Source organism: Anabrus simplex, chromosome 6 (genome assembly GCF_040414725.1).
Source record: "Anabrus simplex isolate iqAnaSimp1 chromosome 6, ASM4041472v1, whole genome shotgun sequence".
In the NCBI taxonomy this organism is placed as follows: Eukaryota; Metazoa; Arthropoda; class Insecta; order Orthoptera; family Tettigoniidae; genus Anabrus; species Anabrus simplex.
Genome location: NC_090270.1, coordinates 67,727,103 through 67,868,783, shown reverse-complemented (window position 1 = coordinate 67,868,783; position 141,681 = coordinate 67,727,103). Strand labels below are relative to the sequence as shown.

The 141,681-nt window shown below is 40.1% G+C and overlaps 1 protein-coding gene across 1 annotated transcript; it reads left to right on the top strand.

The window, feature by feature from the left end:
* The first annotated feature begins 46,589 nt into the window (after window positions 1–46,589).
* On the top strand, window positions 46,590–138,925 carry LOC136875466 (putative serine protease F56F10.1). Its single transcript, XM_068228230.1, has 8 exons — window positions 46,590–46,750; window positions 73,175–73,350; window positions 94,632–94,855; window positions 113,998–114,133; window positions 120,743–121,020; window positions 128,504–128,624; window positions 131,897–132,066; window positions 138,738–138,925. Exons 1-8 carry the CDS (start codon window positions 46,595–46,597, stop codon window positions 138,854–138,856), a joined length of 1,380 nt encoding a protein of 459 aa, XP_068084331.1. The 5' UTR covers window positions 46,590–46,594; the 3' UTR covers window positions 138,857–138,925.
* The last annotated feature ends 2,756 nt before the right edge of the window (window positions 138,926–141,681 follow it).

Here is a 141,681-nt window from a genome sequence, read left to right as displayed (position 1 = left end):
GATGATGGGGCACTAAAGGGCTAGGAATGGGAAATAATCAGGCGTGGCCTTAAGTAAGGAACAGCCCCAACATTTGCCTGGTGTGAAAATGGGAAACCACGGAAAACTATCTTCAGGAATGCTGATTAGTGGTGTTCGTACACACCAGCTCCAGAATACTGGATACTGGTTGGACTTACGTGACTGCAGCTATCGAGCTAGGTCGAAATTAACCGATGGAGGTTAAAATCCCCGACCCTGCCGGGAATCGAAATCGGGATCCCTGGACCAAATGCCAGCACGCTAACAATTTAGCCATGGAGCCGGACAGAAATAGGTAGTGATCCTATATCTACGACCTAGAAAGAGAACAACAGTCGATTAATTGAGGCTGGGAGAAAAGGTGAAATTGAAGAAGTGGAAGAAATGCCAGATTTAACAAGAGAACCCGAAGTCGGCACTTCTATGAGTGGAGGGTGGTATCCCCTGTCTGTCGGAAAAAAGTGACTTAAAGATAGATCATAGACCCTTAACTTGGGAGTGTATATTGGTGCCCGTCGTTAAACGATCCCCCAAGTGTTTTTGCAGAAGGACCACTGACTCCCTCGCGGTGTGGGATGTAGATCCATGTACAGAGTAAGGCTTATGGCAACATTATCACTCTCACTGACTCTTTGCATACTAAAGACAGCTACCCATGCTGACAATTTCTTGTACTCCAAGTAGGGGCGTAGCTTTTATCGAATAGGTCGTTTGCAGAGTAGACTTCGTCCTCTGCGTTGCCAACCTCTGAGATGGTCAGAATCGTACAATAACCCTAAAATATCGTATTTTTTTCAAGAGAGGATCGCACGACTTAAAATAACCTTTAAAACATTCACTTTTTTAAGAGTCTTTACAAACTCAATAGCTCACTTACGCAGCAAGCTTGCTTGTGACGAAGCTGACTGGTTCGATTCTTGATTAAAAATACGAAATTTCCGAAACGTCTAGTACCTCTGGTTCGGGTCACACGTAAAACTGTACGTTCCGCCTATTACCTATAGCACCATAGCTAGGTGTCCCTCTGTCGCAACTCTGCATTTAAACAGGTTAGGATGGAAAATAAATATAAGTCAGAGCGCTAATATGTGAGATACAGTGTCAAAGATATGAAAATAATTTTTATTTACATTACTCAAGAATTGTGTAATATGTAAAGAAGTGGTCAACATGACATATAACGTCACTAAAGTGACTTCATAGCTGGAGGTCGTCATCATGATCATCTTCTTTTACGGAATCTCTAGGCACATTCTCTGCAGAAGATTCTGAAGTACCGGAACTTGAGCTTGCTGGTTGATCATCCTTCTGAGAATGTTCTCCGATAGTTTGAAATGTTTACATGTACCACTGACTCAAACACACTGACTGCCCAGCAAACATCTCTCCACCGTAGAAGTATTTAGCCTATTCCTGTTTTCGACCTTAATGAGATTAATTTTGCTGAACATTCTTTCATAATCAGTTTTCCAGGGAGGGAGTGACAAAACAGAGTATAAATTCTGGAAATGTGGGAAACTCATATTCATCAAAAGTGTTTTTAAATTCCTGTTATTTAGCCGAAAATTAGTCTACGTTAGACCAGGCTTTAATATCATCATTGGCGTTGACAAAGGGTAAATTCCTCTAGTCATCGTCTATCTGATGAAGGCGAATGTTGTGATCTACTGATTATAGTACAGGTGCGAGACCGTGAAGTAAATTCAAGAGGAAAGAGCCCATTCTTGATAAATTACCTTTGGGAATTTCATTATTCGAAAAGTCTCTCCCTCTCTGTCCAACTTGTCATCTACGAGGGTAATCCCAAAAATAATGTCTCCTATTATTTTCATAAATACAGCACTCTGTTCGTGTGGCTGTTGATCACAGTAGTGTGAAGAGTGTTTCCCGCGCTCGCACATGCGCACGACGCACTGATGCACGCAGTCTTGGCTTGGCAGCACGGGTGGCCCAGATTGGTTGCGCAGTAGATGTTAGCTTTCCCTCGTCCTGCTCGTGACGTCATCACAGGAGCACCGTGACTGTGTAGCATACAACCGCACGTGTATCTCATTTCGTTGTTTATATATGTCTGTCTTATAAAGAAAGGATTTCAACGTAATAACTATACGTAATTTCTTTCCATATATTGCTGTTGGTTTATATAGTGACCTAATGTATTTTGCGTAGTGTGTGTGTCGTAGTTCGTTTCTGTGAGATCTCTGTTAAATTGCTGTGTTTCGCGCAGTGAGGTGCACTTATTTTCTTTTCGTTAGTTGCGTGAACAGTGTAATAGTAGCTGGAGTGAAATTTATGTGTTCATTGTACAGTATCATTGCGATAGAAAACTGTGCCGTTAATGATTCACCGACCGAGCTCGATAGCTGCAGTCGCTTAAGTGCGGCCAGTATCCAGTGTTCGGGAGATAGTGGGTTCGAACCCCACTGTCGGCAGCCCTGAAGATGGTTTTCCGTGGTTTCCCATTTTCACACCAGGCAAATGCTGGGGCTGTACCTTAATTAAGGCCACGGACGCTTACTTCCCATTCCTAGGCCTTTCCTGTCCCAGCGTCGTCATAAGACCTATCTGTGTCGGCGCGACGTAAAGCAAAAAAAAAAGATTCACCGCAATCTACTGACACCTGATTGTTCAGCAGAGGGATTTCGGTACTTCGCCGGCTACATCGCCGACCGTGAAAGAAAATATGACAGTTCAATGCGAAGTCCCACTGGGGAAATGCCTTCCATTTCTTCTGGTACAGCCCCTGTGGGATGGATAGAAATGTTATCTCGGGGAGGTCTACTCGTTCCATCGTTAGAATGGTAAACCAAATAAAGGAATTTGAGTTAATTTTCAGGGACACTCACGGACGTGCTGAACTGTGACGCATACCTAATATTATACGCAAAGTGTGTCAAATAATTCGCAGTAAATTCCCTGCTGTACCACCAGAAATATTAAAAATGTATGTTAGAACGAGAATATTTATAGGCATACGACAAATGAACATGCGGACAAGAACTGAAAAATCCACAGCAGCTCATCGGCGAAAGGCACGACAGTGGATTTCATCTTCAAAGGCAACCACTTCATGACATCTAATCTCACAGGTAGGACTGTGTTCTAATGAAGTGTTTTTCCTGTCCTTTCTTATTGTTTAATTTAAAAATAGTAGACTATCTATGCGGAGACGTGGCTCAGACGGCAGCGCGTCGGCTTCTCACCACTGGATACCGTGGTTCAAATCCCGGTCACTCCATGTGAGATTTGTGCTGGTCAAAGCGGAGGCGGGACAGGTTTTTCTCCGGGTACTCCGGTTTTCCCTATCATCTTTCATTCCAGCAACACACTCCATTATCATTTCATATCATCTATCAGTCACTAATAAATCGCTTTGGGAGTGGCGACCCCATTGTAATAATAGCCTATATATAGTTCATTCATTACATCCCTGACCCGGCCAAAGACTGGAAAACAGGTTGTAGGTTTTCCAGGACTATCTATGCATGGTTTCGAATATGAACCTACTTCTGCTGCTGTTATAATATGTGTTAAGCTTTAAACTCGATACCTGCGGAAGTCAGTATGTCGTATGTTAACATACGGTAGTTCCATCACGGAATTTCTGCTGTAAAGATTTAATATGACAAAGATTTCATATCTCTAAATATTTATGTTTACAGATTTGAAAGCGCTTAACTTTTCTCAAACTTAATAGAGGAACTTTGAAATGTCAATAAATTTCAAGCGTTGGTCAGTGTGCCGTCACTTTACATTTAGGCCTATGCCTTATTCGTAATGGAAATAATGAAAAGTTACTATGCTGTACTCTTTTTCAATCTTATAATAGCAGTAATATTTATGTCTGGTCTGCAATTAGTTCTGAGAAACTGTAATGTTTGCTGATATTATGAAATTCCTACTGATTTGTGCGCTCTGGGCTCGGCTGCTTTGCTCCTACTGTGACGTCATTTCGTTAACCAATAGCAGCTCGGCTCGCGTTGGGCCCAACCTTTAGTAGTGTTTAAGAACCTTGGCTTGGCAGCCGTTGAGAATGGAGCTCGCTTTGGATGTTACCGCCAAGTGCAAAGTGCGCGCAGTTATTCGATTTTTGAACGCAAAATGTACTGAACAGATTGATATCCATCGCCAATTGACGGAAGTGTATGGTGAATCGTGCATGGATGACGAAACCTGGGTGTTTCACTTTACAGCTGAGACAAAGCAACAATCACGCCAATGGCGGCATCCATCTTCACCAAAGCCGCGGAAATTCAAGCAAACATAGTCTTCCGGTAAAGTCATAACAACTGTGTTTTGGGATCGAAAAGGGGTATTGTTGGTCGAATTTATACCCGCTGGAAAGCGATTCGGCACTAACGACGAGGTGAAGGATGAGATTCACAACTTCCTGAACAGCATGGCGGCGAGTTGGTATGACATGGGCATACAAAAAATGTCACAGCGTCTACAAAAATGCTTCGACCGAAATGGTGATTATGTAGAAAAATAGCCAAATGTTCAAGGTGTAAAACTATGTAAACCAATATACAAATAAACAGGTCTATATATTTATAAAAAATAGGAGACCTTATTTTGGGGATTATCTTTTTATGATAGAACATAACTTGCACGGATAAAAGAAGGAAAAAATATACGCATTTTTAGGGAAAACGACAAAATTTACGGTACGCCATAGGATCGTACAATAGGCTACGGTCCGCGGGTTGGATAGTACGATTGTACACAGCATCGAATTATCGCACATTATCGGCCACGATCGCCAACACTCTCAACTTCGCCACAAATCTTCTTCTGCAATTCAGATCTCCTGCCCTGAGGTCTAGTAGGTCCGCGCCGCCCTCCAGAGGAGAAATGAAAACAATTAGTAGTAGTAATAGTAGTTATCGAAGAGTGATTTGTGTTCGCTGATACGAAGCACTTCTGGAAGCGTTATATGGGCTTCGTACGTGAGCCCCTGTTGAGCCTCCGTGGCTCAGGTGGCAGCGCGCCGGCCTCTCACCGCTGGGTTCTGTGGCTCAAATCTCGGTCACTCCATGTGAGATTTGTGCTGGACAAAGTGGAGGCGGGACAGGGTTTTCTCCGGGTACTCCGGTTTCCCCTGTCATAATTCATTCCAGCAACACTCTCCAATATCATTTCATCTCATCTGTCATTCATTAATCATTGCCCCCGAGGAGTGCGACAGGCTTCGTCAGCCGGCACAATTCCTATCCTCTCTGCTAGATGGGGGCTTCATTCATTCCATTCCTGACCCAGTCGAATGACTGGAAACAGGCTGTGGATTTTCATTTTTTATGTGACCCCCTGTATCTACTTCCACCACCATTCTGTGAAACCAGCGTATCAGTTGTACATCTCGTTACAATTCGCTTTACGTCACACAGACAGAGATATGTCTTGTGGCGACGTGGAATAGGAAAGGGCTGCTGTGGCCTTAACTAAGGTACAGATGTAGGTGTGGAAATGGATAAACCCATCTTGAAAGCTGTCGACAATGGGGTTAGAACCCACTATCTCCCAAATTCAAGCTGCTATCTGCGCGACTCAAACCTCGCAGCCACTTGTTCGGGAAGAATGAAAGCATCGGAAAAATAAACAACAGACATGAAGGGCGTGAAAATCAAAGACGCCCTAGACTTCACAAACATGATAGCTTCGTTGTCCGAAGAAAGACAGAAAGAAAGAAAGAAAGAAAGAAAGAAATAAATAAAGAAAGAAAGAAAGAAAGAAAGAAAGAAAGAAAGAGTTGACCACAAGGGAGGTCAGAAAGGAATGATGAAACCATGGAGAGCGAGACAAGTGTGCTAAAGCAAAGTCAGACTCGGCTATGGGAGCCAACTCACACTTCCAACTTGAGAACTCTCGGGGAGTCTCTCCTTTTAGTCGGCTCTAATAACGTTGATGATGGTTATTGTTTTAAAGGGAAATAACCCTATGCAAACATTCTTTTTGAAAACCAATCAGACGAGGGAATCGAAGAAGTGTGATCTGTGACGTTGGTATTAGTTTCGGTATGGGTATATGTCGTATATGGGTAAGTATGTACACACAGAATAATCTCGCAATACACCAGAGTGGAAATGGTAAGTCAATATACCAACAAAACAAACACGATCATAGAAGAATATAACTAAGTCATGAACTTGGACACTAGTCCGACTAACGCAGTAACATAAACAAACAGCAGTCTATGCAAGTATGGCATGCCACGAAACGGATTTTACAGCTCTCCAGAAAAAATCCATACGTGTACAAGTACTCAGATTCCAGTTTCAAAGTGAAGGGTTTTAGCAGAGCGCATAGGGAAGCATTTTACTGTGTTCATTTTTTCAGAGGGATCCGACGTAAGTACAGATAATTAAAGGACATGGAAATGCGCGTGATAAAAATGAGGGAAAAAGAAGGAACAGTTTTTTCATAATAATATATTACCACAAACACCAAGAAGGATTTTTACAAGCCAAAGAAAGTGAAACAGATAATTAAAGAAACCAACAATATTTTAAAGATTAGATACTTCTGATTTTCAAAAAAATAAATGGGACGACCATTTAACAACACTATTTGCTATTTTAAAAAAAACAGCTAGACTCGAAACAAGATGAATTTCACAATAGGTTTCATTGGGAGTATCCTACAAAACGGTAAACAGATATTACCCATAAATACAAAAATTTTAAGAGAAGTTAAAAAGGCCATTAGGCCACTGTACAATCTCAAAAGTAGAAGAAAAGAAAAACCCGGGACAGGAAAGTGGGGAAAAAGGGAAGGACGTGCAAAAGAACAGTACCTAGGGCTGGCAACAGGAATTAGGAAAGATAGAACCTACAAGCATTAATAGAATTCAAAATTTCGAACAGAAGCTAGGCGTTAATATGAATACAATTAGTCCCATTCTTGCGTTTGTTCACCAAGTCTTTTAGAATCCAATGGTTCATATCACAGTAATTATTCACGTAATAGAAAGCCAAATTTTGAAGAAGGATCGTAATGCAGTTCCGAGAAAAACACCACTGTCAACAGCTCAGACTAGCAATATTTTTAGCGTGAACAGTCATTAGCAGCCGTTTCGGCATGATGAAATAAGGAAGTGCAGCTTTAAAAAGAAATTCAAGTATGGCAAGGGAATATAAATTTAAAGTTCGCTCACCCGTCCAGCAGTCCTTGAGCTTCAATCATGAACAATAAACACCATTTTTAAAAAAACATTGCACACGAACCAGCCGCTAGCGCAAATAAAAGAAAGTCCTCCCTCCACACAAGTCGTGTTCTTCATCCAACTCGCCGATCAAGCCCAGAGCAGGCCTTATTTATATTGCGATGGAAACGTCCAGAAAAGACGAGAGCAGAAGGTACACATTGCACAGCGAGGCGGTAGGGGAAGAAAGGAGGGAGGGCAACAGCACGAACAGTACAAACTGGACGGGCGAAGAGAGCACACACACAGAGGTTAGTAGCAGTATGTCGAGCGTAGCAGACGTAGAATCACGTAGAATAGTAGAAAAATTAGGAGCACGTTATAGATCATTAAAAGAATGGAGATATCGGCAAAAGAAAGAGAACAGCCACGAAGGGCGAGAAAGTTAAAAGAAATCGCTAGAGCTCGTAAACCTAATACCGTCGGATGCCAAAGAGAACAATAATTGATCAACGCTCTCGTGCACACACTTTCAATACGAACGCAGAAAAATCTCAATTTGTTTATTGAAAGCTTACGGAATACATTCACATTTTCTAAATACAAAAATACGAGTTCATTTTCTTTGAAAATTGCAAGGACCTCTTGTGAGACTTCTACATTTTTAGACAAATTAATGATAATTTATTGTATTCGTCTTACTGACCCTTTTCCTTATTTATCAAGGTTGGCACACGATGTGGACTTAGTCCAATTTTACGGCTGGATGCCCTTCCTGACACCAATACCCTCACTACTGAACCAAAGGAACTTGAGCCTACGGCATGTGGTGTTCTCAAGCGGTAAACCAACCAAATACTGACCAAGCTCAATGTCGCTTAACTGTAGTGATCGGATAAGAACACGTGTATTCGTTCGCAAGTTGCTTTACGTCGCACTGACACAGATAGGTCTTATGGCGACGACGGAAAAGGAAAGGGCTAGGAGTGGGAAGGAAGCGGCCGTGGCCTTTATTAAGGTACAGCCCCAGCATTTGCCTCGTGAGAAAATGGGAAACCACGGAAAACCATCTTCACGGCTGCCGACAGTGGGGTTCGAACCCACTATCTCCCGAATACTAGATACTGGGCGCACTTCGGCGACTGCAGGTATCGAGCTCGGTCGTGTATTCGTTATGGTACGGCAGTTGGCATATTGTAAATGTACAATAAAAATTAGTAGTGTCATTTCTAACACAGAAAAATGTTTCTAATAATAATGTTATTTGCTTTACGTCCCACTAACTACTTTCATTGTTTCCAGAGACGCCGAGGTGCCGGAATTTCTTCCCGCAGAAGCTTTTTAATGTGCTAGTAAATCTACCGACACGAGGCTGATGTATCTGAGCACTTCCATACATCACTGGTCTGAACCAGGATCGAACCCACCAAATTGGGGTCAGACGGCCAGCGCTCTATCGGCAATTTATTTATTTATTTTTCATGCGGATATATTAACTCCTGAGACAACAGCAATGTTTTTTACTTCAATCTCTAACAGTTAGGTGGGACTAGTAACACACCCACACGAAGTCTAAAGTGAAATTTTGAGTCACTATGCATTCTTAAGAACCAAATGAAGAAGACAGAATATTTGGGTCCTCATATGAGACTTGTGCGCACGACGATGTTAAGTGATTTTGGGCAGGGGAGATTACTTTAATGCCAGACTCAGGAAGTGAGCCTGTAATGGGCAATCCATGAGGGTGGGGGTAGTAGAATAATCTATTGCATCATCTGTTTGTCATAAAATGTGACTTAAAGTGAACCAAGGAGCTGTTAACTTGGTACTGTGTGTTGGTACCGCGGTTCCCTTAGCTGAGATTAGACTTGCTTCTACTTACCTCTGTTAGATTCCCTCTCTTTAGCATATCCTGGCCTGCCTCGCTTGATTATCACTTGTTCTTTTCCGAACCTGACGGTAATACGTTTATGAGATCTAGGGAGTATCGCAGAGCAAGTAGGTGACTGGATTTAGAAATTGAACTTAAACGAAAAATGTCCGTATTCCAATGAGGGATGTAGCTTTTATTCTAAGGGTAATTTACGTTCGCTGTTACGGAGCACCTGTATATACTTCCATTCTGTAAAAACAGCCTATAAATTGCACATCTCGTTTCGTGGTGGTGGCTTTCGGTTATTCATCTTGTACATCATGACTTAAAAACACTATCGAAGGTTATTTCTTGAAAGTTTTTATGTTAGTGTGCTTTAATTTGAGAAGGCTAACAGGTAAAATAACGCATTGTAGAGTGACAGGCCTAGAGGTATACAAAATTATATGCTTATATATTAATTCGCATGATGTGAATTAAATGTATATTTCCAACATCGTACAGAGTCACTCAAATCGTTTTCATGCACTCTGCAGATTCAAGCTCACGTCTCGTATTTATAAGTGTTCACGTGCCCAACTCCTTCAGTAATACGTAGATATCGAGCCTTTCTCCTGTACAGCACGTTCTTAATAATCTCCAATCAAAAATGTCTAAGAGAGTAAAATCGGCAGACCGAGCAGTCCGGGCAGTAGGACACTCCTCTCTCTACCCAACGTGCATGAAAATTCATAAATGTGGTAACTTCTCTGTGGAAGTGAGTTGGGGCAGTTAGAATATGAAACCAGGAGATATATATGAGATGGTAATGTCGGAATAAGAGTGTCCTATAACTATGGCCAAATCGCACTGTATTTATGTATTCCTTGCCATATATTTAATTAGGGTGTGTCCCTTTCATGCGCATATTTTTTGCCCAAGCTCCTCTCGTGCCATCTGAGCAGATACCTGACTTACGATTCGACAGTGGCAAAAATTATTAACAATCAAATCTCGGACATTGTCTATCGATGGAGCCTTTACCTGCATATGAGGAGCATCTGACCAGAAGGTGCTTTTTCCACTTCCAAAAAAGAAAATCAGTATTTCGTTCCATACGCAATACAATATTTGAATATTATCGATTGTCATGAGCAATCCAGGCCAGGAGGATGTAATTCTTTGAAAGTTGTATCAAATGCGATCATGGGTAGTTCTATTGCCTTTTATTATAGGTTTCTTGCACTCTTCTTGCAACTTTCTTAAGGTGAAAATAGCACCTTTTGGACACACACCCCTCATATGCGTACATTATGTATATTAAATAGTTCCCATTTCATAGCTGCTATACTTGTATACGTCTAACCCGGACACGGTTTATAGCTTCAAATTTCTACTTAGCACGTTGACTAGGTAGAGGAGCGTGCTATTACCTGGCCCCCTCAGTCTCCAGATTTTTCCCCCTTAAATATTTCCTGCAGAGGGATATATTAAGGACCCCATGTACGGGAGAGAATTTTTAGAACTACGTATCAGTGAAGTAGTTTTAGCAATGAGACATCCATAATATGCCCGAGAATTTGAATAGCTGATGAGTGGAATACATCCACGATTGCGTTAATTTCATTCAGTGATTTTGGAGTCGGCACAAACCAAGGATATCTTAATTTTCCGTTCTACGTTTTTGTAAGAATTTATATGGTGTAAAGGAAAGAAACATGTTTTGATACAAACAAACAGACGGACGGACATAAAATTAGATACTTGATCCAAGTCTCCATAAAATAACATAAAAGAAGGGGACATCCTCATTTCCTGGAAGAAACAACAGGCTGACACATTTGGTCTATTTCGTCGCCCACTCATCTTAGTCACACTGACTGCGTACAGTGATTCTTCTGTGCAAGTGTTAGAGCTAGAGTATCCGACTGTCAAAACTTGAGCAGCAACCGGATACTGGAAAAGTTAGACCTTCGCCCGCTACCAACTCGCAGGAATATAGCCGACCTTAAAATCCTATATAATGCAGTTATTCCTTTCTTCTCAACCTTTATCCTTCTATTCCCTACATGTCCCACATCGCGAAACTTGGATCCACCCCTTCATATTCCATATTCCTGCCCCTCTCTTGGTCAAATAAATTTATTTATTTGCATTCTAACCCTCCTTAACTCTTTACTGTCTAACTGGAATTGGATGTTTCTTTCTCCGAATGCCTTCCTTTTTAACTTAGTTCCTTCACTTCCTCTTCCCCTTTTCTTCTCAGAGCTTTCCCATCCATTTGTACATGTTAATGTACTGTAGCGTCACATATGAATCATATCAGTATTTATCTTACTGCGCCTAACTATAAGTTGTTCTCTTCGTCTTACTTCCAATCTTAAAATTCCCTCATTCTCCTCATTTACCTTTCTTTTTGATAATTCTGTTTCCCTACATTTTTCATGTTACTTTTTAATGATCTTCCGCTACGCTCACCGCAAGTTAAAGTATTCAGCAGTCTGCTGACGTTTAGGTCTCTCTAGGTCGGGTAGCTGTCCACTCTGGTGAGGACAAGGCAAATCACTAGGCTCTCTTCATACACAACACGTCACACCATTAATCACCACAGAAATATATTCCCTAGATGGGGTTTTCGTCAGGAAGTTCATCTGGCTATAAAACACGACAAAATTCATATTTGTGACACAGTTTGCGCTCACGACTCTACCACAGTGTCGGGAAAGCTGTGGAAGATTATTATTATTATTATTATTATTATTATTATTATTATTATTATTATTATTATTATTATTATTATTATTATTATTATTATTATTATTATTATTATTTCGTAGTCTGTTGGAAGATTCTGTATTCAGTCATTAACTTCATTTCGCCTAGTGGCCGAGTTTCAACACTATCCTTCCGGAGCACAAATAAAGTTTACACTATTGTGAATGTTCATGCGCCAATCAATCAAGCGAATAAGAGAGACCCAGAAGGAATAGATAAATTCTGGCAAGATCTTAAATACGTTCTCTGTAAGATCCCAGACAAACACACGATTATATTTCTCGGAGATTTCAACGCACAGCTGGGAAAGAGAGAACGTTCCAAAAGATTATCAGAAACTATCCGACACGCCAGAGAACAAACCGCAAGGGAGAGAGGCACGTGGTTATTAAATCTACAGCTTTCAAATATATGCCGAGAAAGCAGAAGACTTGGACATCTCTGAATCCCAATCTCGGGAAGCTTCAAATTGACCACGTCGCAGTCTCCCGTAAAGCTCATAGAGAGATGCAGTTGTGAAGGTTCTAAGGAATGCCAATCTAGATTCGGATCATTTTCTATCCAAAACTCAAAGTTAAACTGATTTCGAGAAACACCAGAAAGGTCCAGTTGAAGAAGATCAATCGATTTGATACTGAAAACTACGCTCATATCCTGTATTTACAAAGAAATCGGAATCCCTGAATCCCCAAAACAGTTACAACAAAGGAAACAGTCCCGCTGATGAAGTCAAAGAGACATGCTTGGTTGAATGATGAATGTGACTCAGTGGTAAAACAAAGACAACTCGCCCGGCAAAAATGGAATTCGGAACAGAACCAAAATAACTGGGAAAAATTCTTGAACGAGGGACAATGCGCGGCAAAAACCATTCGCAATGTAAAACGTGCTGCAAAAAGAACAAACAAACACAGATTGAACAAGACTTCCAGAGGAACAACACACGGAACTTTTACAGAACCTTCATACGCAATCTAATCAAGTATAATCCAAGAAGCTTACAGTTACAAAACTCGGGTGGGGAAACTAACTTACAATGACAAAGATAATTGCCAGATTCTAGCGAAGTACTGCCCCCTGGTGGGGGTGTGATAAGCGTCATGCAATTATAATTAGTTATGGAGGAATATATATTTCATTTTCAGAAGCAAGAAGATCGTACTGTACGTACAGTAAGAACAGGCCAGGCCGAGATGGTATGGTGAAACATGCACAGAATATTGTCTCCATTGAGATTAACAAAAACAATGAACAGCAGAATTAGAATTCTCAGAAATCGTGACGAGGGGGAAAGAGAAAGGCACGAGTTGTTGACTAGTTGCGGAAGGTTTTCATAGCCCCTGGCAGTCTAGGTAGTGGAAAGAGCGCAGAGAGCCGGGTGCAAATTTCTGAGAAATGATGGCGGGGTATCTCCATGTAACTAGCGGGAGTTGAACGCGGGGTTGGCACTGGAAGAAAAAAATATGAGCCTTCCCGGTCGCGTGGTTTAGGTGGACCAATGGAAAAATTCACTTGACCAAAGCAAGGCGACAACATCGTATTGTAAGGAGCACTAGCGAGGCTAACTCCGTGGATTAAACTGATAGAAGGAAGTGAATTATCAATTCAGAATAAAGTGGAATTTAGGAGCCTTACTATATCATAAAACTTATAAAAAGTTAATAATTGCGGCAGATTGCATGGTGTAATTCTGAGAATTCATGGACGCTATTCGTTGATTGGCTGAAGGCAAAGGAAGCCACAAAAGAGCGCGAAATCCCTAGCCGGGATACGGCAGCTAAATTCGCGAATATATCCATTACCAGCGAACGATAATACTTGAGAATTGGTATAGAGCCTTTGAGAACATAATTACATCATTGGATCATACATTAAAGCCACGGGCCAAAACGCAAAGTGTCGTATGAAGATATCGGGACTGCGCGTCCCAAGATGAACTCCGTTGAACTCGGAAGAGAGGGGATACAAGTATAAATATGAGGTCGTGGACAAGGACCGGCAACTACTTCTCACAAAGTGTTCGAGCGGTCACCACGCCAGCGGTGCGTAACTACTTCTGACAAAGTGTTCGAGCGGTCACCACGCCAGTGGTGCGTAACTACTTCTGACAAAGTGTTCGAGCGGTCACCACGCCAGTGGTGCGTAACTACTTTTGACAAAGCGTTCGAGCGGTCACCACGCCAGGGGTGCGTGACAACCTCTGATATTTGTTCGAGCCGTGATTACGCCAGGGCTGCGAGTGTGTACTTACTCGTGGAGTAGGGTTCGAAGTATGATATTGTTACATAGTACAGTGATTCATCACGTGATGTAGCTCATATTACAGTCTTGAGCAGTCTACTAGTATGAAGTGTTTCAAATAGACAGGACTCAGTAAAGCATAACTTACGGAGTGTGAGATTCTACCAACAGATTAGGAAGTGCGTTACATGAGAACGGTCACGAGTGTTTATGGCACCTAGTAAACAGTCGATTCTAAACTGATACCTGGTCAGCTACACGAACGTGAGACGGGAATTTCAAGTGCGCGCACGGGCCGTTGTAAAGGGGATCCCGAGGTATCCCATGTTTCTAGTGTCCGGGAAAGGAATGAAGAATGTATATCTACATTAAGTGGGCTAGATACAAGGCCGAGAGTGTAAAATTTGTGAGTAGAATTTAGGGTGGAAATTATTCCAAAGTGCAACAGTTATTTTATTTGTTTTTATTCAAATGTGTAAAGTTGAAAAGGGTCAAGGATTAATTCTTCAAGCTGGCATGAATACCAGTGGAATGCAGGGATAAAGACTGGACGCGGCCTGTGCTTCTCGTCCGCTTTTAGCAGACTACAATGGCAGAGATGAGTAACCTTTTAAAATATTTGTAGATTGCTATCGTTAGGGGGAGGAAATCATATTATTTTATCATGGTAACTTGATTGTGAAACGAGCCGTTTCCGGCTTTGATTATTCAAAGGGACAAATTAATATGTACATGATTAGATCCAGCACTCATCATAATTTTGATTATTAAATAGAGTATAGTAGGGTTGAGTTGTTCATTCAAGTGCTTGAGTTGTTTGATATGATATGGAGCACGTTTCACGTAAAGATAATGTTAATATTCATTTAGAAGTGCTTCCAAAGTGTTTTTCCAGTATCGGAACTTTTGTAGATATTAAGGCATGTTGTTAAGATAATCCAGAGGTAGAGTTGCCAAGTGATATAAATTATTGTGGGACGGAATGAAGTCCATTGATTTGTTTGTAAATATCGCGAATTTCGCCAGTGGACAAAATAATAATAATCTGTAGAAGTGTCGGAGTAATAAATTAATGTTGGGTAATGTGTAAAGGCATGTTTAATAATAATCTTTGAGAATAAAGGCACGGACCTAGTTGGATAGAATGATTGCAAATTAAAGTAATTTAAATGTGGAGATATTATGTGGCATGAATATTTTATTTGGACAGTGAATCCGATTTTAACACTAATTGTTGAGTTAACGTTTTTTGGACTCCATAATAATCATAAATAAATTTGGTAGAAACGAGATAGGCATGTTTGATAGTATGGTCACGCTATGTTTCAGGCTCAGAGTGATTTGAGCCAAAAGTTGAGATTTGGAGTTTTGTGGGACAGAAATCCAGCCCGAAATGAAAGTGAATTGTACTGATGTTGATGAAGAAATAGATGGATCTTAAGGCCTACATAAAGGTTGTAATTCCTATACCGGTGATATGAGTGGTAGAAGAGAGTCCACACACCGAGGGTTAATTAATGAAAATGTTTTGAAGAGTTCCGATGGATAAATGGACTTCAAAATGGAAAAGGAAGGAATAATTTAACACTTGCAGAGATTGGAGGTATTTGCCCAACTGCGATGTGTTATGGGATTTGAGAATTGTCTTAGGAGCATATGGTCTCCATGAATTAACGACAGTACGAAAATAAGATTGCGGGTTCGAACACTATTACGTCCCGACCGATGTGAATTCGGATCTTGGTGATTTCTGTTTGGAGAGAACGTATGTGACTAAATTATAAAGATGGGGAATAAAAATATTCTCGAAAGAATAATAATAATATTAATAATAATAATAATATTCCAAGTAAATCATATCTGGATTGATTAGTGCCAAAATAAATCGAAATTGTAAAAGGGGTTATGCGTTAAACATATTAAGAGTGGACTACCGTGTAACAGGCGAAATTAATTTTTTTAAATTAATAATAATAATAATAAATATATATAAAAAACTATTTTTTTGAAGAAGAATTTACTTTTTTTATATTTTGGACATAATAATGATGTTGGGAGTTGGAATGAAAAATTTGAGATTTTTAACTAATAATAATAATAATAATGATGAGAATATTTGAAGAAGGAGAAGAAGAATAATCAAAGAAGCTACTTTTATTTATTTCAGATGAAAATAAAAATCGCGAAAAGTTGAAATAATATTCCGAGGATGATTACGGGTTACGATAATCATGATCTCCACAAATAATAATAATAATAATAATAATAATAATAATAATAATAATAATAATAATAATAATAATAATAATAATAATAATAATAATTTTTTATTTTATTTATGTTTCTTATTATTTCGGATGCTGATGATGGATGATACTAGGGAAGTCAGCTGGCGAATTAACGTAATAATGTCAATTGGTTGTAAATAATAAGTTAAGTTAATATGTGTAAAATGAAGGCAAATCCCTACATCTGGACCATTAGGTTAGAGTCCCTTTGTCGTATTCCTTCAAATAACGATTAGCATATCTTGGTTAGGAACCCTGGGAGAGTTTGTAGTTTCCCGGGTTGGTCTCATCTAAATCAAAGTGGAGGCGATAACATGGTCCATGTGATCGCGCCTACTTAGCCAACAGGTAATTGGTCCATGATCAAATATGGTCACGGTGTTAACGAAGGTAAATCTGATACCTTCAGATATCAACGGTTCCACCATCCAAATGGAAGAGTGGTCAAAAGTGACAAATATTATGTAATCATTTTTCAGGAATAATTTGCCAAATTACCGGCAAATCAAGGGTCAACAGATTTTGTTGTGTGTAAAAATTATTTTGTTTACTTAAATAAAATGCTCCTTTAGCATTTGCAAGGAAACAGTTCCAGGTTCTTGTTCTTGTAGAATAGTAAACCCTTGGTGGCCGTTTAAATATCCGTCCCCATCCCTAGGATGGAGCCTTCATAATTTCCCCTTGATGTGAATATATATATATAATTTGTGTGTTTTATGATGAGCCTTAAAGTTAAAGATTAGAGTGTCCCGTTCAACCCTGTAGTACTGATTGGATGGCGCCCTTATATTTAGTTTGAGATCTTATATCTCAAAATATTTTTTATTGTTTATGAGTTGCGATAGATTCGGACCGTAACACTCCCTGAGATAAATGCTGGTTGGGACTCAGGCTTTGAGCGGGTACAGTACTTTGAATCTTTTCTCAATTGTGAAATTCCAATGTCCCCATTTGAAGGTAACATATACGTTCACCTAGATTCATCCCCTCCAACGAAAGAAGAAATCAAACAGCTTATCCAGACCCTCAAGAAAAACAAGGCACCAGCGAAGACTCGATAACTGCTGAATTGTGGAAGTATGCTGGTGATAAAATGATTGATAAATTGACTGACATCATCAACAAGATTTGGGAAAGCGAGAAATTTCCACATGACTGAAGTTCTGCCTTGAATCACCCACTGAATAAGAAAGGGGCAAAACGGATGTTAAGAATTACCGTGACATTTCCCTCCTGCTGGTACCTTACAAAATTATCTCAAAAGCTCTGCAGATTAGGGCAGAACAACAACTTGATCCAGAACTGGGAGAGTACCAAGCAGGGTTCAGGAGAGAGCGCTCATGTGCCGAGCCAATTATGAATCAGAAATCTATCCTCTCATATCTGAACTTAGGAACAAAACATTTGTGGTGACCTTCGTCGACTTCAGGAAGGCCTATGACTCGATTGGTATAATCACTGTTAATCAAGTTCTAAAGGAATTTTACTTGAACAACAAAACAAGTGCAATAATCGAACAGACCCTAGCTAACACAATCCCCATATTTAAGTTCAGAGGAGAAAATTTCAGACACTTTCAAGATAAAAAGCATGAGTTAGGCAGAGAAATGGGCTCTCGTCCCTGCTCTTCAATTTCGTCCTTGAAAAAGACATCCGTGAGTGGCGCAAAGAAATTAATAACGATGTGCTCCAAAACGGTGTGAGATTGGGTTACAAAAACATAAACTTTTCAGTTGATTGCCTAGCTTTTATAGATGATCACTCTTATTCAAGTCCTAAAGGAATTTGACTTGGATACAAAACCAGGGAGTACGTATCTCATTGCGTGACCAAACTATTCCAGCTTCCTCTGCTCAAGTTCTTTTCCTCTACCTAATGTTATTGGCTTTAAGTCCCACTAACTACTTTTACTGTTTTTGGAGACACTGAAGTACCGGGATTTAGTCCCGCGGGAGTTCTTTAAAGTGCCAGTAAGTCTGCCGACACGAGGCTGACGTATTTCAGCACCGTTAAATACCACCAGATTGAGCCATGATCGAGCCTGCCATGTTGGCATCAGAAGGCCAGGAAGTACGTAGTACCCATCCGTTGTTATTATTATTATTATTATTATTATTATTATTATTATTATTATTATTATTATTATTATTATTATTATTATTATTATTATTATTGCCGTGGTTGGTGGATCAGCAGAGGTGAAAGAAGGTGCCGGAGTGAATGGGTCTAACTACCAAATCAAAGTTAATTTAAAACTGTAACAAGGGTATATTTTCTTTAAAAAACAATTCTACGAAAGACAATATTGGTGGTATAAACAGAACTTGGGCTTCAAGCCCTCACTTTACACTTCCTGAGCTACACGCTCAACCTAATAACCTTACTTAAGGGCAGAAATCCCCTAATGCCTGGAGCACATGCTCCCAAAATGTCAATGTCAAGCCTCCCAGAGGTACCTTTACAACACTTGAAAAGAGCTGACACGATCTCAGTTTTTCAAGCCTCTTAAAGGCGATACCAGACTTTACAATTAATTGCCATCAAGGCACAACTTACAAAAATGACACGGGGGTATCTTGTACCCAACCTACTGGGCCTTAGCAGAAAAAGAACAGGTTAAGTAAAAGGCCCGAAATACCACAATGAATGGAGACGTGTACTTGCACTCCTAAATACTCATTCTAAAACCTAAAAGGCACTAGGCCGATGAAACAGCGGCTATTCCAAAACTTTGGAGGTGACTCCTTTAAGAATAATTTAAGACATTACGGAAAAGGAAAAGACCCGTTACAAATGTAGTCACCTCAAACCAATGTGAAGGGGAGCTCGAGAGGGTACAGCCCTCTCTATCCCCGATTTATAGTTAAAGATATTTGCATAAGCCGGCAGAAAATTACATTACAGAAAAGTAGGTTACATCGTTAAATTTTCGGACGTATCCCTCGGGTTAAACTGCGGAGCTAGCAAGAAATAAAGATGTTGAACGGCCATTACCTTTCTGAAGACCTGCTGCCTGATGAAAGAGGCACCTCCCGCCTCCTGCTTCACATACACACACTTAGTTAGATGTTGATCAAGTGGCCAAGAGCCGTGAAAATCCGCAGTTTATAAACCCTCAGGGAAAGTTCGAGACCTTTCATGATTAATCAAGACACACCCTCTCAATTTTCTTGGAGGATACAAATTTTACACTCAAAATCGAAGAAGAAATACGTGATTGGTTGGAAATTAATTACAGAAATTCTTGATTGGTTAAATTCAAAACAGGCGGAATGAAAGGATAAATATTGCCGACCCAAAAATGAATGAACAAGATTTAGTAAAGAAAAAACTTATGAATACAAAATTTCTTCAAAAAAGGTTCTTTCACTTCGCACCAGGGTGCATAATCATAGTTTTGTAGTGACATCTATGAGAGAATGTCCACATTTATTGATGAACGGAAAACAAAAACAAGTAGAAATTCACACAATACTGGCATCTTCATAATCATAAAATTACGGTAGTGACATCTTCAGAGGAAACTTTTAAATAGGTCTAGTTTCAAGTTCAGTGTTTCTCCTGTAGAGGAGATTTAATTGGCGCAAGATTTAAATGTGCGGCGTAGATGTGTACCTCCCGGTACAATTATTAACCTCAAGTCACATGCGGAAAAAAGCGGGCATCCAGATCTCTTTGGAGAAAACGCAGTTTATAACTTACCTAAAGTCATCTCCAAGACAGCTAAAAGTAAACCAGGGGACAATCAAACGGACAGATAAGTTTAAATATCTTGGTGAATGGAAAGAAACAAACATCTCTGAAAAAGAAACCTTCGCGTCGCGCGTGAATAAAATGGAAATGGCTTATCAACTGACCAATGACTTTTGCAACAAAACGTCCATGTCCATGGACGCAAATCTCAGACATTATTGCACTGTCATAAGACCAGAGACTTTGTTTGCAGAGGAATGCATTGCTATGAACAAGAAAGTGCTGATAGAAAAATTGGAAATTCAAGAAAGAAAGAAAGAAAGAAAGAAAGAAAGAAAGAAAGAAAGAAAGAAAGGTCTTAAGGAAAATTCTTGGCCCAATTAAAGACAAAGATGAATATAGACCTCGGCATAACCAGGGGCTGTCTTCTCATGTCCAGAAGATCTCTGATGCCATGCGGATGAAAATTGCATTTTATGGCCACTTGCTAAGAATGAAACCCACGCGATTATCATACCAGATCTTTTCCTATTTTAAAGATAAAAATATCCAGCCAACTTGGCTCAAGGAGGTGGAAAGGGACCCACAATGGATGGGGATCACTTACGAAGATATGAAAGAACTAAACCCACTCAGGAGGAAACTTAAAGACCACCAGAGTTATAAGGAAAGGCCAAAGTAGAAGACGGGAAAGACGTGGAGGTAGGAAAGAAAGGAGCAACACCAACAGCGAATGAAGGAGCACTGGGCAAAGATTAAAGCCCTGAGAAGGCAGATGAAATAACGTGGTCTTTAGTAGGCCGATACGAACACAAAAATATCACTATTATTTTTATTTTTTAGACGTTTACGGCCATTAGAGACCACAATAAACAAAATTCACACATTTTTAGAATCTTTCTTTGCATCCCAGTATCGTTCTATTCTCTCTTTGTCAGCCGGTCTCCTTTCTCTTGTCCACCCGCTGTTCTTCTGTTCTTCTTTACGAAAGCCCTTGAGGTTATTGGTCTGGTGTCGGTACTTCGGTCTGTTAATGTTTTCACGATCTAGTCCATTTTTTCAGATCATTTCTGACCTCCCTGAACCAGTTATCACATGTCTTAGGTCAACTATCGAGTATGGTGAAACATTTCTTAGTCAACCGCTTGTCTTCCAATCAAAAAAGGTGGCCATAGTCGTCGCTCCATGACGGATTCCATCAGTCTTTTGGTTTTCTGATATACGAGGGCAGATCAGAAAATAAGTTGCACTACCCAGTTATGGCCATTTATTACACCACCTATACAACAGCAACACGACTATAACGACATACACTGTAACGTCACTTTTCCACATAGTTTCCAAGAGACTCCAAACATTTCTGCGAACGCACAACCAACTTGTCGATGCCGGATGCATAGAAATTTCCTCCAGTGTTCTGAAACCACTCGGAGACAGCGGCCTTCACCTCCTCATCGGTCTGGAAACGTCTACCACCGAGCTTCGTTCTGAGTTTGCCGAACAGAGAGTCACATGGCGCTAGGTCGGGACTGTAGGGTGGACGTTGCCAGATCTCCCACTTGAAACGCTGCACCAGTACTCTCGTTTGGCGGGCCTTGTGAGGTGTTGCGTTATCGTGCAATCTTTAATCGCTTTACGCAACCGTGCAACGTTTGACAATATGACGCCGCGTTGATAGTCGTTCCTTTCGGCATTAATTCCACGTGCAGCAAACCCTCCATGTCAAAGAATACTGTCGCCATAACCTCACCGGCTCAAAGTTGAATCTTGACCTTCTTTCGCTGTGGTGATGAGGGGTGCACCCATTCCATTGATGTTCGCTTCGTTTCGGGGGTGAAGTGGTGGACCCACTTTCCGTCGCCTGTGACGATTCCCCGCAGAAACCCGTTGTCGTCTGCGGCATAGCGTTGCAAAAATGCCAGGGAGGATTGGAAACGTTGTCCCTTGTGCTCATCGGTGAGAAGACGTGGGACCCATCATTGACACAGCTTACGATATCCAAGATCCTCGTGAACAATGGCGAACACACTGCCATACGACATGTTCAGCTGCGTCGCGATTTCACTCAGTTTAATGCGCTGGTTCTGTCTAATGATAGCATTCAAACTGTTGACCTTTGCACGGGTCCTGGACGTTGCGGGCCTGCCTTCGCATGGTTATCCGTGATATCCGTGCGTCCGGCTTCGAATTGCTGACACCACTTTACGATACTTCGAGGGGAAATGCCCACACCCCATACACAGCACTAATTTCATGATGAATGTCCGTGCAATTCTTCCTTTTTGCTCATAGGAATCGGATTGTCGCACGCACCTCATATTTGGAGTGAACGTCCAGTTGACGCGCCATTGCATTTGGCCGGTATTCACACAATACTAGACGAGACACCACAGCAAACTGCCTAACAGACGTGTGGGCAGTATCTGTCCGTTTCTCCGCTGTGCCCACACTGCTGAGGCGCGTTAGTGCAACTAACTTTTTGATCCGCCTAAGTAGCTCCTTTCGTCCTCGCAACATGTATTGTCCAGCCACGATCTTTGGGTCCAATGTGTTTCGAAGGATCTTCCTCTCAAACTTCTCGGCTTCTCTGACTAGCCTTTCCAGTAACTCGTAGGCATTCACTTATATCGAGACATTCGGGTTTAATCACCGTGTTGTAATGTCTGAGTTTAGTTTGCATTGAAATTGACTTTTTCTTGTACAGGTCGTGTGTTCTGCGAAACGCTGTGACTATCCTATCCGGCCTACTGTTGTTAGCTTCTCTTTCATGATGATGATTATTATTATTTCGGAATGACAGAATGACTGAGAACAGTTTCCAAATGCGATTCCCCGGGCTGAATGTTCACTTGAACATACGCCAGCCTCGTGTCGACAGATTTGCCGCTGCTTTAAAAAATTCTTGGGATACAAAATTCTGGCACCTAGCCGTCTCTGAAAACCGTAAAATATTTACTTGGACGTAAAATCTGCTTTATTATTATTAAAACTGTTTCATGAAGAAAAATCTATATATATAAAAGCAAGTCGGTCTGGAGCGATGTATATATATTTAAAAATGAAAAAAGATGTGAATTAATGAGGCACTTCCAGAAATCTCAGAAATTTGAAACTTGGTACGGGAGAAGCTGATGACCCCAGAATCCCTAGAAAAATCGAAAATTCACAAAATTCCCTCAAGGGGGCACGCTGAGGGGGGCCTCAAATTTTGGGCTCAGCATAAGAACGCAGTCGTATAATTTATCCAAAACTACAACTTATAGGTTTCGTGGGCTTAAAACTTTCGGGAATTTCCTAATTTTATCCCCCGTCCCCCAAATCAAGATGGCGGCAAAACCTTCCAGACGAGGTAGAATATTGAAATTCGGTGAAATTATAGCTTTTGGTCCCTAACCGACGGAAAAATTCCATGGTGTTCAAATTTGCTCACTTTTTACCCCCAAAGATATCGAAATATGGAGGCAATTTTAATGACTGTGCAGACATTCCATTTGAGCTATTTTTTGGCTAAACGGTAAGTCCTATCACAAAACGGATGGCACAATGTCGCTTCAAATCGGAGTGATCTACAACTTTGGTCCGGTGACATTTTGTCGTATCTCTCTCCCTTATACGTTAAATTTGGCCGTATTTCTGGATTGTTCGTAAATTTGGTGATTTTTACAAGTATATTTCATTGTTTGACACACTTATAAGAATGATAGGATAATCACGTTGAGTGCGCACATTGGCACGATTAAGGGCCATATGTGGACCAAATTTCATGATTCTAGCTTATACATAAGTAGGCAAAAAGTAATGTAAAATGTTAAAAATGTACCCAAATTTCACCTTATTCAAAATTTTAACTCAATTTACCCCCTTAATATGGGAGATATGAGGAAATGGTTCAGAAACAAACATGTAGAGCGATAAATGAGGCGTCTGATGGTGCAAACTGTTTCTTAATATCATGTACTGTTTAGGAGATATGAATCTCGAAGTGGAAGTCTGCACTTTTCAACGTGCTCATGCTTATCCGTCATCTATATATATATATAAGCAAGTCGGGCTGGAGCGATGTATACATAAATATTTAAAAATGAAAAAAGACGTGAATTAATGAGGCACTTACAGAAATCTTAGAAATTCGAAACTTGGTACGGGAGAAGCTGATGACCCCAGGATCCCTAGAAAAATCGAAAATTCTCAAAATACCCTCAAGGGGGCACGCTGAGGGAGTTCTCAAATTTTGGGCTCAGCATAAGAACGCAGTAGTATAATTTATCCAAAACGACAACCTATAGGTTTCGTGGGCTTAAACATTTTCGGGAATTTCCTAATTTTTATCCCCTGTCCCCCAAATCAAGATGGCGGCACAGCCTCCCAGACGAGGTAAATAATTGAAATTTGGTGAAATTATAGCTTTTGGTCCCTAACCGACGGAAAAATTCCAAGATGTTCAAATTTTTCTCTTTTTACCCCCAAAGATATCGAAATATGGAGGCAATTTTAATGACTGTACAGACATTCTTTTTGAGCTATTTGTTGGCTAAACGGTAAGTCGTATCACAAAACGGATGGCACAGTCTCACTTCAATTCGGAGTGATCTACAACTTTGGTCCTATGACATTTTGTCGTATCTCTCTCCCTTATACGTTAGATTTGGCCGTATTTCTGGATTGTTCGTAAATTTGGTGATTTTTACAAGTATATTTCATTGTTTGACACACTTATATGAACGATAGGATCATCAAGTTGGTTTCGCACATTGGCACAATCAGGGGCCATATATGGACCAAATTTGATGTTTCTAGCTTATAGATAAGTAGGCAAAAAGTAATATAAAACGTTACAAATGTACCCAAATTTCACCCTATTCAAAGTTTGAACTCAATTTACCCACTAAATAGGGCAGATACGAGGACATGGTTTAGAAACAAACATGTAGAGCAATAAATGAGGCGCCTGATGGCGCAAACCGTTTGTTAATATCGTGCACCGTTTAGGAGTTATATGAAAAGTGGAAGTCTGCACTTTTCAACGAGCTCATTCTTATCCCTCATCTATATATATAAAAGCAAGTCAGTCTGGAGCGATGTATATATACATATTTAAAAATAAAAAAATACGTGAATTAATGAGGCACTTCCAGAAATCTCGGAAATTTGAAACTCGGTATGGGAGAAGCTGATGACCCCAGGATCCCTAGAAAAATCGAAAATTCTCAAAATTCCCTCAAGGGGGCACGCTGGGGGCCCCAAAGTTTTGGCTCAGCTTAAAAACGCAGTCGTATAATGTATCCAAAGCGGCAACCTATAGGTTTCGTGGGCTTAAAAAATTTTCAGGGATTTCCTAAATTTTATCCCCCGTCCCCCCAAATCAAGATGGTGGCACATCCTGCCAGACGAGGTAGAAAACTTGAAATTTGGTGAAATTATAGCTTTTAGTCCCTAACCGATGGAAAAATTCCAAAATGTTCAAATTTTTCCCTTTTTACCCTCAAAGACATCGAAATATGGAGGCAATTTTAACGACTGTGCAGACATTCCTTTTGAGCTATTTTTTGGCTAAACGGTAAGTCGTATCACAAAACGGATTAAACAATTTCGCTTCAATTATGAGTGATCAACAACTTTGGTCCTATGGCTTTTTGTCGTATCTCTCTCCCTTATACTTTGGATTTGGCCGTACGTCTGGATTGTTCCTAAATTTGGTGATTTTTACAAGTATATTTCATTGTTTGACACACTTATGGGAATGATAGGATCATCAAGTTAGGTGCACACAATGGCATGATCAGGGTCCATGTATGGACCAAATTTCATGATTCTAGCTTATATATAAGTGTGCAATAATAATGTAAAACTTTAAATATGCATCCAAATTTCACCCTATTCTAATGTTTGAACTCAATTTACCCCTAAATATGGAAGGTACGTGGTGATGATTTAGAAACAACCTTGTAGAGCGATACATGAGGCGTCTGGTGCCACAAACCGTGTGTTAATATCGTGCACCGTTTAGGAGTTATGAATCTCGAAGTGGACGTCTGCACTTTTCAACATGCTCATGCTTATCCCTCATCTTATCTTATAAATAAAGTTGTAGGGGTCCGCTGTCTGTAATTTAGTTTGTTTTGCCAATTTTTCAGATATTTATCCGTTTTAGGTCAACTCAAGACCGAATCGGTGGTTTTTACTTTTCGTGTCTGTTTGTCTGTTTGTTTGTTTGTTTGTTTGTTTGTTCCACCATCACGGCAAAACGGCTGGATAGATTTCAAACAAACTTCATATTTGGAGTATACTCACCCCGAGGAAGGTTTCTATATGCATTTAATTTGAAAATCTTCGATTAGACGGGGGTTTATACTATTGATTTCCTGTAAACTCCGTGGACCGTATGTGAAACGTCTCTTTATTATAAACAACTTTGCCCATGTTCATAATTTACCTTACTATTCAAATGACGGAGAAATTTACTATTTTCTGCGGGTATCATGGTCTGCGTGTGTGACTGACAGACCGACAACGAACCTACAGGTTACCATGGCAACGTCTCTGACTGCTTGCCAGCAGGGAAGTTACGTATTGCCATTTACCTCATCATACCTTTAAATTCATGGTTGTTCCTTGGGTATAAGGCAAGAGAGGGCGTCAATCGGCCATTCTGCAGGATATTGGCAGAATATCGTTGGAGTTTATAACCGTCCTCGAATAGCTTAAGTAGTAACACCATTGGCCATCTTATCTGTTGACCTAAGAATGCCTGTGCCTAAATTTCTCTTCTGTTACCTCTTTCTTATATCCATAACTCACACCAGCATAATTTATTGAGGGGCATTTGATTTTGCAATACATTCACTTGGTATTTACATATTTGTCGTCATCCGGCTGTCCTCAGTTTTTAATCTATTTTCTATTAATTTCAACTTTCTTTACTGAATTATTTTCTTCCTTAATTACACGGTATGTATGCGAGGGCTAATCACGAAAGCTTGACACTCTTTCCTTTAAGGAAATATTCTAAGCTATGCAAATGTATAACTTTCGGCCCCGGAAAATATCGAAATATGGATTTTAACGACGGTGCACACCTTCGTTTCGGGATAATTGGTGGCTAATCTGTAAGTCTTATCACAAATCAGAAAGCACAATCGCGTTTCATTTTGGAGAGATCTACAACTTTGGTCCTATGACTTTTTATCATATTTCTATTCCTTATACGTTAAATAGAGCTGTATTTCTCGATTTCAAGTTAATTTTGTACTTTCACACGTATATGTTAACATTAATTTGGCACACTTACAGGAAAGATAGAATCATGACATTCGGCACGCACATTTGCATTTACCTGCCGTCTTTAAAGCGGTGTCTACTTCGTAATCGAGGGTCTTCACCAATCTCTCCCTCTCATGTTTCTTTCGATATTCCTTTTTCATTCATCCGCTTCTTCTTCCTGGCCTTTTCCATACGTTATTCAGGTTGGCACTTGACGTGGATGTGGCATAGTTTCTCGGCGCGGTGACCTTCCTTACGTCAACCACATATGAAGGGATATAGACATTTGTCAATGGTGTTTGGTAATGTGATGTGTTGTGTGTAAATAAAGACAAGTGTAATAACATGAACACAAACACACAGTTCCTGAGCCAAAGGAATTTATCGGGGATCGAACCTCGGGCGTCTTCATCCATCCTCTTAATCAAATATTCTCGGTCTATTTTTTATTCAACTCCGCTTATTTGTTTGTTCCATCATCATTGGGAAACGTCCAACAATATTTCCACTGAAATTAAAATCTCGTTAGCCATCTACTAGCAGGTATTGAGACATCCTATCCCATCGTCGCCAATAGACCTATCTGTGGCAGTGCAACGTAAATCAAATTGTAAAAAATAATAACCAACATTTGCAAAATTCCATAGTTCTGTTCAAATTTGAAAACTACACTCAGGTGTTTTCCAATACGACGGTAATCTCCAACAATATTCCAATGACGGCAATGAATGGCAAATACGTACCTCAGTGACTCGGTACCCAACTAAAATTCACGAGTTTATACGAATGACGAGAACATGTGAGTAGTTGCTGGCAGACCGCAGTGGGGGAGACTCGGCGCCGAGCTGAGGGAACAAATTACTCTGGGCAGAATATAAATACCGGTACCGACCAAGTTTGGTTGAAATCGTTCCACATACATGCAATGACATTTATATATATATAGACTAGCTGTAGTGCCTGGTGTTGCATGGATAGTTTTTGAATGATTACCATTGAGATTTGTAATACCAGTTAGTTATGTGTGAAATGAATTTTTATAGAATTCCATTTGGAGATTTTGATTGATATCTTACAAACTAGTATGTACTTCTAGAGTTATTTAGATGTGTTTGATTTCAAATGGAAATGGGAAGGAAGCGGCCGTGGCCTTAATTAAGGTACAGCCCCAGCATTTGCCTGGTGTGAAAATGGGCAACCACTGCAAACCATTTTCAGGGCTGCTGCCATTGGGCTTCGAACCTACTATCTCCCGAATACTGGATACTGGCCGCACGTAAGCGACTGCAGCTATCGAGCTCGGTTGGTAGATGTACTGATAACGGTTTCAACGTCGTCCGCCAGCAGATACCGTAGTGGCATAGTTACCGGTGATGCATTTGTGTGTACACTTTAAAACTAAATGCGCTGCCATAAGGCTCAGTTAGTGTGTTGCAAACGTATTGAGCAAGCAGACACCATGCCACGGAGACACACTTGTGTTTCTTACAGCCAAATGAGTGAGAGTGAGAGGAGAAAAATTGTGGGTTTCTGAGTGGAAGGATTGTCCTTTCGGAGAATTTCCATAGAAGTTGAACGTGCCGCAGTGGTTGTGGAGGGATGCTGGCAACATTGGGTACTCATAGACGATGTTCTGGACGCCCAAGCAGCACGTACACCCATACACCCGGGGACCGGTTACTAGTTGTGCGACTACGGGTACGCACACCTCTAGCTCGTCTTCCACTCACGTCATAGCATCGATGTGCACGACTTCTAGAGGATGGAATAATACGCCGTGGTCTTCTGTGAAGAAAGCAGATTCTGACTCCTTGCAAGTGATAGTCGTTCGCGCTTTCTCGTACAGTGCATTCATCCAAGATACACTGGTATCACCTCAAAGCCTTAAGGTCTGTGCTCCGATAAGCTACAAGTCTCGTTCACATTTGATGTTTGTGGAGGGAACGCTGACCAGTGCTCGTGCAGGTTGTTTTTCGACCAGTTCTTCTGTCGTTCTTGCTACAGGAAGGTGATTTGCTGTTATGAAAGGATAATATTCACCCATACACTGTTCGTGAAACAAAACGAGCTCTAAAAGGCGAACAGAAACTTTCCTGGCCAACACGATCGCCGGACTTTTCCCTAATCGAGCACTTGTGACATGATGGGGCAACTAACTCGTGCGACCCATCCATCCACAACTCTTATATTGTCACGAAAAGAGGTCTAACAGGCATGGGATTATATACGTCAAGACATTTCCCACCTGCATGATCAACTACATGCCAGAACCAATTGCCGTCTATGTAACAGTACGGATGTTTCAGCATGGGCCCATACATAGTACCTCGAGAGTGCTCGAGCTATTGATATGAAAATGTAATTTCGAGTACTCAATTTTTATTGTTTATGCAATAAATCTTGAGTGAATTAAATACCTGTCAAAGGGTTTCCTGATTATTTACGGCTTTATATTTAGTAGTCCAGTGCAATCAAGGCGGATCGTGCTCCTCTTCGTTCCGTATTGTGTGAACAAAGATATAATAACTTGGTGTTATTTACAAGTTACGTAAATCATACTGACAGGCTTAGCGCTCGTCTCTGTCACGCCCAAATCGTATTAAATGAGGGCGACATGTGAAGCTGAAGCAGACATTATCCTCTGTGTTTTGTTGAACTCTTCGTACCCACTTTCATGTCATCACTTCATTACAATACAATTCTTTTTACTGCAGAATTTATTCTGACGTGTAACGATATCGCCAGTATTATTATGTTACATTTTATACTTTCTTTTCACCATATATCACGAACCAGAATCAGTGTGAAAAATATAAGGAGTAAGTGTTTGATCTGAAATAGATTCAAATACACTGACTGACAGAGCAAATGCAACACCAAGAAGGAATGGTTCGAAAGAGATGAAAGTTGGGGCAAAAACAGAGACGGCACGGACGAATAATTGATGTTTATTTCAAACCGATATGCAGGTTACACAATGCGCACGGCATCGACTCAGTAGGATGTAGGACCACCGCGAGCGGCGATGCACGCAGAAACACGTCGAGGTACAGAGTCAATAAGAGTGCGGATGGTGTCCTGAGGGATGGTTCTCCATTCTATGTCAACCATTTGACACAGTTGGTCGTCCGTACGAGGCTGGGGCAGAGTTTGCAAACGGCGTCCAATGAGATCCCACACGTGTTCGATTGGTGAGAGATCCGGAGAGTACGCTGGCCACGGAAGCATCTGTACACCTCGTAGAGCCTGTTGGGAGATGCGAGCAGTGTGTGGGCGGGCATTATCCTGCTGAAACAGAGCATTGGGCAGCCCCTGAAGGTACGGGAGTGCCACCGGCCGCAGCACATGCTGCACGTAGCGGTGGGCATTTAACGTGCCTTGAATACGCACTAGAGGTGACGTGGAATCATACGCAATAGCGCCCCAAACCATGATGCCGCGTTGTCTAGCGGTAGGGCGCTCCACAGTTACTGCCGGATTTGACCTTTCTCCACGCCGACGCCACACTCGTCTGCGGTGACTATCACTGACAGAACAGAAGCGTGACTCATCGGAGAACACGACGTTCCGCCATTCCCTCATCCAAGTCGCTCTAGCCCGGCACCATGCCAGGCGTGCACGTCTATGCTGTGGAGTCAATGGTAGTCTTCTGAGCGGACGCCGGGAGTGCAGGCCTCCTTCAACCAATCGACGGGAAATTGTTCTGATCGATATTGGAACAGCCAACAACAGGGTGTCTTGCACATGCTGAAGAATGGCGGTTGACGTGGTGTGCGGGGCTGCCACCGCTTGGCGGCGGATGCGCCGATCCTCGCGTGCTGACGTCACTCGGGCTGCGCCTGGACCCCTCGCACGTGCCACATGTCCCTGCGCCAACCATCTTCGCCACAGGCGCTGCACCGTGGACACATGCATATGGGTATCGGCTGCGATTTGACGAAGCGACCAACCTGCCCTTCTCAGCCCGATCACCATACCCCTCGTAAAGTCGTCTGTCTGCTGGAAATGCCTCCGTTGACGGCGGCCTGGCATTCTTAGCTATACACGTGTCCTGTGGCACACGACAACACGTTCTACAATGACTGTCGGCTGAGAAATCACGGTACGAAGTGGGCCATTCGCCAACGCCGTGTCCCATTTATCGTTCGCTACGTGCGCAGCACAGCGGCGCATTTCACATCATGAGCATACCTCAGTGACGTCAGTCTACCCTGCAATTGGCATAAAGTTCTGACCACTCCTTCTTGGTGTTGCATTTGCTCTGTCAGTCAGTGTATATTGCGATGTTTTCCTGCCTCTTACTTACAGAAAGTAGATTGGGGAATATCATACATTCATCCATTGCCTGACAGTCAATTACTTTAGCTTGTGATATCAAAGATATGAAATGTTATATTTCTCCTTATTCAAATCCATCTCGATACATTCACATATTGAACAAATCTAAAAGGTCCTTTTAGATCTCCGATAAAAGTACTGAAAGAAACTCTTTTTTCACGAACATATCAATCTGTATTCGAAATCAGGATTGTGATGACTGCCAGTGTCAAAATCATTCTGCTCTTATAATGGTACTAGCAAAAGTACCCGTGCTTCGCTACGGTATTCTGCATTGTATACGAATATTGAAGTAAATACTGTACATGCAGTAAATATGATTGTTTTAAAATAGCATGTCTCTTAACGTTATCCGAGAAACAGCATGGAGAGGTCCCAATACGTTGTATCCAATGTTAAGTGCTTGTAACGGATTTGTGATGATAACGACAGGCTCACTTGCATATTGCCATTCACAATCGAGTTGGGAAGTTTACATTATAATTACAGGCCCCATTGCCTACTGCGCGGTCACAATCGATTTGGGGAGTTTCCGTCACAATGGCAGTCCCCCTTTCCTACTTACAGACATATTACAAATTGAGGAGTTTTTATTATAATGGCAGGAAACTTCCCTACAACCAGTCAAAATTGAGTTGTGCAGTTATCATTATAATGAGAGGCCCCTTTCCAACTGCCAGCCAGCTTACTGCCAGTCACACCAAGTTGGTGAGTTTCCATCAAAATAGCAGGCCAGTATGCCTAATGCCAGTCACATTTTAGATGGGTACATCTGTTTATAACTGCGGAAACGCTTGCCTACAGCCAAACACAATCAGGTAAGGGGAGTTTTGAATAAAACTACATGCTCCCTTGCCTTCTGCAAGTCAAATCGAGAAGTGCATTATTCATTACAATGGTAGGCATGCTTTATTAATGCCAGTTACACAGGAATTAGAGAAGGACCCCATTCCTACTGCCAGTCAAAGTCGGTGTAGGGAGTACTGATTACAATAGCAGACACACCCCTTCTCGATCGATACAAGACGACATCAGTGAATATTTATAGATCGACATACGAAAGTATATGCATGCTTAAAATATTGCAGACCTTCATTTACAGATTGCTGCAAAACGGACGTCATATCGACAAAGGATTGTACCATAAGACGTCAAATTTAGCGGCCTAAATGGCTGGTCGTATGATATCTGATCTATTCATGGGTCCCATTAAGTTAGAAACGTTGAATAGGGTAAAATGTTTGCAAGATTATCTCACACTGCATTACTTTTCAGATTATTTATTTATTTCGTGTCAGAGTGTTGAAAAACTTAAAAATATAAATAAGGTATTATATACAAATAAAACAGAATACATTTTATGTCACAAAACATGTTTCACACAATGTCTGCCCAGAAATGGGCAACAGAAATTCCCTCTTCAGTGGCTTGAATCAAGTCTTGAAGTGTACAACGAACAGGGCAGGACTGACAGTCATACAGGTGTTGGGTAGTTTGTTGCTCCCCGCAATCGCAGAAGTCTGACTGATCTTTCAGATAACCCCATTTTTTAAAGTTATCCTTGGATTTACCTACTCCACTCCTCAAACGATGAAGTGCCTTCCAGGTTGTCCATTCCAAATGATGACCAGGGGGTGGAGATTCAGAAGGCACCATCCAATCAGAAAGATGCTCCATTTTTGCTCGCCACATATCACAACGTGCTGTTCTTGCTGGTTTATCCAGAGCCTTGGAGACACTGAGGAAACTTTTCCTGGACTTCAGTCTTCTGGGTGGAGGTCGATATCCAAATAACGGGTGGTTGCTTGTGAGATCCACCTTCGACCTCTCTTGCCTTGCAAACACTTCTCACCGAATGTCTGGAGGAGAAATACCAGCAAAGCAGTAGAGTTTGTCAGTGGGAGTAGGTTTCAGACACCCAGATAATTATGTGACAGCTATATACATAGCATTTGGCTCACATATGGCTACTGGGTGGGCCAATTTTCGTGTAGGGTTTGATGATTCTATCTTTCTTATAAGTGATTGAAAGTATGAATTATGCATGTGAAAAGTCCAAATTTACTTAACGTCGAGAAATAGACAAAAATCAAATAAAAAGGGATACAGATACAACAAAAAGTCATAAGACCAAGGTTGTAGATCACTCCGAATTGAATGGAGATTGTGCATTCCCTTATGTGATAGGACTTCGCGAAGATCTGCACCATCATTAAAATTGCCTCCATATTTCGGTATTCTTCTGGGGAAAACTGAAAAATTTAAAGCTCTTGGAAATGTTCTGTCCGTTACAGGTTAAAACGTATAATTTTGCCACATTTCTGTTATTCAAAATAGAATAACGAACTTTTCACCACATAAATGTAGAATGTTTCTAACTATTTTGTAGTTTTTGAAAATTCTAACGCAAATAATTCACCTGAAATGAATTTTTAAATACATAAAATTAATTTCGTTTCATGAATGCGTTCAAGAGTTCACATTTAAAAAATCATAAGTCTGTCTCAAATAGTTGATGAAAAAAGGACACATGAATATCTGAAAAATATGATTCCGGGCAAACCCGGCACGGTTTTATCGCCTCAGTTACGCATCCCCTATTATTAGTAGTAGTATTAAGAGGAGGAGGAGGAGGATTAGTAGTATATCCGTCTCCAAGGGTAAATGGTTAGCGACTGGCTTTGTCTCAGGGGATCCTGACTACCATTCCCGGCTGCATCGTGGATTTTAACCTTCACGGGTTATTTCCAATGGTTCGGAAATTGAGTGTGCGCGTGCCGTCTGCAGCAGGACCCCATCCTCACAGACGTGCAGATCGCCTATATGACGTCAAACCGAATGGCCTGCACCAGTTAGTATTAGTATTAGTATTAGTATTAGTATTAGTATTAGTATTAGTATTAGTATTAGTATTAGTATTAGTATTAGTATTAGTATTAGTATTAGTATTAGTATTAGTATTAGTATTAGTATTAGTATTAGTATTAGTATTAGTATTAGTATTAGTATTAGTATTAGTATTAGTATTAGTATTAGTATTAGTATTAGTATTAAACCAGAATGCCTGCATTCAACAGAAAACTTGGAGATGATGTGAAAAGGTAGGATTCTTTATATTCGGAAGAGGGAAGGAAAAATGCTCAGAAAATATCCAGTCCCAAATGTTATAAACAGAGAGAGAAAACTCAAATGTAACAAAAGAATTGTATCAAAAAACAGAGAAGGAGTGGCTGAATTGACGACGAAGAGAAGGGTGCAGTTCTATGGACACTTCTTGAGGATGGACAATAACAGAATGACGAAGAGAAACTTTGAATTCCTCAGAAAGTGGAAGACAGAATTGAAATGGTTTGGAGAAGTGAGCTTGGACTTGACTAAGATGGGGATTATGGAAGATGATATAATGGACAGAAATCGATTTAGAAAACTTGTCAGAAAAATCCGCGGATTCCAGGAGACTGGGGAGACACTAGTGAGTAAAAGAATACGGAAGATGGAAACAACAGAATGAATGAAAAGGCTGGCGGAGAGAGAAGGCAGAGAAGGATAAAAACAGTGCTAAAATTGTCAAACATGGCCCTTAAATGGCCAAAACGATATCATTATATTATTATTATTATTATTATTATTATTATTATTATTATTATTATTATTATTATTATTATTATTATTATTATTATTATTATTATTATTATTATTATTATTATTATAGGCCTCAACAGATGTTGAATCGCATTCGCGAAAAAGTAATTATAAGAATAACTGAATACATCTTAAATATGATAATCTCATTTCAGTTAAGGTTTAAAGCAACAAAATTACTAGATTATCAGCACCACGTTTGATGTTTTGACTATGTGATATTTTCTCCTACCTTGAACCAATACCGTGACCACGAAAAAGGCTTTAACAACTTTAACACCATGTAACTTGAAAAGTCGTGGAACGTACATTAGTACTCCTTGAAAGGATTTTAAAAACACAATAAATTTATTCGTAAAAGAGCGCTTAAATATTTCTGTTAATGTGACTGGGGTCACGAATATTACATTTGAACAGAAATAACCTAAACATTAAATATTTTATCAAAATTAATGGGAGACAGAAGTAGTAGTTCGAGGTGTATAAATATGCTGAGGGATGTGCTCTAGATCACACAGTCACCGACAACACCACTTCACAACAGCGGTAAGTTGAAATATTCTATTCAGACAAGTTTTACGTAATCACTGTGCTACAAAATAGTGTCCTTAAGAATAGCGTCGCCAAGAGAGACTATCGTACATTGAAGAAAAATTAGAAAATAGTGAAATATTTTTAAAAAAAAGTACATATGATCCAAAACGACGACATTTCTTTATGTAGTAAATCAGTGGTTTCAAGAATCCTTACAGAAATAATAGTAACTACAAAAGTATCAAATGTCAAACAAATAGGAACAAACTCCAGTCCTTTTCGTGTTAAAACATACTGCACTGTATGGGCGATGTAGTGACCTCTAATGGAATGGAGTGACAACGAGCAATGCGCATCTCTTTCATAGAGTTTCCTATTTATAACTTCTTTTTATTATTACCTTGCATTTATTATGTTTTGTTGTTTTCCTCCGGATAAGATACAAAATAAATCCCGCACCTTTATTAATAGTGATAATTATTTATCTAGGGAATAAATATTATAACTGGTGACACTATTGAAGTTGCACTTAATATTCATCAATTTTAGTATTCCTTGTTTAACTTTGTCCGATAGTAAGTTGCCAAGCCAACATCAAATACAATTTGCCGGGCCTTATTGGTTGAGAGTGCCGTAATAACAGCTTATATTTCGGATCGCGCGGATAAATGACTTAATATGTGAAACAATACTGTTATCAAATTCTCGTCTTAAAAACTGAACAAAGAACAAGGGTATTTTCTACAACAGTTTGATTAGGTTTAGCAGATAGAGAGAGATGATAAGTAACTTATTTACAAACTAAAGGAAAGAGATTATTAATTCTACAAAAAATCGAAGAATGTAAAGCGGTTCGGCTCGTAGTGTGGGGTCTTGGAGTCACGTCCTTGTTCGTGAACCACAGACAATTGTTGAGTTGTCTAGGAAGTTGTCCTTAGAGTCGGGATACCAGTGAGCACACTTGTGCTCAGTCGGATAGGACTATGCAATCCACCAGTGGTCCCTGAACCGTTACAGTGGAGATAATCACTTGAACTCTATGTAAGTAAGATAGCACCCCACTTCACAGATATTTACCGAGTTAAATACAGACCTATGGAAGTGACGGAATCCTTCTCCCATTTGACAGACGAGAGACTCCCTGGAAACATCAACGAAAAAAGAATTCGATGGGGTGCTTCTGGAACACGCTGAGTCAGCAAAGAGAACGTGTCTGAATGTGACAGGAGTTCATGATATACGGGTAAGGGGAGATTGTAAGGAAAGAGATAGAATATTATAAGGTGTTTCTAACAAGTGCTAAAGGAAAAGAGCAGAGTATAGGGAAAACCATAGCTCCCAACACAATGCCCGCTATGCACTTACATGAACGATTATGTGGATAGATGTAGCAATAGGAGGAATTAGGACGAGAATCGCCTTGGTATATTCACCATAAGCGAACAGATGAGGGTGAAGTGGACAAATGTTATGCAGCATTCAGTGTCATCGTAGACAGAGTTTACTGTAATGAAAGGATATTATTACTGAGCTATTTCAGTGCGAGAATTGGAATTACAACTGAAAGCTGTTAGAAGATAATAGGTAGGATGGAGGAAAATATGAAGGGTATAAGGAATGAGAAGCGCTTGCATGGGATTAGCAGTTATGAATTCGTTTCAACGTTGAAAACATGTTGTTAGCAGACAAGTAGTACGGGTCCCCAACCTACGAAAAATATAAAATTAAGCATTCTCCTCAATTGTGCCTAACGATGAAGGACTAACGGGCCTGAAAGGTTTTCCATTATGAGTCTTGGATAGCTCTATCAAAGTAAAAGCAAATTTTGAAAATCACTTCCGACTTAAATGTAGTTCCGGAAAAACAGCCTGGAATACCTTGTTTCTTTACTCGTCTTTTTTTATTCAAATCCTAGTCAAATTAACTTAGTGTATTTACATACTTCGTTCTGTGAAGTGTTCTTTGGTACAATTCCCTCAGGAATTTTCCGATTATTTGAAAAATGCCCACACCGAATGTAGTTGTGTAGTGAAACTCTGCAGTGATTCACATTAGCGCTCGTAGTGGTGCTTAAGTGAAACAATGACTTGACACACATTAGCACTCGTAGTGGTAGAAAAAGGCGAACTGCTAATCCAATCGACCGGATAACGATGATTAAGAAAAGGATTGTAATTTTTAGGAATAAATAAAGAATATATCTCATTCTTTATAACATTTCATTTACCTAAAATTCGTAGCTCATATCGCTAGGATGTTTTCAACATTGAGTTGCTTGTCTGAAGGCCTAGAACTGTGTATATTCCATTATAAGGCTTATCATCGTTAGGGATTCTAGTTTAATAATAGACTATTATAACTGACTTCGGATTCCGAAAATTTACGAAGAATTGAAGGGGATTTCGGGGATTCTTCGATTATACAGACCACTATCTTATCTGAGTAGACTAAATAGGCCTATGACAGAGAGAAGAAGACTCTCTGCAGATGGAGTAGGGCAGAAATCATCAATTTTGATTAAATTAGACGGACGTACATGGCTATGATTAGTGAATAGTTCCAAAGAAACGGGAGTCAGCAAATTCAGGATACATAAATAAAATGGGTGACACACAGGGATTCTCTAATAGAAATAGCTAGAGAATGTCCTGGAACAACTGTGTGTAAAGATAGGAAAAAGCGAACATCTTGTGGAATGATGAAGTCAGGGTAACTTGAGCACATTTCAAAAATGACTCCAACGAAAGTCTGATGTAAATAGGGAATTATACGTAGATGTAAAAACAGAGCAAAATAAATTATTGTAGAGAACAAAATAAATCATGGGAAGATTTCGGTAATAACGTGAAAGTCCTTGGCCAAGTGGCAGGGAAACATTTTAAACTGTAAGAATAATGTTAGAAATGGAGGGAGGATAGAGGTAAATAAAAAGTGTTTAGATAAATGGAGGAGAACTAGATCACACGGAACCATTGGACAGATGGAAGGAATATTTTGAAAATCTCTTCAACGTAAAAGGAAATATTTCTGCTGAAGTCCCCAGCAATGGAGTTCATTGGGTAGGAGTACGACAGAAGTGAAGTTACGTTCGAAGAAGTGGAAAGGAAGCTAAATAAACAACATTATCGTAAATCAGTAGGAATAGATGAAATTAGACATGAAATATTGAAATACAGTAGGAAGAAAGGGGGTAGTGAGATTAGCATGGATTGTGATTAAGGTAGCTTCTGACTGAGTAAACGACAATCGCGCCTATCTATTAACAACGGAAGGTAAAATTGTAACAACTGTCCAGATATTTCCTTTATCAGAATACCGGACAAGATGCCAACAGGAATACTTGGAAAAGAGGGTGAGATTAACGATGGAGAGTAACTTGGACGAAACCTAGTGCGGTTATTTAATTAATTGCTGACTGGACGCTGAAACACACTTACTAAAATAAAAATATCCACAGTTCGAGCCCTTTAGGCAAACAACTCAATGTTGTTAACATCCTAGGAATATGAGCTACGAATTTTATGTAAATACAATATTCTAAAGTATGGGAACATATTCTTTATGTATACCTTATGTATACTTTTTTAATCATCGTTATCCGGTCGATTAGATTATCAGTGTCACATTTTCTACCACTATAAGCGCTATTGTGAGTCAATGCAGAGTTTGAATTAAGTCCTTATAACTACATTCGGTATGAACATTTTTCAAAAAGTAAAAAATGCCCGAGGGTATCGAAAGGTGCAGAAATAATTACGTAATTTGGATAGGATTTGAGTCCTGAAGGAAACGAGTCAAGAAACAAGCGATTTTAGGCAGTTTTTTTCGGAACTGCATTTAGGCCGGAAGTGAATTTCGAAATTTGTTCTTCTAGCTGATAGCGCTAGCCATGACTCACAATTTGAAACCTTTTTGGGCCGTTTATCTCTTTAAGTTTCGGAACAATTGAGGAAATTGCTTAATATTACATTTTTCGTAGTATGGAAGCCCTTACGTTGTCTATTAAGAAATGTTTTCAACATATCTATATCAGCACACATTTGTTTTAATTCATAAAAAGTTTTCGAAATATTAGTTACGTCATCAGTGAGTATATAAAATTCAAATATTGAAATCCACATAATTATATCGTCTTGATTTTAAAAGGCAGAGGACAGTTGTGCTTAAAATTACAGGAACGCTGAAATATTTAAGTCTATAACGAAGATATTTTTATACAATTTGTAAAATAACTTTTACTCTTTTTCAAAAATGAGATATATTTATGTAAAATGGAGGACTTCTCTGGCTCCCATAACATCATATAGCTAGGGTCAGAAATCGAAAACAAATACAAGTGATAGCAACAGTGAATACAGTTTAAGAGGAAGTACTGCCGGGAAATCAGTCGATTGGAGCCCTGCAAACGAAGCAGACGTGTGTGCGGAGTGCTGAGTATTGTGGCGTAAGCATAATGGGAATTAGCATAGAACTCTACCGAGCGGTCATCGGCCGATGGAACAATCGAATAAAATATCAGGTATGTGGTTTAAAATGTGATATAAAATACTCTGAAATTGTGCTGGCAGCGTTAGTGATTGCTGCATTATTAGTAATTGGAGGAGTGGAAAGCAACCCTGGGCCACTGAATTGGGAAGATATAGCTAAGATCAAGGAGGTGATAAAAGAGGGCAGCCAAACAGACACAACGAGGGAGCTCATTATGGCACAGAATAAAGATATTCAGGATATGAAAGACAGCCTTCGGGGTGATATGGCAGGTATAAAAGCATCTCTAGATAAATACCAGGAAGAAATGAAAATTGCTAAGGAACACCGACTGGTATTGGAGCAGCGCACACGGGAGCTGGAGATGCAGGTCCGGAGTTCAGTGCTTGCCCAACGTAGCAAATGTCTGGTCATACATGGGATTAAGGACAATAGAAGCGAGGACAAACTGGCGTTACTAGATGCTGTGTTGGAAGTGTTCACACAAGGAGTGAAAGTAAATTGCACGGAATCCGATGTGGACGACGTGCAGAGAATAGGAAGGATCCAAGGGAACAGGCCGATTAAAGTACAATTGGTATCTGGAATGAAAACCCACCAAATTCTCCGGAATGCCAGGAATTTAAAAGGGACGGAAGTCTGGATCCAGAGAGACCTGGGAGTTGAAGAAAGGAAAGAGATGAAAATACTACGATTTCACTTGGGAAGAGCAAGAAGGGAGGGCCTTACAGCGTTTATTAGAGGCAAGAGACTATTCATCACAGGCGATGGTTGGAGAAAGAACTACACGCCATCTCAGCTGGAAGCCCTGGCGCGAGGAGGAAGTGCGGTACCGGCGCAACACGGAAGAAAGAATGATGACGTGCAGGAAACAGGAGCAGAGCTCGTGTCGCCAAGGTTGCTGACACCTACTAACAGTGAGGGCGTTGCCACTACTACGGAGAGACGACCTGTAAGTAAATGTTTAACACCTGATGAGGAACCGGGTAATAGCTCGTGTACTACTCCGGTAGCTGAAAAAAGCAGCTGCAGGACAGAGGACGATAAGAAAAAGAAGCAGGGACAGAGCTTGAAGGACTTATGGGCTAAGAAGGGAGTGTTCTCAGATGGAAAATGTAATAAACGGGAAGGAAAGAAGTTAGGGGAAATTTATAGTTCCCCTCATGGAAGTATAGTACAAATTGATAAAACAATAAACACACGTAGTAAAACAGGTAGTGTCTCAGATAATAGGAAAGTGAAATAACTAGCATTGAAAATTGGTTTTGTAAATATAGAAGGCATATTAAGTAAACTGGGGAATGATGGAGTGTCTGAGCTTGTGGAAAATTTTGAGATATTTGCTTTCTTAGAAACATGGATGCCGGAAGGAAAGATTTTAACATGGAAGGGCTATGTTACGAGAAGTGTAATAAAAAGAAAACGAGGGACTCGAGGGAGAATTCCGGGAGGAATAACACTTCTGATAAAGGAAGAGTTTAGTAGTCAGATAGAAGAATTGCCTAACGATATGCAAGATGTAATTTGGATCAAACTTAAACTGGAAGGGAGTAAACAGAGAGACATATGCTTAGCCTTTATATATAACCATCCGATGGGGTCACCATATACCAATGTGAACTTTTTTGAGGATTTAACAGAGGAGATTAACCTAATGAGAGGTAAATATGAAGAAGCAGGAATCATTATGTTGGGGGATTGGAACGCACGAATTGGAGAGTCAATTCCAGCATATAGTAAAGAAGGAATAGAGCCAGTGAGAGGTAGCAGAAACAGTCGGGATAAGGAACGTAATGTATATGGGGATAAACTACTAGAACTATGTACCGCAGAGAATTTATATATTCTAAATGGATGGTGGCGGGGAGATGAAACGGGAAAGCTAACATATATTACAGCGCAGGGAGGTAGTGTAATTGATTTGGTTGTGTGTACGGGAGATATTTTAGAGATGGTAAAGGAAATAGAGGTATTAGAATGGGCCGAATCACATCATTCCCCGGTATCTGTTACCCTAGAAGTGTATGAGAAAGAACAAGAGGAACGTAACACTGTAACAGAAAAAGATAATATTAGGATAATCAATAAATACAAGTGGTGCGATAATACCCCAAAAAGAGTAGAGTCATATTTAAAGGGAGAAGAATTCCAGATAATTAAGAGTGGAATAGAGGTTGCGTTACTGAGTAGTAAGGTGGACTTAGCGGTAGAACTGGTAGAGAAACCCTTTAAAACTATAGCTCATGTGAAAAGGAAACAGAATAATAATAGTAAAGATTAAAGGAAAGGATGGTACAATGATGTGTGTAAAACAAAGAAAATGGAGGTGATTAGAGCCCTAAAGGCATATAGAAAAGAGGGGGACCCTAAGGTTCGGGCACACTATTGTAAACTAAGAAAAGAATATAAAGTGTTGTTAGTAGAGCAAAAGAGGATATGGCAACAGGAGGAGGCAAAATTAATAAACATAGACTGTAAGAATAATCAAAGTGATAAGGTATGGAATAGAATTAACAAAATAAGTAGAGGTGAGAGAGGATATGCCAATGTTAAAATTGAGAATGGAGTCTGGACTGATTATTTTAATAAATTGCTAGGAGGACAGGATACTTGGATAAATAATAGAACATGTATGGATATCTCGAGGGGCTTAGAGATTTGTATCCCCTGCTTAGATGAAGAAATAACAGAATGTGAGGTTTTAGAAATGATTAGAAAGGTCAAATGTAGGAAAGCGGGTGGCTTCAGTGGTATAACTAATGAATTTTGGAAAGAAGCAGTAAAAAGTCAACAAATGCTGGAAATATTAGTAAAATTGTTCAATAGGATATTTGATTCTTTGGAGTTTCCTAAGGCATGGCAGACAGGTATAATATGTCCAATTTACAAGAAGCGTGGAGAGAGAAGTAATCCAAACAACTACAGAGGTATAACACTATTGGACTCCCTAAGTAAATTATATACAGGAATTCTGGCAAATAGACTGATGAAATGGGCGGAAGAATTCTCCATCCTCTCGAAATATCAAAGTGGTTTCAGAAAACGCAGAAGAACAATAGATAACATCATGATTGTAAAAACAATAATAGATAAGTATATAAAACCGAAAGCAGGAAAACTATATATATCGGCTATAGATTTTGAAAAGGCCTTTGACACAGTCAGCAGGGGTGCATTGTTCGCAAAATTACGCCTATTAGGGGTATCTAGTAAGATGGTACAAGCATTGGAGGCAGTTTACCGAAGGGTGCAATGCAGTATAAGGGTAGGTGACGGGGTAGTATGTGGTCAAATAGATTCTTTATTGGGTTTGAAACAAGGATGTAAGCTATCTCCTATTTTATTTCTGTTATTTATAAACGATATATTAAATGGACATGGAGGTGATAACTGGATGAGTCCAGTTTTAGTTAATCAAGAAATACCAGGCCTAATTTTCGCGGACGATGTCCTGCTGATGACGTTAACGGCCGGAGGCATGCAAAAAAGCATTAATGCTGTGACAGAGTTTGCTAAAATGTGGTCATTAAAAATCAACATTTCTAAGACGAAAGTTCTGATCTGTAAGAAAGGCTGTAAACGAGCGAAGAATGAGCAATGGACGATTGATGGTTGTCAAGTGGAGGTCACAAATAGATTGGAGTACCTGGGAATATATATAGCAAACAACGGGAAGTGGATCCATCAAATAAAACAAGCCAAATGGAAAGGTCTTGCAGCATTATCAGTAATTAGAATTCTTGAAAATAAATTTCCAAATATAGACTATAAGATTCAGAGAAATGTCCTGCAAGCCGTAGTTAAAAATCGAATGCTTTATGGAGCTGAGCTATGGGGTGTAGAGAAAGAGTGTGAGATTCTGAATCAGGTTATAAGTAAGTTCTGTAAAATTGTAATGGGGTTACCAAATTGTACAGCAAATTGTGGAGTAAGATTAATATGTGAAGAAAATATCCAAGTAGATGTTCTTAAGAGAGTTCTGAAATATCTGTTGAGATTGAAAGGAAGAGAGGGTGGCGAGCTTCTGCAGATCGCATATCAACATCAGAGAGATAATATCCAGGGAGAGTATTGGTTAACGAAAATCAGAAATATATTAGATAGGTTGGGATATGGAAGTTATTGGGAGAGGTTGGAAAGATCAACGAATAAACTAATCATTAGACGACTCAGAGATATTCAAAGACAGTGGTTGGTATCCGAGTGTAGAAGCAAGGCGACCCTCTCAGAGTTTATTAGGATAAGGCAGGATATGAACATAAATATTGTGAGTGTAAATAGAAGAGAAATCAGGGGTTTGATATGGTGGTTAATGGGAATTTACAAGAATAGGGGATGGATTAAAGTGAAAGATGCAACAAGGTGCCTTCTCTGTGGTGAAAACAGAGAAGAATTTCACATGTTGAAATCATGTAAAGAAACCATAGCGGTGAGAAGGAAATTTTTGAATAACAAGGAACAATATATGATAAATGAGGATGAGAATGGCTATAGGATTATTAAGATGATAAGCAAAGAATGGTATAAACCTGGTAATCTCAGTAAACTGTTAATTGTAATTAGAAATTCATGTAGAAGAGTGTTGAAAGAGCCTACAATGAGGGTAGGTCATATTACGGATGGATGATTGTGTTGCGAACCGATTAGTTAAGAAATTGCCAATACGGCTATGTAGTAAAAGGAATATTAGTATATATAGCACTGTAAAGTCGATATGTTAGTAAGCCATAACGTAATTAACTGTCAAACTGTTTGTAATGAGACAGGACCCAATGGATATAATGTTTCATCCTCAGCTGCTGGTGATCCGTGGCTGTAGGTTGATAACATTCACTCATTCATTCACTACTCATTCCACATACATTATTCATTCAATCATTTATTTAATTCATAATAAGGGCTCTCTCCCCAGTTACTGGTTATCCGTACTGGGAGGGATGAGTATTTTTTCCTAACATGCATGCATGAATATCCATATACCCATTCATAAATCCATCCATACGTGTTTTGTAGGTATGGCCCTTGCATGTGGAATGGCGATCCGCCTGTGCAAAGGGCACTATTTTAGATAGGGAATCATAGCCAATTAATTAATTCATTCATTAATTCATACACTTATGTAAGGCTATAACCGAAGTAGGACGGGATAGGACGGACCTATCCCAATCGAATATGTAGAGTGATCTAAATGCAACAGAGAAAGAAGAATAGGGAGGGGGGCACATGGGGTGCGGGATTTCCGTTTACGTGTGCCTCGCAGAAATTAGGGAATGGTGAGAAATTAGTGTTTGACAGCTATTAGATCAGGTGGGGTCTTCCGTTTGGGCCTCAAGGGAAAGGGCCGGACGTGTTATCCTTGGGAAGGTGGCTCCTTTTTCTCACCAGGGGTGGATAACACGACCGGGCAGTAGTCATACATAATCCCATCCATGCATTTATCCTGCCAACCGAATGCTCTCTCCTCAGTTGGTGGCTATCCGTGACTGGGAGGGAAGTGGTCATTCATTTATTCATGCATGCATGACAATATTACTCGGTCATGGAATCATTAAAAAAACTCATTCATGCATTTATGTACACCCATGTATAGTGTCTGTGAAAATGGAGGAGAACTCTGTACAGACTTATGATAAATAAATAAATAAATACTGCCGGGAAATCGTACTTTCTTAACAAAAATTCGAGGAAAAGGTAGAGGAAAGCCGATCCATGGAAGAATGAGGATATAGGTATATGATATGAAAGGGCCACGAATGCCCAAGGATGTTAAAATTAGATGTATGTATTAATGTATTTTTACCCTTTACTCATATCATGCTCCATTACATAACAGTAATACAACATGCTTTAAATAATCATATTATAAATTTAATTATATTCCTAACTACGTGTGAGATACATTGATAATTTGATGGCTGTTATGATCAACAATAAATAAATAATGTAATAAATCTACTATACATCGTTTTTCTTTCACAGTTGTTCAAATACTATTGAGTTCACCGTAAGAATTATTTGAAATAATTTTTGACTTACTCACTTTTGCTCGCTATCCATGACTCTGCACCTGAAATACATGTAATTAAAACACATCTTTCTCCCTCAAAGTAATTCACATCAAGGTAATAAACGGTCCACAGTTTTAACAATTCCATTGCATGGATATACAGGATTACCTAAAGTTTCGAAAGGATTTAAATAAGCTCTGATTATTTCCCATGACCCGTTACCATATGTATGTTTTTGTCATACTAAATTAATAATATTTTGCAAAAAATATCACGTAACACCTGAACGTGTTATATTTCCAGGAATTCAACAATGGCTATGCGTGCCGCAATCTTGTTCAACATTGCGCTAACAGCTCTGTCCAGTGCTTTTGCTTTCTCAGTGAGCGGAAGGTTCTTCTCTCCAGCAAGTGTCTTCCATCAAAAGCTCGACCACTTTGATCCCCAGAATAAGGAATACTTTAAGCAGGTAATTATCATAGCATATTCCCTCTAAACTCTAGAGCTAACAAGAAATGAATTTCACAGTTAGTCCGCATTGTCAACCTTAACAAGTTCGGAGTTCTTAATGGCTGGGTAATTCCACGTTTACAATATTATAATTTTTCCGTTTTTCTATTTTGTCTTTTAATGAGGCATCTTCAGCCTTGATGCAAATCGAGTAAACAACACACAATATGCCTCATAACAATCAAAAACAATGACTTGTCCGTAAATCTAGGAGTCAGTATGGCACAGATAAAACATGCATAAAAGTAACCGAAAGCAGTTCATATCGTTAAAATGTCTTGCAATGAAAATATTATGTCATTAATGTAGACAGCTGGAAATTGTAAGTTCCAATGGATTTATAATTCTTAAATCTATAGGTTTAATATTAGTGTAACAATATTCTGAATGTAATAATATTGAGTTTGGGTTAGAGGAACAAGGACACATTTTCAAGTCTAGAACTATTAGGTACCGGTACATAGATTATATTTATAGCATATAAATAATGATCCGTCATATTCTTTTTAAATTGCATGTTCTGAAAAGGCAATATTAATATTCATTGGAGATGCTGGACGTCGCATTCAGGGACCGAGGCTGACTACTGTGGTGACCCTCACTTACTATCAATGTTTACTTTCAGCTTCCAAAATCAGAGTATGATAAGTTAATAACCGTCTCCCATTATCTCGGAAACCACAGATCATGGGGAGGGTCTTGTTTATTGTAATCTTTCCTTATTTTTGATACATGCAGTATACAAAATTGATATCCTTTAGCATAATTATAAAACACAAAAAATACAGAAATTAAGCAGTGTCCAGAAAACATCATAAGCCAGTTTTAACACATAAATGATTTAGGAATTGAACGGAGAAAGAATAGCCTGGAATGAATGTTAGAAACATTGAGTTAATAAATAGAACTTTAAAAAGCAAAACGCAAACTAGGAAGAAAGCCCTAAATTTCTTGGACATGCCATACAGGTCCATCGGATGCTCCGGAAACGTGACCCCCAAAGTGATAATATTTGATAATTTTTTTACACACCATTACCTTTGTTTTCTGTGTATTAATTTTTAAATTCCAATCTTTGCAGTAATTTATCACTTCATTTATACTACTCTGCATACCCGCAGGACTCAGTGTGAGTAGGAGGATGTCACCTGAAAAATTGAGACCGAGAATATCCTGATTCCCAAGACTTGGGTAAACCCCCGACGTAAAGCCTTTCGATTTAAATATCTCCTTTATGAATAATAAAAACAGTAGATGGTCAACTTACATCTCTGTTTCAGCCCTACTTGGGAGAGAATCTCGTACTTTACTTCCCTTAACTTTAATTGAGCACTTAACTTCTGAGTATATGCTTTCCACCGCACTGATCATCTTGTGTGACATATCTATTCTTCCCACATTTACCACAACAGCCCCTCTACACACAGAATCAAATACTTTTTCCAAATCAATAGTAGTGATGTACAATTTTCCGCCTTTCGTTTTTACATATTTATCCATTATTGTTCTCACCAAAAATATACCTCAGATGTATTCATCCCTTCTCTGAAGCCCGACTGGAGTCTCTCCAATATTGAGCCCCAATCTGCCCATTTCATAATCCTTTTTACCAGCACCACTGTGTATATTTGACTTATATAGCAATGTTATGCCTCTATAAGAATTCTGGTGTAATTTATCTCCTTTCTTCTTATAAATTGGGCAAATCGCTCCCTCTTGTCAAGATAATGGAAATTCTCCCCTTTTTACTTATTTATTTATTTATTTATTTATTTATTTATTTATTTATTTATTTATTTATTTATTTATTTATTGTCTTGTTTTATACGGCGGGCCTCAGGCTATGAAGCCTGCTATTCTGTTCGACCTGCATACACCTACATGAAGAGTTAAGTATACACTAAATTATCTACAATTTAATATCTTAAGGTATCAATTAAATGTTTAATTAACCTAATAACTTAGCTATTATATAATCCTACTATGTTATAAGAAACTTTTATTATTTATTAACCAGGTTTGACAGAGTTTCTTAAAGCGGAGGTGGTTTGACACGCTCCTAATTCAAGCAGGTAGGGAATTCCAAAATCGGCTGGCGGCAACTACAAAAGATCTACTGTAGCCAGTTGAGCGGTGAATGGGAATGCTTAGTACTGAGGTGGATGACGATCTGGTAGGAATACTAAAAGGTGATGCTAGGTAATGGAATTGTGTGGCAAGGTATTCAGGTGTGTTAAGGTTCAGTATACGATGTAACAGGGAAACAGTGTGTAAATTTCATCGCTCTCTTAAGCGTAGCCATGAAAGCCTACCAAATGCGGGAGAAATATGGCTAAACCTTGGTATATATGAAAAAATCGAACATATGCGTGATGTGCCTTTTGGAGCTTGATGGAAAGTGAGGCGTTCAGGTTGCTGTATACTACGTCACAGTAGTCAAATATTGGCATTACCATACTTGGGAAAAGCAGTTTTATTACATTTGGGGGGAGTAAATCTCTGAGTTTCTTAAGGGAATGTAAGGAATAAAAAACTCGCTGGCATATACCTGTTACATGTTCATTCCAACTAAGGTTTTTTTCCATTATCATCCCTAAGATTTTAACTGTATCTTTGAATTGTAACTGAGTGCCTCTTAATGTTGATGAGTGGGTATGCACGTCTGTGAGTCGTGCGTGGATTTTCAGGGTAGCTAAAAGAATACACTGCGATTTTGGGCATTGATTTTTAGTGCATGGTCATCGGTCCACCTACATATTCTTTCTAGGTCGTCATTCATATTATTTATTGCAGTCGGTAAGTCACGAGGATGTGCATGTGTATATACTTGTATGTCGTCTGCGTACACATGGTATTGACAATGTTTAATTACTTGTGTTAGTCCTGAAATCAAGATCGAAAATAGGAGTGGCACTAGCACTGACATCAGTTGTATTCCAGTCTCTACAGATTGCCATTAGAGAAATTTTCACCTGTAGATACACACTGCCGGCGATCAAAGAGATAGGAATACATCCAGGATAGTGTGCTTTGTGAGAAATTAAGAGCACATAATTTTGCTATTAGTATGTCCGTGTCAACGCAGTTGAAGGTCTTATTAAGGTCTAGAAGAGTTAAAACAGTAACCTCTCCCTTATCCATAGATAATCTTATGTCGTTTGTAACTGTATGTAGTGCAGTAGTTGTGCTATGATTGCTTCTAAAACCAGACTGGTATTTATCAAGAAGCATATTGTTATTTAAATATGCGGTTATTTGTCTGTGAACTATTTTCTCCAAAATTTGGGACAGAAATAGTAAAATGCAAATGGATCGAAAGTCTTTGGGTTCAGCGGGATTGTTGGTCTTCCAAAAGGAAGGGAATATGCCGGTTATCAGTGAGGTATTAATGATGTGGGTTAGAGTTGGTAGGATTACGTCTAGAGCTTTTAACAGTAACTGTGGAACAATCTCATCACATCCTGTCGCAGTTGTCTTTATTGATCGTGCAATTTGTCTCACTTGTGTAGGATTTACGAGGGAAAAATATAACTGTTCTCCTCCATTGTTAGTATTGCCATTGTGTAGAATTTTGTTAATCGTCTGTTCTTTTGTTGTCTCGTCAATGTTAATGGGTCTTGTAGTATAGTATTGGTTTAAATCATCCAGTGGTAGTTTAATGTCAGGAGTATGTATTTTATTTCCACCTATGCCCATTTTGTTAACGGTTTTCCAGACTGATGTCCTATTCCTGGTTAGCAAAATGTTTTGTGAGTGCCATTTTAGCATTCCTTACGGCCTGTGTGGTCCTGTTACGAAGGGTCTTGTACAGGTCAAAATCGTTTGGTATTTGGCTAGTTTTAAATTTTCTGAACGCTTTATCTCTCTCTGTCATTAAATCTCGTATTTCCTGAGTCATCCATGGAGCCGCAGGGCGTGTTACGCCAGCAGTGCGTTTTGGCGCGTGTTTATTGAGAAGAGCTAGCAGTTGTGTGTTGAAGAACTCCACTTTAACATCTATATTATCTAAAATATGGATATTACGCCAAGGTATGTTTGAAGCGTCTTCTAATAGGGCTTCGTTATTTATACTTTTTAGGCCTCGGAATGTAATTAATTTAGGTCTGTACTTGGGGCATTTAAGTGAATAAGCTAAATAAGTTAAGTCGTGATTGGATAGTCCGCAAGCAGATATTTGCCCGTGGGTCAGTACCCTATCAGGGTTATTCGTCACAATTAAGTCCAGTAATATATGTGCCGTGGCAGTGTGATGTGTTGCGTTAAGTGGCAAAATATTCATGTTACAAGATTTAAATATGTTGATTAGTTGTTTAGTCTCAGTCATTTTGTCGTTAAGGATGTCGGTATTGAGGTCTCCTAGTAATAAAACATGCTCATACCTGGGTAAGAGGTCTAGTAAGATGTCCTCAAGGTCAGTGATGTATCCAATCTTTGGTGGGCGATACACAACACTCAGTAAGCACTTTTTTCACCTAAAGCCTCAATTTGTATGAACATGAACTCAGGCCTTGCACAATATTCACTAATTGTTTTGTATATTATTTTATATTTTAGGTCTTTCTAATATACATAGCTACTCCGCCGCCGGCTTTACCTGTGCGATCATTTCGGATCAAAGTATAATTTTCGAGGTGTACAAGAGAATCTGACAACCAAGGTTTCGTCCAGGTTTCCCCGTTCATAACGATGTGAGGGTTGACATCAGCAATTTTGTTACGAAGTTCGTGGAAGTGAATTAGACTCTGAAAGTTAGCATGTACTACCTGTAAGGAATTTGGAAAGTTGTTAAATGCATTTGTAAGGGGATTAGTATTAGGGAGCTGGGTAGGTATGGGAGCGGAGATTTCGCTCAGCTGACTACCAGTAACCTTGCCGAAAATAGAAGCATGTTAAGCACTCTCACTTTGAGTTGCCAACCTGTACGCTGTCTTGCCTAGTTATTGTATGTAAATGTAATAAAGATAAAATCTAAAAGTAATAGTTGGAATAGTAATTATAGTCTAGTGATTAAAGTCTAGTGTCTAAGTTAGTTAAAACTGTAAAATGTGTAATGCCATATTAGTTTCGGTCTGTCGGTTTATTTAATCCTGTCCATTTCCGCTCGGCTCAACACACGATACTTCACACCATTGTGTTTCACAATAATTGTACCGTCTATTGTCCAACAATTTGACTCAGAAAATATTCAAATATTCAAATATTTTATTAAATAATTTAACAATGCTTCCTAGCATATGTCTGTTCTTCACCACTTGTATCCAAAACTCGTTTGATACCTCCGAAACAGCTTCTCTTCCTTTAGCTTTCTCTCTTACTTCTTCTATCGATGATGCCTTATCTAACGAAATCATAGTACATTCCAATCCTCCTGATACTCAACTCTATTTTCGGTCTCCATCTGTCTTCACCTCCTAATAATTTCGTATAGTAATCCACCCAGTCAGCATGACTTATTTCAGTTTGCCGAGTAGCTTCCTGCTTGCCACACATCCACCTAATTGTACTCCACACCTTCCTACTTTCATTATGTTTAGAATTTCTCCTCAGCACAGCACCCTTTGCCGCTGCCATTCAAATTTTGCTATTGCCCCCCTCTTACCGGGCATAGCTCAGCCGGAGAACGAGAGTCCCGAGGGTGGACCGTTCGTTGTCTGGCTTTATTTATTTTCGAAGGCAGGGTAAGAGACAAGGACTAGCGAAAAATAACACAAGAATATAAAACAACAGGTTCTGACCTTTATTATAAGCTAACACATATAACAATAACAAATTTAATTAACAATCTTGATGAGAAATTAAATTTTTCTTCCCTGCCAGTTCCTCTTAACTGCATATAATCTCCACTATTCTCGGTCGATAACGTTTCTGTAAGTATACATAACTTGTATTAGCTTACTTCTGGCTCAACGAAATAATAAAAAAATAAACATTTCTGTAGGAGGACCTCCTCTTAATAATGATATTATTCTCTATAAGTTAAAAGAAAGTGCAAATTATCTGATTCCTATTTCTCTTGAACGTTGAATTACCAGATTTACTCATTCCAACATTTATTTCAAATAAATCCTTCCTTCCTTAATGTGCTGAATAAAGCGTTAACTCAATAAAATTGAAAATTAATTATTCCAAAAGCTTATCAAAAATATTACTCAAAAATGTCTCCATTGGACTTAAATTTTGCACCATTGTGCCTGTACAATAATTATTCCTCTTAATCTTCCTCTAATATTTCGTCTGACAAACGTAAAGTCACTCTTTGGCATTTGACACTTCAAAAAAAATTTTTACGCCGTAGGCTTTACAAATTAAATAGTGAACCAAGTCCACGGAAATGATCCTTCCTTATTCATTACCGTGTGACACGCTGAATCTTACTTTACTTAAATACCAAATAAAATCCACTAAAGATTTAAATTTCAATAAGTTATGCCAACACAAACAACGACGCTGTCAATCAAGTCTCAACGAAATAAACACGTGGTCTGGTCAAAATCATGGTCAAAGAAAACATCATAATGCATTGAAATAATATCAATCACATACACAGCATTCACATTTCACATTAAGGCACGCGAGAATTATTTACACAATTTACAACGAATTCTAGCCTGTGAATATTAATCTCTGATTTTAATCCTAATATTTGAAATTTCTCGATGACGGTATGGGGCAAAGAAAAATATTTTACGTCCCTCAGGAATGTGATGAAGTCTGGATAATCACTTAATCAAAGAATATGAAATTAACAACGTTGATCATAATAATATCGGCGGTTGAAATCTGAAGAAATTTTGTCGACTGCAAAAACGCACTTAGAACAGGTCAAATATAAGCATCCGCCTTCATTGTTCATGAGTCACGACATTATTATTACTCAACTCCACGTCTATCAATTAACACGTGCTCCACTTGAAGAAATTACGTTCAACAACAAGTATTCTCCAAATAAGACTCAATAAATGGATTCACAAGTCACAAACACACAGTAAATAATACACTTTAGTATCGACCACTTCCTACCAGTTGTCTTTTTCGGTTTCTCCCTAAATTTATGATTGACTACGTTTGTTCTAAAAGCTCCACGATTTTCGATTATGTCGTCTGTGATATATTATTTCTTGGAGGTCCGCCTTTCTTCTAGCCATTTTATTTTGACCTTCTTTGAGTTGATTACTTTAAATAATCTTTTAGTTAGTCTGTCGCTGTTCATTCTGTAGATATGGCCATAGAAATTAAGGCGCCTTTTCCGTACGGCATCAGTAAACCTGTCGGTGAAGGAGTAGAGGTCCGCTGTTCTCCTCTTAATCCACATTCCATTTTCTCTCGTAGGACATCAATGTTCCTGAGAATTTTCCGCTCCTGCTTTTCAATTTCTGTAATTTTAGAGTGACCACCTAAGCATATCGTTTCTGAAGCATATAAAGCTTCAGGCAATACAAGTGTCTTGTAGTGTCGTAATTTTGCATTACGCGATATCACTCTTTTTTAGTAGTAATTCCACGTCAGTCTGTATGCCTTATGTAGTTTGTTGTTTCTTTCTACATTGGCACTACTGTCTAATCCTGATGTTAGTATAATTTCTCCAGGGTATTTGAAAGAGGGCATCTGTGAAATTGTGCCGTTTTCCATCTCTAGCGGAGTTCTTTTGCTATTTTGACGTAGATTTTCCATGAACTTGGTTTTCTCGTAGGATATCTGGAGGCCTGCCTTTGATTCTATATTGTGTAGTCTCTGTATGGCATACCTTGTTTCATCCTTGGTCTTACTAATGATTGCGAGATCATCAGCAAATGCTAAACATTTCACGTTGACCTTGCTTCCCAAATTTCCAATGTTCACACCCTTGATATCCTTTTCCCACTCTCTAATAACTTTGTCTAGAACTAAGTTAAACAGAATAGGGGAGATGCCGTCACCTTGACGAACGCCCGTACATATTTCAATAGGCTCAGAGATTTCTCCAAGGAATTTCACTTTAGAGGTCGTATTTGTGAGGGTCTGCTGGATAAGTGCTCTGGTCTTCTTGTGCACTCTGAGTTCTTCTAGAGCAGGGGTTCCCAACCTGGGGGCGCGCCCCCCTGGGGGGGCGTGAAGTGATTTCCGAATTCATAATTTTTAAACTCGAATATTATAATTTTGTGTAATAAACGTTTTTTGAATCTCTCCAAGTGATGTCGCGTCAAGTCAATCGTTCAAAAGCAGTGGTAGTTGCCAACTGTCGGCACAAACCTCTGGGGAACCGCGAGGTTCGAGGTGAAGTAAGAAATTTGGTGTGTTGTGAGGAGCGAAATGAAGCCTGAGAGCAGGTGCGGGAACAAGAGCACTCAACGCACGTTTAAATGCATACTTTGTGGACCTACTTGCGTGAAAGTAAACTATGACCATACGCGACATATTTCAACTCATCAACGATGTAGTAGTTGCTTTCATTTTACAGTGTTATTATTACATACTGTACAATGTTTTTTGATAAACAACATATATTACATGAAGGAGGTACTCGTATAAATGTCGGTATTATATCAAATTGATCTAGTAGCGAGAATAACAGGAAGGCTAAATTACAATAATTTTTTTAAATATAACATGTTAGGCTTTCACTGCTAGCGTGAAATTGTATGTAGGCCTACTGGTATTTTGGGCTATAACTACTTATTAATATTCAACCACAGCAATTAATGAAACAGTGACATTTTCTCGCCAAAGAACTTAACTGGCAATAAGTTACTACAGTCAGGAGTCGACATTAACTCTGAAGAACAAAGAATATCGGAGTTTCAGAAGCAACAAATGAAGTGGAAGTTCCTCCTTCCCTCTCACTCTGCGGCATATATACTCGTTATTTTGGTAGCTCGTCCTTGAATGCTCTGTTCCCACCCCTACACATTCTTATTCTTCCCTTGCAGTCAAATTGGCGAGAGTTATATAGTACAACTGTCCTATCAGAAATGGTGCAGTAATGGACATGACAACACATCGCCGATTGACGCTCAGTGGCCAGGCCCTTTGACTGTTGATTCTGTGCCTCGTATACTTTCGCAGTAGACGTGTCTGTCAAGTTGTTTATCGTGAGTGTTGTGTATGCTTCGCTGTAACCGTGCGACTATGTGAATTGTGTTATTTAATATTGTGACTTTAAAAAAAATTGATAACGATGTCCAAGAAGAGACTGTGCAATGATGACTATATTAAATATGGCTTCACAGTCGTTGAACGGAACGGAATAAAACAGCCTCAATGCGTAATCTTCCACTGTGTTCTGAGTAACGATTCGATGAGGCCTGTGCATTTGGAGAGGCATTTAAACACGATTCATTCAGGCTTAAAAGTCAAATCCACATAATTTTTTGCAACTAAACTCTACTCACTAAAACGTATGAAATTAGATTCATCGGGTACTTTTAACCAAGAAAATGAGAAAGCAGTGGAAGCAACATATGGGCTAGCAAAATTGCGAAAGACAAAAAAGCACACACAATTGGGGAAACATTAGTAAAGCTATGTATATTATTAGCCGCAAATATAGTTTTGGGTGAAGGGAGTCGGTAGAAATTGTCTAAAATTTCTCTTTCTGATAACACTGCAGACTTCAAGAACTGTCAGAAGACATTAAAATGCGATTTTTGGAGAAGGTGAAAGCATCTCCAGTGTTTTCAATTCAGTGTGATGAAACAATCGATGTGGCCCATTGTTGTCAACTGATTGTATACTGTCGATTTGTCGACAGTGGAATTTTAAGAGAAGAAGTGATGTTCTCCCAATGTTCGAAAACAACGTCGAGAGCTTGTGATGTGTTTTCTGCCCATTTATAGTTTTTTTCCAAGAACATGAACTTTCTTGGGAAAATGTAGTGGATGTAAATACGGATGGTGCATCTGCTATGATTGGGTCACGTTCTGGGTTTCTCAAACTGGCCAAAGATAAAAATCCAAACATCATGGGAACCCACCGTATAATTCACAGGCAGGCTTTGAGGGCCAAAACCTTGCCCCAAGATTTTAATAACACTCTAAAAGTCGCTATAAGAATTGTGAACTCTGTGAAGATAAGTTCTTTACAGATAATATTGTTTGAAGCCCTTTGTGTTGACCTTCAAGCCGATCACAAAACTCTCCTTTCCCACACAGAGGTTCGCTGGCTATCAAAAGGGAACATGTTAGCTCGGCTGTTTGAATTAAAGTCTGAAGTTGAAATTTTTCTTCTTGGTGAAAGTAAGAACGATCTGTATGAAGCGTTTATTGATGCCAATTTTATCGTCTCATTGGCATATCTTTGCAATTATTTTGAAGCTTTGAACAGTTTGAACTTAAAGCTCCAAGGCAAAAACTCCAATATTATGCTTCCTTTTGATGACATCAGAGCTTTCCTGGAAAAAATACAGTTATGGAAACGCCGGCTTCAGTTGAACATCTTCTCATTCTTTCACCACTTTAATGAAATTTTGCCGGAAAATGAACGTGATCGCAATAAACTTAAGGTGCAAATTCAGTCACATTTGGATTCCCTGGCACGAGAATTCAATTTCTACTTTCCCGATATCTCGTCATATGAATGGCCCTGGATGTTAACAAGAAATCCGTTTGCCATTGACATTGTGGCACTGCCAGCACAACTTCAAGAAGAAGCCATAGATTTGAAGTGTGATTCACAGCTAAAAAATGATTACAAAATATTAGAACTGGGCGACTTTTCGGTAAGCTTTCTTGCAGTGTGTCTTGAAATAGCCAAAGTAGCATTGCGCGTCACTGTCCCATTTTGAACGAATATTTATGCGAGTCAGGATTTTCAACGCTGAGTGTCATAAAAACAAAGCAGTGCTGTCGGCTTGATGTTGCAAGTGATCCCCGCTGTGCTCTCTCAAATATCAAACCAAACTACCGAATCTTACCAAGAGAAAACAGTATCAACCCTCTCACTGACATTTGTTGACTGATTTAAGGATTTATTGTAAAACGGTGTTCTTTGTATTGTGCTAAAATGAAGTTAGTAGTCATAGATATAAAGCGCGTACTTCATATTATTTTTTGATAAGTGAATAATGGAATAGTTCATTATGTAGTGTCATTAGGTTAGGTCTATATCCTCCACGTCATTTTATCGGAGAGGTTATAGAAGCGACGGGGTTGGGAGGGGGGGGGGGATGACCACCCGTATCTGAAAAGGGGGGCGTCGGCTGGCAAAGGTTGGGAACCACTGTTCTAGAGTATCAAATACTGTCTGTCTGTCCACAGAGTCATACGCCTTCTTAAAATCCACAAAGGTGACGATCGTGCTGGCACTTCGGCGAATCTTTAATATCGTCTTCAAGTTCCATATTTGTTCTGCACATGATCGACCTTTCCTGAAACCCGCTTGGTACTCGCCAATCAGGTGATCTGTCCGTTTTTCTAACCTGTTCAAGAGAGCTTTGGAAGGAATTTTGTATGCGATTGGCAGTATGCCTCTATAGTTGTTTGGATCTGGCTTGTCACCTTTCTTGTGCAATGGGTGTATTAATGCACACTTCCAATCCTGTGGAATCATTTCCGTTTCCCATATTTCTACTAGGATTGCATGAATTTTGCTTACAAGATCATCTCCAAGTTTATACATCTCCGCAGTGATGCCGTCCTTTCCAGGAGCTTTATTATTTTTAAGCGATCGTATGATCTCTGCTGTTTCCTGTATTGTCGGTGGTTGTGAATCGGGGTTGGGCATGGGCTTTTCAAAGTTCAGTCTTTCCTTTGAAGGATCACAATTGAGGAGGTCTCGGGAGCAGTCAGCTAGAATGGTGCAGTTCTCTTTGGTGTTCGTTTCTAATGTTCCATTTGCTCGACGGAAACATAAAGATGGTGGTTGATAACTGGATAAATTCTCACGGAAGGTCTTGTAGAAATTTCTGGAGTTGTTTCTAAGGAAATCTTGTTCGATTTCTATGAGTATATTTTTGTCATATGCTCGTTTCTCCCTGCGGATTATTTTTAATGAGATTTTCTGAACTTTTAGGAAGATCTCCCATCTCTTAGTTGTTTGATGTCCATTCCACTGACTCCATGCTTTCTTCCGTTCATCAATGGCTTTATCACAGGTCGTGTTCCACCACATACGTTTGCGTTTCCTTGGAGGCTGTCCTAATTTCATGGCTGGCGTCTGAAGTGTTTTACGAAGGCCCGGCCGGTCCTTGAGGTCCTGCTCTCGTATGTCTTGTAGAAAGGTCGTGGCGTTCTGTCGAAGACATTCTGGATCAACTCTTAGAGATCGTTTGTGTTTAGGTCTGCATCCGTTGGGTTGGAATCTCACTTTGATTTGTGTTAGGTAGTGGTCCGAGTCGACAACTCCCCTCCGTACATTTTGGATCTCACACATATTATTTCCGGAGATTGCGACGTGATCGATCTGGAATTCGCCCAATAACGGGTTTGGAGATTTCAACGTTTTCTTCTTATGTGGGGGTCTCGCAAAATGCGTAGACATGAGTTTTAAGACAAAGGTTTTACAGTCTATAAGATGTTCTCCGTTCTTATTCGTTCTCCAATGTGCCGAGTGATGACCAACAATCCATTCGCGTTTCCTCTCTCTGCCAATCTGTGCGTGAAAATCACCTACTAAGATTTTCACGTGATGCTTTGGAATCTTGCTAGTGGTTTCTTCTAAGAGTTCCCAGAAGGCTTCCACTTTCTCTGGGGTTTTTTATTGTCAGTGTTTGTGGGAGCGTGGGCGTTGACCAAGGAGTAAGCTTTATTGCCGGATTTCACAGTAAGTACTGAGATTCTTTCAGATGGGGATGCAAAGTCAAGTACCGCAAAAGCTGTTCCAAGTTGTGTTAAGTTCCCATGGATTCTTATGGCAGGTTTACCCTTCAACATCCTGTACTCTTCAGAGTCAAAATGGTTTTCATCCTGGTAGCGCGTTTCCTGGAGTGCTATGATTTGAATATCGAACTTATTCAGGGTGTACGTTAGCTGTTTAAGCTTGCCTGTTTTCAGTAGGGTGTTGACATTAACTGTACCTAAGAAGGTCTTTTTCTTGGGACGAAAAGATTTAGAGAAGCTCCGACACTTCTCTACATGATGCTCCCGATCCCCCAGAATCCGATGAACGGGAGAAACCGGACCAGGTGTGTCCAGAGCCTGGGGTAGTTTTTGTGATAACGTGTTATCCATCATGCCAATGTTGCAAGTTGAAGATACATGCAGAGGGTGATCATACTGGTATGATCACAAGGTCACAACTCGATGGTTAAGATCGAGAGGTGCCTCTTGGTGCCTTCCGGCTAAATTATCATTTACGATTAATTAGGAGTCCGTGGTTAGAACTTCGGTTGTAAGCCGAAGAGCGAGTTCTTCCGCTCTCTCAGCCGTTGGGAAATATCCTCTTCCGCCGTCGAGACCGTTGACTGCAGTCCTTTTTGCCTCAGTTGATCCGCGGCTGCTTATTTGGCTTGGCCTTATTCACACCTATCCTGCATATCTACAGGAACATCCCCTATCAGCCATATGGGACGCGCCGTGTCGGGGTTGAGGCCCCCCACCCCAGTGTCTTCCGAGGAGTTATGTCTAGCGCTTACTCAATTCGGTGCCAGACCCCCACGAAAGCTGACTGGGCACGGTGAAAATTAATTATTATTATTATTATTATTATTATTATTATTATTATTATTATTATTATTATTATGAAAAATGAAATGAAATGTCCTATGGCTTTTAGTGCCGGGATATCCCAGGACGAGTTCGGCTCGCCAGGTGCAGGTCTTGCTATTTGACACCCGTAAGCGACCTGGGCGTCGTGATGAGGATGAAATGATGATTGAAGACAACACATACACCCAGCCCCCGTGCCATTGGAATTAACCAATTAAGGTTAAAATCGCCGGCTCGGCCGGAAATTGAACCCGGGACCCTCTGAACCGAAGGCCAGTACGCTGACCGTTCAGCCAGCGAGTCTGACATTATTATTATTATTATTATTATTATTATTATTATTATTTTTGCTAGGGGCTTTACTTCGCACCGACACAGATAGGTCTTACGGCGACGATGGGATAGGAAAGGCCTAGGAGTTGGAAGGAAGCGGCCGTGGCCTTAATTAAGGTACAGCCCCAGCATTTGCCTGGTGTGAAAATGGGAAACCACGGAAAACCATCTTCAGGGCTGCCGATAGTGGGATTCGAACCTACTATCTCCCGGATGCAAGCCTCACAGCCGCGCGCCTCTACGCGCACGGCCAACTCGCCCGGTATTATTATTATTATTATTATTATTATTATTATTATTATTATTATTATTATTATTATTATTATTATTATTATTATTATTAGATGTGCGAGATCTAAAATTCGCGGAAACTGGGATTCGACAATATGTCATATGACACTAACACGCCTTAAATCACACATGAAGAAACTCTTACATAGAAATCCGGCGTAACACAACATGGCGTAAATCTGTCCCACACGGCTTCCAAAAAATATTTTCAAAAATTAAATTGTTAATTATCGGTGAGGATAATGATTTTTAAACATACTAGACTATTAAATGGGACAGCTAGAATAATCGTAGAAGACACACACACGTTCTAGCTAACTAATAGAAGTCAATAAACATCCACACACAAAGATGAACAGATAAACATTAGTAAAGTGTACTTAAATGAATGATGGAACTGGATCTTTGCCGATGGTCTGGAACATGTGGTCAGTCATCTGCCCGGGGTCGCTATCTCCCCATGCCGGAGATTGCCTACATTTTTAGCAGATCATTGTAGCCTCAGCGTTCCAAGTAAAGTTGCGGCAGGCTTCCTCTTCACAATGTAACAGCATCTTGAGACACTCGTCCCAACACGTGGCAATTTTCTTCTTTCTTCTCGCGGAGTAGAGGCTGAAACTAACATTTTTAAAATATGCTCCACACACACACGCGATGAAATTAATGATGGAAAATTACGTAACTTGTAGTAACGAAATCTGACAGGCTCGTTGATCCAACTATAACGAAGGGTGGCTGGTTTTACTGTCAGATTATTGATTTAAGAAGTAACCATCATGGAGTAGACAGTAGATATCACGTCGAAGTTCGCAGCTCGTCTAAGTCCGCAGCATAAGAACACGTCGAAGAATCGAAGAGCAGAGAGAGTTTCTTCTGGAAACACGGGTTTTTTATGCATATCCAGGGAAAGGGGTGTGACACTATAATTGTCTGTAATTGGTCGACGTCTAGCGTTCACTTCTCGAAAGTACTTCTGCCTGAGATTTGACATGTGCTGTCCGCGTGTCCAGGCGACCTTGGCCTGCTCCCTCAGTGTGTCACGTGGGCCAGATGATAGCTCCGCAGAGAAAAAATTAGTACAATTCTCCCCTGCCAATAAGACCGGTTTTGAACTGTTGGAGCTGTCCCCGTTATGCAGGCTGGAGAATATTGCTCGCGCTAATGAAATAAAATCTTACACACGCAAATACAATAAAAGCTTATTTTAGGCCAAATTTGAAGGGGACACTATGTACAGCAATTCTCTAGATTCTTTCCTCTTAGTGCAGAATTCGATCCTCTGAATTACCACCCCCCCCCCTGTTTCTTGTACGCCTTTGGTGTTTTCATTACTTCCAACTTTTTATGTCTACAGTCATTCTCCATTTTCCTCTTCACCTCCTTTACCCGCATCATCTCTCCCCCTTCCTTAATGATGAGTTCTAGTAACTTTACTGCCCTACCCATCTGATTATTCTCAATCATTATGTCTATTCCAATTTTTAATATTTTACATGTTTCTTCTTCATAATAATTCATGAAATCTTTCCCTAACACCTCCTTCCACCTGTATTTTGCAATTGGACATTCTTTACAATTTCTCGTGCAGTTCGCTATATATTCTCTTGTGATAATAACTGGTAAATGGTATGACTCTCCCAAATCCTGGACCTTTATACTCTTAACCATGGGTAACGCATTCCGTGAACATACTACCATATCAGTCACACTGCCCTGTCTTTGTTATATATGTCTGGTTTGCCATTTCATCACCACATTACCACCCGTTTAAAATATATAGTTCTTCGATACCACACAACTCACCATTTTATTACATCCTTTACATGGACTTACTCTCTTATGACTATATATTTCCTCTGCATCTTTGCCATACTACCGCCTCTGCTCCGCAACCGTGGCATTGAAATCGTCCATCAATACAATGCCTACGTACTCAAAACGATTTTGTACCCTGTTTTTTCCAGTGCTAACTCACCAACAAAGGTATTTTTTCGAAAATGGATTTACTTCAGGCGGGTTGTATGTAACGAAACCAATACACAAATCTCGCTCACTCTGTTCAGAAAATTTTGTTTTTAACCAAATCATTTCTTCTATTTCCGACTCAATGTGTTCTATTTTTCGTTTACCTCCTTCCTCACCAAAAGCCATTATACCACCAGGATGTCTACCTCTTAGAAGACTCCTTTCGTTTTTCCTTGAAACAGACAGTAAATTCTTCTACTCCTAGTACACTAGAACTATCCTCTAGCGCACTCACACTTTCCCTGTCAAAAAATTCCTCATTTGAATTACCTTTCTATGGCCAGAAGTCCTTCATGCTCACCCATCTACGTTTACGCGATGCGTCCTTCTTTCCAGTCCCTGACCTCTCCTCCCGCTGAAGGTCTTTCCCAGTCGTTGAACATCGTCTACATCAGCTTCCCTGCTGCTTATCTTCAGACTTCCATTTATTAGATCTAGTACTTTAGCTACTACATGTTCTTTGGGATCCTCCGGTAAGCCGTACATAAAGGTGTTTTTCTTACGGGTTTCCTTCTGGAGCTTTTTCTCTTTCCATCTAAATTATTTTATCTCTTCTTCCATTCTCTTCATCCTATCCTTAAAATTTGCTATTTCCTTATGGTTCTAGATCACCAGTTCTGTTACCTTTTGAGCTCCTCTTTCATACAGTACTTTATTACTCTCAGTCCACTGGCTTGTTCCCGTAGGAGCTCTCTTGTTTGTTCTGCTTGGCCCTTGACAATTCCTCTTATATTTTCCATCTCTTCCCATCCCACTGCATCAGCAGGACCAGGTCCAGGGCTCATCTCCACCCCTCTAATGGCCAGGAGCGCTGTCATCATTGAACCTGCCATCAGAATCAAACAAGTCCCATATGCTATCCGGCATTGTATTCCATATTACGCCTCGATGACCTGCCTCTGCCGTGTCAACGACCTATCGCCACCCGGTACTGTTCAGTAGAAATCCTCATGTCGGCACTCACTCAATGCACAACCTTCCTCTTCGTTTGCACGATTACAAGTGGTGCCAAAATCGGAGTAGAGCACATAAGCCGTGAATTCAAGAGATGGTGTAAATTATCTCACAAAGTAAAAGGTGTGGCGCTATTTGAACAATATAAACCCGCAAATAACTTGGTTAGAAATCATACCGGTTTATCAGTCAGTAAATGGCGTGAGGGAATAAAAATGACTGCTAATGTGTGCGCTGTTCGATCTCTTCCTGGCAGGTCCCAGAAAGGGAAACCCCTTTCGGTATTGCCGAAGGGGGATAGAAACACTTCCTCATGTTTTGGGATCTTGCCCTCATGGAGAGATGCTGCGAAACGCCAGGCATAACAAGATTCGGTCCTTTATAGCAAATTCCCTAAGATATAAAAATGATAGGGTCGCCGAAGACTTGCCGATAACTGTACCAGTAGGAGAATTGACATCGTAGCCTATAAGGAATCAGTTCGTTTTGAAATCTCCACAGACCATCCATAAGACGTTGATAGGGAAAAGAAGCGTACCTATGAACCGACCATATGTTACTATAAAGATAAATTTGGATTGAAACACATTAAAGTGATATGATACTAGCTCGAAGGACTATTCCTCGATTCATTGTAAATTTTTGGAAGCAGTTTCATTTAGAGATTACGGAACTACAAACTATGTCCTTGTTAGCTTTACGAGGTTCCATTTCATTACTGAGAAATCACTGCTACTTTTATAAGTTAAAGACATACTGAGAATGCTGAAATCAACAAAAATTATTGTAAACCTTAATTTAATTTGTTTCGTTATGTTTCGTCCATTGTGGCACACTTCGACTGAGAGAAGTTTTATAAATAAATGGGTAACTAATTGAATTCGTCACAGGATTATTGGTGTTTTGAAGTACATACGATTATAGTGGAACGGGCCTTGTTTCATCTAGGTGGAATGTCCACAATGTATTGGTTGCGTTGCCGGACAAGCCATGTGATTCCATATATTGAGGATTGTGAGAATTAATCTAAAAATAAAGAAAAGGGAAAGGGTATAAGACCTGAGCTAAGATAATATAATTTTAAGGAGTCTGAGTTCGTACTTCTTCGCACCGTTCCTCTCCCTCTCTCTCTCTCTGGCCCGGCTGACCTGTGTATGGCCTTGTGTGGAACTGTTTCTCGCTGCTGATTGTATGCTAGGAAAAGCATACTTTAGAGCGGCGGCGAGGGGAGTGGTAGGACAAGGAATCGAACGGGGAGGGGGGCATAATGACTGAGTATGTTGACATTATTTGCTTTCTGAAAGAAGGTATCTATAATTTCTTCGAAAATATTAAGGGTTTCAGTGATTTTGTTTTGGTTGTTGATAGCGTTATTCCTTTGGTCAACGTTAATGAAGATGTTCTCGTCTATGTTTAAGAGAACACTTTTACTGTATTAGTTCTTTTTAAAATAGTTAGGTCTTATTCAATATTAGAGAAGGATTGATTACAAACAGACATGTAACTACTCATAACCGAAAATCTACCACATCTCTTGGCATTAGGATGTTCTAAGTAACGAGTAGAGAAAATACGTCCTGTCTGTCCCATGTAATTCTCTGGGCAGTTAGTGCAAGTTAATTTATAGACTTCTGAATTCGTAAATCTGGATCTAGTATTAATTTCATGATGGTTAAAGGACAAAGTAGAATTGTTATTAACGGTTTTAAACGCAATGTTAAAATTATGTTTTTAAAGAGATTTTTTACTTGATAAATACTCTCATTGTATGTAAATGTGACGTAGTTATCACTTTTTTGTCTTTCATTCTATGACAAGAACAGTCACAGGTTTATTTCTGATTTTGTTGAGAATTTTATCAGTTAAGGTCTTGTTAAAACCGTTCTTGATAGCCAAACTGTAGATTATATTTATCTCCTTCCTTAAACTACTAGCCGATGACTAAACTAAAAAAAGTTGCTCTTCTCCGGGCTTCACGTTGGAATAATCATTATTAATGTATTAGCTGTCTGTGTGAGCTCCATGTAAATGTTGTAGGCGAGCTTTCCGTTAGTCCCAGTAACGGTTGAATGTAAACATTTTGTGATTTACCGACTTCCGATGCTAACATTAATTTTATAGTAGAGTCCATTTGATTCAAAAAATTCAGAACTATTCGGCCATTAGAGACTTTCTGGTCCATCACTGAAAGGATATTGTCCACATACCGAGTCCAGAAGCCGATTCCCTCTATCTTGTTAAGGATTTAATTTTCTTCTAGGTGCTCAACATAAATTTCAACAAGTATACCTGAAGCTGTTGCTCCCATAGGGAGCCTTCCTTCCTGTAAATTAAATTACTGAGTGAAAAATAGTTATTAGGAAGGACATATTTTGGCATGTTAATGAATTTATACGTTTCATGTCTTAAAATTTACCTATGATAACAATGATATTTACAGTAAGATACAAAGTTTGAAAACTAGAAAAGCAGCCGGAATTGATAATGTTTTGGGCGATGTACTAAATACAATGGGTTGGGATATAGTACCATATCTGAAGTACTTATTTGATTATTGTTTGCATGAAGGAGCTATTCTAAATGAATTGAGAATTGCTATAGTAGCCCTAGTGTATAAAGGAAAGTATGATAGACATAAAGCTGAAAATTACAGGCCAGTCAGTTTGACATGCATTGCATAGAAGCATTCGGAAAGCATTCTTTCTGATTGTATTTGACATGTTTGCGAAATTAATAACTGATTCGATAGAAGACAGTTCGGGTTTAGGAAAGGTTATTCCACCGAAGCTCTTGTAGGATTCCAACAAGATATCGCTGATATCCTGGATTCAGGAGGTCAAACGGACTCTATCGCGATTGACCCTTCTAAAGCATTTGAAAGGGTATATCATGAGAGACAACTAGCAAAAATTAATGCAACTGGACTAGACAAAAGAGTCACTGAATGTTTTGCTATATTTTTAGAAAATACAACTCAGACAATTATAGTAGGCAAAACTTTATCTGACCCTATAATAATTAAGTAGAGAATTCCTCAAACCAGTATTATTGGACCTTTATGTTTTCTTAAATGTATACTGTATATGATATGAGTAAAGAAGTGGAATCGGAGATAAGGTTTTTTCATATGATGTTATTCTGTACAGAGTAATAAATAAGTTACAGGATTGTGAACAACTGCAAAATGACCTGGATAATGTTGTGATATGGACAGTAAGCAATGGTATGACGATAAACGGGGTTAAAAGTCAGGTTATGAGTTTCACAAATAGGTTTTAATTACTGAGTTGCTGGGAGAAAGTTTCTTTTAGGGATAATTGTAAGTACCTAGGTGATAGACATCAAGCTGAAAATTAAGGAAAGTTGTTAATTGGGGTAGTCGCATAAATTGGATTGTAAATGAAGGGTATACATCTCTGCACATGGTTATGAAGATATTTAGGGATTGTAATCAGGATGTAAAGGAGAGGGCAAATAATTCTCTGGTAAAACTCCAACTAGAGTATGTTTCAGTTTAAGGGAACCTCACCAGGATTACTTGATTCAAGAACTGGAAAAATTCCAAATAAAATCAGCTCGATTTGTTCTGGGTGATTTCCGACAAAAGAGTAGCGTTACAAAAATGTTGCAAAATTTGGGGTGGGAAGACTTGGGACAAAGGAGACGAGCTGTCAGTTGAGAGATGGCGTGGAATGACTTCAGTATACGATTAAGTTTGAGTGGTGTCTTTAAAAGTAGGAAATACAATATGAAGATAAAGCTGGAATTCAAAGGGACAAATTGGGGCCATTTCTCGTTTATAGGAAGGAGAGTTAGCGATTGGAATAACTTCCTAACGGATATGTTCAATAAATTTCCAATTTATTTTCAATCATTTATGAAAAGGCTAGGAAAACAACAGGTAGGGAACCTGCCACCTGGGTGACTGCCCTAAATGCTCATCAGTAGTGACTGATTTGATTCTTAACGAGCTGTGTTCAAAAATATAGTTCTTAATCAGGTTAATGTTTTTTGACGGGTGTGTTACAGTACTTATTAGTTGCAAGAGTGTGGAGTATAGTGGGGTTTTAATGTGAGATGCCAGGAAATTTGACAAAATTCAAATGAAATTGTGTAGGGATTCTTGTTAGATAATGTATAAGGTCTTCTCAAAATTTATGGGCAAATTTGAATACTTTGTAGGTGGGACTTTTCTTGTAGTTAATAATGTGTTGTACAGGAATGCCATTTTTGTTAATTTTTGGCATAACTTTTGCTAACGTGATACCTGGGTTCATCCTAATTAGTTTCCGAGTTTCATATTCACTCAAAATGTCAGAAGTACTTTTCAATTTTCCTTAAGTCTCTTTGAACCCTATTGTTGGGATATTTCTTGATCTTTGTGAATGATGTATCTGAAAAACAACGTGCTCAATTTTGTCGATGTAGTCCAGCTTTTACATGATAACAGTGGTATTCCTTTTATCGGCTTTAGTGATTATTAGGCTGTTTTCTTTGCTTTTAAGTTTAAGATTCTGAAAACCTTTTTTTAATTTAAGGAGTTTTGGGGTTATGTGAATCGATTAGAATAGTTAGTTATTTTCGATCATAGTATCTACTTTCTTCTTGTTTTTCGGAAGGCAATTAGAAATTGCATGTTCTATTTCCGGTAAGTTCATTGATTTATTTGAATTGACTCAATTATGTTTTGGCTCCGTTTCCTAGATATCAGTTTCTATAATGTCAAAGTGCAGATCCGTTAGTGTTTTAACGGGGGTTGAAAGATGTGTTCATTATTCAAATCCTTAGAATCATTAACTTTCTGAGGGTAGCTAATTTTTAGTTTCTTGTTGTGCAAGAGACCTTCTATCTTCTTATCTAAAACAACCCTGCTTCGTGGAAGGGATGTTAAGGATATTGATTTTAGCATATCTCTGGAAGGAGTCCTATTCTAAAGGGTTCAGCATCGAAGCTGCACTCAGATGCGTCTCGTATAACTGAGAGTTCAATAGTGATTTTTCTTCTAAAGAAATTTTATTTCATCTTAATCCAAACAACCTCTCGTAAGAACCTGAGGAACTAAGAAATGCATCTATGGTCCAAGTTACAATAATGGGGAAATCCAGGCATTCACCTTCCCGTGGTAGAGAGGGGGCAGCGAATGTATGTAATGACAATGTTATTACATGCAGGCGGCTAACTAATGATGGGACCGAGTGTCTTTCGGTATATGGAGATCCCTCTGCCAAGTGCAAACACTCTTTTCGTAGGGTGGATGAGCGGATGGTGGTTCTGGGCACCCCATTGCCCATGGGGTGCGAAATTGCCCCTAAAGTCGATGAACCTACTTGTTTTGGTCAACGGCATTAGCATGCAGAAGGCAACGGGAAACCACTGCATTATTATCCCTCGTAATGCAACCATGCAATCGTCTCCACTTGGGCAAATTATTATTGATCATGAGCATCGGAACTCAAGATCCGGCAGGGGAAGACAGACTTGCAAGGCTTCCCAGGTCGTCAGTCAGCGAAATCCTTGCAAACGACAGAAAAAACAGATGAGAATTGCAACGAGTAATGTCAGAACAGTAATGACACACGGGAAGTTAGAATATGTAAAAAGAGTGATGAAAGTTAATAATGTTGATATTTTAGAACTTTGTGAAACATGATGGCAAAGAAATAGTGATTTCATTAGTGATGCATTTAGGATCATCTATACCGGAGGAAGAATACCTGGTCAATACGGTGTGGGACTAATTCTTGGGAAGAAATGGACAATGAATATTGAGAACACCTATCATGTAAATGACAGAATACTGATGGTGAAGATCAAAGCAAAACCTAGGGATATGACCATTATACAAGTGTACTTTCCGACATCGAACCGTAATGAAGATGAGGTTGAAAAGCTGTATGAGTGTCTTAATGACCTACTAAAACTAATTGATGACAAGGAAAATCTGGTGATTATCGGAGATTTCAATGGGGTGGTTGGCTCAAAACCAGACAAAATGGGAATAGGGAAATTTATACTGGGAAATAGAAACAGCCGAGGTGAAAGACTACTATATTGTTGCGAACAGTATGATATGTTAATAACTAACACCATGTTTGAAGTGCCTTTGAGAAGCGGAAAAGTCCCGGAGACATGCAAAGATACCAAATTGATTTCATGTTAGTTAAAGCTAGGTATAGAAATCAAGTCATATCAAGCCATAGCTATCCTGGCGCTGCAAGTGGACAGTGATCACACACTTGCGAAGTGTGGGAAAAGGGAAATTTCAGACTTAAAAATATAATCAGAAGGCATAAAGTCAGACGGGATTTAAACAGATTGCAAAACGAGCAAATTAAACAGAAATATGCAGAGGATACAAATGCATTCATGGAATATGATTATGAGATAGCCTGGGAAATGATGAAGCAAGGAATCTCTGAGATAGCACATAGAACTTTAGGGAATAGAAGACTAGAGCCAAGAAAGCCATCGGTTACTGAAGAGATATTAGACCTCATTCAGAAACGAAACCAGTACAAGAAGATAAACACAGCATTAAGCCAAGATCAGTACAGGAAAACAAAGAATCTCATAATGACAACATGTAGGGAGGCAAAAGAAGTATGGATGAAGGAAATTACTCATACTATAGAGAGTGATATAATAGGAGGAAGAACAGATAGAGCATATGGCATGATTAAATCACTCCAGTATAAACTCAAAACAAAACGTTCAGATATAAAGGATAAGAATGGGCAGTTACTTATTGACAGTGAAGATATCGCAGAACTCTGGAAGGAATATCTTGAAGACCTGTACTGGGATGAAGAAGTAATGGCAATTCCAGACTACATTGAACCTGAACGGAAGAAGACAATATAGGCCCAATAATCACATGGGAAGAATTTGACCTAGCACTAAAACAATTAAAGGACAAGAAAGCAACCAGACCGGACGACATACCAGCAGAACTTCTCAAGGGAATAGGAGAAAGAATGAAACAACAACTGTATGATATAATTGCAAGATGATATTACAATGGCGAAATTCCTGGAAACTTTACTAAAAGTAGGACAGTTACCGTACCGAAGTTAAGAAATGCTACTGACTGTTCCAACTATAGAATACCATCACTGATATCTCACGCATCCAAAATTCTGTTTAATGTAATTAAGAATAGGATTAAAAAGAAAATTGAACAATATACATTACAGGATCAGTTTGGTTTTACAACAGGGAAGGGAACAAGAGAAGCTCGTCTAGCATTAAGAACTATTCTAGAAAAAAGACTGAGTGTTAACAGGAAAACATACATTGCATTTGTGGATATAAAGAAAGGATTGACAAAGTAAACTGGAAACAACCCTTTAGGAACATGAAGAATGTAGGAATGGACTAGAGGGATAGAGGACTCATTTTATTCCTGTACAAAAATCAAAGCACAACAATAGAAGTCAATGGGAATGTTAAGACAGCATCCATCAGAAGGGGAGTGAGACAAGGTTGTGCGCTATCTGCATTTTTGTTCAACGTGCTCATTGAGGAGGCCATAGCAAAACTTAAGCAAAAAACCAAAGGAGTTAAAGTTAACGGACAACAAATCCACTGTACAAGGTTTGCCGATGACATTGCATTAATTGCAGATTCAGAGAGGGAAATAAGTAAAATGGTACGAGTTTTAACAACAACACTACAAGAATCTAAATTGAAACTGAACACTTCGAAAACAAAAGTACCAGTTGTCAAGAAATCAACTGAGGAAATACCAATAAACATTAAGGAAGGTAATGAAAATGTACAAGTAAGTCAATTTTGCTACCTGGGAAGCATTATCACTCAGGAAAACAGGTGCACCACAGAAATCAGGAGGAGGATTGCTCTAGGTAAACAAGCATTCAATAACAAGAAACAGCTTCTGAGAAGCAGGAACATTAACATTAAAGTTAGGAAAGAATTTGCCAAAATGTTTGTGTGGAGTGTTTTGTTGTATGGTTGCGAAACATGGGACTTAGCAAAACAGGATATAAAACGCCTGTAAGCAATGGAAATGTGGATATGGAGGAGGATGCTGAAAATTATTTGGACAGAGAAAAAGTCAAACAATAGGGTCCTTAAGGAAATAGACGAAACAAGGGAATTGATCAGTACTATAGAAAAGAGGAAAACCAAATTCCTTGGCCACACACTTCGACATGACACATTCCTCACGGCTCTGCTGCAAGGAATAGTTCTGGGTAAGAAGGGAAGAGGAAGGCCGAGGAAGAAGTATCTGGATTCCGTGATGGACAGGCTGAATTAGAAAAAATATGTTGACCTGAAACGCTCAGCAGATGAGAGACAAATGTGGTTGCAGGATATGAATGAATCCAAACAACATTGGTTTAGGATTGGATTTTTCTGCCAATACGTGATTTACGCTTGTTTTGTGAAAAGTTCAGAAACTTGGGGACAAAGTCACTGACCAAGTGTTTTTCCGGAAAAATTACGTCTTTGTCGATTTTCCAGATCTCAGTTTTGCTATTCAAATATGAATTAGCTAACTCATTTGCTTGGTTAGCATGACTACAACAAGAAATGAAATTCATAGTTAGTCCGTATTCTCAACCTTAAGAAGTTAGTAGTTCTTAATGGTTGGGTAATTCCACTTTTACAATACTTTACAATTTTTATTCCTTTTTCTCTTTAAACGGGGATATGTCTTGTCTCTCTTTTTGAGACCTTCAGCCTTGATAGAATTATAGCAAAAAACATAATATTTTAATAACAATGTAAAACAATGACTTATCCGCAAATCTAGGAGTCAGTATGACTCGGTCAAAACATGCATAAAAATAAGTGAAAGATATTTTAACAATATGAGCTGCTTTCAGTAGTCGCCGTTTACGGCAGGCACAGATACCGCCGCCGTGAAAAACTCTCTGGGCCTCGTAAATATAAAAAATTCATGTCCGCAAGAGAAGAAGAGTCGACCAAGTGAGGCCGACTAAGAAGATTTAAAGTAGCAAAACTGACCAGGCTCATGCTCCCAAGTTGAGAGATGATGTTGGATCACCACTGTTAGACCTTCTTACGACAGGTAGCCTATATTATGAATATAATCTTGCCAGGAAAAGGAGAGGATAAATAAAACACCAGAACTTGAATTCACCTGGACCAGTTACTAACATAGCTTTCTGTTTCAGAGATATTACAAGTTTGATTATTATTTTCGAGATGGTGCACCAATATTCCTAGAAATCGGTGGTGAATTTGCACTATGGGGAATTCATGAAAATTTTACATTCGAAACAGCAATAAAAAACAATGCTTTGGTCTTTGCTTTAGAACACCGCTATTATGGGGAGAGCTTGCCTGAAAGGTAAGTAAAATACTCAGATAATTTTACATTAATTTGTAGCTTCCATGGTGAATACTGATGTTGACAGTGTCTGAGGGTCTCAATATTTCTAAATGACCTTAGAGTGAGCCGTCTCCATGGTCGAGGTTTAGTGTACCTGCCGCTCAACCGGCGGCTCCGGGTTCGATTCCCAGCCAGGACAATTATTTTACCTGGATCTGAGGACCGGTTGAATGAGCACTCAGCCTGCGAGGTTGCAATTGAGGAGCTATCTGACAATGAGATAGCGGCTCTGTTCTAGAAAGCCAAGAGTAATGGGCCGAGAGTATTCGGCACGCTGACTACGCGCCACCTCGTAATCTGCAGGTCTTTGGGCTGAGAGACAGTCGCTTGGTAGGCCAGTGCTCATCAGGGCTGTTTGGCCATGGTGTTTTATTTTTTGTATATTGCAGTGAATACCATGAGCAAATTCGAAATCAAAGTGACCAAAAATGCAGAATCTGATTGTATACTGTCCGTATGCGGAACAATTGTTCTTCTTCCACGACCACACAGTTATCGAGTTCTAGCGGTCTTACGAACTGGAATTACGAAAAGTTTAATAATTCTTAAATTCCCTTTCCTGATACTGAAGGACAAGTTTTGACGGTTATGTATAAGTTTATGCAGAAATATATTTCCTTAGTCTTCTGCGACAGTGATGTGTTATTGTACCGGTTCAGAAGTTCCATATTGAGACACATTTCTGAAATTTCTCAATCTGATTTCAGTAAGACTATTAATAGCGTTACCGCGTTACTATAATGTATTCAATTTTGAAAGGAGAAGTGGAAAACGTTGGGATTACTAAAATCACTCGTGATTCTCGTCAAGATATCAAGTTTCTTGTAAGCTTCATTAATCGTAAAATTAAAATGCTCCTTAAACGATAAGATCCGTTATGCGGATTCCCACATCATTTACTGTTTATTTCACGGTTTATTTTGTATTTATGACCAGTTCGAGACCTTCTGTGTGTGTGTGTGTGTGTGTGTGTGTGTGTGTGTGTGTGTGTGTGTGTGTGTGTGTGTGTGTGTGTGTGTGTGTGTGTGTGTGTGTGTGTGTGTGTGTGTGATATCTAGAAATGAACTCTTTTTCACATAAATTAGGTGTAAATTCCAATGTATCAGCTGTGCAGATGACATTAGCTCAGATTTCTTCAGAGTGTCTAAGGTAGTCAGACAAGGTCGCATCTTGTCTTCTGAATTATATAACGTCTATGCCTAGTCTGTCACTGAAATTGTGGGGAGAAAATCAACAATTTACGCTTTGCCAATAATACCATCCTCTTAGCTAGCAGTGAAGGTGAGCTGCCACAACTGCTTGCCAAAGTGAACAATTTGAGCGTACGGTATTTACAAATCCTGGAGAATGTTTACAAACCCACTGCCGCTTTTAGTTGACAAAAAGCGTACCTCCTTGTCTTCTCAGCGAGAGCAGCGCTGCAGGCGGCAGAAAACGTTCACATTCATTTATCGGTTAGAATGCAATCTTACTGAAACGAGTAACATGTCCGGACAACAGTTCTGTTGTGAGAGTTGCAAAGAAAACAGGGGCCGGGCCTAGCCCCTAGAAGTAATATTACTCCCCCTGCCTTACGGAAGAGTGAATTAGAGTGCTCCTTCTACTAGCCAGATCAGTTTTGCGTAACATGCGGGAGGATGTTTACCTAGTTGTACTTCCTCATAAAACAAAACTCATCACCACCGCCATTTTAACATCCTGGCTCTTTTAATCATGGAACAAACAAACAGAATATGCTTGGTTTTTAACTGAATACGTGAGTTATACGAAATTTCAAATTAAAATTAGGGACATATTTTGAGATGTTTAGAAATGTCACAAACTGTTTATCATCTTCTATTTGACTGTCCCCTTTATGAAAGAAGTAGATATGAATTAGTATTTCACTAAAATATGTTTGATATACAGTATCAAGCACCTTTTGTTACTTTATTTAAGAGACGTTGCTTTTATAAAGAGTTAGCTAGATTTCTAAATTTTATCTACAAGTCCTCTCGGGTTTAAGTTTTAACGGTTATTTCATGCAATAATATAGTTTTTGTTTCTATATCGTCCCTGTTCTGCCAAAACGGCGAACGTTACAATGCTCTTCCTATCCATTATTTCCCTTAAGATTGGTCACGCCTTCCAGCCACATATTGATATACGGTCCATCAGAACATCTCCCGTTGAGTTCATTTTCCTATGTGGGTGTGTAAAGGAAAATGAACCTTACTGTACCATACTGAAGAAATGTATGTTTGCATGACATTTACCCACTCCTAGAGTGTGATGTATCTAAGGTTAATTTTCCTTTACTGACGCGCATAGGAAATTGAACTCAACGAAAATTGTTCTGATGAACCGCATATCAATATATAGCTGGAAGGCGTGACCAGTCTTAAGGAAAATAATGGTTAGGAAGAGCATTGTTACATTCGCCGTTTTGGCGGAACAGGGACGATATATATTGAACACTTTAAGGTCCATAAAGGATACTAACCTTCCTTTCCTATTAGCAATCGGCATGAAATCCATCTCTTGGATCGTTTACCGGTTCTTCGTCACTTGCTTAGGTAAGAGGCGAGTTTCAGTAACTTAATCTATCTACTAAATAAAAGGAATCAAGCCTATGAAAATCGATGTTTATTGAAGAAAAAATTAAATGAAGTTAAAAGACACACATCATTTATAACGAACTCAATCTTGTTCGATAAACCACATAAACAATGACTATTATAACGCTGATGAGACGTACTGGCTTGAGAGACCTTAACTCAACTGCATGAGGGGCACGAATAGTAGAAACCACTGTCTTAAGAGTGAAATAAAGAAAATCTGGAAATCCTTAAAATCGGACTCCATGTGAGACTGCATGTACCATCATAATGATTCGTGATGATCCCGCCCCCATAGCACGAACTCCGGACTCTTGGTATAATTAAGGCAGTCCAATCGGTATGTGCTACACAGTGGTTGTACGGCATGGACCCTTAATTGAATGGATGTGACCTGCGACTATGTCATGGACCGACATCTAACTTTGTAATTTATATTAAAGTCATTGTGGATGATGACCGCAAGGAAATTGATGCTATAATGGCAGATGGCCCTTATCTAAGTCACTGAGGTTGATGACCCCATGACCATGCAAATTTCTAAGCAGAAGGCTAAACACAATTAAGTTACAGTAGTTGATGACCACTTTAATAAAATCCAGCACATTAGATGCTCAATCAATAACAGTTAAATGATAACAACAACAACAACAACAACGCTCACAACACTAGTGGCAGTAAAAATCCTTTGCTAGCGGACATGACCCCTTAATCGTTACGTTAACAATTACACTTTCCCAGCAAAATAAACTAAGATTTTCAGAACACATTTCAAGTTAATCAATTGGTTTTTAAGTTAATTCTCAAATACGATTTTCACTGAATTTAATAATTTAATAAATTGAAATGATTTTATAATCCTAATTAACAACAAATTATCTCCGCCCGGACGAATGGTTTCTTTAAAAGTCCTTAATTATTTCCACTCCATACTTTAATTTTATGTTTGTTGATCGTCCACTTGGTTCGTTGAGGCTAGAAACGATAATACATTTATTATTTCCAGTATTATTTATTTCATGACGTCACACGATACGTTTACGCTAATACTAACAATTATTAATACTTGCTTGGATAATCCTAGCATTAAATACTGCAATCTGCACAGATAATACTCAACGCAAAGTAAACCATCTCCATGTCACATCACTTCGTGACATTTAAAATAAGGCTTTGTGCATCCCTCAAACAATGTCAAGAAATTACTCCCAATTACTCTAATTTTGACATCCCTGGAAAAGTTTAAATCTAAACATTATATTCTCATTTCCATCGCCTCAATAATAAATTCAAATCTCGGTTAAACGAGTCATTTCTAAAGAATCAATCTAATTTCCAACACGTTACTCAATGACAAAATACAAGTTACCGCTATCTGCTTCTAACCAGCAAGCTCCCTGATGACCATTTGTACTAACGGGGCTTCAACATTCTCCCCTCCTCATGTTTTCGCTTGAAACGAAACACATGTGTGCTAGTCGCGTTTTAACTGGCATTTAAAGACAATAACTTCGGCCTCGCCGGAAAATCACAAAATATATAATTCTTGACCCACATAGATTATGCGAAGAGATTTACTTTAAGATGTCATTCAACATTCATTATACATCACGGACCTACAATTTCACCGGGAATCTGCACTGTGTTCTGACCCTATTCCCATCTCAAAACTACACAGATAACTCCTCGGGTTTCCAAGTGAACATCCCGGCATCAATACTATAGGCTTTCATTAACCTGATTCACAATCCTACATTAATTCATCTTTCGCAATACTTGACCACTTGCTCAAACACAACAAACCTTGACGACATTAAAATGGAATATATCTCTCAGGACCACAACGTTGTTGCACACTGACAATTAACCATCTCCCCGCATATCCTGACCTAATAGTTCTGAACCGGAATTCACAACTGGACTTGCAAATGATTTAAACACAGTTTAAAACGGACATTGAAAGAGTAGGTCCCCTGTAACAGATTTTATCGATCTCGCCTCGTAACTTCCTGAATAAAATACTTACATTGCTTAACACGACATCGTGCCTTCACTTCGACATTGAATGAGTAACCACGGATTTCTTACACAAATTACGTCATTCCTTCGAACAGAAATTTACGATAAATTTATATCTTAACTTGACACACCACAAATTATAGAAAATAAACGCACGGAAATGAAAATCTAGTTTAGACATTATATTGTTTCTCTACCATCAAATTTACTATTCTACAACACTTCAGACGATATTGTTAATACTTCAAGTACAGGATCACGGCATTAGAATGGCCGTCTATTTACCTGTTCGTGAAATAAAACAATACTAAAAAAACGATCTCCACTTGGAGATGATACACCGGCCAACTCGGCCAAAACCTATCTTCCTTTGTTGGAATTAGTCTTACAATCGTTAATTTATGGAGTTATACAGAAATGCGTGGTTCCTCCTCGAACTCAATTGACACAATGGGTAATTTCAAGATGGCTCATCCTTCTTACATACTTTTTATCCCCACTCTCACGCAGTTTTCCCTTACCGCCAAGAATTCTATATACATTTTCCTACCGCATGAAAATATATTGAAGGTAGGTTTCACAGTAACACAATACTTGCTAATTTAGTAGTAATATTATTTATGAGCATCTGAGACTTTCTCCTAACAAATTGACTTGTTAAATTATCTCATACGATAGGCACTATATTGTTGTTTATGTAACAGAGGTTAAACGAACGGGCACGTCTTTTACCAATTTCCTTCAGAAACTGTTTAGCGATCTAAAGTCTGTATCATTAAGGACCAAATTGTTTCACATACAATTTCCTGACATTTATTATGTTAATTTCGTTGCCAATTCTTTATAAAAGGTATTTCTATTAAACCAATAATTTCGTTGTATCCTTGCTCCCTTTCCGCGTATGGGTGACGTAATTTCTTTTAGTGTGGGAATGAGAGCCACTACTTGTTCTGCCACGTGCCGTCTCTGTGAGATAAAATGTAGTTAAAGCTCCTCACTCGTAACTGATGTGGGGCCTCATGTAATGACTTTAGGACTCTAATTTCTTATGACACAAAGGTCATGGGTTCAATATAATATACCATGAAGATAATAGGGTTTGTAATGGGATATTCAATAATAATAATAATAATAATAATAATAATAATAATAATAATAATAATAATAATAATAATACACTCATATTCATAAAATCCAGAACACCTTGAAGGACTAGAAGTAGGAAGTTCATATTCACAGGACATGTGCACTAGTATGTTCTAAATTAATAAAATTAACTTTTGAACCATGTCGGCCATCAGGCCAAGGTCCACATCGGTATCTCGGCGCACCACCACCGACTGGTAAAATGTGTCTGTGGCTCTCGTTGTCGCTATAAACTGCAGGTAATGGGTCGGTGTGTCTTGAGCAGACGTGCAGGATGCCTCGCAGGTGTATGGAGAACCGTGCCGTCAAATGAGTGAGTTTGAAGGAGAGCGTATTATGGGCATGAGAGAACGTGATGCATCCATCCGGGAAATTGCTGCTCGTGTGGGACGAAGTGTTTCGGCAGTGCAAAGGGTGTGTACAGAATGGTCCACAGAAGGCCGTAGAACACGACGAGATGGGTCTGGACACACTACCCAGACCACGCCCCCCTACCCTGAAAAGATCAACACCTCGCCCGAATGGCATTGCAGGACAGATCCGTGTTCTCCTCGGCTCTGGCTCAACAGTGGAACGGTGTAACACATCGTAAACTATCAAGAGTGACAGCCCGTCACCAATTTTTACGGTCTAGGTTACCGGCGCGTCGTCCACTTCTCCGCCTACCTTTGACTAATGTACATAAACATGCAGGAATAGCCGCAGACAGTGTTTTCGGACGAATCCAGGTTATGTTTGTTTGAAAATGATGGCCACATTTTCGTTCGCTGCAGACAGGGGGGAGGCATCACATTGACTGCAATAGCAAAAGGCATACAGCGCCAACTCAGGACCTTATGGTGTGGGGTGCTGTGCGCTACAACCACAAATCACAGCTGATGCGTGTCCAGGGCACTGTGACCAGTTTGACCTATGTGAATTACATTCTGTGACCCGTTGCCATAACCTTTCTGCACGAAACCCCAGATGCCATATTTCAGCAGGATAATGCGCGACCATGTGTTGCTGCACGTGCCTTCTTCTCGTTACAGGATGTCAGAATTTTGCCCCAGCCCGCCGGATCACCGGTCTTGTCACCAATCGAAAACGTGTGGGATATGGTGAAGCGCCGCGTGTGGCGCTGTGACCCAATACCTACCACCAAAGATGAACTGTTGAACCAGGTGAAAGCAGGATGGATAGCTATACCCCAGGACACAATTCGCGCCTTATGCACGTCGATGCCATCACGCATGGAAGATAAGTGCCCCATGATGGACCCAGTGCGCATGCTGAACCTAGGTGACTGAAATGATAATCGTTTCTGCAGAACATATTAACGAACATTTCCTGTGAATATGAATTTCCTATCTCTAGAGGAGTCTTTCAAGTTGTTCTGTTTTTTATGAAGACGAGTGTAGAAACAGGATTGGTCACGAAGATGGAACTGATAGGGAGAAAGGCCACGAGGAAGATACTGGGACACCAAAGAACAGAGGATGGATCAAACAGAAACAAAGGAAACCAAGAATTATATCTCAAGATGGAATAGATCTCAGATATTATCCGGAAGAGGAGAGCCATGTTCTCCGGACATATCTACGGAATGAACCCGGGAAGACTGACAAATCAGATAATAAGATATTTTAAGACAAAGGGCCTGGAAGAAATGGGAGTACAAGGAATGGAAATCAGCAATAGGGATGCTTACAAGTCGAGGATCAGTGCCACCAGTGGGCAAGGAAATGTTTGATCCCGAACCCAAGCGACGTAAGGAAGAATAGAGGATATTGTAGGGTGAAAGGAATATTGGAAGAGGTCTAAAGGTCCAGAAACATGTGAAGCAGAATTAGAATTATCGTGGTCCATAGTCGGCCAGAAATAATAATAATAATAATAATAATAATAATAATAATAATAATAATAATAATAATAATAATAATAATAATAATAATAATAATAATAATAATAATAATAATAATAATAATGTTCATAGCATCACCAGTTCCTAGTTTACGCATGGTTTACGCAACATAAACCATTGTACCTTTATCGGTATGATTTAATACTATTTTATAGAATCTGAGAATGTCCTCGTTGAACGAAACATTCATTCTGTGTTTAATAGTGTGTATAGTTTTACAAGTATGTTTCCGACAGACCGAAAATCTTTAAAGTTAAATTATCCAAGTCGACACTGCAAAGTATGGCTTCCTTAAAAAAATCCACTGTTCTAGCCCTTCACGCAAGCAACTCAATGTTGAAAACATCCTAGGGATATGAGCTACGAATATTAGGTAAATAAAATGAAAAAAGTATGAGAATATACTTTATTTATTCGTAAAAGTGACAATCCTTTTCTTAATCATCGTTATCTGGTCGAATAGATTAGCAGTTTACCTTTTTCTACCATTACGAGCGCTAATGTGTGTCGATGTATTGTTTCACTTAAGCCCTTATAAATACATTCGGTGTTGACATTTTTCAAAAATCAAAGATCATCTGAGGGTATTGAACCAAGGAGCAAATTACACAAATATTTATATAAATAAAATAATTTGGCTAGGATTTGAATAAAAAGAAAACTCATCCGGGAGATAGTGGGTTCGAATCCCAATGTCTGCAGCCCTGAAGATGGTTTTCCATGGTTTTCCGTGGTTTCCCATTTTCGCACCAGGCGAATGCTGGGGCTGTACCTTAATTAAGGCCACGGCCGCTTCCTTCCCATTCCAGGGCCTTTCCTGTCCCATCGTCGCCGTAGGAGCTATCTGTGTCGGTGCGACGTAAAGCAAATAGCAAAAAAGAAGAAGAAGAAAACGAGTAAAGAAACAAGCGATTTTAGGCGGTTTTTCCGGGACAGCATTTAGGACGGAAATGATTTTCGAAATTTGTATTTCTAGTTGAATAGAGCTAGCTCACAATTAGAAACCTTTCCGGACCCTTTAGCCCTTCAATTTTCGGCGCAATTGAGGAACATTAAATGAAACTGAAGGTGAGCGTAATTACAAGTGTAACATGGAAGAGATGTCCACAGTCCTGACCAATCATCATCTGCTAATGTGCGCCAGTTTTTCTCTCGTCTAACATTTATTGTTCTACAACTAACGTTCGACACATTCTTTTTGTTTGTCCGCCTTAACTGATTGTTTCCTCTGATCCCCGCATTGCCCAGTTTGTATCCCTGGGCTGAGTAGCACAGGTGATAATGCTTGGCGTTCTGAGCTCAAGTAGGAGGGTTTCATCCCTCCTCAATTCGATGGTATTTGGTGGCGCTTAAATACGTTAGCCTCTTGTCGAAACATTTACTGGCATATTAAAGAACTCCTGTGGGAGAAAATTCCGGCAGCTCGGGGTCACCGAAAACCGTGAAAAAATTAGTTTATGGAACGTAAATCCAATGACATTATATTATTACATCCCCAGTTCCTAATCCATGACCGTTTCTTTTTCTACTCACAGGAGTTAAGGAATTTAGGAGAAATAATATAGGAGCAAGTTCTACATTATTATTAATACATTTGCCTTGCTCGTAGTGGCGAAGTTAGGACTTATGGTCCTCTCTTACATTTAACCACACATTTTTAGGACTGTACGTCTGAGTAAAATATTCATAATCTTATCTTACAAACTAGAAGTAACGTGACACATAATAACAAAACAATTTACACATTTGCTTTACGTCGCACCGACACAGATAGGTCTTATGTGGATAGAAAAGCGCTTGGAGTGGGACGGAAGTGGCCGCGGCATTAACTGAGTTACATCTCCAGCATTTGACTGGTGTGAAAAAGGGAAACATGGAAAACCATCTTCAGGGCTGCCGAGAGTGAGGTTCGAAACCATTATATTCCGAATGCAATCCTATAGCTACGCCACCTTAACCGCAATGCAATCTATATAAATAAAGTTTTAGGGGGTCCGCTGTCTGTAATTTCTTTTGTTTTGACAATTTTTCAGATATTTATTCGTTTTAGGTCAACTCAAGACCGAATCGGTGGTTTTTACTTTTCGTGTCTGTTTGTCTGTTTGTCTGTTCCACCATCACGTCGAAACGGCTGAATATATCTCAAGCAAACTTCATATTTAGAGTATACTCATCCCGGGGAAGGCTTCGATATGCATATCACTTTAAAATCTTTGAATAGACGGGAGGTTTATAGGAAAACTAGAACGGTTTTCCTCCATTTTCACTTATACTGTTGATTTTCTGTAAACTTCGTGGACCGTATGTGAAAGGTCTCTTCATTATAAACAACTTTCCTTATAGAACCAGCTTTTGGGTGGTTAGGCCGTGTGCATTATGCAGAGTTTCGTCCAGACGTGCCATTTGGACTCATCAGCTGGAATGGCACGCCCCTCCAGGACTCTGCTTAGCAGGCAGACCAAACTGTTGTTGTTGTTGTTTCAATGCTTTCATTCCCCACCCTGAAGGGGTGGGGCGGGCCACCTAGAGGGTGTCGCCCTCTCTCTGGCCAGGAGAGATGACGGGGTTGAGAGGAAGTGAGAAAAAGGGGGAGATGGGGAAAATGCGGTATGAGTAAGTAATGGAGATGAGAAGAAAGGACGTGTCGGTTATCGATGGCTTTAGTGACAGATTTACAAGGACAGATGGGCTATGTGCGAGGTGTGGAGGTTAGAGCGGTGTGCTTGGGTGGAGATGAAAGGTTAGAAGATTGAGGGTAGCGGTGAGATTACAAAGGGAGGTATGAGGGTGTGCGGGAGGAGTGACATGTTTAGAGGAGGGTACCAGGCTGTAAATGGAAACTGAGGAGGTGCAGGGTCGCCGTGATGTTAAAGAGGGAGGAAGTTAGGAATCTCAAGATGTCGAGTGTTGGAGCTGATGGGGGGAAGAAACTGATTGATGGGAGGGGAGGGTAAACGGGTGGTGGGGGTCGATATGGAGGGGGTGGCCGGGTGTGACGACGGGCATTGTTGGAGTTATGTAGAACAGGTTGGGGTGGTGAAAGAGATGGCTCGACTTTGTAGCGATGGCCAAAGATGTAGACTCCATTGGCGATGAGATGGTGAACGTCGACGGCAGTAGGGAGGTGGATACGGACCATGTACGTCAGACCGGAGGTGTTCTTGATCCTGAAGACTCGACGGACGGGTACGCCTTCTGCTCGAAGTTGTTGGAGGATGGCTTGTTCTGAGTGAGCAGGATCCACTCCACGGATCACACAGCTATACATATTGTGGCGGGACGGTGATGACTGCGATGAGGGTGGTGCTTCTTCGGCGGCGTTGAAAGACGACGAAGACGACGGTGCTGCAGACGTTGCGGGAGGCATGTATGAGGCATGACGTTCTTCAGGTGTTGAAGGAAGAGGGAGGGAAGAAATCATTATGGACGCAGGATGACTGGTTGTAACCACAGTGGTGGGAATAGGGGAGGGGTGGAAGGTTGATGTTGTAGTGGAGATGGTGGTGGTAGTGGTAGTTATCGGCGACGTAGTAACGGCGTGTGATGTTGGCTGGCTTGACGGCGTAGATTCCACTTGGTGCGAAGGCAGCTGGTAGGAAGTCTCCTGTGGTGGCGCGACCGTTGCAGGCGGAGTAAAATTAGTGGCTATGAGCTGATCTATGAGTGACGCAGGAGTAACTTCCGCACGATGGAAGATGTGATGAATATGGACGCCGTTGTTCATGAGGCGGCAGACGTCTTCCTCTGTGTGGAAATATAGAAGGACATCTGGTGACAGTCCGGAACTGTTTCGTAGTCTTGTGGCCCAATGAACTGGAACGCCTGCCTGGCGGATGTGTTGGACGATATCGTCATCTGAGAGAGCGAGGTTGACGTTACGGAGTAGGCAGGTAAGCATGGCGGGGAGGCCGACTACCAACTAGGTGTCAGCCAATATGCTCTTTAGAGTCGGCGAGGTAGCGGAGGTAAAGATGGTGAGCCACCCGGCCGAAAAAAAAATTTAGGAGTAAGGAGTAGCTTTGATGTTCCACTCGGAGATGTCGCTCCTAGCGAGAAGTAGAGAATCCCTTCTGGGACCAAACTGTGTGGCCCCGCCGAGTTAGCAAATCAAGTTTGCTAACCTGCTAAAGGAGAAATCATTTCTCCGTTCAAAAAATGCTCCCCCATTGGAGATACAATGTCAAAAAATGCTTTCACAGCCGCAGATCTTAAAATCACAGCAATAGAACCAGCTTTTGGGTGGTTAGGCCGTGTGCATTATGCAGAGTTTCGTCCAGACGTGCCATTTGGACTCATCAGCTGGAATGGCACGCCCCTCCAGGACTCTGCTTAGCAGGCAGACCAAACTGTGTGGCCCCGCCGAGTTTGGTCTGCCTGCTAAGCAGAGTCCTGGAGGGGCGTGCCATTCCAGCTGATGAGTCCAAATGGCACGTCTGGACGAAACTCTGCATAATGCACACGGCCTAACCACCCAAAAGCTGGTTCTATTGCTGTGATTTTAAGATCTGCGGCTGTGAAAGCATTTTTTGACATTGTATCTCCAATGGGGGAGCATTTTTTGAACGGAGAAATGATTTCTCCTTTAGCAGGTTAGCAAACTTGATTTGCTAACTCGGCGGGGCCACACAGTTTGGTCCAGATTGAATTGACGATCGAAGCTGACCGTCCAACGGATTGCGCTACACCGCAAGCAGTCACGGGAGTTTATGGCTCCTTGAAAACGTGGTCTCGCCAGGTGGACATAGTAATTCGTGAGGTTTCACCTCGGGACGTGCCATCGACGTCGAGGAATTCTATTACTGTAAGGGTTTCCCCAGGCAATCTGCATTCATCATTGCATTATTCTCTGCTACATCGTTGTGGACTCGGTAATCTCTGGGGTCCCCTCTACACATCAGGGGGTTTTTACCCCCTAGAGAATATTCTGTCTTTAAGACAGCCATATTATCATAATGGATCTCATCGCCACCAGCACCATCGCCGCTACCACATCGACAGCCACCACCACCACTGCCGTACTGTCACCTTCATCTGTGACACTAGCACAAGCCCATGCCACGGGCCTCATGTCTTCCGAGGAGCATCCCATTCCCTCTTCTGCACATGGACGTCACCTCTTAGTACCACCAGCGCCGCAACGAGAGCCATCCCAGGGAGTTAAACGACGTCTCGCCACACCAAAGGAATCAGTACCACCTAAAGTCGTCGCCATCGAGACACCGCCACCGCCTCCTCCACCTTCACAGCACACTGACTCCATGGAAACAGCCAATATTCCACCAATAAATACATCATCCACCACCGAATTTCCTCCTCTCTCTGGCAGTCATCGTCCTATAACCAACCCCCGTCTCCTGCAAAAACCACCCCAATTTACCCATACTTTCCTCCTTCAGAACCCATCCCCTGATTTCCGTTCATCGCAGAAGATCTTCCGAACACTTCTCCGCTTCAATCTTCGCCGTGAAGACATCGCCGACATCAGGCCTACCAACCATGGATACCTCATCAAAGTCACCAGTGCAGAAGCCGCCAGTCATCTTTCCAATTTAGTAGGTGCTCATCAACTGGGCTCCAGCTCACCATTTAAAATTCTTTCACAACCCAAACAAAAGACCCCTCCCCCTCCACCCCGCCACAGTCTCTTCAGCTGTGTGATCAGGGGGGTCGACCCGGATATTCCAGACTCCGAGATCCTTGCGGAGCTTAACGCCGAGGGCGTTCCCGCAAGAAAAGTCTTTCGAATTAAGAACGTATCCGGGCCGACCTTCATGGTGCGGGTGCTGGTCCCCACCACCGAAGATCTTGATAGACTACTTTCCACAGGTGTCTCAATATATCGCCAGCACCACCGAGTGGAGCCTTCCAAAGCCCCTCCTCCGCAACCCCTACGCTGCGAACGGTGTCTACAGTACAACGTCCACAAAACGGCCGACTGCAAAGCACCAACACCTATTTGCGGACACTGTTCCCAGCAACATCCTACTCCAAAATGCCCCAACACCACACAACCCCCTCACTGCAACACGTGTGGTGACTCACATCCCACCTACTCCCGTCTCTGTAAGGCCCGTCCTCCTCCCCCTGACAACCGACCCGAACTTATCGCCCCCGTCCGGACCGTTGACCCACCTACAGATCTCAACCGTTCCCAGTTCTCTCCTCCTACCATCGAAGATATCATTCGCTTCACCACTCTCACTCTCCTCAACCTATTCCCATATCACCGACCATTAGTCCTCTCTCACCTGCAAGCAGCGGCCAATCAGACTTTCAACCTACATTTTGTCACCTCCCACTCAGGCCTAAACTCCCATTTTCAATTCACCCGCTTGGAGACTCTTGTTTGATGGCTTGTCGATCCAAACGTGTGAATTCCTCCCCTCCCATCTCCATTCTCTTCATCAATATCCAATCATTTTCCACCAAGCGTCTCCACCTCCTGACTCTCATCCAACAGTACCCCGTTCACACCATCTTACTGAACGAAACCATGCTCCGTCCACGAACCCCAGCTCATCTTCCTGGATACATCCTTCATCGAGCAGATCACCCCGAAGACCGCGGACGAGGGGGATCAGCAATAGCTATAAAAGGTTCCCTTCCCACTCGCCTTCATGTTCCACCTCATCCCCTTCACTTTCCAGAATCCATCGCCGCCACAATTTACTTTCGCTCCCGCATCCTACATCTCGCTACAATTTACACGCGTTCCACCCAACCCCTCCCACTAGATTACATCACTCACCTCAGCAGAACCTTTCCGCACTACATTCTTCTTGCCGACCTGAATCTCACCGACAGATCCGTTCGAGAAATGCACAGCCTCCACTCCCTCCTCAGTGCCATCGATTCCTCCCTTCTCCCCCTTCCTGGCCCAACACGCCCCTCCTCCCAGACCACACCTGATGCAATCATCACACATATATCTCTTACACATCTCATCACTATTACACTTCTTCCCAGCATTGGCAGTGATCATATCCCTGTTCTATTACAAATCCCCACTCACCACCACTCCTCAAATACATCACCTCCCCAACCAGTACCCAATTTTGCTCAAGCCAATTGGAATTCATATCGCTCCGCCCTTTCCAACATTCTCCCACACTCTTCTCCACCTCTGACCGACCAGACGTCAGTTGATTCACTTCAGGATCTCCTGCACTCTTCTATCTCCTCTGCTTCCCAAGCACACATCCCCACCACTTTACATTCACCCTCCAAACCGCGCCTTCCGCCTAAATTTCTCCGTCTCCAGAAACTTTCTCAATCTTATCTCCAGGATTTCACCCGCACCCGTGACACCTATTTTCTCCGTCTGCACCGCCAACTAATCCGCACAGTACGTAACTACCTTATCTCTTATAAACGTCGTTCATGGTCTCAAACCTGTACAACACTTAACTCCTTACATGCTCATCCCTCCCAATACTGGCGTCGTCTTTCCAGCCTCCTCGGCCAACACAGCACCCCTACCTATCCTATCATTCACCAAGGAAAGTCTCCAGCTAACACCACGGAAAAGTTGGAGATCTTCTCTGAACATTTCGCCTGGCGCTTCAACAACCAAATCTCCCACCACTTCTGCTTTGCTGACACACCGCTCTATCATGATATTCAATCTTCTCCTAAACTCATTCCCTCTGCTACACACACACCCTCCCCTCATCCTCTCAATTCTCCCATCACCCCCACCGATATTCATATCGCTCTCTCCAAAACTCGCAACACCGCACCCGGCCCCGATAATATCCGTTACCGCCATATACGTGAAGCCCCTCCCATCCTCTTCACTCTTCTAGCCATCCTTTTCACTTTTATCCTCCACACCGGTTTCTACCCAACCGCCTGGAAGAAATCCATCATGCTTCTGTTCCCCAAATCCGGAAAACCCCTGTCTGACTTAGACTCATACCGACCAATATGTCTCATTTCTGTCCTAGCTAAACTTCTAGATAAAATCCTGGTCCGCCGCCTCCACTCCCACCTGTCGTCCCATCACCTTCTCCCGCTTTCCCAAGGAGGTTTCCGTCCCGGCTTATCCTCACACGACCAACTCCTTAAGCTCATCCAAATAGCCTCCAATCACCTCAACCATGGAAAACCTTCCCTTCTCATAACTTTCGATTTCAACCAGGCCTTCGACTCTGTTTGGCACGCAGCCCTCATCTTTAAACTTCACTTTTTTGCCCTACCTACTACCTACATTCACCTCATCGCCTCTTATCTCTCCCACCGATCTGCTAGGATATCCATTAATCGTGAACTCTCCCCTTCATTTTCTATGTCCTATGGTGTTCCTCAAGGCTCCCCGCTATCCCCAATACTCTTCATCTTGTTCGTAGCAGATATTCCTCAACCACCCGCCCCCATTCAGTTACTTCAGTTCGCGGACGATACTGCACTTCTAGCACCCCTTCCCTCCGTCTCTAGCATGAATAACTTCGTACAGCCTTACCTTGACTCCTTTCTCTCCTGGTGTGACAAGTGGCATCTCCGTATAAACCCCTCCAAAACCAATCAATCTTAATCCGTCGTAGCCGCCGTCGCTTTTCAGTGACCCGTGACCCTGGCCTCCTCCGACTCACCATCCGCGACACCCCACTTACCGTTCAACCCTCCCTCAAGTACCTTGGTGTAACCATAGACGAATTCCTCACTTTCCGCCCGCATTTCCGGACCCTTCAAACCAAATCTTCCCGTCGAGCCCGGTTGGTTCGTCGGCTTGCCGGGACTACCTGGGGCCTTAACTCCCAACTTCTCCTACTCACCTACACCGCCTTCATTCGTTCTGCCATCGTCTATGGTTTCACCGCCTGGCTGGCTGTTGCAGACTCTCACCCTACCCTCCTTAAACCTTTCCTATCCATGGAACGCCGCCTAGTTCGCATCGCCCTCCGCCTTCATCCACTCTTTCACACCTCTGACTTGTACAACATCTTCCCAATTCCCAAACTAGATACCTTCGTCTCCATTCTTGCTGCCCGCTATTTCCAACGTTCCCTTGACCGCAACAATCCTATACTCTCCCTTCTCCTGCACTCCCCTCTCAAAACCCCTCTCTTTATCCCCACCCCACTCCATATCTTCAAATCTCTCCACCAGACCCCTCCACTCGGACAGCGTGTGGAGACTGTCTAGGGGCAATTTTTTCATTTACATTGCTACCAAGTCCTCTCCTTTTTCAGTAGCCACTTAGTACCTATTTTCTTTAATCTCTTTATACAATTCATACTTAATGTGCTGATAATTAATCACTTATTCCTTACTTTATATATCTCCAAGATAGACCATATATACATACTTCGCTTCTGCCTCCTCCTGTATAATTTACATATATTAACCGGGGTGTACATGTCCGATATTTTGCATTAGGCACTGCTGAGGAAGGCTATGTCACTAAGTATGCTTGTTATTTTTATTTTTCCCAAACTTTGTAACATGTATTTATGATATTCATCACCTTATGTGTTTTTTCTTTTCTCTGTCAATTTATGTTACCCACGAAGTCTGTTGTATCCATTTTTGCATCATGTTTGTATTGAAAAAAAAAAAAGAGGAAAAACGCTCACAGAATGTCCCGTCTCCCCCCCTATGCCCATCATATATAATAAAGAGTAATCCTACGCCCACCTCCAGTCATTCTTGCACTTCAACATCTCCTCCAACGCATTAATCCTTTTTTTCCCCATCTCCCTTTTCCTCCAATCCCACACAACCCCGTCCAATCCCCTGGCCAGGGAGAGGGCGACACCCTCTAGGTGGCCCGCCCCACCCCCTCAGGGTGGGGAATGAAAGCGTCCGAGCGAGCGAGCAGTTTGGTCTGCCTGCTAAGCAGAGTCCTGGAGGGGCGTGCCATTCCAGCTGATGAGTCCAAATGGCACGTCTGGACGAAACTCTGCATAATGCACACGGCCTAACCACCCAAAAGCTGGTTCTATTGCTGTGATTTTAAGATCTGCGGCTGTGAAAGCATTTTTTGACAACTTTCCTTATGTTCATAATTTACCTTACTCTTCACATGACGGAGAAATTTACTATTTTCTGCGGGTATCATGCTCTGCATTGAGTGACCGACAGACCAACAACGAACCTACAGGTTACCATGGCAACGTCTCTGGCTGCTTGCCAGTAGGGAAGAAACGTATTGCCATTTTCCTCATCATGCTTTTAAATTCGTGGTTGTTCCTTGGGTAGAAGGCAAGAGAGGCGTCAATCGGCCTATCTTCGGGATATTGGCGGAATATCGTTGGAGGTTATAACCGCCCTCGAATAGATTAATTAATAACACCATTAGCCATCTTCTTATCTGTTTACCTAAGAATCCCTGCCCCTAAATTTCTCCTCTGTTACCGCTTTATTATATCCATAACTCACACCAGCATAATTTATTGAGGGGCATTTGATCTTCCAATACATTCACTTGGCATTTACATATTTGTCGTTATCCAGCTGTCCTCAGTTATAATCCATTTTCTGTTAATTTCAACTTTCTTAACTGTATTATTTTTTTCATTAATTACACCGTATGTACGCGAGTGCTAGAATCTACTGGATACATTTACACCAAACTTCATATTTAGAGTCCACCTGTCCTTGGGAAGGTTTTAGGGCAAATATTGTTTCTAAATCCCTGAACTGACTGGGGGTTTATACGAAACCGAAACCGTGATTTTGTACTCCCACAAAATATACACAACCAAACTCAATGGAAATCTACCTGCCTTAATGGAAATTGATTTCTAAACCTTTTCTCTCATGTGCATCATTTCGACACGAGGATTAATAAGGGAGATATCATTAACGGACTGTTTTTCGGTACAAGTCCCATCGGACTTAACTCAAGAGCGGGTGCGTGTAAAACGTATTTCTTACAACTTGAAAACTGCTGAAGATATTCGAACCAAACTTTATATTTAGCATCCACCTGTCCAAAGGTAGGTTGTAAAGGTCAATAATATTTCATGTTCCCGGAATAGACTGGTGGTTTATAGGGAGCCGAAATGTTGATTTTACTTTTCCACAAAATATACAGTACAAGACCAACCTGACTGGAAATCGACCAAACGTGATGGAATTCCACCTCTAAAACTTATTTTCATGTGCATTTTTTCGTCAGGAGGATTAATAAGGAAGATATCATGAATGATCAGTTTTGCAGCTTAAGTCAAGCGGACATAGCCCAAAAGGTGTTGTACGTGGAGCAGATCCTTTATCTATCTATATAAATAAAATCATAACGACTGTGTGCCTCTACATTGACTATTTTGGCGAAGTTTTGGCACAGCTACCCGTTTAAGGGGTAATAATGACCATCAGCATATTTTTTTGCTTTAGTTTCCTGAAAGTCCTCATTTTTACCCTCCTCGCCCAAAATCCTGATTGCGGCATAATCTGCCAGACGAAAAAGAAAATGGAAATTTGACAAAATTCTACGTCTTAGCCTGTTACGGGCGGAAAACTTCCAAGATCTTTAAATTTTTCACTTTATATCGCCGAAGAATATAAAAATATGGAGACAATTGTAATGACGGTGCGGACATTCTGGAAGTCCTATCACGTAACAGATTGCAGATTCTCCGTTCAATTTGGAATGATCTACAACCTTGGTCTTATGACTTTTTGTCGTATCTGTATCCTTTTTTCGTTTGTTTTTTCTCTATTAATCGATGTTAAGTAAATTTGGACTTTTCACATGCATAATTCATATTTTCAATCACTTATAGGAAATACAGAATCATCGAACTCTTCACGAAAATTGGCCCACCCGGTAGCCACATGTGAGCCAAATGCTATGTATGTAGCTGTCACATAATTATCCGAAAAGTAATGCAATGTGAGATAATCTTACAAACACTTTACCCTGTTCAACGTTTCTAACTCAATCTGACCCAAGAATAGATGAGATATCACAGGACCAGACATTTAGGCTACTAAATCCGATGTCTTATGGTACAATCCTTTGTCAATATGACGTACGTTTAGCAGCAGTTATTCTGTAAATGAAGGTCTGCAATATTGTAAACACGCATGTACTTTCGTATGTCGATCTATATATATATTCATCGATGTCGATTTGTAGCGATCGAGAAAGGGTGTGTCTGCTATTGTAATCAGTATTCCCCACACCGACTTTGACTGGCAGTAGGAATGGGATCCTTCTCCAGCTCCTGTGTAACTGGCAGTAGTTAGGAAGGCCTACCAGTGTAATGAATAGTTCACTTCTCGATTTGACTTGCAGAAGGCAAGGGAGCATGCAGTTTTGTTTAAAACTCCCCTACCCGATTGTGTTTGGCAGTAGGCAAGGATGCCCGCAATCATAAACAAATGTCCTCACCTAAAATGTGACTGGCATTAGGCATAGTGGCCTGCTATTTTGATGTAAGCTCACCAACTTGGTGTGACTGGCAGTAAGCTGGCTGGCAGTAGGAAAAGGGGTCTGACATTATAATGATAACTGCAGAACTCAATTTCGACTGATAGTACGGAAGTTGCCTGCCATTATAATAGAAACTCCTCAACTGTAATCTGTCTGGAAGTAGGAAAGTGGCATTGTAACGAAAATTCCCCAAATCGATTGTGACCACGCAGTAGGCAATGAGGCCTGCAATTATAATGTAAACTTCCCAACTAGATTGTGAATGGCAGTAGGCAAGTGAGCCTGCCGTTATATCACAAATCCGTAATAAACACTTTACATTGGAAACAGCGTATGGGGACCTCCTTATGCTGTTTCTCGGATAGCGCTAAGAGACGTGCAATTTTAAAACAATCTTTTTACTGCATGTACAGTATTTACTTCGATATTCGAATACAATGTAGAATACCGTAGCGAAGCGCGGGTACATTTGCTAGTAAGGTAATAAAAACACACAAGCACAACAAATATTCTTAAACTTATCTTAAAAACTATGGTTATAACACAAATTAACATAAGCACAGTAAACGTACATTCACACACGCATTCATTCCACCAGATTCATTCAACCTGGCGACGTACATCGAGGAGATGCTCACGGCAAGACTAATTAAAGGAATTTAAGCTTTTTATCATTGTAATGTTATGGAGGAGAGAGTTCCATATTCTAGCTCTATTCGCAACACAGGAACGGCTATATGCTGCTGACCTGCTGAGAGTGATAGCCAGAGCGAATGATATACTGGTGGAAAAGGAGATAGGAAATTCAGTTGTGAATGTAAGTAGTATGGGATAATCTCTTTTAATATTCGTGGAGGTTTGTACAGTGTTCCAATTTTAAAAGGGAAATTTGGTGATAATAAGGGGTAAATTGAACATCATGGCTTAAGGAGACACTCTTTTGACAGAATATAATTTCTATGTTCGTTCATAATTAGTTAGTAATCTAATGTGTCTGTATATGAAAATAATTCTACTATTGTTCAGAGAATACTTTTAAAAGGTGATTTTAATCTGTCACACACTCTGTTTTGTCATGTAGTATTTCAATTTCTTTCTCATGATGAACTTGTACATTTTAAATTGTTTAAGACATCTATTTATTGTAGAAACACTCTGTTGGTGTTATAAATAATTAAATGTTACGTTTCAGCTATTCGGGTGGAAGACCAACGTATTTGTCCTCAGAACAGGCTTTGGCAGATATTGCTTATTTCATAGAATATCACAAAAAATTCTATCCAAATAGTCCATGGATAGTGAATGGATGTTCCTATGCTGGCAATCTTGCGACATGGATGAGATTGAAGTATCCTCACTTAGTAAATGGTGCTATCGCAGGCAGTGCTCCAGTGCTTGCTAAGATGGATTTCTATGGTAAGTATTCATGTCAGAAATAGAGCATCTGATCCCCCACAGATCTGCAAGAGGATATGAGTTCATTCCACACCTGAACGGTAGTGCGGGCTGCCTAATGGGAGGATAATGATAGTGATTATTGATTCAAGAAAAAATGCAAATTGGCAAACAATCACTCTTGAGCATTCTTCTCCTTCTATCATCTCTCAACATCATTGGGGTTACGGTTGATAACTCTGTCGCACGTGTGGATTTGGCCCTTTTTCACGGTCGGATGTCCTTCCTGACGCCAACCCTATATGGGGGATTGTAATCATCCCGGCGTATTTCTGTAGTGGTTGGTAGGGGCGAGTGTTGTGTGAATCTGACGAGAACAGTGTTGGGAGAAAGACAAACACCCAGACTCTGAACCAGAAGAATTAATCAGATCGGGAATCAAATCCGTGACCCTCTGAACCGAAAGCTTCAGCGCTGATTATTCATCCAAGGAATCGGACATCTTGAACTTTAACCATACACACATCTTCATTATAGACTGTTATGCCTTTCAGCGTTCAGTCCCCAATCCTCTGTGAATTTAATAATCACCGCCACAATCCTCTATTTGTAACTAGTACTTTGGCCTTGTTTAGTTCTATAGATCTAATCTTTATTAAATCGTTAGAAACTGAAACTAAACTTCGTCGTCTTGGTCTCCCTATATTCTTCTCAGCCTCCATAACAGAGTTAATTGTTCTCCTAGTTAACCTATCCGCCTCCATGCGCCTCACATGATCCCACAACCGGTGTCAGTTTGTGCGCACAGTTTCATCCATACAGTTAATCCCTACCTCCTGATTCCGAGTACCCTGCTGTCATTATTCTCATCTCTCTGTACCAGCAATCATTCTTGCTACTTCTAGCTTATGAATAATACCCTGCTGTGCAAACCTTAAGGATGAGATACATTGAACCCTTGAACTTACCATTCCATCGTTGGTCGCCCACAGCTGCTGCAATAGAGCAATATCGAACTCTTAAATCTTAGGGTCGTAGCGGGTATATTTCGATCACGATCTTGACCAAACGATGGGGTTCAGAAGAGAACCTAACTACTTGAAATGAGGAGCAAATGTGTGCTTACTAACTTCTACTAAATTATCAAAATGCAAAAAATAATTTTATAAAATAATTCAAAAAATTAATTATTTAACATTTAAACGCAGTCACATTGCATTGCGTGAGTTTTATCTTTCACATTTATCGAAGTACCTTCTTCGGAGGAAAGTAGAAAATGTCACAAATTAGTAGACAGCAAAAACTAGAAAAACGAAAATAAGACCAGAAAATCGGGCACCTTTTGATCCAAACGATAACTGAGAATTAATCCACCTGATCCGTGGAAAATCTGACCTTCAGCAAGTAGAATTCCAGATTTAAATTTAATTAAGGTTATCCACCAGTCAAATACCCTGTCGGATATGGGAACACCCGCCGAATGGACCCTTAATCGAACCAAATTGGCTATCAGTTGCTTTGGATAGGTTGCGAAATACTACTGCAAAGCATGGTGTTCACTACGAGTTAACAGCAGCAGTCATAATTAAAAATAAAATTCCACCATGTATTGCCATCTCGTGACACCCTTAAGTTATAGAATAATCCCGAAGCTGAAACATGCATCACCCAAACAACTGTTCAGAAGGAACGAACAACAACTCGATCCGAGAGGATCTTACGTTACATCGTTCTGAAAGAACGAACTGCGAAATGCAGGAAACACTTATCCATCACGCTTTTAGAAGAAACGCTAAACACTGAAGTTAAATAAAAAGTGGTAAAATCACTTGAAAAAAATTCTTAGAAAACCATCTTTCAGGTTATAAACGGTTATGTTAAGTTTAATAAACTTACAAGTCCACATGATAAAATAAAATCCTAAATACCAAAATATATCTAAGGAATTCTTTCCATTTTTACCAATGATGACTACCATTACAAATCCGTCTACTTATGTTTGTCCCGATAAACTAACTACAAGTTATTGATAGACCAAAGTCTCACCTATTTTAAAACGAAAGAACGAAAATTGAAAATAAAACATATTCCCAGCTGACGAATCGAAACCGCATTCGTAACTCAAGTCTCACATAAATAAGCTAAGTGTACGCACGGCACTATCAGAGCAATCAGACGTCTAAACAACAAAATAATTAAGTTCGGAAATAAATTACAATACTAAAGTTCAATGAACTCAAACGCGCGTGGCAAAAAGCAGTAATAATCAATCACCGTTAGCTCAGTACCCAATGGTGGACAACCCTCACGTTTATGCCACTAGTGGTTCCATAATCTTATGTAAACACCTTCCGGCTAGTAAGGATTGTGACGAAACATGGCCTCAACATTACTTTGCTAACACACTTCGCATTACACACACTACTGCAGACACTACCATCGTTCAAGTCACTTCGTAAAAACACCTAACCTAAGACTTGACTACATACAGACGACGCCGTAATCCTGTCGTCGAGCCTGCAGTGTCTACACAACCTAACAATAATATCTATATACACACACGCAGCCTCCTAAACCTATCATCAACCGGGCGAGTTGGCCGTGGGCGTAGAGGCGCGCGGCTGTGAGCTTGCATCCGGGAGATAGTAGGTTCGAATCCCACTATCGGCAGCCCTGAAAATGGTTTTCCGTGGTTTCCCATTTTCACCCCGAGGCAAATGCTGGGGCTGTACCTTAATTAAGGCCACGGTCGCTTCCTTCCAACTCCTAGGCCTTTCCTATCCTATCGTCGCCATAAGACCTATCTGTGTCGGTGCGACGTAAAGCCCCTAGAAAAAACCTATCATCGAGCGTAAATGGTGATGTCTACTCATCAGTATACTCCTATGATACGCGTAACGTCCTAAATCTATCGTCGATTGGAAACTGGGATGTCTACCCATCCTCTAAAATGTCAGGCGAAATCGTAACTTCAAACATAATTACTATTATTTAGCTTGAAACCTTGTCGAAACTATAGCACACAATGAAACGAATCATCACGGCGGAATTACTCATGAAATACAGGCTTCCTATTGCACCAGTAAAAGAGCCCGACTCTCAGATTAAATTTGATAGGGGCATGAAATAGAGTTCTCAGGGTGAAAAACTGGGTTAATTGTAGCTAGGGCTCGGTACAGGAGGTAGGGTCCTATCTACAGAAAAACTTTGACTCTGATTGTATAACAGTTTATTCAAATAAGTCATGAGTTGCACATCACCTCTGAGTAGAAATGGACTGTCTTCCTCGTATTCCAATATTATGGCTTGGTTTCTCCAGCTCACCAAGCCAAGCTGGTTGAAGCACGTTCCAGAAGACTCCAGGGATTCCAGGGACTCCAGATACTCCAGACAGAGGCAGCTGGGCTGTCTGGATTGACGGTAAGTAGAGATGACTCGAACTCTGAGCCCCGGGTTGAACCCCGATGATCCAGGCGATGTTGTAGATAGTCACGTACTACCTCAGTCTAATGAGACTGAGAGGATTGATGTTCCCAAGGTCACTAGTAGCACTGAGTCCATGAACACCTTGGATGATCAACTTATAAGCAGAGATCTTGATAATTGTACATCAAGACTTCCAACACTCCTAAAATGATATGAGTGGTATAAATAATTTTTGAGTTCATCACTAGGAAAATCTTCGTCTCTGAATAACGTTTGGCAACGAAAAATACAAGTCCCTTCTTGCGAAATTATAGTTAAACTCAAAGTTCATTACTGGCGAAGGTGCAAGTCTTTGCCTAAACTCGAACGAAAAAAACACAAGTCCATTCACTTGAAGTCTGAATATATTTAAAGTCATTCACTGGTGAAATTCATAAAGTCTTTGAGTGACCACTGACGAAAACACAAGTCCATTCACATAAATAAATTCACTGACGAAATTTATAAGTCTTTTAAACCAACACTGGCAATGTTAATCAATCACTGTCTATTAGAAGAATGAGTTCCTTAACAGTTGCAAATATTCCACGTAAAAAACACAAGTCCATTTTACGAACACTTAGAAAAGTTCCAATCTCGTTTACGTGTAAATAATATAACTCCGTTCAGTGAACACTTAGAAAAATTCCAACTTCGAAGATATGTAAATAACACAAGTCCATTCAGTGAACACTTAGAAAATTCCAGCTTCGAAGACACATGAAAATAATGCAAGTCCATTCAGTGAACACTTAGAAAATTCCAGCTTCGAAGACACATGAAAATAATGCAAGTCCATTCAGTGAACACTTAGAAAATTCCAGCTTCGAAGACGCGTAAATAACACAAGTCCTTTCAGTTAACACTTAGAAAAATTCCAACTTCGAAGACACGTAAATAATGTTCAGTGAACACTTAGAAGAATTCGGGTCTCGAACCCATGGAAATAATACAAGTCGATTTAGTTAACACTTAGAAAAATTCCAACTTCGATGACACGTAAATAATACAAGTCCCTTCAATGAACACTTGTAAATATTCCAAGTTCAGTTACGAAGACTTAGAAAAATTTCTACCACACTCGAAGTCGTATGAGTCCACTTTATAAAACTTGGAAGAATCGTCTTCCCACACTTGTATAATGACAGAGTTCCACGATGATAGTAGCAGCAAGAGTGTCCTCCCTGACTACTCAGCTGAGACTGTGTGAATAGGCTACAGTAGGTTCCCTTTTTATTCAATCCGGGATGTCTACGTCATAATACGGTTTGATTGAATATCTCCCGAATCCCTCAATGGATTTGCTTGAAACTCGATCATTGGGACGTTTAGGTGATCCCAAACAAGATGACATATCGCTCGACTCGCTAGCACAATTATTATAGAAATTTCCAAAATTTTCTCCATCGAACTCACTAAAACAAGTGACGTGGAATCCAGAAAATACCAGTCAAGGCTGGCAACACGTGTTGAGACGAGCGGGCGGCCTAGCTAACCCCTGTGGCTACGTCACAGCTCACAGTCGTCACACACATCGCTAGCTGGTCCTCGCTGCTGGAAAACAAACCAGACGCGCTCGGAACATTACGCGTGGTAAATAAACGTTACTTATGCTCAAAAAATACTTATGTACAGGTCGTAACCGGTACACTATGCCTTCAGCATCTACACAACTATTCTCTCAACATATCATTCCGACACAATCCATGTCTTTCTGTTTCAAAACCTTTCAAACCTTGATACTCCCATGACGAACAATTTTATAAGAATCTTTTCATTCCTTTCATTACAACTTTCGGACCTCAAAAACAAAATAACATACCGTGATTTCCTATATCACAATATACACGGTGTCAAAAAATTCACTTCCCACGAATAAATATAACTTTATCAGACTTCACTGGATTTCGACACGAACCCAAATCTTACTCAACATTTCCGTTAAATACATATTTTAACATAGAACATTTTATCCTGCGGTAAATATTATTATTATTATTATTATTATCATTTCGATTAAATTTTCTGAACTCGTAGTATATTCGATATTATTGTATTCACCATGACTACATTATCGTTAACATCTTCCTAACTTTACTCAGTTTGAACACTATCTCAAAGAATTTTACCACATTATTTAAACTTCGCATTATACAGTTTCTCAACGTGATTTTTACTGCCCTGGAGAGTTCCACACGACGACCAGATATATAGCATTTTCTCCTGATCATTATTTAAATACTAATTCTACACACGCACTGGAAAATTTTATTGGGATAAACAAATTCTATCTACAACATTAATACAAAATATAGACAGACCTGTTAATAGTTATCTTGGAGATTCCGGCTACAATTTAGCCAGCTGACCTCAGATTCAGCCGCTCATGTTTGCAGAATACATCTTCTTATAGATTACTTAATAATACACAGATTTTACACTCGCTGTTGATTAACAACACAAATGACGCATGCGACGAACTTCCCTCTCTGCTGTCGACTGCGACTGTCTCCGAGGACTCTGTTCTCGTTCACCCTAATAATAACAGGTGTTCCAAAATATAACAAAATCAGACCTGTCTCTGACTAGCCCCCAAACCTCCCTTGACAATTTCAAACACACAATGTAATAAAATAAAATCAGCTACATATTTTAAGTAAATATCTATGCCTGCACCGTTTTCATCGGCGGAAGCTCAGGAAAATTTCTATCACCTTCAGTTAAATACTCTTCTTAAACCATTCCCATGAATAGACAACATAAGTTATTTTTAACACACAAATCCCGCACTTTCCTGTAGACGAGCGACGTGGGTTCCACCGTCCAGACCTTCAGACAGAATGTGTAAATGTAGGTGGAGGGGATTCTTTTCATTCCCTCTGAGGGGACGCTACCCTGATTATAAAGCTCGGTGGTGCAATCTCCTAATTCCACATCCGCTGGACCAATCCTCTTGAAATTTCTTCCACAAATTCAGACAGAATTCACTATGATGTTATTTTCATATTTTTCCCATACTCGCAATGGGGGTAATAAATTTATTTCTGACATGTAACTTCGCGGGCTTTCTTCAGAGATGACCTCGGCACGTGTCGCAAATCCGCGAGTAGGGACGCCAACTTTCCTCCAGGCTTAATTGCATTTAAATTCACCCTGTGGATTCTGTCTTCGTTTAATGTTTATTAATAATTTCGATCCATTATTCCTGGATTAACCATGTCGCCAAAATATCTCGTTGTGAAGGTCTTTAAAAAATTGCTAAATTAGTCAGTACTTGATATCAACCGAAGTATCCCGGCATTTCACGAGAGGGTGGCTCACTCGTCACGGTGAGTTCTGCTCCCACGGAGGTTGAGACTCACGAAATAAAACATGGCTACACTCAAAAACGTTATTTGTAGCTGAAATACATATCTGCAATTATTTTTCACCCTTTAATTACGGGTTCAACATAAAACAACATCACATATTGAACCCATAATTCTGCTTTGCTAAATATTGCAACTAGAAAATTGCAACTACAAGATGGAACTACGAGTGCAACAATAATTCTCTATTTCAAGATTATCTCGTGTTCCGTGGCATCACAACTCAACGTGGAAAGCGAGCCACCCATTCTAGCGAGCTCGGAACATTTCGGCTAATCTCGGATAATTATTAAATTAACTTCTAGATAAAAACCTTCATTTCGAACGATTTAGGCAATATCATTAACCAAGAAAAATATTTGGCATCCATGCTGGCAGATTAGAAACACGTGCCAAGGTCACGCAATCAAAATGCGCGCGAAATCACCTGCACGAAATTAATTAATTAATTAATTAAGCCCGTTAAAGGCACGGCAAAATCAGCAAACAATACCATCATGACTTGGAATTTGGGTGAAATTTTTGGGGTGAGTCTCAAAGCACTCGGTTCAGTGGTTATGAAATTGTATGATTATACAGCAACACATCACGACCAGCAAAGCGTCCCTAGGAAAGCTATAAATATCCCCACCTCTGGACAGTAGTCTCATTCACTTTGTCATTGTTCGCAAGGTCGAACGTACGTCGCTTAGCATCAAGTAGAGGGTCTCAAGTATTCCTTCAATAAACTTGTGATATTTATTGAGTTAGTTGGCTCGAGATAGAATATTTTACGAAGTGGTACAATGGTAAAATTAAAAAAGTACTAATTGAAATAGTACAGGATTTCTCGACTTCCCAAATGGAAGCAGCTAATTCATAGATAGCTTTCGTGAATTACTGTGTATTTTGTAATGGGTAGGGGAGTTGTAGACTGGCCGAGATAAGATTCAGGTTTCATATCTTGTGACCACATGCCGTGCAGGGAAGGTGAAGCTTTCACAGAAAATATTTGAGTTTTCGCCAAGGAACGGAGCAGTTGTACCGATTGTGTGTATCTAGAATAAATCATTATTTCATTGTGTTAGATCAAGTAAAGTGTAAAATTATTGTAATTTTTAGTATAATAATTAAAAGCGAAGAATGTTCTTTTCAACCATGCGTGGTTAATTTCTGAGACGAGCTGGCCCAAAATATGACCAGGATGAACCAGGGTCTACGACGCAGATACAAGATCTGTCTAATTTGAATATCATGGTTTGTAATTAGAAATTATACATGCTTGTCCCGTTAAATTAATATGTGACGAGTGTAAAATTAAGTGTATTGCAATAATATTCACGTCAGGATAAATTTGAGATGATAAATTATGTGTTCAGTAGTGATCTCAAGCGAGATTTGAGTGTTATACCGAAATCCAGTGAAGTCTGATGAATTTAGCATTTATTTTGGACAACATAACCCTTTCAGACCCTGAAGGAAAACTGGCGGTGTGAATTTTTGTTTGTATGTCAAAAACTGACTAAAATGCTCTTAAATACATATATTTTTAGTTTATTCTACAAAATAAAAATTAACGTCTGAAAAAAGCACCCGCACAATTGTGCGTGTCAGGACTTACTTCACTCCTTACAAAAAAAGAAAAATTACTTCAATGTATGTGAATATACATATGTACATGATCAAATGCTCTATTTTACAGAGGGGAATAATTTAAAACAATTAAATCTTTGTTCAAACACAAGTAAACGTTACATTTTCTAAATTGAGGAGGAGTTTTGCTATTACTGCCCTTTTGGCACCAGCAGCTTGTCGTCAGACCTGAAGGAAATCTGGAGGTGTCTAAACGTCAAAAACTTACTAAAATGCTCTTAAATACATGTTTTTACAGTTTATTTACAAAATAAGAACTATCGGCTGAAAAACAGAACCCACACAATTGTGCGTCAGGACTTCATTCACTACTTGCAAAAAATAAAACATTCACCTCAGTACATGTGAATATGCACATGTACATGATCAAATGTCCCATTTTACAGTGTGGAACGATTTTAAACAATTAAAATCTTATACATTACATTTCTCATGCAGAGTACGAGTTTTTCTTTCACAGTCCTTTTTGTGACAGCACCCAGCACTCCTGCATGCATTGGCTGTAAGTAAACATAGCCCGCACATTTGTGCGTGTCAACATTCAAAACCTCATGGTATTACGTACGATGTTGTAAGTTCACAATTTACGTTTGCTACACAATCTACACACTTCATTGATTATATTCTGATATTCAGTAAAGCTTCTAAATTAATATGAATGCAATAAATAAATACTTACTTTAGGCATTACTGCTTCCCGCCATATTCCTAATGAACTGTATTTTTAAACTCTTCTTCCTGCCACCTGGTGGTCAAGTACTAAATAAAAACAGCTGAAGTACATGCTACGTGTTCCGCACAAGCACTGCAGTCCGGTCTAGCGCCAAGAAAACGTCAAATAAGCTCAGACATAAATAAAATACGAACCCGCACAATTGTGCGTACACGGTCTGAAAGGGTTAAATTTTGTGACACCGTGTATTTGTGATAAAATCACGATATGCTGTTTTGCTCCTAAGGTCAAGAAAACGTAAAGAAGTTAATTGCGAGATTCTTATAAAGTTGTTGGTCATGGGATCACATATATTTGAAAAGGTTTCGAACATAAAGAAATGGATTGTAATGGAAATGAAATAACTATGAGAATAGTTATAGGAAGATGTTAAAGGCAGAGTAAGCCTGTATTTTATGAGTGATATATAATTAAGTGGAGGCTGAGAATAAGAGGCCCTGTTTTTTCGATGGAGAGGAACTTTGGTGACAGGGTGCATGTTAAGAGGTAATATTTTTGAGACAGGTTGTGTAATATGACGATCTCCTGTAAGCAATCCACAACAGTTGACTAATTTAAAAAAGAAACCAATTAAGCACGTTGTAACGCCTATTTTTATTACAAGTTGATGTTCTCCCATGATTACTATTTTATATGTGACCGTAGGTTTTGGCAATTAAGTCCAAGTCGATTGTACGTAGTACCAGCAAAGTGCATTTTTTGATAGCCGGCCCCAGGAACAAAGTACATTCTGACGCACGGTCAAGGCAATACTTGATTATTGTAAAATTGAATTCTATTCTGTATTTTTACGAGGCGAAATTATCGCTAACTAGAAACATTACAGGTGTGATAAAATGAATATTATTAGAATGAGTAGATTGAAGGAAAGTTACTTCACTGGACAGTTCACAGCGATACATGTTTGGAACGTTGAGATGAAAGGCCATTTGGAGCCTCACACTTTAGTTATGCTGTAGATTTCGTGATGGTGGTGATTACTGTTTTCTGTCATATTACGTAAAAACCAATCGAGAGTTGAGTTTGTTTCTATTTAATGAACTTCACTGCATGTGTTGAGATTGTATTGAGGAATGGATTAAATTATTCGGACATGTTGTTTAATTTCAACTTCACGCTTTATTGTAAGAAATGGACATAGTAATTTTTCCAGGTTCGTGTTCATTCTGTGGCGTATTTCATTTCATGGTGTTAAAGTTTCAGCGAGGATTAGATTTAAATATCCGGGATTGTGTTTAAAGTTTCGATTTCGCCTGATAGTGTAAATGATGTGTAAACACCCTAACGGTGGTTCGACGATAGATTTAGGATGCTGCGTGTATTGTATAATTTAAGGACGAGTAGACACTACGTAGGCTCAACGACAGGATTAGGGCGTCGTCTCTGCATAGTCAAGTCATAAGTTAGTCATTTTTGCGAATCGACTTGAACTATGTTATTGTTTGCAGTAGTGAATACGAATGTGAAGGATGTTAGCAGGTATTATTCAGGACATGTTTCGGCATAATTCTTACTAGCCAGAAGGTGCTCCCATAATAGCGTTGCATTAGTAGTAGCATGAATATGAGGGTTGCCCCACATGGAAACCTAGCTAAATGAGACCGATCGTTACTACTTAGTCGTGCGTGTTCAAGTTCGATGAACTTTCGATTTTCTATTTATTTTATTTACCTTTAGATTTATTGTTCGGATGTCCGGTATCTTATGATAATGCCGTGTGTTGATACTTAGTTGATGTTGTTAATAATACTTTATTTTCAATTTTCGTTATTTCACGTTATGGTAAGTGATACGTTGATCTACCGATCACTTGTAGTTTGGTTTAATGGGACAAGTGTAGGCAGACATATTTGTAATGGTAGTCATAGTTATAGACATTGGAAAGATTTCCTTTTAGGTGTTTTATACAGGTAGTGTGGATTTGTAATTCAACAAACATAACGACATAATTCTTTCTGACCTGAAAGTCGGTTTAGTAAGAATATTTTCAAGTGACCTATCACTTTTCTGTAACTTCAGTGTTTGGCATTTCTTCTAAATGCATAATAAATTAATGTTTCCTGCATTTTGCAGATTTGTTCCTTCAGGAAGGCGTAACGTAAGATCCCCTCGGATCAAGTTGTTGTTGGTTCCTTACGAACATCTGTTTGGGGTGATGCATGTTTCAGCATCGGGATTTCTTCCGTAACTTAAGCGTGTCACGAGATGACCAGACATGGTGAAAATTTTATTTTTGACCGTGACGATTGTTGTTAACTTGTAATGAACACCATGCTTCCTACTAATGTTTCTCAACCTATCCAAAGCAACTGATAGTCGATTTGGTTCGATTAAGGGTCCATTCGGGGGATATTCCAATATCCGATAAGATACCAGACTGGTGGATAACATTAATTAAATGTAAATCTGGAATTCTACTTGTTGAAGGGCAGACTTTCCACGGATCGTGTGGATCAACTCCCAGTTATCGTTTGAATCAATGGTGCCCAATTTTCAGGTTTTATTCTCATTTTCTGTTTTTTGCTTTTCACGAATTTTATAATAGCTTTTCATTCTTTGAAACATAATGTTAAATAATAATAAAAGGATAACACTCACGTTATGTATTGTGACTTCGTTAAAACATGAAAAAATTATTAAGTGGTTTTTACGGCTCATTTCAATAAATATATTTGTCGTGATCAAATTTTAATAAATATTTTAGTAAGCACATTTTTGCTCCTCATTTAAAGTAGTAAGGCTCTCTCTGGAACCCTGTTGTTTGGTCAATGAAGTGACGGAAAATACCTGCTTCGGCCCCAAGATCTAAGAGTTCGATATTGCTCTATTGAAGCAGCTGAGGCAGACGACCAACGTTGGAACAGTAAGTTTAACGGTTTACTAACAACTACTTGATGGAAATGAACGGAAGTGCGGCAGCATGTTGCCAGAGGTCTTCCACACGTGCATAGAAACCTGGAGTGAGGTCAGCGCAACTACAGCTCCAAGTGGGTCTGACGCCAAAAAGCGAGGCAGTTGAAGAAACGGGATAAACAGGTTTGAGTCAATCTGCGAGCTATCACTATGTACTGTGGTGGTGTTATTCATTACAGCATAGCCCGGAGACAACATTTGGATGACTTCACACGGGAAAGAATCATCGGGAAACTGGAAGAAGGACGAAGTGTACGAGTGTAGCCCAGGAGCTTAGTATTGCTCTCAAAATTGTTTCAAGTGCAAGGAGAGCATTCCGAACCACAGGCACCGCTGCTCGAAAGAGGTGAGGGGGTCGACAACGCTTAACTACAGATGACCGCTACATTATGCAACAGGCAAGAAGAGACTCACGTCAAACAGCGGGTGCAATTGCAACCACATTTAACAGGACTGTCAGGCCCCCAATCTCACGTTCTACAGTGGCACGACGACTGATCGGAGGTGGTCTGTTTGGCCGACGACCATTACGTTGTGTTCCGTTGAGGCCCGCACGTCGGTGGCACCGTTCGTGATGGAGTCAAGAGCATCAGTTCTGGGCCGACGAGGAGTGGGATCGCGTGCTCTTCTCAAACGAGAGCAAATCCAGTCTGAGTAGAGATTCAAGACCTACGCGCATCTGGCGAGAGTTGGGAACACGTAATGCACCCAGGAACATTGTCGAACATGATCAGTGTTGTGGTCCAAGTGTTATGGTGGGGAGGCATAATGTTGACTGGGCTTACCAACCTCCGAACCTTTGAACGGGTTACATTTACCGGTCAACGTTATTGTGGCAGTGCACGCCTTCCACATGTGCGTCTTTTCAGAAGTGCATTCGGCCCTGATTTCATTTTTATGAAGGATAATGCACGACCACATTGAACAGCGCAGGTGGAGGAGCTCTTGGTACGAGAAGATATTCGGCGAATGGATTGGCCTGCCCGTTCACCCGACTTAAATCCCATCGAGCACGTGTGGTACATGTTGGGAAGACGTATTGTAGCACGTCCACGTGTACCAATGACCATCCAGCAGTTGTCAACCATTCTGGTGGAGGAATGGATCGCCCTACCAAAAGAACTCCTGACCAATCTCGTGGCCAGTATGGAAACACGTTGCAGAACATGCATCGATGTCCGTGGTGATCACACACCCTTTTAAGGACCATGTCCCTTCTTTTGTAATGTCCTGAGTCGCAGTGACTTACGAGTAATTTATTGTCTCTGTACAAAAGTGCATTCTGTTCATCTCATCGCATATTCCTTTCAGTTGACTGCCGTTCCATACCATAGCAGTTCTTCCCATGTATCAGAGATGGCTGAAGAATTACGTAGCAGTCACTTTGTCACAGTTACGTGCGCCTCACTGTTACAAATGTAACGAGGACAAAAAATAACAGGTTACCGAGTAACGACAACAGAATAACGTTCTAGTAAAAACAGTAACTGGGAAGTGGAAACTGTCACTAGTAACAGCTTACAGGCACAGAATGTGACCTGCAGAGTTCAGATAGTACGCATGTTCTCCAAGTGAGAGCGCTTTCGTAGGAGATTACTTTAAGTCAAATATACTATAGTGTATAATGTACTCTACAGTGTATTTCTTTAAGTTGCTGCTGTCATCTGGTAACTAAAGTGTAAACTGTTATGACATATTCAACAGCTCAGGGATAATCGTTGACTCAGACATCGCGCAAGGCTACCTACATTATAATATTTTTATATGTTTCACCCGTATAATTTTTCTAGTACCATAATAAATTAGAATGCTAACTTTCCTTATTGATATTATAAATATATTATAGATAACATAACATTAATTCATTTTACTTAATCGATTCTCTTGTACCGGTTTGTGTCGAGGTTTGGCAGACAGATCATCATGATTTCTTGTCTTCTATCCTTTATCGGGGCATTGTCAAACTCACTCCTCGAGATTTCAGAAAAGACGCGCATGTGCGATTGAATGAATGGAACTTCGCATCACAGCTGAAAGGAGGCAAGTCTGAAGCCGTGACGAGGCTGTGACCAATAAAAGGTAACGTTGGACGTTATTTTAACTTTTGCTTTTCACATTTACTTAATTGTAGCAGTGACATATATAGCACTTACACAAAAATAACCTTTTGTCACACCTCTACCATGTATGGTTCAAGTTTAATCTAGCTATGTTACTTGGCAGTGACACAACATGCGAAAGTTACTTTCGTCCATAGGTTTTGCACTGCAGTATATATCCTGAGTCCACCACGCTTTCACTCACTAAAGCCTATTTGGCGTGAAAACTGTCAACATAAAGATAATTTTGTCCGGGAGCCGACGTTTTCCTTACAGAATACTGTTGATAACAACTGCGAACTCACGGCATTGGTTTTGCTGCGCCTTGATTCAGTCTTACTTACTGTACTACCTCGTATCATCCTGCAAGATCACACACCGTAAATATTTGAAATAATCTGCCTGTTCCAGCATAGCACCCCAATCTGACACTCAGTTGGAAAGGCTAATTTTCATACCATACTCATCGCAAATATTTTCCAGTTGGAATATATTAATTGCAGGCTTTCGACACAATTTGCCATTAAGACCAAGTTGTCAGCGTAGGCCAAACTGTTTACTACATTTTCACCTAACTGAATCCCTCCCAGCAGACGATCCATGTAAACTATGAACAACAAATTCGAAATATTATAGCCTTGTCTAACTCCTGTAAGTACCTTGAACCAAGAACTCATTCTACTGTCAATTTTCACTCCAGCCCAATTGTCAATATAAATGACTTTGATTTAATTCAATAATCTAGCCTTAATCCCTTGAACTTTAATCATGGGTGGGGGTGGGGTTGGAAAAGGGCTGGTACTTCGAAGAATGAAGGTATCAGGAAAAGAAGCGAAAAGCCACGAAAGACGTGAAAAAGGAAAACTCCCAATCTATCGTAAATCTAATACTGTCGTGGTCGGACGACTTCCTCGTGGTTCAACGTCACTCTAACACATCGAAAGTTTTCAGGGACGCAAGTATCGGAAAATATTAAGATTGGGAAGGAAGCGCAGATGGACTTAACTAAGGCCCAGAATTTGACCGGGTGGAAATGGGAAAGCCCGAAAAACTGTTTTCAAGGCTGCTGACGCGTCGGTGGGATTCGAACCCACTGTCTCTCGAATGCAAGCTGACAGGTATGTGACATTAACCGCACGGCCAAATCGCTTGGTGTGGTCGGAAGAGAAAAAGATTTGACCAAGCAAGATCGGATAGGAAAGACGAAAGTGTCAACCTTGGCACAAGTAAGTGGGAGCAACGTTTATTTCCTTCTATTGTTTAGTTTAAAATTTGTGATTTAAATTTGTCATACTTTCAGGTGTATTTACGTAGCATTTCGTTTCATTTTTTCATAAAGTATTTGTGGTTTTATACATCTATCTGTTGCGGCACAAACCTTGTTCTTGGCTGCGGTAGGGCAGCTGGGGTTCCCCTGGTCGTACCCACGTTCCCAATTTGGGAGACCACAGGATTTTCCTCTTGGCAAGGAACACCGTGGATGTACTCTACGGTCTCTGCCCACAGGGTGATGATGCACTTGGAGAAGTTCTAAGTAGGACAGAGTGTCAGTTCTATACCAAGCCACCAGCACAATACGGCGACAATGTTTTGCGATAGTGAAGTGCTTGTCAGTGGATTAAACCGTTCAAAAGGGGTCGCACGAACATGAAGGATGAGGAAATATCCGAGCATCCATCTGCAACGGTAACTGATGCCAATATTGAACAAGCGAGCGATATGATCCTGAATAATAGCCGAGTGACTGTTGACGACGTGGTAAACCATATGCACATTAGGCATGGTTCTGCATATGAAATCATGCATAAGAGGCTTAACTTTCACAACGTCTGTTCGAGATGTGCTCCAAAACAACTCAATGAAAATCAGAAGCGCAATCGTGTGAGAATCTGTCAGCACCTACTGGATCATCGTGCTAACGAAGATGAAACGTTTATGAAATGGATCATCACTGGAGATGAAACATGATTCACCACTTCGAACCAGAGAGCAAACGTCATAGCATGGAACGGAAGTATTCCGGATCCCCAGTCAAAAATAAATTCAAGAGACAACCTTCTGTAGGAAAAGTGACGCTCACAGTGTTTGGAGATTCTCAAGGGACATTTCTAGAACATTACCAGGAAATTGGGCAATCTTTAAACACTGAACATTACAGTGATATGCTGGTAAACAATCTGAAACCTGTAAATCGCAACAAACGCAGAGATCGATTGTCAGAAGGGGTTCTTTTGTTGTACGACAATGCGTGCCCACACCACTCAAAGATGCTGCGTTTAGAAGTGTTGGAGCATGCTCCGTACAGGCCGATCACGCCCCGTCGGATTAACATCTGTTTGGTCCACTTAAAAATGCTCTAAGAAGCTGTCGAATTCCGATCAACAGGTGAACGAAGCGGTGCATACGTGGCTTGCTGGGCAACGAAACATATTTTTGGAGAGGGAACTAGAAAGCTTGTGAAACGATGGAGCATATGCATTGACAAGCACAGTGTATATGTTGAAAAATAATATCAATAAAAAGTGTGTACTCTTCGAACCCTCGTCAGACTCGTCATTGGCTGCTAGGTGAATCGGAAATCTATCTTGGTTGCTATCCGTGCCGTGTTTCATGTACGTACTTCTCTTCTAAGAGGTGCATTGACAACAGAGCTGTGAGACATTCTCTTGGGGAATGAGAACTTCCATTTCAAAGCCCACTGCGTCATAAATCAGCTCCTACTGGGCAAGCGAGGAGCCAGAAGATCAAACGTATACCATTTTCATTGCTGCCGGCCGAAGATTGGTTGCCCGTCCGAACTACACTCATTTTTATATAAGCTGAGTGTACCTCAGGACCATGCGCACCTCTGGAAGTGGATATTTCCTTTCTTAAATTTTTTTGACATCCTGACGGGGAATCTAACCCACGTCATTCCACAACTTTATCACCTCGGTGTAGTTTAAGTAAACCGAGTGGTGCTGATTGCTGATTTACGGGGAAGTAGCCTACAGCTAGGCAACCATCTTTTCTTGCTCTAGTACGCAAGGAAAATGGAGCAGAAAATGAAGGTATTGACCAGATGAAGTCAAGAGTCACGAAAGACGTGAAAGACTATCCAGTCCTCGAGAATCTAATTTATTTGAAGTCAGAAAAGAATACGATTAGACGTAAGAAACTGCAAGCAAAGACAAAAGTAAGGGACTTCGCATACGTAGGAAGACTCCCTGGAGGTGTCCAGTTCGTATAGATGTAAAATTATATATTCTTAATATGAAAACAAGCATTCTGGCAAGGCTTGTCAGGTTTTTGAAGCAATAAGGGACAGGTCATGTCGACACGACACACACACAACGACATTTGCTCAAGAAAACGCTGAGATATAATTTACTGAACTTTAATTACATTGTAGGTAGAAACTTTATTACAGTATAAGGTTCATTTTCTACATGAAAATGTTAACAACCCGTGTTTTTCATAATACTGAATCTCCCTTAATCGCACGTTATAACAACACTAGTATTAACCCTCTTACTCTTACCCCATAACACAAACTGCCAGCTTATTTCTGCTGAATGCATTTGAAAATGAAAGAAGGCAGGGTTTCGTTAATTGTTGCGTTGACATAAACCATATGACTCTGTGTAGCACCGCGCCTGGGTTTGGCGCGGGCGGTTCGCTCGCTTACGACACGGTTCAATCATAGTGCAGAATCGCAAGACGAAGATCAATGAACTTAAATACAGGATCGGTAAATGCTACTGTAAACAGAAAGTTTTAACTATGGCAGAAGTGAGATGTTTAAATACAGGAAAAGGGGGCGTCCCGTATTCTGTTAAAACGAGGAAGTACTTTAGAGGGAAATCCGTATAATATGGGACAATTATCAAGCCTAATTTTGACCGATAGCGCAGGAGGGAGGGCCTACTGTAGTACACGCATGCACAGAAATGGTGCCCCGACATAAACAATCAACACTGCCCCACTCCAGTTCTGAAAAGTAGGGGAGGGAGTGAGAGAGTAGTGTTAAAGGCCTCACCAGTTACGAAAAGAAGGTGAAGGGAATGAACGGGTAGTATTGAAGTCCCAGTGTGTATTTTGCTATACCTACATCCATCACTGTGCCCATTTCAGTCCCAATAGTCCTGCAGCGGGCTGTCTACCGGCAGCAATGCGTTAAGCGAGGAGGTCGGGGATACCATGCTTTGTTTATACCGGGACACCATTTCTGTGCATGCATGTACCGTTGTGAAATTTCTATTTTTCTTTCTCCTTCTCGCTCTCGTGTTCGTTCATGCCTCTGCATCAAGACCATCTTCAATATATCAGAACTTAATGTAGCTATCGACATTAGCTAAAATGGCCGAGTTCGGTTTGTTTGAATGTAAACGTGAGCATGTGCTAAGCATCAGTTTGGTTTCTTCTGTTGGTTTGGTTTGATTAAGAAACGTTAGTGTAGTGAAACTTTATTGAAATTTGTTTCTAAAACTAATATGGTATTTTAGGACCGTGTCGTTCGTTTTGTGTGCCTGTACGTTAATTATATCCGAATTACATGTGTCTAGTGTCGTCATTTGGTTTTAAATGTTCTACATTTTCAGACGGATCTTCTTATTTTTCTTTTTTAATCAGAACGTTATGTTTATGGATTACAAGATTGTTTACATTTTAAGTCAACCGATGCGTCGGCCATTTTAATTTTATCTTAAGGTCTGATACTATTGGAAATGGTCTTGGCTGTACCCTGTTGTAGAGTGCTATACGATCTGACGGAGAAGCGAAAGGTTTGGTAGCTCCAAGCAACTCCAGGAAGGCAGCAAGCACGTCTCCATGACGACCGCAGTGGATTGGCCCATGCTTCAATGGTAACCATATTCCTATCCCCTTCTCTCCATCCAGGCAGGCAGTAAATGGATTCTCCTTGCGCTAGCTGTCAGAACGCTTCTTTAGTGAAGTGCTCTTCTTTCTTTTCAGAATATTTTGAAGTTGTAGGGGAAGTGCTAAAGGAGAAAGTTCCTCAATGCTACCAGAAATTAGTAGAAGCCAAAGAAGAATTGACAGCCCTCACCGGAACTTCTGATGGTCGAAAGAAGCTCGCCAAAATGTTCAGGTGAGCAGAGCATGTGTCAATTTTAACGATTTATGAACCACAGTTTTACATACAATTATTAATTTCTGTACTCTCAAGTTACATCATATGGCTGTGATTCCAATAATAGCACCTGATTTTCCCTCTTTCTTGTTTTTCATTGCCTCTAATACTTCACCCTTAGTTATTGGATCATCAAAGAAGGGTAGATCATTTTCATATTTCTAAGTATATCAGTCTCATTTTTATTAGATTTCTATTTATCATGATCTAATAATCCCTTGGAATGCTATATTCGTTCATCACTGCTTATGCTTGCTTGGTCAATTCTGTTTCAAATTTTCTTTACAGTATCAGTTCAGCAGCTATACCTCTTTGGCCTGCCAATTCTTCCTATTTTGACATAATATATCTTCGTAAACCAAACCAAAGCCCTTGGCGCAAAACCTCCGAAGGGTCACGCTCTGTCAAGAGATGGCTGCTCAGCCCGAAGGGTTGCAAATTAGGAAGGTGTCGTGGGATCAGCACGACGAATCTCTTGGCCTTTATTTTTGGATTTCTGGACCGGGGCCGCTATCTCACCGTCAAATAGCTCCTCAATTGTAATCACGTAGGCTGAGTGGACCTCGCACCAGCCCACAGATTAAGGTAAAAATCCTCACCCGGTCAGGAATCAAGCCCGGGGCCTCCGGGTAAGAGGCAGGCACGCTACCATTGCACCGCAGATCGCCTTTTACTACATAATCTTATCCTTGGCTGTAGTACGTTTATATTGTCCTTATCACTTCATCATTTTCTTTGCACTCATCGTTACACGAACGATATGTATTATTTTCCCTCTTTCTTACAACCATTCTGCTGCCAGCTATAACTATTCCTATTTCCACCATTAACATTGCTTCACCAATGGTATTATGCTTTATCATATATTCAATACCCGTCATCAAAATTTCAAGGCCCTCTAAAATCGTCCCTAAATTCGTCTCTATGTTCATTTCTGCATCTATTCCTTAACAACTGTTTCTGTACATAAGTATTACGTTGTTTACCCTTGATTTTATTTTACTTCTCTGTAATATCATAACAGCTGGAAAATGATGAGATGTTGCCCAGTTCTTTACCTTTATATCTTAAACCCAATGCGGTTCACGGCGCAATATATTACGTGTCGAAATTCCGAGTGTCATATCATGCTTCTCTACGTCTTTGAGCAACGATTCAAAAACATACGCTATCTGCTATCTATTGTCTACGTTACTAAAGCTTCCCCTTATTCGTATCTTTACGGGAAGTTCTGTAAACTTGGTTTTGTTCAGTGAGTTTCTCTCATCGTTTGGCCGGCAGGCGCGCCCACCTTATCTGCCTCCCGTTGACTCATCGCTGCCCGTTACACACAGCAGCGACAGCACGGGAATGCCCGTACTTCGTATTTCAGGTCCGTACTTCGGACGTTTATTAAATGCTGATCTGTTTGCTCCAACTTTTCTTGACTTGTGAAGTGTTACTTGGGGTTATAACTCTCATAATGCCTCCACATGTGAACACGGTAGAAGAAAGGGTGTTTATATACGACAATTAAGTGAAAACAAAGTCTTGTAGGGAAGTCGTTAGACGATGTGTAACACAAATTCCAGGTGAACGCCCTCCTCGTAGAGAGACCGTGCGGAAACTAGTAAACAAAATGAGGGGAACTGGTTCTTGACTCGATAAGAAGTGAAGTGTGAAGAAAACGTGTACTTTACGAGGAAAAAGTAAATGAAATCGCAGAAAGATTAAAACATACGCCTACAAAATTGCTAAGATGACTTGGACAAGAAGAGCTCAGATGGGCTTGCTGCGAAAATGTAAAAAGGAAAACGGAGAAAAATAACCTCAATTACGAAAGCCTGAATCGGAGTTTCCTAAGACGATGCCAGAAATGCGTGGATGCAGGAGAACATTTCCAACATATCCTGCCATCAGGTACGAGCTTATTTTCTTAATTCCTAATTACTTTCTTCATTCTTATTTTCTTAATTATTATTTTCTTTAATTGTTATCTCATGGCATGCACGGTTAAATTGAGCGAAGTGCTGACCTTGTTGCTATGACGCGGAGTGGGAAGTGATGAGTCAACGGGAGGCAGATAAGCCGTGCGCGCCTGCCGGACAACCTATGAGAAAAACTAACTGAAAAACTGACTGATGAAATTGTGAAAGGATAACATCTGTGTCCAGCACACCATTAATGAAATACCACGCATAATCACTATTAATTATGAAGATTGTGTGATTTTGTAATTTCTCAGTTTTTTTATCTATGCCTCTCTAGAAGCCATAGTTAGATCTATAGTACCCCTCCTGAATAGACAATACAAGTTAAGTTCCTTGGTTCATCACCTGGCCATCAACAGTTTAATATGCACAGTCCCACTACTGCACACGTTTCTATTAGTTTCTCTCCATTCTTGTTACATCCTTTCCATTGATTTCCCCTTTTCCTCCATTAATATCTCGTCTAGTTCTCTGTCGTATAACGGAATTTTCTTACCCATCCTTGCATTAAAATAGACTATTAAAATTATCCCCGCTTCTTCATTTCTTATTTTGATTTCACTTATTTCTCCAATGAAGTCACCAATTAATGTTTTCTCTGCAAAAGGTACCTCTCTTGATAGTTCTAGCAAAATCATATTATTAATTATCTCTCTCTTTCCTTCTTTCTTTGTAACTATCTTCACCCAGGCTACGTCATCGAAGTCTGATTCCACTCATTCTGTCTTTCCATGGTACCGTACTTCCTTTACAGATACCGATATTCCTCCCTGACACGACCACTGCGTAATTCAGTACTATTTTATTATATGTATCTAAGGAATAGGAATAATAATAATAATAATAATAATAATAATAATAATAATAATAATAATAATAATAATAATAATGGCGTATGGCCTCCGGAGTGACCTGGTGCGGGTCTTTTTATAGTAGACGGCCTATTAGGCGACCTGCATGACTGTGAAGATGAGGGCCTTACCCAGGATGATTTCTAATGTTGAATACGCCACACACACCCACCCCCGAGTCATTGGAATTAACCAATTAAGGTTAAAATCCCCGACCCGGTCGGGAATCGAGGCCGGGACCCTCTGAACCGAAGTCCAGTACGCTGACCATTCAGCCAGCGAGTGGGTCAAAAGGAATAGGATGACTGATGACATTAATATTTTTTTGTTTTTTAACAAAGAGTATAATGGACATATAGAACATCAATAAAACTATACGAACAAATAACTTTATTAATGGCAAGTGCTACGCTACCGACCGCTAATCATAACGTCCAAACATCTACTGCGGAAGATGTCGAATTTCCCACATTTCGTGAGTATGTCGAGATGACATGGCTGCCCCAGTGATGTTGCAGCTGATCATGACGGTGATGGTGAATTGTCCTCATGAATTGTTGATGGTGAATTTGCTTCATTTGAGGGAGAGTCTACCAGCATAAAGGCAGGTTTGAATAGATCGATGCTGATAGTTTGTGTCCCACCAGGTGTTGTTACTTGGAAATATTTCTCAGCTCGAGACAACATTTGGAATGGTCCATCATATGCCGTGTGATCTTTGTTGTATATAATTGAATGGAATGAAGATAAAGTCTAAGAACAAAGAACACCAATCTGTATGAAAATACAAAGAACATACATAAAATTTCTAAAGAGTAAACTATCCTTTCTTTCCGGTGTCTCGTCACAATCATTTGCCAAAGATGTTACAGTTCCATCTGCTGGTCGCCACAGAAACTTGCAGTAGTGCAGTAATGTATCAACAGCGCACTAGCCGCCAGCGTCTTGGAAATGTAGTTGTAATCCAACTGATGAGCCCACTGACACACTGAGGCAAGAAGCTTGCAATTTTAGGACTGAAAATGCCTAAAGGGCTTGAATGATTTTACCATATTTCGTGTATCTGCTAGTGTACCTTGGATAACTAAAGTAAGTAAATCAAGTCCCCATTCTTCAGACTACAAAACTGAGAAACTTTATATTCATAGATTAAATTATTAAATAATAATAATAATAATAATAATAATAATAATAATAATAATAATAATAATAATAATAATAATAATAATAATAACATAATGCAGCCAAAGGCCATATAATAATACAGTTATAGCCATAGTGGTCAATAATTTATATAGCACTTAACGATTACAAGGGGCTGCCTGGCCGAGGCGGTAAAGGCGTGCTCGGTTCGCCCGGAAGGACCTGGGTTCGAATCCCCGTCAGGAAGTCATTAAATTTAAGAAACGAGATTTCCACTTCCGGAGGTGCATGTGGGCCTGAGGTTCACTCAGCCTTCACCAAAAGTGAGTACCAGGTTAATTCCTGGGGGCAAAGGCGGCCGGGCGTAGCTAACCACTCTACTCCATCACGTGCCGAGGTTAACAATGGTGGAAGCCTTTACCTTCCACTCCTCCAAGGGCCTTCATGGCCTGTACGGAGGTGACTTTGCTTTTTTTTAACGATTACAGAATTTTGTCAGCGAGATTTGTCTGCTTTTGCATTTTATCACATGGCATCTACCACAATGGTCGCCACAGAGTTTACACTGGCACAGTTCACTTGGATCATGGTAGGTATCCCTCTTGCAGATTTTGTAGTGGAAACCATGGACCGCAAAGTGGGTCATGGTGTGCCTCTGTTCATAGTTAGCCGTTATCCATTCCCTGTTGATCATCGCGTCTGTGGAGAAGAAATATAGCCATATATCTTCCCTTTTGTCCTGAAGTTCCTTTAATAGGCTCTATAATTCAAGCATTAGATCTTCAATATAGAAGGGTTCGCTGGCAAGCAGGTAGACCAAGCGTGATGGGGTAAACTTAGAGACTCCCTATGCTTTTTTAAGAAATCTAGCTTTTAACTTTTCAGTTTCTTTGATGTCTTTCTTTTGCAGTTGGTCCCAGATTAGTGTCAGGCCGTAGGTTAATATCGGTGAGATCTTTCGCTTAAACACTTTCAACGCAGTTTCCAATAAAATGTTATGTATATTCCGGATGCTGTTCATGGCAGATATGGCAATTGCCAGTTTTTCCTTGATGTGGTAGCTAAACGTGTTTCCGTTTGTCTGTACTGTTAATCCAAGATACTTAAACTGTGAGACAACTGTTAGTGGTTCTCGTCTGTAGTATATTATATCACTGGCTGCTGGCTTGCCACCTTTCCTGGAAGTCATTGTTACTGTCTTCTTGTCATTTAGTTGCAATCCATTCTGTGTAGCCTATGATGTAATGTAAGTTTATTAAATGTTCTTGAAGGTTTTTTTATTTCACGAGACACCAGTACCATGTCGTCTGCGTATGCACATATTTTCACCTTTCCTGAAGCAATGATCCTGGGAATGTCCGCAGTCGCAATATTGAAGAACAAGGGGCTGATTGGATCTCCTTGTAATACTCCAATCTTCTGCTCTATGGGGCTGACACGTCCACATGGTAATCTGTCTGTATCATGTTGTTATTTAGAATATTCCTCAAAATTTTTGTGATATAGTTTTTACCAGTAATCGCTTCTAGTTTCTAATGATCATAGCCCTGTTTAATAAATCAAAAGCTTTCTTATAGTCTGCGTCTTTTATCTCTTCCAATAGACATTTTATTGCCTGTAAGGTTGGCTTTCCCTTTGTGAACCTAAACTGTTCTTCTGGTATTGCTCCCTCTACTATGGTGTATAAACGGTCTGTTAGTAGGCTAGTTAGTATTTTGAAAGCTGTACATTCTAGGACTATGTCACGATATGAATTTGGATCTTCCATGTCTTCCTTTCCTTTGTATAGTACAAGTGTGGCGGTTCTCTAATTTTGAGGAATATTTCCTTGTATCAAACATTCATTAAACAATATTTTCCATACTTCCTTAAGGTTATTTGCGGTACTTTTGAGATTATCATAATATATTCCATCCGGTCCACATGCCTTTTTGTTTTTCGTCGCATTTATCGCTCGTTCTACCTCTTCCAGAGTGAAAGGTTTATAGCTAATTGTCAACTAATCTTCCTCCCTCAGGTCTGGTCGCGTTTTTTATGCTTGTAGAACGCATTTAAAATGCCGCTCCAAAGTTTCCAGCGGAATGCCTCTTGGAAAATGAGGTTGTTTTTGTGATCCTATCTTGTACCATTGTTGTTCTGCCTCTTCTGTCATTTTTCTCTCTTCTTTTTCCTGGAAGATTTCTTTCTCTTCCCTTGTGATGTCTTTGTATGTCTTGGCATGTCAGTGCTTTCTTTGTTGTTAGTCTCCAAATTTTGATTTATAGATTTCAGATTCTGACCACATGCACCATCCGCGTCTTCGATAGTTGCTTGTGTTGCCGTTTCGCATGGCTATTTTACGGAGGAGGTGTTTTCCTTTCGTTGGTTATCTTCCAATTTCGTAGAGTCCGATGATCTATTGTTCCTTGAAAGGTGTTGATTTGTTAGTTTAGAAAGATTTTTTGCCATTTCGTCCATTTTCTTGCACATTTCTGCACGCATATCTTCTAGTTCTTTTTGCATGCGTTTTCCCGCTTAAATGATTAAATGTCAATATATAATTGTACGGCCCTTTTAAGATCATTTACTGGACTAAGTAAACTACGTTTGTTTTAAAATTCCAGGACTGAAGAGTATTCTTCATGCCTCGTAGATGAATTCCAGTATGCATTAGCCGAAAATGTGGCAATATTCAGTGACAATTACAGTGTTCAATATCTACCCTACTACCAATCTTACACTTCTGAGGTGTGCACTTCTGTAACAGGAAACACTCACGGAAAGTCAATCTTGGAAATCCTCATAAATATGTTGATGCACAATGAAACATCCCGTAGTCTGGAGTTAATTACGAGAGATCATATCACTATTGGCTTCCGACAACTATCAGGTCCGGACCTCTGTAAGTATCTTATTACTCGGCTGAGTGTAATTATTCACATTACTAGCTGTCTTACCCAACTCTGCTCGGGTACTTTACAAATTGTTTAGTTATATGACTATCGGTTTGAAATTAATATTTGTAGATTTCCATATTATGAAGTTGATTGATGTTTTAAGATCTATTTTGTAGATTTTTAGTTAGGTGTTTAATTTTAAGTTTTGAGTGACAGGAGATTTTGTCTGGAAATTAGTTGATCCCTTGAAATAAATAATGAAGGTAAGTAGGGCTCGGAAATTGAAGACTTGGAAATTGCCTAAAAACGACATATGAAAAGATCTAAGAATATCAGTAGTAGTGCAATAGGGTTCCCACTCCCGGAATTGAGTCAGCACTTTTTCTGCTGCGTCAGCACCCGAGGTCATTGACACCGGGTGACCACGTGCTCTTGTTTGTAAAAAAAGCCACGAGTTCTTCTTTGTAAGCAAAGCCACGTGTTTTTTGACAGCTGACAACCGACATGTTTAAACAAGAGAGCATCGCTAACTTCAGTGCTGCCACCTTACACACGTGGGCGCGCGAAATTTGAATTCCACGTGGTTTACAAACAAGAGCACGGCGAATTCAAATTTCGTGGCCTCTCACTGGAGGGCTGTTGAACTCTCTTTGCCCTACTACTAACATCCGAAGGAAATCTAAAACTGACAAAAAGGCACCAAAATACAATGTAAGTTCATTCTTAATGTTAGTTGTAAATACATATTTTGTGAAGGAATATAATGTCTAAAAATTGAAAATTCCGGAGGTATGCAATATGCAATGGAAAAATATATGAGTGAAATACTTCTCTTAGGGAGTATATATTGTAATATTTACATAATTTTAAAAAGAAATCACGTGTTTGTTAAATAAAAAATGTACTTGCAGAATTTAGCATGAAATATATTTTCCACCTAGAATGAATTCAGCGAACCCGCGGTGGACATTCTGGAGAAGGAATTTGAAATTAGTATAACTGTAATCATATTTGCAAATGAAAACTGTCGTTTAGTTAAATGCTGAAATATCGAAAGGGTTATCGTACACAAGGATAACACAAGAATATAACCTGCAAGATGCTATCTAATAAAATAACTACACTACCATTCTCAACAGCACTTTGGCGTATCCTAATTATAACAGGTTAACTGAAACTATAGAACTGGAGTTAAAACTAAATACTTGATACTTAATCGGGTTATTATTCATTTTCGACCTACGCGCTAACAGAAGAATCAGTTTTTACCTTACCAGACAAATATTACGCGAGTGATACAGTAAGCACTCTAATTTCTAATAATATAACTACATTACAATAATTCTAAAAGGTGTATAGAAGTATCCTAATTCCAATTGGTTAATCGAAACAACAGAAGTGTGCTTAAAACGAAATCCTTATAAGAAAGTATTTTTTGTTTTTATTCCTACAACCTAACGGAAATTAAAACTGATCTTAAATGCTGAAAGATCGAGAGTGCAACTAGAAACTACACAGGAGACTTGAACTACGTACTCAGAACTACAAATAAGTTGCCAGAATACAGGAATCAGCTTATTATTATTTGGGTTTCCTTGACTACGCTATACAGTTTGTTCTCGAGTGTGGCTAACAATGCAATATTTGAATACGCAGAGCTGCAGTATTCGATAACAATGGCAGTTAATTATTTAGCCAGTAATATACTGTACATGGTGTTGAACTTATTTCTTTTAAACACAATTACAAGGGTATCGTGTTATTTAAATAAATTAGTACCTTCCTGATAGGTGGAACCGGGGAATTGCTGTTGGAGACACTGTGTCTATTGTCTGCAATGAAGTAAATGCTGCGGAAATTACAATTCTTTATAATATCCCGTCTTTGTAGGTATTCTGTCAACAAACGAACCTAAATGAAAATAAAAATATAATATAACCTTTTCCTTTTTCCAACGCAAAATCGAAACAGAGTAAAACGTAGCACGTAACAACACGTAATCTACCGAACGAATACGGAACTGCTCAATGTACACTGACTGACAGAGCAAATGCAACACCAAGAAGGAGTGGTTCGAAAGGGATGAAAGTTGGGGAAAAAACAGAGACGTCACGGACGAATAATTGATGTTTATTTCAAACCGATATGCAGGTTACACAATGCGCACGGCATCGACTCAGTAGGATGTAGGACCACCGCGAGCGGCGATGCACGCAGAAACACGTCGAGGTACAGAGTCAATAAGAGTGCGGATGGTGTCCTGAGGGATGGTTCTCCATTCTATGTCAACCATTTGACACAGTTGGTCGTCCGTACGAGGCTGGGGCAGAGTTTGCAAACGGCGTCCAATGAGATCCCACACGTGTTCCATTGGTGAGAGATCCGGAGAGTACGCTGGCCACGGAAGCATCTGTACACCTCGTAGAGCCTGTTGGGAGATGCGAGCAGTGTGTGGGCGGGCATTATCCTGCTGAAACAGAGCATTGGGCAGCCCCTGAAGGTACGGGAGTGCCACCGGCCGCAGCACATGCTGCACGTAGCGGTGGGCATTTAACGTGCCTTGAATACGCACTAGAGGTGACGTGGAATCTTACGCAATAGCGCCCCAAACCATGATGCCGCGTTGTCTAGCGGTAGGGCGCTCCACATTTACTGCCGGATTTGACCTTTCTCCACGCCGACGCCACACTCGTCTGCGGTGACTATCACTGACAGAACAGAAGCGTGACTCATCGGAGAACACGACGTTCCGCCATTCCCTCATCCAAGTCGCTCTAGCCCGGCACCATGCCAGGCGTGCACGTCTATGCTGTGGAGTCAATGGTAGTCTTCTGAGCGGACGCCGGGAGTGCAGGCCTCCTTCAACCAATCGACGGGAAATTGTTCTGGTCGATATTGGAACAGCCAGGGTGTCTTGCACATGCTGAAGAATGGCGGTTGACGTGGCGTGCGGGGCTGCCACCGCTTGGCGGCGGATGCGCCGATCCTCGCGTGCTGACGTCACTCGGGCTGCGCCTGGACCCCTCGCACGTGCCACATGTCCCTGCGCCAACCATATTCGCCACAGGCGCTACACCGTGGACACATCCCTATGGGTATCGGCTGCGATTTGACGAAGCGACCAACCTGCCCTTCTCAGCCCGATCACCATACCCCTCGTAAAGTCGTCTGTCTTCTGGAAATGCCTCCGTTGACGGCGGCCTGGCATTCTTAGCTATACACGTGTCCTGTGGCACACGACAACACGTTCTACAATGACTGTCGGCTGAGAAATCACGGTACGAAGTGGGCCATTCGCCAACGCCGTGTCCCATTTATCGTTCGCTACGTGCGCAGCACAGCGGCGCATTTCACATCATGAGCATACCTCAGTGACGTCAGTCTACCCTGCAATTGGCATAAAGTTCTGACTACTCCTTCTTGGTGTTGCATTTGCTCTGTCAGTCAGTGTAAATGGCATTGATTCATTTTCTAACTTTAAATTTTATGGTTCAAGTTTCGCATCCATACATGAAAATCGAGAAAACAAGTGATTAGACTAGTATGTTCTGCAAATTCAATGTAATTTCCTCTATCTTGCCAGATCATCTTAAATTTTGGCCGGCAAGATGCAACGGTTGATTTCTTTTTTTTTTTTTTTTTTTTTTCATAGTTACTTGTAGCCTCGATTACTGAAGCCAGATAAGTAAACTGACAAACGCTTTGGAGGTTGCTTATTTGCTGTGGTAGCTGAATCTCTGCACATTCGTTGACTACAATTACTTTTCTCTTAGGTTACAAATAAAAATACTCTCTCTCCAGATTTCATTCTTCACTTTTGTTTAGTGAGGTATTTATGATATATCACTAAGAATAACAAAACATCAGCTTTCCGAATGCGCAGGCTACCAACAATGGACAAAGATAATAAATCAAGACATTTTAAAAATGTGTAAAGTTTTTACATAATTAAATATGAAATAATAGATTTCATAAACTTGCCAGTACAGTCTCGCCAGAATTCAGAGCATAATTACAGTTAGAACCTAGCTTGTTTGCCCACTTTACTCCTGAGCAAAAATGTTAATATTTTTTATTTTTATGCTAAAAGTACTTTAATTCTAGTAAAAAATAAAATCATAGTATTTATTTATTTATTTATTTATTTATTTATTTATTTATTTATTTATTTATTTATTTATTTATTTATTTATTTATTTATTTATTTATTTATTTATTTATTTATTTATTTATTTATTTATTTATTTATTTATTTATTTATTTATTCGTGTAAGAAGTAAAAAACACGAAACATGAAAACATAATAAAAAGAAGCATGAGTGGACACAAGAACACAAATATGTGTCCATCAAGTGACTTCAAACAGTTCACGCTCAAAACATACCCACTTCTAGAGCACTTGAGTTAGGTTGAGTCAAATCGATCGTTGTACATCTGGATGGGCACAACGGACAATATAACAGATGTTGTGTTGTTTGAAATTCACCACAATCACATAGAACTGTCTCGGTCGGAAAATGCCACTTATGCAAGGTGTCCCTTATTCTTGAAACTGCAGCTCGCAGTCTTTTCAGGGACCTCCAGATTGGCCAGTTCTCTGTGTGGCCAGGAGGTAGAGATTCCTTCGGTTGCATCCATTCAGACAAATTACTAGTTCTCTCCTTCCACAGTGCAGCTCATGTTTTTTGCAACTGTTCCTTGTAACAGTTGAATAGTTGTTAGGAAGATCTTTCTCAATTTTAATCTCCTTTCAGCAGGATGATATAGGTAGAGTAGGTGTGAGGTCATAGTGGATGATTTTCTCCTTTCATTGTTGGCAGCCACTTCTCTTCTGATATCAGATGGAGCAATCCCATCCAGATCACTTTATTTATGGGAGTTGGTCTCAAACAACCTTAAATAATCCCTCATCTCTAGTTTAATGCAACATCACCCTGTTTTGCACGGTCTGATTTATACCGCACAGGACAGGCATATTCCCCTGCTGAATAGCATAAGGCCAGTTCTGTTATTCTTAACATTTCGGGATGGATGCCACAGTCAGTCCTGCTACTTTACGGAGGAGGCAGTTTCTCGAAGAGATCTTCTGCTTCATCTTAACGCACTGCTCCTTGTATGTAAGTGTATGGTCTATGGCGTCCCCTAGATATCTAGGATAGAAGCAGTGAACCAATAACGTACCATTCCAGGATACTTCAAGTTTCCGATTAGCTTTAATATATTTCAGGTGGAAGGTACATACCCGAGTCTTACTAGGATCGGGTATGAGTTGGTTCCTTTCATAGTAAATACGTACCAAGCTGTTCTAGAGCAGGACTGAGAGTTTCTCTACGACCTCAAGCTGTTCCCATTGAGCAACAAGAGCAAGGTCGTCAGCATAAATGTACCTTTTGCACACTTGGTGCTATGGTTGATGATTGGTGTACACATTAAATAAAATGTGAGACAAGACACTTCACTCGGCAAACCATTCTTCCGAGTTCTCTATCGACTACGATGTTCTTGGAAGTCTACGAATAACCGATGATCCTGTAAAAGTGTAGCTATGATGATAGTGAATCCATACTTGTTAGTAAAATTAATAAAGTTTACGTAACAGAATTATGTGGTTTACGGTGTCGTATGCAGCAGAGAGACCAGTAGTCTCTTTCCTTTCAAAACCATCTTCAATGAACTAAGTAAGGTGTAGGGCTTGAGAAGTACAGTTTTCCTGTGGTCTGAATGAGAAGAGCATCAACTTCCAAATAGTAATTACTCGATCCTTGGGCCATAATTTTGGGATCTTGAAAAATGAAAGTCAGTGACCGTAAAGATTTAGAAGCCAAATATTCGTGACATTACCAAAATCTTTAATTTGTTCAACACAGATATCATCCAAGCCTGCTGCCTTGTCAATCTTATATGTACGGACGGCTGCTTCTAATTCATGAAGGTCAAATGGTCTAGAGAGTTCACTGTATTTATTTTGTGCCTTACCTTCAAGTTTAAAGTCTGCTTTTCTAAATTGAGATTTGGTGAACTATTATCTATTAGTTGTGATGCAATTTCATTGGCAGTGATGTTTGCGTATGTGGCATTCTTAGTAGGATCATTATTTAAATCATAGTACAATACTTAAATGGAGATTTTAAAATATATGTTCACAACCCGGACAGTCTAATGGACCTTTCGTTTTTCACTGTGATACTTTTTACGGTCTGGAGAATGTCTATAAACAGTATTTGATTCAGAAGAAATGAACCAAGGTGCAAAGTAAATGCACAATAAAACACTTGATATATACAACTCCAATTCCGTTCTTTATTGTTACTCATCATTTCCACGCAAACGTGGAAATGTAGGTCGCCCATGGGCGTCAACTAGAAAGACCGGCCCCTTGCTTCTTCAGTCATCATCACAAATACTAAAATAAACACTAAACAAAAAAGTTTATAGAACTAAATGGATCACACATACAATTAACTGAACTTCAATGAGTATTAACTAACGTATTTTTTCACTAAAATAATACTGAGCTTTTGGAACAGCCGACCACTCGCTAACGAAACTAACAAGGATTTTACCGAGGGGAAACTTGACACCATCTTTTTAAGAGAAACAAAACTGGACGACTATCCTCAATTAAGCTAACCAGGGGGAAAGACATTAACCCATTCTAATAATGGATATCGAAAGGCAAGGATCACGAGAGATAGTTCTCGTGACAGTGTTGCCAGTTCTTTTTTTAACAACAAACATTAACACAATCATGAAGAAAAGGATTTTCCTCGCATGAATGTTTGGAAACCATTCAGTACTTTCGCTCAATGTTAATTGCATGATCATTAATTTTCAGTGCCCCTGAGTCCGACTCGTTGGCTGAATGGTCAGCGTACTGGCCTTCGGTACAGAGAGTCCCGGGTTCGATTCCCGACCGGGTCGGGGATTATAACCTTCATTGGTTAATTCCAATGGCCCGGGGGCTGGGTGTTTGAGCTGTCCCCAACATCCCTGCAAGTCACACACCACACACAATACTATCCTTCACCACAATAACACGCAGTTACGTATCCTTGGCAGATGCCGCCCACCCTCATCGGAGGGTCTGCCTAACAAGGGCTGCACTCGGCTAAAATAGCCACACGAACAAAAAGAACAAAGTGCCCCTGAGAATTCCTTCCTTTTTGTTTCATCCTTCGACAAGCAGGCGGTACTGCGGTGTGAGCACATCACAGAGATTTGTGGAAAAAGAACGATACACATACTCCATTGATTGATTGATTGATTGATTGAGTGATTGATTGATTGATTGATTGATTGATTGATTGATTGATTGATTGATTGATTGATTGATTGATTGATTGATTGATTGATTGATTGATTGATTGATTGATTGATTGATTGATTGATTGATTGATTGATTGATTGATTGATTGATTGATTGATTGATTGATTGATTGATTGATTGATTGATTGATTGATTGATTGATTTTTAAAATTCTGTTTCAGACATGTGGGAATACCAATTTTGCAACGAGTTCGGCTATTTCCAGATATTATCGTCGAACAGACAGCCATTTGGAGTAAGCCATAGCATGAGTGATTGGCCCGAAATATGCCAAGAATGGAAGTAAGTTGAATTTGAGAACATAAACAGCACTTTCTTTCTAATCTTTGTGGTTATTCATAAACATTCATTGGTAATTTTCCCTTACAAGATGAAATAAGGAAAGATCCAAATATAATTACCGTACTCAAATTTCATTGGTGAAGTACAGTATTTCTATCGGTTAAAGAACGTATTTGGTGCAATGAAAGTGCGTGCAATTATATCAGAAGTTTGGAAGGAAGAACGTGACAGAGTGAATTATGTTGGTGGTGGTAAAGGTTAATTCTTATAATGCGAGCCAATATGTATTACAGCTGGATCAGTAAGTGAACTGTTTGATAATTAAAAGATTGCAGGAATCTATAATACATACGGGGAGTCGTATGTGGGCGTTATGATGATTGATTTTACTGTGAATGACCACCATTCAATCTACATAGCCGAAGGTCTGTGACTACGTTATATTTGATTCGTATAATGCAGGTTTATTTTTCTGTTCATGAGTTGCCATTTCATTTTGTTCATTAAATTTATAGTTTACAATCTCTCTTTCGGTTTAGTAGTTTCGCTTGCCAGATCATTTTTTTTTTTTATGGCGAGGACAGCCGAGTCCAAATGCGGACAGTTTTAAATCTGCTCTGGTCCAAAGTCCACGGCCTTTATTTTAAAGCCGACTTTTCCACTGCATCTATGACGCTGCCTTTTATTTATTGTTTTGAATATATACGTCTAATTGCTGGTACTGACTCGGTGGACCGTTTTAAGGGGAAGTACAACTGGTCAATCATAGCCTGACAACACTGATCAGAATTGAATCGTTTGTTTCAGAAACGACACTTCTCCAACATACCAAATTGTTCAGAAAACAGGAAAAACTGTCTGTAGTGTGTAATGTCATATCTATCCTTCCGATATTTATTATGCTTATTCTACTGTTGAAATGACTATGACAGATAGGTTGTTTGTATGAATTAGTCCAATACGTTCCTTTACAGACTTTGTTGAAAATGGTGGAGACGTGCTGTCTCTGCAACAAACACCATTATTGAGAATATAAGGAAGTGTAACATTGATTTTAACGTCATTTCAATTTCAACAGGAACTTTATTAAATAAAATACAAATTTTGTACTGAGGAAATACAGTGCTTAAAGCCATTATTTAATAGTTATTTGTAAGACTTATTTGCACATTGTATAGAAAAATAAACAGAAGAATACTCCTTTTATGTCCCTTTCCAATGTTCGTAAAACAAAACAACACAATATAATACAAGTAACATGCAAGTCTCTTATCTTTGAAAAATACTTCCCTCTTATATTGCGCTGATGTTGTTCATGCAAACAGTTAATTATAAAACTCATGGTGTTCTTCTGGTATGTAAGATTCCAACTTCTTTATGTCTGCTAATTTCTTTTCATTCAATGGAACACAGCCTTGTGGATAAGCAAGTCTAGTTGGTAACACAGGGAGACGGGTTGCAGAAATAAGCAACTTGAAAGTATGAACGCACAGTCCATCAATACAGTATTTTCCTAAGACATGATTTACCTCATACTGAAACTCCATAAATTGATTTATATGAAAGGCGACTTTTGCATCTTTTTTCACACCTGTTCCTAGCTACTCAAGCGAAGTAAAAACAACACCTCTCCAGGATAAGTGTTCTCTCTGTACAAAACGGAAAATTTCATTCGCGACTGACAGGCAGAGATATATGGTAGAAGTGTTTCTTCTGCACAAAATGGTATCCCTTCGTGCATTAATCATGGCAGTATTAATAAACCATATAGTATCAAAAAGTGGAGAAGTGCTGTTTCTGCAACAAACGATTCAATTATAAAATATGAATTCTGACCCCTGTAAGAAATAGGGTATCGATAAAAGACATGTCATGTCGCGAGGGACGTGAAGAAGATGAATAATGTTATTGGTTTTTTTACGTCCCACTAACTACTTTTACAGCCGAGGTGCGGAAATGATGTCCATCAGGAGCTCTTTAACTTGCCGGCAAGAGGTGGACGTATTTAAGCACCTTCAAACACCACCGGACTGAGCCAGGAACTAACCTGCCAAGTTGGGGTCAGAAGGCCAGCGCTCTACCGTCCGAGCTACTCAGGCAGGCACGTGCAGATTAAAGACACGTCGAGGGCAGAAGAAAACAGATGTTGATCAGGGAAGTCCAGGAAGGAAAGATAAAGGTGCAAATGGACGTGTGTAATTACGTCGCGGGTACGGACTTCGTGGTCACGCAAGTCCTATCCATATTACGCCAACGTCCAAGCACTGGGTAATCACTGGACCTGACATATCAGTCTGAGCACTAAGAGGCCTTTCAGACCGTTGCACGTCGCTACTTGTTACATGTCCGTACTGATGTGCTGCTGCCCAAGTCGTAACGGCTTGGTACAGAAGTCCATTATTCCCTAGACGTTCCACACGTTCTCCATAAATCTTCATCATTGCGACCACGGCGAATCGCCTTTTTTGACGTTCGCACGCTGTTCTTGCCCATCACATCCATTCTCCCTGGATCACTACTGCACTCACTACTGGAGTCCCGTCGCCCCGTGCGTGGTAACTGTCCAACGCACCGCCATCTAACAGGGTGCGTTTGTATATACGCAGGAGAACCAGAAAATAAGGTTCAATAACTCATTAAGTTATACACGTGCAGACACTCCATTCAAAGATGCTTGGATGCGGTATATGTCTTGAACGATTAACTAGCTATTAATTGCAACTATGTTTGTCGAAATACGTGTACAGAAGGCAGGCGGCTATTTGAAAACTCCTGCCCGCGCATATCGTCTGCGAGCTTCGGCTTCATTCCCACCAGGTTCACCATACGTTACAACCTATACCTCTGTATTCGTCTTTGCTGAACACATCAGCCATTGTCAACAACTGTAGTGGTACTGTACCAAATACCAGCCTACTACTACGCGTTCTATAACGAAGCTTACTAACGCAAGGGGGCGCATTAGACGGGTAGCACTGAGAAACATGCAACGAGCGGCCGTCCGGCTGTTATCTGTTGGTATTCTGTCGTAACCTTCCTGTAGGCAGTAATACCCCTGTGAAAATCAGTTACCAGGCATCCCATTCATCATTATTGCATGTGGGACACTTATCAGTAGAACGTACGGCGCTGGTGGACCACTTGGTATAAGGAGAGATCCAATATTTTCTTCCCTTTTCAAATTTTGTTCGTATTTTCATGAATATGCTTTTTTTTTCTAATGCGCTTGTCTCTCTGGGATTCCAGTTGAAGACCTTGCTTTAATGTTACAGTATTACTTTGGAAATGGTTGAAGAGAACGTACGTAAAACTAATCTGCGATATGGTGGGAAAACTCCGAACGTGACAAACGTGGTGTTCATGCACGGCTCCAATGACCCTTGGAGCACGTTAGGTGTACTCAGTGACCTCTCCGAGTCAGCAAGGGCATTCGTCTTTGAAGGTAAGTAGTAAGGACAGAATGAATGTTGTTATCTGCGGGCCAGAATTTTGATTACAAGTCATCTTTCAACTGCTAACGTATACGTAAATCCTGATCTTAGCCCTCTGATTATAGAGGTAAGGGTGTATTCTGCCCGAAGGCAGGTCCGAACCTCCACAGAGGTGTGCCTGAGCCGGAGGTTACGTACGGTAGGGTGGCCAGTTCCTTTCGGCTTCTCCATTCCCTTATCCCCACCAACAGCGCGTGGCAACCCATCCACTTCTTGACCACGCCCAATGTTACTTAACTACGGAGATCTCACGGAATCCGGTGTGTCAACATGGCTACGGCCGTTGGCCTGATTATAGAAATGCATACTTATTCATTCTTTGCTTTTTTTACGGCTGTTTCTATTTTGTGTAATTATTTTTTAAGCAATTCTTAGTATTTTATGTCATTTTCCTTTGTTCTCAATTATTAGTCATTTTTACGAATTTGTATTGGGTAACCAACATATGTGAATAATCATCCGAGCTTTCAATTAGCCAGAATACTCAAACATTCAATGCTCAATACTCAGTTCAAAAACTGTGAAAACAAGGATTCTACAACCCTTATCCGTACTCTTTGGAAATCCACATGCCCGAAGTGATATGAGACTGGGCTTGTAATCAGAGTGGGAAGTGTTATCACTGCAGTACGTACAAATTCACATTTCAGTGAGGTGTTGAAGTGCCTGAGTATTAATATACATAATCGCGTTTGTTTCTTCTTCATTTACAACATGTGAGTTTTATTTATTTGTGTGTGATTCACTTCAAGTGTTATGTCCGGTTGAAGAAAAGCCAATTAAAATTTTACAGGGGTTTGATTGGCCATCAGTGTGAATTTGATTGACTCTAAGTATCTATCGCTTTTTTTTTTAGTCCAACGTCTGTCGCTGGTTTATCGCTCAGCTCAGAGAGGCGAAGAAGTTATTCTTTCTCCGGTTTTCGCCCGCACCTGTGGCTTTCAGAAGGATTTCTACTGGCGTTCTGCAAAGCTATGGAACTCGCTGTCAGAGGATGTCAAGGAATTACCCTTTCCAAAATTTCAAATATATATAAAGAAAAATGTAATTTAATGGAGCTGCTTCGTGTGTCTGTGAGTGTATGGGTGAATTGAGTGAATGGTTTGTAGAGTGAAAGGAATGAGCAAACGTCAGACTGGTAGAATGAAAGGAAGTATGTGAGCACAGGAACGATCGAATGATTAGCCAACTATTGACAGACAGAATGAACGAGCAGTAAAAATTTAAGTATATATACCTTGCAGAGTACATTTTAGGTATCTTATAAACTACGTAAATATTGTAAATAATATTTTGTCTGATGACAGGTCTAGGGAACATTTATATACACACGGGGCTCAACGATTCTCTCTAGAACTTTCATATTTCTGAACAGAATTGTGGCAAGTAAATTATACTAATACTAATCATTCTATATGAGTTGCAGAGACTGCAATCAGTGTTTGATCGACGATCAGTTTTCCATCAGCTTTGACCAAGAAGTTCATGCTGATCAAGCACTAATTTTACAAGCAATGCCCGCGATTTTTTAAACTTTCTTTCATTAAATACATCTGATTAAACTTCTGAGTGATAAAAAATTGAAGTTCAAGTAGAGGTTGCTATTTGAATAACATAATATTTTGTTTCCGATGCTCACATATAACCTCACGCTTATATCGTTTTTGAACAGAGAACAAGTTAATTTCCATCAACTTAATTATTCCAAAGCTTTAAATAAATACTGATCTCGGGCATATTAACATTCATGTAAAAACAGACTTTAGAAATAATAAGCCAAGATGACAAAACTTTAACCTGCCTGCAACGTGCTTACTTGCTCTTTTGTAATTGTCGTATCGTACCCTGATCATTCTATGTAGTATGCCGTGACCCGTTCGTCAGTCTGTTTGATAATTACAGTTATATCTAGTAATTTCTTAACATGGATTCTTCTGACGAAGCAATCATCTACCAATAAGAAGAAATTATTAAGAAGAAAAATGTCTCATGGTAGACACGAACTGCTTTTTTTTTGTCCAATAAAACTGAGTTTCTCAAAAAATTTATTAAGTAAGGCCTCGTGTATTTTTATCGTCAATTACTCACGTCTGCCTTCGTTGAAGTCGAAATCAACTTCCTTCCATGTTGCCTCATTCTGTCTTGCCCAAACAGCATCCGTTCTTTTATTTTCAATAATATGAACATATCCCTCTGCTATATTAAGTAACAGGGCTCGCTCTCTGAAAAAATTCGACCCTCTCACTTTACTAATGGAGATATCACTCATTTTGTCCGAAACCAGATCAAAACAAAGCCTCTAACCCACCATTATTCAGCTATCACAAAGCACGATCAATCGGTTCCCGATTCACTGCCACTTACATATCTTTGCACGACAATATCATTAACGAATCGGTATGAGAGTGGTCACGATTTGGGCAGTTGCCAGACTAATTTCTTTTTCAGATCTTCAATCAATAAACTGGAGCAAGTTGATCGGGAGTTATGTTTTCTGGAACCCATTCGGAAATCAAAGTTGAAGGTCAATCAACCGCCATCAAGGACTGATTTGATGAATCTTCCTACAACCGGGCATTACAATCTCAAAGATAAAACCATCTGAAGCGGTCCGTTAAAGGAAAATTAGAATACTCAATGAATGGAAAATCCTAAGGAGGATATTAGGACCCATTAGAGAAGAGGATGTCACCTATAGGATCAGATACAACAATGACCTCCATGATCAGCAGGAAGACTAATCACACTTGCCCCGCATGGACCCCTTCAGGCTCCCCAACAAAAACAACCGGATTACCGCAGTAAAATCGAACCTAGAACAACTTACAATTCCACCAAACACCATACAGTTGCAACGGATCACTATGCAGAGTGTCTTCCCAGTGTCCCTCACTAACTAGAAGAACACAGGGACAACCAGACTGAAGTGGAAAGAGGAGAGAAAGCTGGCACATGACAAGGAAATGAAAGCTTCCTGGGCCAGGAAGAAAAATAAATGCCATCTAAAGTGTCAAATAAATCGAGCGTGTGGTCCTAAGTAGGCCCAAACTAAAAGAAATAATATAAAAAATTAATAATAATAATAATAATAATAATAATAATAATAATAATCCACAAGTTCAGACCCAAGTAGGCAGTTGACGTCACCGGAATATGACGTAATAGAAAGTTACGAACAAACTAGCCAGCTGGCCTCACGCCAATGACAGAGAATTGCGCCACATCTTGCACTTAGCTTTCGCTGGGATGTCTGATACTGATGCCTCAGATCGCACTACATTTTCTAAATTGGCAAATTCGTGGTCTGTTATATGAAAGGTTGTTAAATCTTACAAACCTCTCTCACAGGAAAGAAAGGAAAAATTAACAGCAGGGCTCAAGAGGTACTGGGAACGAAAGGAAGCATTCAAAAAAGAACTAGTCACAAGCGCTCACTAGAACGAAACATGTCATTTTGTATTTAATTAAGGATGTTTTCGGGTGTGATTTATGATACACTCAATTAGTTTCGACAGAATAAAGAACCACACATTTCTCTTTTAAATTACCTGAAAAATAAAGAACAGAAGTTTAATCTCTCGAAGAATGAGGATATTGCAAAAACGTGGGGAGGGCACCAATAGTGTGAAAGTGAAAGACACCGTTGGCCCCGGAATCCTAATACCGTTGGTACTGACTATGGGAGGTCGCATAAAATAGTTTGAAAGTGAGGGGAATTAGGCAACTACACGCATGGATAGAAATAGTGTCCCGACAACACTGCCCCACTACAGTACCGAAAACGAGGGGAAGGGAGTGACCCGGTAGTGCATAAGGCAAAGTGTGTGTATTGCTATACATCAGTCTTTTAGTGGGCTGTCTACCTGCAGAAGTGTGTTAAGCGAGGAGGTGTGGGTACGCCATGCTTTGTTTACATCAGGACACCATTTCTTTGCATGCATGTACTAGTAGAAGCACTGCCACATTTCGCTAGGATACATTCTAATCGCTTCATACAACAGGAATTATTCGTGTCAGCTGAATCGATTGTTTTTAAACGGGCGGTTTGTGCGTCTTTCGAAAACTTTAAACGTATGCCTACCGATTAATTTTAAACGGGAGGTTTTCCTGCCTCAGGTTGAGAGACGACTGAGGGTCAAAAAATGGCAGTTTGTTTTAAAAGAGCCTATGTCGTTGACTTCCGTTCTGAAAACAAAAAACATAAACAAAAGAGAAATGATGATCATGATGATCAACTGGAAAAGGTCCTATTAAAAACGCAAAGAAACAAAACCTGTTGAAAATACAGACCTACATCCCTTTTGAGCACACAGAAACGTTTTCGTGGCCGACTTAACATTAAAATGACTCAGAATAAGAACAATGAGAAAAGAGCTGTCTGGGTGAAAATATTGTTAATGATATTATTTTGCTTGTCTGATTTATTATTTACAGTAAGAAACAACAATGCTGAACTTAAATTTTACTCCTACGTCTTCTCAAAAAGATTGTGACTAAAACGTGAGGCTGAATAATAAGTTACAAATTACTTAGAAAAATGATTATATGGAATCACATTTATATATTAAAAGAGTTTATTATAACGGCTTTGAAAAATCCGTGCGTCCTCTCTACTGGACTGATCCGCTTCATTTTTGTTTTATTTTCTCCGAAATTACCTGCCAGTGAATTATAAGACAATCACAGGTCTCTAAGTTCAGCCAACTTTGAGTAATCATAAAATCAGATCATTAAATAATCCCTCCAATAGTTGCAGGAGAAGGCTTTTCCTAACCCGTAATACATTATGTACTTAGCAGGTTGCTAAGCGACTAACACTTTCATTAATATTATGTTATTATTTTTATTATGCAATCTTCCTGCAAGAGCTGTAGGTTGCCCAAAGACAAAGTACCTTAACAACAATAATGGATATGGATTAAGTAGATAATGTCAAGTGTACGCAATCGAGTGAGACATGTCAAACATTTAATTGAGGTCCGCAAGCATGGTTCTTGAAGATCATGATGGACTTCTTGTGTGTGGTAATCGCGATGTTATAGATGAAATCTTTATTCAGCCCAAAGGTATTGCAGAAGTTGACAAAAAATGTAGGTATGGATCCTCGAGCACCTAACATCAAGCCCATTACAGAGATGGATGAGGGCTTATACTTTCGCTTATAGAAGTCCTCTGTTTCTTCATAAATTCTTCTTTTTTCTGCATCGACCTCTTCCGGCTGGTTTTCGTTAGTCTCAAATCTAGTTGTTGAAACAATGAAGAAACCTTCAGAACAGGATCGCTTAAAAGCAATAATGTCAATGCGTCGGTTGCTTCCTCTGTTGGAGAGACCATGTACTTCTTCATAGACATTATAAACTTGTCCTCTCAAAGCGTTAGCTATCATTGATCGGGCTACCTTATGGTGTGAGGTGTGTAGTAATTCACCATGTGGACAGGCTCCCAGGACATGTGAAAGAGTCTCGAACACTCTGTGGCAACGCCAACAGAGGCTGTTGCCCTGGGATCTGCCAGATACAGTACGCACAGCAGAAACATTGTCATCTTTAGTAATGTCATTGCATGCAGCCATATTTGATATATACCTGTCAAGCCAGAGGGTATGCATTTCCCCTGATCATGGAAGAATACTCTTTAATATTCTAACCCTTCCCAGCTTCCACACATATTCAACAGATGGTAGAGTGTTCCTAATAACTTACGTGCTGCTGAGAGAGAAAAGTCTACGTACAAACAGACCCAATCATGACATACGCCTTAGACATTATCTGGAAACACCTACCGAAGTATGACCTAGCTACGCTAGAAATAGTAAAGACCCTGTATCTAAAAAAGTTCTCTATCTGGCAAAAAAACGTTCCTTCGAGAATAACCTATGAGCTCACAACACAACCGTTCTATATAGAACTGCGATTAAAAATACCAGTGCCTTCTACGACACAATACAAAGCTTTACATCAAGAACTGCAGGCTTTTAAAAAGTATATATATGGATAGAGTTTTACCAAATAGACGGCATTATGACGTCAGAATGGGTGAATTGTGAATACGAACTGCGCAATACCATAAAGAGCTCCTTATTAAATGTTCAAAAAACTACTGAAAATAGCAGACAAAAATATATGAGTACAACAGACATATCAAAACGAGTTATCTGACCTACTGTATTCATAACCAATATTTCGGAGCAGCACAAGTCCTTAGTAAAATAATAAAATTAATTTGTTCCAGTTATTCCAGCTCTATTTCTCAAGTTAGATTTTGTACTTTTCCTAAGGCCGTAAATCAGTATTTATGATTTTAAATTTTTGAAACAGTCGTTTACTTGAAGGTGAAAATATATTTGATATAACTTATTATCTACCAATCACATAAGAATACGAAAATGCATACATTGTACTTAGTTTAGGCTTCGCACATTTGTTGCGTTTCCTCAAAGGTTTAGTCAATATGACACACGCCTCTTTACAAAATTCGTTTCATTTACTACAGTGGACACTGGAAACTTGAATGTAGTACAGGCTGGGCAGCAGTCTTCTTGGCAGGACAAGGACTGTTTATATCACAATTTAGTTCATTCTTATGTTCATAATACTTCTAAGTACGTTCTTATTCGTTACAGGACTGTCCCACTGTGAATTTGAAAGCAAGAGAGAATACTTTGCAAGAGAAGATGACAGAAAACCAAAATGGATGCAAATGTTTGATGAAATTGAGTCTATAATTCGTACCTGGTTTTAACAGCAGGCTACGGTACATTTCTAATAATGTATCACAAAAAATAAAGTTATTAATTTGATAAAATTTTAACAGTACTTCTTTTTAATTCCCTAATTATTTCGAGTGGCCTCACTACCTCACTACCTCTTACTACCTTAGTAGAAATAAATTCAATGGCATTCATATTTTTCCTATAACATAGGTGCATTTTTACAATCATTTAAATGTGAAATTCTTAATATTTTTAAAATAAGCAACTTCTTTAAATGCCTAAACGAATCTGTTGGCCACTCAGCAAGTCAGAAACTTCTCTGAGCACAATCCGTGCCCAGAAATAGGTAATAATAATGGCGTGTGGCATCCGAAGAGACCTATTGAAGGTCTTTATGTTGACGCCGTATAGGTGACCTACGCGTCTATGAGGATGAGGCCCTACCTGTGATGAATTCTAAGGCACACACACCCCGCCCCCGAGCTATCGAAATTAACAATTTCTTTACATGGCACCGTTACAGATAAGTCTTATGGCGATGATGGGGCACTAAAGGGCTAGGAATGGAAAATAATCAGGCGTGGCCTTAAGTAAGGAACAGCCCCAACATTTGCCTGGTGTGAAAATGGGAAACCACGGAAAACTATCTTCAGGAATGCTGATTAGTGGTGTTCGTACACACCAGCTCCAGAAACTGGGTACTGGTTGGACTTACGTGACTGCAGCTATCGAGCTTGGTCGAAATTAACCGATGGAGGTTAAAATCCCCGACCCTGCCGGGATTCGAAATCGGGATCCCTGGACCAAATGCCAGCACGCTAACAATTTAGCCATGGAGCCGGACAGAAATAGGTAGTGATCCTATATCTACGACCTAGAAAGAGAACAACAGGCGATTAATTGAGGCTGGGAGAAAAGGTGAAATTGAGGAAGTGGAAGAAATGCCAGATTTAACAAGAGAACCCGAAGTCGGCACTTCTATGAGTGCAGGGTGGTATCCCCTGTCTGTCGGAAAAAAGTGACTTAAAGATAGATCATAGACCCTTAACTTGGGAGTGTATATTGGTGCCCGTCGTTAAACGATCCCCCAAGTGTTTTTGCAGAAGGACCACTGACTCCCTCGCGGTGTGGGATGTAGATCCATGTACAGAGTAAGGGTTATGGCAACATTATCACTCTCACTGACTCTTTGCATACTAAAGACAGCTACCCCATGCCGACAATTTCTTGTACTCCAAGTAGGGGCGTAGCTTTTATCGAATAGGTCGTTTGCAGAGTAGACCTCGTCCTCTGCGTTGCCAACCTCTGAGATGGTCAGGATCGCACAATAACCCTAAAATATCGTATTTTTTTCATGAAAGGATCGTACGACTTAAAATAACCTTTAAAACATTCACTTTTTTAAGAGTCTTTACAAACTCAATAGCTCACTTACGCAGCAAGCTTACTTGTGACGAAGCTGACTGTTTCGATTCTTGGTTAATAATACGAAATTTACGAAAAGTCTAGTACCTCTGGTTCGGGCCGCACGTAAAACTGTACGTTCCGCCGATTATTATAGCACCACAGCTAGGTGTCCCTCTGCCGCAACTCCGCATTTAAACAGGTTAGGATGGAAAATAAATATAAGTCAGAGTGCTAATATGTGAGATACAGTGTCAAAGATATGAAAATAATTTTTATTTGCATTACTCAAGAACTGTGTAATATGTAAAGAAGTAGTCAACATGACATATAACGTCACTAAAGTGACTTCATAGCTGGAGGTCGTCATCATGATCATCTTCTTTTACGGAATCTCTAGGCACATTCACAGCAGAAGATTCTGAAGTACCGGTACTTGAGCTTGCTGGTTGATCATCCTTCTGAGAATGTTCTCCGATAGTTTGAAATGTTTACATGTACCACTGACTCAAACACACTGACTGCCCAGCGAACATCTTTCCACCGTAGAAGTAATTAGCCTATTCCTGTTTTCGACCTTAATGAGATTAATTTTGCTGAACATTCTTTCATAATCAGCTTTCCAGGGAGGGAGTGACAAAACAGAGTATAAATTCTGGAAATGTGGGAAACTCATATTCATCAAAAGTGTTTTTAAATTCCTGTTATTTAGCCGAAAATTAATCTACGTCAGACCAGGCTTTAATATCATCATTGGCGTTGACATAGGGTAAATTCCTCTAGTCATCGTCTATCTGATGAAGCCGAATGTTGTGATCTACTGATTATAGTACAGGTGCGAGACCGTGAAGTAAATTCAAGAGGAAAGAGCCCATTCTTGGTAAATTACCTTTTTTTTTTAGCTGCCTCTGTGGGTCCGTGGTAGAGTGTTGGGCTCCGGATCCCAAGATAGCGGGTTCAAACCCGGCAGAGGTAGTCGGATTTTTGAAGGGCGGAAAAAAGTCCATTCGACACTCCATGTCGTACGATGTCGGCATGTAAAAGATCTCTGGTGATACATTTGGTATTTACCCGACAAAATTAATTAAATCTCAGCGATAGACGCCCAAGAGAGATCCGGTTTACTCTAGGTCCGCTAGATGGCAGACAGAGTAAACCGGAACGTCGAAATTGACGAGCAGACAGCCAGATGGCGTCAAATCGAAATGTCTGCAAACGGTAGCTGAGGCCATACGATTATTATTATTATTATTTACCTTTTTTTTTGCTATGGGCTTTACGTCGCACCGACACAGATAGGTCTTATGGCGACGATGGGATAGGAAAGGCCTAGGAGTTGGAAGGAAGCGGCCGTGGCCTTAATTAAGGTACAGTCCCAGCATTTGCCTGGTGTGAAAATGGGAAACCACGGGAAACCATCTTCAGGGCTGCCGATAGTGGGATTCGAACC

Excerpts from the sequence above, each read along its gene's own strand:
- LOC136875466 (XM_068228230.1), top strand. The coding sequence starts at position 46,595 with ATGGCTATGCGTGCCGCAATCTTGTTCAACATTGCGCTAACAGCTCTG. Across the intron at positions 94,856-113,997 it reads TGCTAAGATGGATTTCTATG|AATATTTTGAAGTTGTAGGG; the intron begins GTAAGTATTCAT and ends CTTTCTTTTCAG. Across the intron at positions 114,134-120,742 it reads AAGCTCGCCAAAATGTTCAG|GACTGAAGAGTATTCTTCAT; the intron begins GTGAGCAGAGCA and ends TTAAAATTCCAG.